The following is a 140,630-nucleotide window of genomic DNA, read 5'->3' on the forward strand; positions in this document are numbered from 1 at the left end:
AGTGTCTTGAGTGCTTGTTAGAGGATTAGGCATTGTTATGAGTTGGTAGATCAAATACAATGTATGCAAGAAGAGCCCACTGCCCTAACATGCATTTATACAATAAATTTCTTCATAAGAATAGATATACATACAAAGGTTTCTCACTATTGTAATTTGCACTTTCTTTGATCATACATTAGATATCGTATCACATAAGGCTCATATATATTTCAATTTATTCATACAATAGTTTTCATATCATACAACTTGCACATCTAGCACATGTATCACATACTTATCTACGCAAGATAAGATCTTTACTCATACTTCACAAATTAGTAATTCTTTGCTCATTTGGCCTTCCATGTATTCACACGCATGATATAATATAAAATAACTTATGGAATAATATAAAAAATGTCATTTGATCATGACTTATTAATTATTTTTTCACCAAAATAATTCCTTAAGTTGTATAATTCAGTTCTCTGTTGTGCTTTGTTCTACTCTATCAAATACCCATACTAGTATTTAAACTATAACTTGCACTGTACTATTCATACACATCTGTGCACTTAACTACATCATCATTGCATTGTCATAAAGCTATCGTCAACTGCACATAAACTAATTTGAAGTGTGTCATTCGTACACATCATATATGTCTCTATGTTGTTGTAAATTGTCTAACACAGACAATTTTCTAACTCTGAATGCATAAATGAAATGTTGAATATATGTTGCCATAAATGATAACACTCAAGAAATTTTACTGACCATATTGCCAACAATTTCCCCCTTTGGAATTGATGGAAACATTTTGGAAAATTGGCTAAGTTCCAAAATGATGTCACACCTAACAAAACAAATAAAAGTAACTACATAGAAATTGCCTTCAAAACATAACAATTATATTCATGTTTTGATGGATCATTACATTCCTTATCACTCTTTACATTGATACATAAGTGTACTCCATCTTACATATACAACAATCATACAATTTACATGTTAATACTCTTTTTCCATACATACAATTTTCCTTACATATTACTCCCCCTTTGACATCAATGGCAAAGGTGTCAAAAACTATATACAAAAACTTGTGGCCTACTATTGATCAACTTGATATCCTAGAAAAATAATTTGCACATACAAGTTTCATTCTTTCTACTTCCTTCTTCCAATTCTCCTTCACTATATCAAAGATATTGATTAGTGTACATAGTGCATAAGATTCCACTTCAACTGTCCTCAAGTCAGTATAGGAAAACTTATCATAGGAAGTCTTTGTTGCAAGACATTCCTCCAGTTGCCTCTGCAAAATGCTCATCTTTGGTGACAAGATTTCTCTAAGATTATAGAATTTTTTAGTTGTCTTTTCCTTATTAGACTCCAAACCTTTGATCACATTGTGGATCTTCTCCACTTCTTTTCCACAATCCTCAATATTGGTCTTAGGGAACTATAATTTTGTAGTGAGTGTATCAAAATCACTCAACTTACTCTTTATTTGCCTCTCAAAATCTGCCAGGTATTTCTATGATACTGCACACTATCCATACAACTTCTTACCTTTATCAATGTGTTTCCTTAACTCCTTGATGCTTACATCAAGTTCCTTCAACTCATTTCTCCCACTGTATCAAATAGTGTTGCATCATGCTTGGCCTATGCTTGCACTGAAGCTACCTCAACTAAAGTTGCAAATTCCTCATCAAATGTCTATACCAATTCCTTATCTTTTGACTACAAGTTTGGATTAGCTATAGTTGTGTAATTTCCTTATGTATTCTATCCAAGACTTCAGTTATTCTTTTAGAGAAACTTGCTCAAAGAACTCATTAGTCCCTTCTAATCATCATCATCATCAAGTGGAACTGCTACTAGAGTTACTATTGGGTAAGTGTAATTGCTTTTAGTTCAATACTCTTCCTCTCTTTCTCAACCTTATTCCTCTCTTCATAATCATTAGAGCTTAAATAAGTTGTGATATTACCTACAATGGATTGGCCAAATGTTGCAAAAGGGTTCTCCTTTGCATCCACAGTTATGTGTGTACTATCCACTTGCATGGATTCAATACCCATAACAATGTATAGTAGTGAGAGTACCTTTTATGTCTCTTCTACTTCTTTCTCATCACTAGAAGGTGTACTTACTTGTACATAAGCTAGGCTCCCAATTTCGGACGTCACACTCACCTCTGCTATTGTAGGTATTGAGGTCATGTATTTCACAATGGCTTCCTCTATTTCCTTTTTGACATCCTCATAGTTGCCTCCCATTAGAAGAATTGCTCTTCTTTTATTCCTTAGAAAGGGCTCAATACCCTTCAAAATTTTGTGTAAGTCCTCCTTAGAGTTAACTTCACATAACTTATTGACCATAGTCTCTCTTGACTTAGCATCTTCATCTATAACTCTTTTCTTTCTATTCAAAAACCTATTATATAGTTCTTCTGGTATCTTATTCTGAATTTTATCAAACCTCTTATTCCACAAAATCATATTTTTGACTATTGAATTCTCTAGTTGCCTTCTATCCATATTGTTGTACAAACTATAATATTAATTCAATTGTACAAAATTGTCATCATTAATTATTTGCATGTTAAGGTTTTCTACCTTTGGCTTCCATGCTTTCTTTCATGCTAGAGTTATGCCTTCTTGCGTGACTTTCTCTACTAGGCTATCCTCGACTTAATCCTCAGAATCTTTAGAATCACTAACTTGCAGTGTCTTCTTTCTCTTTTTTGGTTCACTGATGGTCTTCTTGACCCTTTTCTTGGTGGATGATGATGATTCTTGCTTAACCTTCACTAGTCTCTTTGACTTTCTTTGTGCAACTGGTATTTCCACCTCTGACCACCTCATTGGTTGATCACTTCTTGTTCTTACTAGTTACTTGCGCAAATATTGCATATGGTGCATGTGCATTGGATTCATCTATACTTACACCTACTAAAGGTGTTGCAACAACAATAGGTGTTGTTTCTATCACCTCTAATTGACCACTTTCCTTCATTTCTAGTGAAATGTCTTTAACTTCATTAAACTCCTCACAAGTCATACCTAATTCCTTAAGGATGGAATCAATCTTCTTTTTCACACTTTTCTTTATCTCTTTACTATGAAGTTTAGAATGAACTTCATAGATCCCAACTAGGGATCTCAGTGTCCTTCTTAGGTTGGAGTATGATCTACGCATACCTTTAATAATTTTTGCACTTATCTCATATCACATGGGCTCTATGAACTTTACCCTGGTTCCACAGCTTCCATACAGGTGTTATCAGTTTCCACCATGAAGCATATATCATCTTTATACTTCTCTACAATGGAAGGAGGTATTTTATACCTGTATTTTATTTTAGTTTGGGAAATCTTCATCATTTTGTCAATGTCATTATCTCTGACATTCTCAAGCTTTGATTTGTAGCATTGAGTTACCAACTTCATTACGCACTCATTGCTTTCCCAATTAGTCATCCATGGGAACTTCTTTGATGCATAGAAGAAAAAAATGACTCAATAAGGACTCAAATCATAATATTGTGTTCTTGTTCTTCTTTAGTTTAGCAATATTATCTAGCAACTATAATCTGATTATCTCACACAGATTCACTTTCCTTCCTTGAATTGTCATTACATAAGCTACGTAAAAGAATCCAACTAGTACTAAGTTAACCCTTGAACTATGGTTAAACTCCTAAAATATTACTTAATAGCTTTATGTCTTTGTCCTGAATTGTATCAACCTTCATGTTTCTTTCATCAAATCTTGTATTTAGGTTTATTTCAACCATCTTCCTTACATTCTTTTCATTTATAGGATTGCACCCCTCATTACTTAGTCTCATGACCATTATCAATTGTGACATGCACATCTCCTAACCAAAACATTTCATCATGTACCCTACTCAAAATGATTTGGATTTATTCATGATTATTAAAATTAGTATAAAACATATACTTCACTAGGTTTAAATCATTTAGGTGTTTATACTCAAACTTCGAAGTTAGGTCATTTTTACACATAACTACTAAGTCCTCGTGTATATCTTCATCTCCTATATTTTCAATCTTGCAATGGATATAACTTATAATCTCTTCAACGTGAAGCACATTCTATGGGATTTGTGAAAATGTTCCTAATGGATCATCTACAAGAGAATCAAATGGATGTTTCTTGAATATGTATCTCGTTCTTTCACTAACATCATAAACCAAATGTCTAGCCATTGTATCTCTAACTGTATGTACTAAAAACTTAATTCAGGCTCCGTAAAATACCTTACAATCATGTTTAGGGCTTCTACAACTCTGTGCTTAAAGAATTTCTTTTCACACTCCAAATTATTGTCAAATTTCTCTTCAATTTTCTCTAAACACTTCTCCTAATCAAATGGTACTCACAATATTTTTTATGATCATATCTTTGCTTGCATACTCGACCATAGCTTGCTAAGATCATATCTTTTCTTGCATACTTGACCATAGCTTCCTTTCTATGTCTTATATCTTTTGTTAACTCACAACTTCTAATCCTTTCTCTATCATCGGTTCTGACCAATTGATGCTCTATCTCTACTACAACTGCACAATTCAGATAGGATGAGTCATAAACAATTGTTGACTTCAAATTCTCATCAAGTGCATCAAAATACTATTCCTCCAAAACTATATAAGAACTTTATGGATTACAAGCTTTCACAAATGCTTCTTTGAATTCATCAACATGTTCCTTGATTGCTTCTTTTTTAGTGTTAACACTTTCATTTTCCATTCCTTCTGTCATTTATGTTATTGTTCCTTTTGTTATAGGATTCCTATTGAAGTTCCTTTTTTCCATTCTACGGTATTTTTTTGTGTGTCCAAAGCTATTACATAACTAAAATATAGGTGTATTCCTTCTTTGATTGGTTCCATTCTGACTTTTAGGTGCTCTACAATTTCTTGCAATGTGTCCAAGTTTGTTACACTTGTAACAAATAAAATGGTTCTTTTCTCCATTAGATTTCTCTCCATCATTTCTGCTCTATGATCTCCCTCATTTTTTACTTACAGGGTTAGTGTTCCCAAAAATTCTACTATTTTCATTATTACCATCAAACTTAGGTTTCTTACAATCTACTATTTTATGTCCATAACCATGACAATTATAACAATAAAAATTAGTAATAGGTTTAAAAGACGTACCTGTGCAATCTCTTTTCGTATGTCCAACTTTATTCCATATGAAGCATCTACCTCTAAACTCACGTCTCACTTCCTTGGGTGGTTCATCTTTCTTAGGTTTACCAACTTTTTATATTTTCTTAGGTTCATCATGTTTTGTTGACAAATCAACTAATTCAATATATTTTGATACCTCAATAGTTGTGCTCGATTCTACCTTACTCAGATCAGATTCTTTAGGGAATTCAACAATTGGATCTAGTTCTCTTCTAATTTCAAATTTATTGGTTGATTTCTCACTAATAAGATATCCAAGTCCTATCTTATCATAAGAAGGTATCTGGTGAAATATATGTTTGTCAATCTTCTCACTACTAGAATAAAGTTTCTCTAACTATTTCTTAGCTTGTATGAATTCTCCTTTCACAATGATATTGTACTTTTCTAATTCTGCATACTTAATCTTAATAGAATCTAATTTAGATGTTACTTAAGTCAACTGGGATCTAAGGTCTGCATTCTCAGATTTTAGATCAGGTTCATTCTTACTATCATCTTTGTTAAGACTCAACTTAAGTTCAACAATTTTCAGCTCATGTTTCAAGATCTTATTTTCTTTCTTGAAATTTCCTACTTCATTATTGTCACTAGTCTTCACAATTGATTCCTTGCCAAATTTTAGATCATCAATCTTGTCTTTTAGTTTGCTAATGTAAAAAATTTCATCTGTATACCTATCTTTTAGGTTATCTCTTTCTTTTGTAAGAAGGTCAATCTGTTCAAGAGCTTCTTCAAGGTTTCTCTTTAACTATTCTATATCCATAGGGATCTTACTCAAGTTGTTAAGCTTCTTTAGAGTAACTATACTCTGATACCAATTGTTATAAATATATAATATTGAGAGGAGGGGGTGAATCAGTATTATACAAATTTTGCCCACAATTAAATATTGTTAATTATTTTATAACTTGCATATGAAATTAAACCAACAATGTTGAATAGTAAATATAGCCATACACATAGAGAACTCATAACATCATTATTTTTTAACTAAGGAAACCTTGGTGGGGATGATACCCATGAGATGATTCACTAAACAAAAGGTTCTTGTTAAGGATATTGACCCTGTTAAGAGTCTATGAAGAACATATAGTGTCTTGAGTGCTTGATAGAGGACTAGGCCTTGCTAGAAGCCTCAACCCTATTAGGAGTTGGTAGATCAAATACAATGTATGCAAGAAGAGCTCACTACCCTAACATGCATTTATACAATAAAATTCTTCACAAGAATAGATATACATACAATGTTTTCTCACTAATGTAATTCATACTTTGCTTTGATCATACATTAGATCTCACATCACATAAGGCTCATATATCTTTCAAGTTGATATACAATAGTTCGCATGTCATATAACTTGCACGTCTAGCACATGTATTGCACACTTATCTACACATGATAAAATCTTTACTTATACTTCACAAATTAGCAATTCTCTACTTTTTTGGCCTTCCATGTGTTCACATGCTTGATATAATATAAAATAATTTATGGAATAATATCCACAAAGTCAGCTCATAATGACTTAGTAATTATTTTGTCAGCAAAATAGTTTCTTAAGTCGTACAACTAATTTTCTCTGCTATGCTTTGTTCTACTCTATTAAATACTCATACTGGTATTTCAACTGTAACTTGCACTATATTGTTCATACACATTTGTGCACTTGACCAAATCATCATTACATTTTCATAAAGCTATCCTCAACTACGCATAATCTAATTTGAAGTGTGTTTTTTTGTACACATCATATCTATCTTGGTGTTGCTACAAATTGTCTAACTTAGACAATTTTCTAACTCTAAATGCATAAATGAAATGTCGAATATATGTTTCCATAAATGAAAACACTTAAGACATCTTACTAACCATATTTCCAATAGGTCTTCCCTCCAAATTTCATTGATGATTCTCTTTTGGTCACCTAGCTACATATTGATCTTGTTGGTTGTACAGTATCTACTACATAGTATGATGCTAATGATGAGTACTATTTTATGCATGTTTATAATTCTCCATCATATTTATTGAAGAAAGAGATTGTAGAGAGAATAGATTGATACAAGTATGATCAATATGTTTTAATCATTGTTTTGTCACTAATGTCAAAATTGTTATTTTCTAGTAAGAAAATTTCTTACAAGATTTAAGTACTATCACTTATTTGATTGATGAAGAGGATTTGATCAAAAGATGTAACAATAGCACTTAAGAGGAAAGGTTGAGTTATGATATGTAAAGGAGTACAAGAATCAATTAAGACGGTGATAACATGATGTATCAATAATCTACTTAAGGTTACAAAGGCTAGTTACACTAAGCAAGTTTAGAAGAACAAGTTAAACAAAGTTTGTCCACCAAGCTTGAGCAAGTGGATAGTAGGTGCCGAACAAAGTCAGTGCAAGCCGAGTAGAAAATTAGTTGGAGTTGAGTAAAATTCTATTATAGTGTATGCTAAGCAAAATAGTGGATGTTGAGTAAAGTTTAGTTGATGCCAAGCACCAATAAACTTTAGTTCGTACTAAGTGATTTTATAGAGGATGTCGAGAAATGTAGTATGTGTCGAGCATCAGAAGCAAGTTAATGTCGAGTGGCTACGTTATTTGAAAGATTGTGAATTCGATGGATCTAAGCTGACAAGTTTATTTTCTTAGATTGTGTGAACCAAGAAGAAGATAAGATTGATGAGCTAGTGGCACAAAATTCAAGATAAACTATTTTGAGGTGAATTCAAAGAGGATTGAAGGAGAAGTTTCTAGAAGAGATATGAAATATGGGGTAGATTCTTTGCATCCTACCTAATCTGTCCTAACCCTAAATTGGACAATGGAGAATGAGTGGCAAATGATCTTAATTTCCTATTTACAGGAATGGCTAGTCAGAAGCAAGGTTTGTCACATGCGAGTACATAAGGAAGACAAGGATTCAAGGGTTTTTCTTTATCAAATGACCTAAGAGAAGAGTCTACATTGACATGATAAGCAAGAAAGCTTAAGGGTATGAATGTTTAAATGGCGAACAAGCTATCAGAGCTTAAATGTGTGAAGGCCAAGAAAAATGGAGGACTAAAATAGAGATCTATAATTTGCAAATGGAGTTGTAAGTTGTTATCAATCAAGCCTTACTGTTACTCTCTAATAATTGTATTAGTCTAGGGTAAATCTTTTGGATTAAGGTTGATCTAACAGTCATTTGTAAATCCTTTAACCAAGTGACATTCCAAGTGAATGGTCTAAATTTGTCTAACAAGGCTCACTCCTAACAAGGTGATTGGAATACTTTAATAGGGTCACATTTAATAGTGTGTATTGCAACCTTTAACAGGGTTGGCCTTTCACAGGGCATCACTTCAAAATAGTGAAAAGGGGTAGCATGTTACTGGTGGTTTTTCCCAAATTGAGTTTCCACATGAGTCATTGTGTTAAATGTGTTGTTGAATCTGTTATGTTTCATGTTTACATTTTTGCAAATTGATTTGACAATAACCTACAAATTTTAAGTGATTGCATAATCTTATGGATGCATGCATGATGATAAATGTTCTATGAGTTCACTAAGAAATGAAAAGGTTTATTTATACATTTGGACCTTGGATAACTAATTCACCCCCCTCTCAGTTATTCTAAAGTATTCCAACAATTGGTATCAAAGCCACCTGCTTAAGAGGACTAGTTTGAAGGTACCAGAAGCATAAAGCTCAAGATGTCAAAAAGAGAAGTGTCAAAGCTTAATAGAGATAATTTTACTACATGGAAATGTTTGATGAAGCTACACCTTGGAGGACTTGGAGATCATGCACAATCTACCATTACTACTGAGCATGTTGATCTTGTTGGAGCCCCAACTACCGAGGATATGAAAAAGAAGAAAGAACATAACCAAGCAATGTTGGAGATTGTCTCTGCCATAAGTTATGTTGAATTTAATGATATCAAAGGTCTTGACACTGCAAAGAAAATGTGGGATGCCTCAACCACCATCTATGGAGGAGATACTAATGTTCTAAGAGCCAAAGCTAAAAGTCTCAGAGGTAAGTTTGATGATATGAGAATGGATTGCTCAATATGTTGCAAAGATAAAAGAATTTGTTGATGCAATAAGAGGAGCTACTGGTGTAATAGATGACAATAATGTGCTAAGAAAATTTTTAAGAACACCATTTCCCATATATGCTATTAGAGTTTCTACAATTCAAGAACTAAGATGTATACCAGTGAATAATCTATCACTTCAAAGTCTGGTAGGTAGGCTCATTGCTTTTTAGCTATCTAACTTTGATAATTGTAAACTTGAAAATATTGAATCTTCTTTCAAAGTTAAGGTGTCATTAAAGAAATCTAATGAGAAGAAGAATAAAAAAAAGATAAAGTATGTGTCTAGTAACAGTGATACAGATGAGGAGGACGTAGAACAACTTGAAGCACTATTGGCAAGAAGATTCCATGGAGGTAAAGGCAAGTTCAAAGGAAAATCACCTATCATTTTTTTCAATTGCAATGAGGTTGGTCATATTGCTGCTAGATGTCCAAAGAAGAAGAACTACATAGGTGGTGATAAGTACAAAAGTAGAAGAGATGAAGACAACAAGGCTACAAAGATAAAGGCAAGAAGTCTTGCTAAATTTCTAAAGAGGAAACAAAAGATGAATATGATGAAGTAGTGTATGTTGTAATGAAGGACGAAGCTAATGAAGATGAGTCAACTACACTTGTGACTTGTGTTAACAAGAATGATAGATGGATCATTGATAGTGGGTGTTCACATCACATGACTGGAGACAAAAGTAAGTTCATTACCTTGAATTGTTATGATGGAAATAGTGTAAGATTTGGTATTGATGCACATTGTTTGATAAAAGGAAAAGGTTCTATCAAACTCACAAATAAGATTTTATGTGACAATGCTTACTATATTGAAGGACTTAACTATAATATCTTGAGTGTGTCACAACTAAATAATTTAGGATGTGAGGTTGACTTTGAAAACAAGATTGCTAAAATATATGACACAAATGGAAAACTAATTGGAAAGGGTCATCAGAGTAGGAGCAATCTATTCTACCTTGACATAGAGGATGCTACTTATCTAGTTGTAAAATTTGATGATGTATGGCTATGGCACAAAAGGTTATGTCATGTCATTTGATAACTTGGTTAGTATTAGTAACATGATAAAAGTTAGAGGTTTGCCTAAGTTGAAGAAGCTTGATAATATAATATGCAAACAATGTTAGTTAGGCAAAATGAAAAAGTCAAGTTTTAAGAGTAAAACTCATATCTCTAAAGGAATGCTAGAGATTGTTCATACTAACTTGTGTGGACCAATTAAAGTGCAAAGTACAAAGGAGATAAGTACATTATGTTGTTTGTTGATGATTATTCTAGAATGATGACAGTTATGTTTCTAAAATAGAGATTTGATGCTTTCCAATTGTTTAAGTGGTACTTAGCAAGAGTAGAGAAGGAAACATGTAAAAGTCTAAAAATTTTGATCTAACAAAGGAGGAGAATTTACATCACATGAGTTTGAGATGTTCTGTAATGATATAGGAATCAAAAGACAGACAACTACCCCTAGAACCCCTCCACAAAATGGAATAGCTTAAAAGAGGAACAGATCTATAATGGACTGTGCTAGAACACTCATGATAGAGAAAAATCTTGCTTTGAAATACTCGAGAGAAGTTGTAAGTATAGTTTTCTATACCTTGAACCATGTACAAGTCAAGAAAGGTACTCATTCAACACCTTTTGAACTATGGTATGGATACTTGCCCAATGTAAAATATTTTAAGGTATTTGGAAGAAAATGCTATGTTCTCAAAGACTTCAAGATTGGTAAACTAGATGCAAAAATTGAAGAAGGTATATTCCTAGGGTATTTCACAAGAATTAAAGCTTATAATTGTTTAAAGATTAATAGTAAAAAAGTTGTGGAAAGTGCAAATGTAAATTTTGATGAATATACAGAAGTATATAAGGCTGAACCTATGAAAGAACTAGAAAAATACAAATCATTTGTATACTTTTATGAATATGACTACTAAAGAAGATGCTAAAAATCAAGCTACAAACTAACAACAAGATTCAATGACTATCGAGTCACATACTACAAATGTCGAGTTGCATTCAGGAATTGAGGTACATTCAGATGTTGAGTTATAGAATGAAGTCAAAGCACATTCTAATTCTAAGATTAATATACATGAAAGAGATATTGAGCTACCTGACAGAGATGTACATAGTGACTCTGAAGTTGAAAGACAAAATAAAGAAACTAGAGCTGAACCAAGATTGTTCAAAAATGTTAAGAGAAATCATCCTGTTGCAAAAATTATTGGAGATAAAAATGTTAGACCAATGACAAGAAATAGATTGAGAAATGATACATGTTTACTGAGCATGAAAGAACCTAAATCAGTGAGAGATGCCTTAGAAGATGTGGACTAGAGTAAAGCCATGGAAGTAGAGATTGAACAAATTGAGAAAAACAAAACATGGACTCTAGTTCCTAGACCAGAAGACAAAAAAGTGATTGGCACCAAGTGGGTATTTAGAAACAAGCTAGATGAAAATAGTGAAATCAAGGGGAACAAGGCAAGATTGGTTTGCAAAGGATATGCACAAGAAGAAGGAATTGACTATGGACAACTCATGTTGCTAGATTGGAAGGAGTAAGAACTTTTCTTGCTTATTCTACACACAAAGGTTTCAAAGTTTATCAAATAGATGTTAAATCTACATTTCTGAATGGCGTATTAGAGGAAGAAGTTTGCATAGAATAGCCAAAAGCTTTTTTTGATGTTAACATTAAGAACATTGTATGTAGATTACACAAATCTCTATATGGTTTGAAACAAGCACCAAGAGCATGGTATGAGAGACTTCATAATTATCTTGTGAAGATTGGATTTGAAATGACTGATGATAACAACAATCTGTACATGAAGATGGAAAAAGGAAAAGGTATTTTGTCATCTAAAATTTTTGTTGATGATATCATATTTGGAGGTCAAGATGCTTTATGTAAGGCTTTTGCAAATAAAATGAAGCAAGAATCTGAGATGTCTATGTTTGGAGAGATCAAGGTCTTTGTAGGTTTGTAAGTATGTCAGATGAAATATGGTCTATACATCACTCAGTCAAAATATGTCAAAGAAATATTAAAAACTTTCAGATTGGAGGATTCCAAACCAGTAAGTACACCTATGGTGACAAGACACAAATTTTCAAAGAATGATGATTTAGATGAGGTGAATCAAACATTGTACAGGTCTATGATTGGAAAATTACAATATGTAGTACATAGTAGATGTAACATTGCATTATCTATAGGGATAGTTGCAAGCTTCTCTGCTGATCCCAGGGAGAATCATCTGATGGTTGTAAAGAGAATAATGAGATATCTAAAAGGAACAGAGGAGTATGGTTTGTACTATAAGAAAAATGAGAAATTTGAATTAAGAGCCTATACTAATGTTGATTGAGCTGAAAACATTGATGATAGAAAGAGCACTAGTGGAGGAGCATTTTTCTTACGCAAGATGCTAGTTACATGGACTAGCAAGAAACAAAACTACACTTAACAATCTATTGTTGAAGCTGAATATGTTGATGCAACTGTAAATTGTACAAACATTGTATGGATCAAAAATTTACTCAAAGGTATGAAGGAAGAGATCATAGAACCAATGACACTTTATTGTGATAATACAAGTGCTATAAACATATCAAAGAATCCTATGATACAAACAAAGACTAAGCACATTGCAATCAAGTATCATTACTTGAGAGAATTAGTTTAAGATAAAGAGGTGAAGATGGAATATGTTAACACAAAAGAGAAAATTGCCAATATCTTCACAAAAACATTACCTAAGGATGCTCATGAGTATCTAAGAGGTAAACTAGGGGTGATACCCCTATCAAAGGCTATCTAAGTAACAAAAGGAGTGCCTTGCATCAAACAAGCTAATTTTCATATGTTACACATTGATGCAGAGGATCTTACCTTAGGAGTTGCCTAAAGTAATCAAAGAATTGAAACTACAAATCAATCACAAGCAAGGTGACAAAGGAAGAAATTGAAGAAGTTCATATCTGCATATTAAAGATGACAAGTCTTTGGCATTGTTGTCAAAGAGGGAGATAATTGTTGATCAAAGAAAATATAAGAAAGAGGGTGATAGTTATTAATTAGGAGATATACAAGAGATTAGAGATTTAATAAAGAGGGATAAATCCTAACATCTACCTAGTAAGAGGGAGGTATAAGAAGAAATTCATAGGGAGTTATAAGGATCACAAGGGAGTTTTCTAACCTATTTAGAAGATTAAAGTTGCTGATAGATGAGAGTTATTGATAGAAGGAGAGATTTTAATAAAAGGAATTATTTTCTTTTTCGTATATTGTTGGTCTTACTATTTTCACCTAGTTAGTTTGGTTGATCGGTTTTGTTTGCCATCAATGCCAAAGAGGGAGATTGTTGAAGAAAGAGATTATTGAGAGAATAGATTGATACAAGTATGATCAATATGTTTCAATCATTGTTTTGTAACTAATGTCAAACCTGCTATTTGTTGGTAAGACAATTGATTACAAGATTTAAGTACTATGCCTTATTTGATTGATGAAGAGGATTTGATCAAAAGATGTAACAATAGCACCTAGAGGAAAGTTTGAGTTATGATGTGTAAAGAAGTACAAGAATCAGTTAAGAAAGTGATAATATGATGTATTGATAATCTACTTAAGGTTACAAAGGTTGGTTACATTGAGCAAGTTTAGAAGAACAAGTTAAACAAAATTTGTCTACCAAGCTTGGTTGAGTGGATAGTAGGTGCCAAGTAAAGTTAGTGCAAGATGAGCAGAAAATTAGTTGGAGCCAAGTAAAAGTCTACTCTAGTGTATATTGAGCAAAAAAGTGGATGTTGAGTAAATTTTAGTTGATGTCGAGCACCAATAAACTTTAGTTCATACTGAGTGATTTTATAGAGGATGTCAAGAAATGCAATATGTGTCGAGCATCAGAAGCAAGTTAATGTTGAGTGGCTGCATTATTTGAAAAATCATGAATTTGATGGATCTAAGCTGACAAGTTTATTTTCTTAGATTGTGTGAACTAGGTAGAAGATAAGATTGATGAGCTAGTGGCACAAAATTCAAGGTAAAACATTTTGAGGTGAATTCAAAGAGGAATTGAAGGAGAAGTTTCTAGAAGAGATATGAAATATGGGGTAGATTCATTGTATTCTATCTAATCTATCCTAACCCTAAATTGGATGATAGAGAATGAGCGGCAAAAGATCTTAATTTCTTATTTATAGGAATGGTTGGTCAGAAGCAAGGGTTGTCATGTGCAAGAACCTAAGGAAGATAAGGAGTTAAGGTTTTTTCTCTATCAAGTGACCTAAGAGAAGAGTTTGCATTGGCATGTTAAGCAAGAAGGCTTAAGGGCATGAATTCTTGAAGGGTGAACAAGCTATTAGAGTTGAAATGTGTGAAGGCCAAGTAAAATGGAGGACTAAAATAGAGATCTATAATCTGGAAATGGAGTTGTAAGTTATTATCAGATCAAGCCTTACTATTACTCTCTAATAATTGTATCAGTCTAGGGTAAATCCTTTGGATTAAGGTTGACCTAATGGTCATTTGTAAATCCTTTAACTGGGTGACATTCCAAGCGAATGGTCTAAAGTCCTCTAACAAGGCTCACTCCTAACAGGGTGATTGAAATCCTTTAATAGGGTCACATTTAATAGTGTGTATTGTAACCTTTAACAGGGTTGGCCTTTCATAGGGCATCACTTTAGAAGAGTGAAAAAAGGTAGCACGTTACTGATGGTTTTTCCTAAATTGGGTTTCCACAGAAATCATTGTGTCAAATTTGTGGTTAAATCTGTTATGTTTCATGTTTACATTTTTGCAAATTGATTTGACAGTAACCTACAAGTTTTAAGTGATTGCGTAATCTTATGGATGCATGCATGATGATAAATGTTTTATGAGTTCACTAAGCTGTGAAAAGTTTTATTTATACATCTGGACCTTGGATACCTGATTCACACCCCCCCCACCATCCCTCAGTTATTCTAAAGTATTCCAACGCATATTACCCCTCCCAATATGATGGCATGCCTCTTACTTTTGGTGCAACTCTATCGAGTCCTTCAAACCCTATTTTGGAAACTTAAAACTTATCCTTGTAGTCTAATATTCCCATAGCTTTAGACCAGCTCTAATTCATGTGGTAGTTGGCCACCTTTTACCCTGTGTTGTTTTAGCTCTCCCCTCTCATTGTGATGCTTTTTCTAGGGAAATCCCCCTCTAATTCCCTTCATTCTAAGAATGTGTATTCTAATGTCTCTTGGACTATTTTAGGTATGAAGAAAGATCTTCCTAAGTATTTGGTACAAAATCATGATCAAGTGTTAGGAGTCGAGACTACCCATTATAGCCTTGGTATTGTCTAAGTGGGAGCTAAAGGGTCTTAGCTCACTAGTACATTTGACCAAAAATTTTGACCATCTATTAAAATGTTTTAGATTGGTCAAAATATGGAAGAAATTTTATTTATTTTTTAAATCCATGCCTGTGTTGGTTGAAATTTTGACCAACACGAGCTTAACATGTCAAAATGAAAAAGGGTTTCCTATTTCATTGTTATGTTTCACAGAGTGCACATGAGAGTTACACAAGCATTCGAGCTAGTTTTCATGAAGCATGGGAACTGCAAGAGCGAAGGAACTTTTTGTGATGTTTCTGTTCAACTCCAAATAAAGTTCCTTGGGTAAAAATTCTATTGATTGTACCATTTCTTTACCCTCTAGAATCTTCATATTTTGTGACCTATTTCAACTTTATCAACAAAGACATTATGCATTTTGAAGTAGTATTTTTAGGTTAAATCAAGTTGTTGATAATATGATACTAAATATACTATTTGTTGTCTTTGGGATGGATTCCATTTCCTTTTCTTCCTATGGTGAAGATGATGGCTTGGACTTAAGTATAGGTTATTGTTTTCCACTTCTTAAGAACAAACAATCTTCTCCATATAATCTACATCTAAAGAATTTTCAGGTTACAAGGTTCATTCATTTCAATTTTGCTCATTTAGATAAACCCTCTAGTGCACCATTTCATGCATGCCTATTTGGTTATTGATTTCCTTTTTGGTTATTGACTAGCAATGGTGATGGGGATTAGTTGGAAAATGTAATTTATTTCTTGCTCAAAAAGCATGCTAAGATATCCATTGGACATAGAATAAGCTTTAGCAATATTATATATTGCTTAATGACCTATTTAAATGATTCCCTTAACTCATAGATTTTACCAAATTAAAGGAAATCTTGTCACCAATATGTGAATTATGTCAATTGTTGACACCCCTGGAATTGCTCCTACATTGTATGCTTATTCAGAAATAGCAACACCCCCTAATGTGAAAAGACATTGCAATTTTTTACTTTGGCAACTTCAAGAGTTCAAATCAGTTGCATGCATCAATACCTTCTAGTCTTGGTACTTATGCTACTGTTCTGATTAGGATAGTGGATTATCAGACGCAGAGCTCCTTGAAGACTAAAAAAATTAGAGTTTTCATTATTTTAAAGGATATCTTCAATGTCACTATCATCCTCATGCATATTCAGATTATACAACTTAACTTGGTAAAGATCTTCTTCTTCTATATTAAGGGTTTATTTCTGTCAAATTTATCCATGGCCTGTACCTCAACTTGTTTGTAGATGCAACTATTCTCATTCAATGTTCATCTCTCCTATTTTTAACACGTTTGCATCATAGACTCTAGTTTCTAAAACTAGTTACAAGCATGAACATAACTATTTTTTGAATTTACTATCCTTATTGAAATTTCTTTAAATATCAGAGATCCTTAAGGCATTAGATCTTAATATTAGCAATTTCCTAATTTTGAAGGGCTCTTGCACATATAATGGGTTATATAGTGATGGGGCATGGTTTTAAGAAGATTTGAGCCTAATTTCTTTTAAAATTAATGTGGCGATTGACTCATCTTATATATGTCCTTGGGATAAGGCTATTGTTTGAATGCTACATTCAATGGGCTCAAAAGTAACGTATGAAAGATAATTGGCTATATATATATTTATTTATTTTTTTATTTTTATTTTTATTTTTATTTTAAATATAAAAATGTATGTTCTTCTTTTATAGTTTTTTTGCATATTCCATAGGATATACGTAATTTTCATGAGCATAAAAAACCTCCATTTGTCACTGCATTAAACCTAGACAAGTATCTATGCATTAAATCCAATTCAAATTTGTTGCAGAAAAAATGTCTCATTAAAATGTATCAATGAACCAAAATGACTATTTATGAGTATCTAGAAATTAAAATTCTCAAGTCTGCTAGTCATTTTTGAGAGTCAACTAGAAGTTAAAAAACTTATAAGTCTGCATTTCATGCAAAAGATTCATTTTTAGTTAGGGGAATTTGTGTATGCTTTAAAGAAACATACATCCAACAGTAGTCAGTGCTAAACAAAGATAATAATAGTGAAGCAATGATCACCTAAGGGGACTAAAACTTTAATCAATGTTAAATGGAAGACTTTGTCACAGGCATTGATGTGTGTGAGGAAACCCTCTTCCATGTATATTTGGGTTTGATCATAAGATGAAACCCAAAAGTAAACCATGAATACATACATACATACATGCGCGCGCATGCGCGCACACACACACACACACACATAGGTAAGCATCATATTGGAAGCATCCGTAAGTATTGAAAATATTGTGACTTTTCTATGGTTATAGGTTTATAGAATATTATATACATGAATGCTGAAGGACTAATATACTGCTCTGTTGTGTAGTATTTTGTTTATATAAATATGTTTTCATATATTAATCATAATGAAATCTGAATATATATATATATATATATATATATATATATATATATATATATGGAATAATATACAAAACATTAACATATATAGTTTATTCCTTAATAACTTTCTCTAGACCCTTGACAGGATGGGTCTATGTCAATCTAGGAGAGGTAGAGTAAATCCTCACAGGATAGGTATGTTCCAAGATGGGTAGGGATATGTATTTCCAATGCCTTAAGGGAAAATCCTGAGATGTGTATGAACATGCAGTCCCAATGCCTTGAGGAATCCTACTTATAGATTGGTGTCAAGCACCCTATGACATGCAAATCCCCATCCTCCTTAAGGTTGACATTTTTAAGAGAGAAGAAGGAATTAGGCTTAAATGTGTTAACTATTAAATTTATTGTTTCTTAAGATAAATTCAATTTAGATGCATAGTAGTGTATGTTAATCATTGAAAATTGATAGCCTCTGAGTAGGGCACATTACATAAGACTCCAAAGAATTCATCATTTGAACACACTTCAACTTGCACTAAGCAAGTGCAGTCAATGATAAGACTAAATCAAGTAGAGTCCAAGGGTATTCACTCTTTTTGCATTCTTAAATAGAAGTAGACGTAATTTTAATTCACAAGTTCAAGTTTAAGTTTCATTTTGTAAGTTTTAAATCATAAGTATATTTCCATTGCAAATTGTGAGGTCATATCAATCGAAGATTATTTGACAAGTCTAAGTGAATAGCACAAGTCCCCACATGATACCAGCATATCAAATTATTATCAATGAGTAAATATCCACATTTGGGAAGGAACCTTGAAATGACTTTATGATCTTTTAGTGTAGGCTTAGCATAAGAAATGTCTTTATTGAAGAGAGAGTTGGAGATTTGGTATTTCATCTCAAAATACTAAGTATTTGATTCTACATGTTGCAGTGGAATAAAACTCACATTAAAAGATCCTTTAGCTAGTTCATTCAAAGGTTTGTGGACAAATGAATATTGCATCGATAATTGGTGCCATATATTTTCTTTTGCTTCTTGATGATTTTTGTAGGAAAATGTTGGCATTTTTCCTCAAGAAAAAAGCACAAGTGTTTAATGAACTTCTAAAGTTCCAATCCTTAGTAGAAAAAGAGTCAAGATGTGCAAACGTCACTCTTTGGTATAATAATGGCATTGACTTATGTTCCAATGAATTCACTACCTTTTGATATAAACACGGTATTAAACCTTACACCTCTCAATACATTGGTGTACTTGAGAGGAGGAATTGTACTATTGTGGAAATGGCCCAGCATATGTTAGAGAACAAGAATGTTCCAAAGAAGTTTTGGGTTGAGGCAATGTACCTTCTTAACAAGTCTCCAACAGAAGCAATCAAGAAGAAGATCCTAAAGGAAGCATGGGCTAGGATGAAACCACAAATCAGCCACCTAAAGGCCTTTAGTTCTACTACATATGTTTCACATCTAGATGCTAAAAGAGCCAAACTTGAATCCAAAAGTTAGACATTAATCCTTGCAAGATACTATGACAATCACAAAGCTTATAAGCTGATTGATGTGGAAAATGACATTGATTACCTCACATTCAAGAGGGATGTAATAATTGATGAATAAGGTGGGCTTTTACAACTCTCTTCTACCATCAACAATCTCGAAGATCAACCTCTAAAGGTTAGAGATTTGGGTGTTCAACTTACACTAGCTACAACTAAAAGGGGGGATTCTAGTAATTCCAAACTTGTGGGATCTTCTAGGCAAGTATCAGTACCAAAAGGTTTTATTCAAGAAAACCTATATTATCATCTAAATGATACAATTCAAGGCAGCCCAAGTCATGGTGGTCATGTTGATTTGGATGATGGTGTTGTGCACTTGGGTGGATTGAGAGGACACTTTCGAAAAGATAAGACCTTGAACAATTTTGGCTTAGTGAATGAGAAATAATTTTGGCCTAAGATGAGGGGAGAGGTCGACAAGTCTCTTCCTACTTGCAAACTGTGCCAACTAGGAAAGGGGAATCATCAAAAGATGCATTTCTATATATCCCCTTACCTATGCTATGGGAACCACAATGAATTCAAAGAGGTCATGATCCAGTTCTTGTTTTGGTGGATCAATTTGCGAAATGGCTCATTTTATACTTTGTAAGAAGATAAATGATGCAAGACAAGTGGCACTTATTTTGAGGGAAACTGTGAAGTTGTATGCCATCCCTAAAATCATAACCAATGAAAAAAACATAAAAGTTTTAAGTCATTATGGAGAGTTGTCAAAAAATCTCAACAAAAAGTTACAATTCATTCAACATACCACTCCCAAACCAATGGCCAAACTAAGGTGGCGAATCAATGTCTAGGAAATCTATTAAGACATGTAGTTGGTGACAGTGCTAGACAATGGGATTGGTGCTATCACAGGTTGAATTTGAATGTAATTCTAGCGTAAATAGGTCATCCATCAATACTAGGTGCAAAGCAAATGTATGATTGGGCCATATGTTTCTAAAAGAGAGGATAGAAATCATTAAAGGGGTTGTTTGCTTCTACTTAACAGAGGAAGATTCCCATGTATTAGCTAGCATGGAGGTTGCGGTAGTTGTGCCTTTGTCTTAACTCTATGTCAGAGAGTTTGTAGTTAGCAAAAGGGCAACCAATATCACAAAAAAGACTACTTGGATGCAATAGACAAAACCATCAAACAAAACTTATGTGGAAGAAAATTTCTAGAAAAAACTACACAATGGATAAAAACCATCAAAGAATAAATGATGGAAGAAAGACCTTGTTTCGCAGCAATGCAAAGCTAAGTAGTTCTGATGTGGAGATAACAAAGCCCTTCCTTCTGTATAAATAAGCCCTAGAAATCTGAAAGGAAAAAGACATCACTTCCTTACAAGATAAAACATTTTTCTTGCATTTATGTTGTGATTGTCATTGTTCTTCTTGTTTTTTTCTACTTTCCTATGATTATACTCGCTCTTGATAGCATAAAATATGGCTAGATGGTTTTAACAGGAATCACATACAAAAGCCTTTCTAAAATGTGGAACACAAGAAAGAATGAGATAAATCTCCTGAGGATTAATGCAAATCACAAAATTGGCAAATCATAGTATAGGAATATGTTTGAGACCCTTGATTTAGAAATTATTGATGGAAGTAGGCAAGTTATTGATGGAATCGAGAATAGTAGATTTCTCTCTACCATTTCTCTCTGGTTTATCTTTATATTTCAAGTGTTCAAAGTATTATTGTAGGTGGCCAAAAAAAAAATAACCCTCCTTTTATATATGTGGAATTATATTTCTTAAATTCTTTTAATTGTGAATCGTTACTAGATATAATCTTTTGGCTCATTTCCTTCTGCAGATTAATAGAGTTTGCTAATTTTGATGCAATTCTTGATGATATCACACTCTTGGCTATATTTTTTGTGTTACAATACACAAAAATGCTAGTCAAAGAGGATATATGAAATGGATTCTAGGGTGACATCCTTTCTGTACCTAAATTTTCTAATATACTGCAAGAATGTTTCACAAACTTTTGACCTATATCAAGCTCAGAAAGAGACTGAAAACAAATTTTCTTTGTGGAAACCTATTTTCTTTTGATGGAATTCAGCTATTGTTATGATGTTTGGATGTTGTAATTTGTCATCCAGCACAAATCTACTACTATATTCTTTGCACTTCACCTCTCAGGTGTCTTCTTTACTCACTTGGTAACTAACATCTATTGTTGATAAGAGAGGGTGATTCGAAAATAGAAAATATAGATTTTGTCCCTATTTGGTGTCTACATGAAAATTTGAGGATAATAATCTATTTCACACTTGGTATCAATGACATCAGAACAATTGCTATCATTGAATGGATGAAAAGACTGTTATTATGAATTTTAATGTGGGATAAAAACAAAAGAATGTTTAAAAAAATGATTAATGGATGGGATATATTTCAATCCACATTAATACCAATAAAATCAAAGTGAATGTTAGATCCAAGGCTTAAAAAATATTGTGGTGGAAACATAAAGATTGTCACAGTTTGAAGACAACATATGAATGCACTTCTACAGATGTTGAAACCATATTTATGTTTATGTCTACTGGGCTTAAACTTTAAAGCTTAGAGAGAGTAAAAAGGCAATAAAATGGAAAAATTTCCCTTCAAAATGAATAGATGGAGAATTTTAAAAGTAGAAGGATGAAATTTTTTCTCTAGCTAGAGTTTCTTCATATTTTCGGTTCTTTTTGGTCCTCAGGTTCCCAAGGTCATATATACTATAGAGAATATTGAAAGTGATGTTCTATCATTCTAGGTGAATAGATGAGTAAATAAGGAACATACAATTCCTTATTATAGTCAAATGTATGAAGATTACGACACTATCACCAAAAGGATACTTACCCTTGATCTAAAGAAAAGTTAGCTTTGTCATTCTTAAAGAGTCTGGAATAATGATTTTCAAACCAGTAAAGGTAGGCATATCAATAAAAGTAGAAATGTGTGTTTATGGATCAATATGAAGAACACCAAATGATTGTAGAATAGTGATGTAAACCCTTACAACAAAACTATATGTAAACCCTTAAAAGTCAACTCAAACACCAAGATTGAAATGTAGAAAAATTCTTCTTAGTCACCATCTAGATACCATGCCTATTGACAAATATGTGAGAACACTAGCAACACCCACTTTATGAGATGGTTGTCAAATCCTACAATTATAAAATTGAAATTTCCTAAATGCATCATGAAATTTATGCCAACATTATATGTATAGAAAGCTATATGTAAAAAAAAGAAACATTTATTACTTGTATGTTTTTTGCATGAGCGGGTTCATTTGGGTTTTGTGTGTTTTCACATGGTTTTTGCAGTGCATTAAGGGAAGTTTAGTTCTGGTTGGTTTTCGCATGGTTTTCCAACATGCATTCTGGGAAGTTTGGACTCTTCAGTGATTTTTGCATGGTTTCCTACAACCATACAAATGTGCATTGATTAATGTGAGTAGTTATTGGATGTTTTATGTTTTCACATGGAGGATTAGATGGATCAGCAAAGTAAATCAATCATATTGGGTTGAATTCATATGGGGTGTAGATGATATAATTAGGGTTTATTGTGTGTTATTTTTATTGTGCATAGATTGAAAGCTGAACTTCAAAATTTTCTTTTTTTACCCTAATTAGGATATGTTGCATGTCTATTTTAGTGGTGCATGTCTATTCTTGTACATATCCCTTATTTCATAATAAATCTTAATAAGTTCTATGTTGTGATTCAGGGGAATTCTACCGAAGTAGAAATCAAAGATTGGGTGAAACAAAGCCTTGTTTTTTACCTTGAAGATGGTAAGAAACATAGAAGTACAAGCAAAAATAATACAACAGTAGTGATAGATGGAAAATGTTTCAAATATGCTTTGGAGACTGATCTCAATCAAAGCTTTTTTGAATTGAGTTGTGAATGCTTCAATGTCATTTGCTATCATGTAACACCTTTTCAAAAGGCCCAAGTCTCTTTCTCACTTACTCTCATTCTCCCTCTTAAGACCCATGTCATTTGTTGTGGAGTGAACATTTTGTTCTTGTGTGCATTCGTGTATGTATTTGTGCAGATATCATTTGTCTATTTTGGGTTGAATGCATATGGGGTGTAGATGATATAATTAGGGTTTATTGTGTGTTATTTTTATTGTGCATAGATTAAAAGATGAACTTCAAAATTTTATTTTATTTTTACCCTGATTAGGAAATGGTGCATGTCTATTATTGTACATATCCCTTATTTCATAATAAATCTTAATAAGTTCTATGTTGTGATTCAGGGGAATTCTACCGAAGTAGAAATCGGAGATTGGGTGAAACAAAGCCTTGTTTTTTACCTTGAAGATGGTAAGAAACATAGAAGTACAAGAAAAAATAATACAACATTAGTGATAGATGTAAAATGTTTGGAATATGCTTTGGAGACTGATCTCAATTAGAGCTCTTTTGAATTGAGTTGTGAATGCTTTAGTGTCATTTGTTATCATGTAACACCTCTACAAAAGGCCCAGGTCTCTTTCTCACTTACTCTCTTTCTCCCTCTTAAGACCCATGTCATTTGTTGCGGAGTGAACATTTTGGTCTTGTGTGCATTTGTGTATGTATTTGTGTAGATATCATTTGTCTATTTTGTCTAATTTTGTACTCTATTCATCTATCCCTAGATTTTGTCATTGTTTAAATATAATTTTATTCATTATTATAATTTGAAAATATATTAAATGTCCTTTGTCACCCATGTAATAGCATTTTGAAAGTTTTAATAGTTCTAATAATATCTTCCATATCCATCCCTTGAAGAAATGAAAGGTTAAAACTTAATAATTACCAAACTTGGTCCTTAGAAGGATCATAAAATTGCTTTATTAAGGCATTATTCTTTGATAGATAGTTGTTGGTGAAAAAGAATAAAGAATTTGCAATTTTGATAATTTACTCAAGTAACAAAATCTAGTAGCACCAAATCAGCATGATATATTCTTTACAATAACAGTACTTGGGAGACTTAATATATATGTGAAAGAAGTTATCCAACAGACCACAAAAAGGAAGATTAGCACTTTTCTAGAAATTCAGACTATTGGTAAAATTAAATCCTATTCATGTAAAAACTTTTGCACAAATAAATTTGTGGCAAATGCAAATGGTTGAGGAAGCATCCAGTTCAAGAGAACTCTAGACTTAGTAGCAATGATGGTGGATTGTCCCAACAATTTGAATATAGGCTCTAAAAAAATGTTTGGTATAAACAAGAGAACTACAATTGCTGAAAGTATCACAATAGATTTTTTTTATGTAAATGACAAGCATATTGAATTGTCTCATTCCAAAATCCTATCCATGAAATGTTCCTAGAGCAGTTCCTATTACTAGCTAGCCTCCCGAGATTGGTAAAATGATAGACAATGAAATTTTTTATTACACTTAGTCTGTAGTCCTTAGGATAATAATCTTTAGTAACAATGATAACTATCTCAAACAATACAAACCTATTAATAAATTGATGAAAATATGATTGCCCTATTGAACAATTTTCAAAAGGTAATGTCCATCTGCCCATAGCACACATAGATCACATCTAATTCATATTTCCTTTTATATCTTACTGAAGAGCATATATTTCCTCGAGAAAAACATTGCTATACATTAATATGTTTCGATCTTTTAGTCATCTTAATTAGTTGATGCATTAATCACATTAGTCATTGCTATCAAGATTAGTCAAGCCATGCTACTGATAACACCTGAGTAATTTTCACCTTGTGACATCTCTTTGAGGCATTTTGCAAATAATTAAGATACTTTGTCTATAACTCCTCATTTTGCAAACATCTAGGCCTTCTAGAAATTATAAGATCATTTTAGTTACATTTGAAAACATTATTCAACAATTTCCATATGTGCAGATATAAACATTAACTACAACATGTCCAATTAATTTGAAGATATATTTTCCTATGAAGAAAGACCACACTTGACAATATGAACCTAGAACAAAATAATGAGACAATGGTTGCATTGTGGTCTCAGTTCTGAAGAAAACCTAATAAATGTTATTATCCTTGAAAAAAGTGTAAGGGCTTAAAGAATCAAAGAATTATAATTACAATAGCCTAGAGTCATTGTAGGAAACATGGTCACGTTGAAGGGGACCAAAAATTTTGTCCATTTTTTAATGTAGATTTCCTACTGAAGGAACATGGAGGTGTGAATATCCAATTTGAGGATAACACTCCCATGGAAGAAGATGATGATATGCTAGAGGACATGATTGAAGAAGATGGTGTTGGAGCAAGTGATGAAGAAGCTCAAAATGATGGTACTAGTGAATTTGATAATGATGATGAAAATGGTCTTGATATACCTTTACTTGAGAAGGCACACAAGCCCTTATATGAAGGCTCCCAAAAAACTCTACTCTTGACTATAGTGTTGTTGGTGAACTTAAAGGTTATGAATGGTTTATCCAATGTAACAAAATCATGTATGCTAAGGTATGCCATTTTTGTCATCTTCAATGTTAGCATACAATTACTATTCATTACATTAACAATGCATATTTGTTGTTGTAGGTGGATAGGTGAGTTTTTGTTACCACCATCAAATATTTTGCCTCATTTTTACTGAGAATTATCTACCATTATGAATCAGATTGGAATGAAGTATTAGATAATACATGCATGTCTCATTGATCACATTTTATATCATAAATAACATGAATTTGCAACAAAATGCCCTGATTGTCATATTAGTAGATATCAGTCAAATCAAATAATAAAAAAGGTGTCTAACAAGGTTCTTTGATACGTTCCCATTATTCTACGTCTTCAAAAATTATTCAGGTGTGCTAGCTTGGCACAATTTATGGATTACCATGCACGCAATAGAAGTCAAGATGACATTATGTGAATGCCTACTGATGGTTTTGCATTTAAAGAGATAGAAGAAACATGGTCACACTTTAAAGAAGAACCTCATAATTTGAAGCTTTCATTGGTAGTGGACGGTGTCAATCCATATGGAGATATGAGATCTGTTTACTTAGTGTGGCCTATTTTTGTTATTAACAATAACATTCCTCCTTGGATGTCCATAAAGAGAGAGCACATAATGTTGTCAATGATTGTGCCAGGCATTTTTTTTCATTTTATAGTTATCTAAATTAATTTATAAATAGTGCATGAAAATGGTCATAATAATTATGTAATGTTTATGTTCATTCAATTACCAAGTACCAAGTTATAGATATTAACATATATATCAAGCCCCTAATTGATGAGTTGTTGAAGTTATGGAATGACGTCACTATGTATGACATCTCTAGATTGATAGGACACCAACAATTTCAATTCCATGCAATGCTTGTATGGACAATACATGATGCCCCTGGGTTAACTCATTTTTGCATAATGTTAATTTTGTCACTTAGGTTTACACCCTTGTCCAAAGCCTATGCATGAGGACAACCTAGTGAAACATGGAAACAACCTCCAAGTTGTGGGACTTGAACTGTGAGGTTGAGTCCCTAGAGAAGGTCAGCTTCCTCTTACTATTAGGATGCACCTAACTACTCTTGGAGAGGAAAAGGGAGAAGGAGAGCATGAAAATAAATCTATCTAATCTAATCTACAAAGGTGATTCACCAAAATAGAGTGGTTAGACCAATCTCTGCCCATATATGCACTATTGAACCAGAATGAAACTAAGGATATACACATTCAGACTTGCTTTAATCTAATAATCACATACAGATCAGAAGACCAAGATGAATGACACAAGGAAAGAGAGATTCACTTATATTATCATTCATAGGCCAAAGAGATACAGTCATGCAGATCATAGATCTCTACAAAACACCAGTAAGAGGTAAAGAATTCTTGCACTTTCATACCAATGGCTGAAGGAGATAAGATAGAAAATCATGTAGTTCAGAGGCACAGGGGAATTTACACTGAGAATCTACAGAGCAATAATAGAGAAAATAGAGAAAGGTCGACCCTTACAAAATTCACAAAAATTGCCTTTATAGTTCAAGCATAACTGAGATTTTCTCTCTAAAACTATCCTACAACCACCACCATCAAGGCTTTGCCAAGAACAATCATGGGGATCTAAAGAAATCTAATTTAAGTATAGCTTTAGGTACCACGAAATCTGACTGTTAACTAAAATAGGGCCTTGAGAAGATAGAGGCGACACTATTGATTGGCCCAATTAGGTAGATAGTTTAGATCGGGGTGGTAGAGTGTCTCGGCATGCTTCACATTCACTTTGGGTGGTTGGAATTGATTACAAAGATTAAATCACATAAAAAATCTTGACTTTCTTCATTCCTAAGCACCTGAATCAGCAGGGCCAGCAAGTTAACTAAACTCTGCATCCAAAATGAGCTACGTGGGCTAATAGCCTCCTTTTATCTTGCCACCTTGTAGGAGTCTTACATGGTTGACCATCTCAAACTGACCCTGCCACCTTGCAAACCCTGACCGTGATGGTCACATTAACTGTTGGTCGCTAACTATTACTGCCTCCATTGGACCCATTGGGACACGTGTCACCGAGGTGCTATGTCACTATGCATATCCTTCGAGCACTTTCCCATAGCGAGATAGTGCCCACCATGGATCTAGACTGATCTGACAATTGTGAAGACTCACTGTATTATTGCGCTTGCTTCCTCAAAATTTTAGGCCCACGAAACACTTGGCAACCACCTGGCACAACCTGGCATCCTCATCTTGGCAAGACCTAACCCCACTGATCCACATGGCGCAAAGGTGCTATGTCACTATGGATAATATCCTCATAGCTTTTCATAGTGAGATAGTGCCTATCGTCAATTTCCTTAGATCTGACAATCATGAAGACTCGTCGTATTACTGTGCTTTTCCCTTAAACTTCTGGGCCCACAAACCAACTCAGCACACTTGTTATCCAACTTGGCCAAACTAGTACCATCCCTACAATTTTCATAACACTCAGCCCCACCCTGCTATGTGTCACTGAGGTGCTATGTCGCTATGGGTAATATTCTTGTAGCTTTCCATAGCGAGATAGCGCCCACCATTGATCTCCATGAGATCGACAATTGTGGAAGATCCTCATAATACTGTGCTTGCCTCCATAAAGTTTATGGTCTATGAATCCACTTGGCAACCACCTGGCACAACTTGGCAAGATCTAGCCCCACTAATCCACATGGCATAATTGTGCTATGTCGCTATGGGTAATATCCTTGCAGCTTTCCATAGCGAGATAGTGCCCACTGTTGATGTCCTTAGATCTACGGTGATCAATAAAATTGTACAACTGCACACTAAATTGGCTAAAAGGACCAATGAAAAACCACCATTGTACTATGACCCACCTGACAACTACCACCAAGGATGAGCCATAATATCACTTTGGAGAAGGGTGAACCCATTATGTCATCTGTGCCACATGTCGCTGAGGCGCTATGTCACTATGGGTAATATCCTTGTAGCTTCCCATAGCGAGATAGCACCCATCATTGATTTCCTGAGATCTGGCGGTGAGCAAGATGGGTCTAACCTATCAGTATGCCAACCAATAAGAAACTGGCCATGTTCCAACCTATCTAACAAATTTCATCACTAATATCTGACGGGGCATACTTAGGACCCACCTTCCTTCTGATGTCACCGCAGTATCACTTTTCATCTGGGCGCTATGTCACTAACAGGGAGGAATAGAGATTTTTTGATAGCACCATAGCGCCCTCAGGGGATCTATCAAAACTCGGTGCCAGAGAAACAACAAGGAAAACAAGGACCCACCTGACACACGGCCAAAAGGTGCTATGTCGCTATGGAAAAATAACGTGCAACTTCCAATAGCAAAATAGGACCAATCGTAGATATCTCTCAATTCGATGATGGGGACTTGTGGGCTCGCAGAAACACTTAAAATGTGTAGGGAAAGAAATATTACCAGGTTAGCATAAGGTATTTTGTGCCCTTTTGAATATTTGAATATTTAAAACCTGTGGACATTACTATGTTGAATTCAAATGTGGTGATTTTGACGAGAAGGCAAAAATGACCAACAAATCTGGCGACTCAAAGGGGATGCAAGCCAGCTATGCATAAGACTAGTGGCCGGAAGCATCCATTGGGCTACAGAGTCAAAAAGATGTGGATCATGTTTATACTACAAAACCCTAACCCTACCTCTGAGATGTAAACCCTAAAACTCCTATCTCTACAACTGGAACGAGAGACCAAAACCTCCTTTCTGCAACCACAAAACTTTGAGAAAATTGGCTATCTCATAGAGAGATAGCTATGCTCGTGCACTTCTTGGAAAATAAGAGAGCTGAAAAAAAAGAAATTACTCTACTTATATACCTAAAACCTTCAACCTTCATCAGAAGCATGGTTTGAGATAAATCCCATTGACTGGGATGGGCAAAATTTCACCACTATGCCTGCTTAACTAAAAAGCATTGGCCTATTTGCAACTGATAATCAGATAGGGTCCATTCCATAATGCATCAAACTTTGAGTGTCTTCCTAGTTTTTCCCTATCTGCATCTCATTTTAGAACCAAATCTCCCTCCCTGAAGATTCTGACATTTAGCCTTCCTATCAAAATTCTTTTTTACCTGCTACTGGTGTGTCTCCAAGGTCTGCATGGCTTCACTTCTCTTCTCTTCTAGCTCCATCAGCTTTTCCATTCTTACTATCATGGCATCATCTTCGATCAACTCTAGCTAATGAGCTAGCTCTAGGGATGGGAACTCCAATGAAATTGGAAGCCTTGCTTCTCTGCCATAGACTAACACAAATGGTGAATTCCCTATTGACCTTTTAGGCATTATTCTATCAGCCCACAGTGCAGTCTTTAATTTTTTATGCCAACACCTCTGGTTATCATCTATTGTCCTTTTCATGGTCCTGATCAAGTTTTTTTTGGAGGACTCGGCCAAACCATTACCCTAAGGGTAGTAATTTGAAGATGTGTTCAAATAGATATTATGATCCACTGCCCATGCACAAATCTGAGCTCCAACAAAAGACTTTGCATTATCTGAAATAATAGTTGAAGGGGCACCAAACCTGGTTACAATTCCATCAAGGAACTCAACAACTAAAGATTTAGTGGCATCCTTCAATGCAATTGCCTCTGTCCATCTGGTGAAGTAATCTGTAGCAGCTAAAATACATTAATGACCTAAATTAGAAGGAGGATTGATAGGGCCTATGAAATCCAATCCCCATTGAGAAAAAGGCTAGTCCACCTGAATAGGATGAAGGGGAAGAGTTGTAAGTCTTTATTTTCCAGAGAAGAAGGCACATTTTTCACACTTCCTCACATACTTATGACAATTATGAAACAGAGATGGCCAGTAATAACCAACCCTCATGATCTTCATTGTAGTTATCCTTACTGAGAAGTGGCCACCATTAGGACTATCATGAAGTTCTTTGATCATTCTTTTAGCTTGGTCTATATCAAGGCATCTTAATAGGGCTCCATTAAAATCTTTTCTAAAGAGGACACTGTCAAGTATGACATAAGGAATTGACTATAATCTATACTGTCTCCTTTTAGTTCTATCTAATCCTTGAGGGTATCCATTGCCTAATAAGAAATTCATCATATCATCCATCCAACTCCTTGGGTTGCCATTTCTTACCTCTTGTTGCTCTGTCAGTATCATAGCAGCTTCCTCATCAGGTTCTTGAGATGATAACATCTGTTTACACAACCCCCTCCCTCTTACCAGCTTGGTAATCTAAATGTCAATATCATATTCCATCACTTTAGTAATCCAACTAGCTCTTTTCTCACTAATATCTTAGCTCAAAAGGAAATCCTTCACACTGGCATGGGGTACTAACAAATGAATCTTATTATGAGATAGGAGGTGTCTAAATTTCTTTAAGGCTCTGATGACTGCAAGGGCTTGCTTCTCTACATAGTTGTATTTATCTTCATATTCTTTAACCCCTTCACTAAAGAAAGCTATGGACTTCTCGTCACCTTTATCATTTCTTTGAGTCAGGACAGTAGAAATGCTTGACTCACCACCTAGGGGATAAAGGATGAAATCTTTCTCAAAATTTGGATTTATGACAGTAGGGGCTGAGGCTATGGCTGCCTTGATTTCTTCAAAACTTTCTTTCCCTTCCTTGGTCCATGCAAAGACCATACCTTTCTTGAGCATAGCTGTAAGAGGTTTCACCATGGTAGCAATATTAGGGATAAATCTTCTCACAAAATTTATCCTGCACAGGAAAATTTGCAGCCCTTTCTTGTGTTTAAGAAGAGGGAGGGCAAGTATTGCTTTTTTTCTCTCTAGATCAATGGTTAAGCCATCCTCAAACACAATATGTCCTAATAATTTCCCTTGGTTAGTAGCAAAGACACACTTTCTTGGGTTAAGGGAAACCCCAAACTCTCTACATCTTACGAATACCTGTCTTAGATGATCAAAATGATCTTCTACATCTTTTGAATACACAGTGATATCATCAAGGTAAACTAAGACAAACTTGTCAATCAATCTTTTGAAGGCCATCACCATTGCCTTCTAAAATGTAGCACCTACATTGGTTAGCCCAAATGGCATCTTACAATAAACATAGGTACCCCATTTAGTGGTAAATGCAGTCTTTTACCTATCAGACTCTTTAATCAGCACTTGATTGTAGCCAAAAAATCCATCAAGAAATGAAAATCTCTTTGAACCACTGACCTTGGACAAAATCTGCTCCATAGAAGGGAGAGGATGGTGATCTTTAAGGGAAGCTTGGTTAAGGTCCCTAAAGTCCACACACAATCCAATTTCTCTGTTCTTCTTCCTATTAGGGACAAGGTTTGCTACCCATGATGAGTGTTTGATGGAAAAAATTATATTGGCCTCAATCAACTTGGATAGCTCCTTTTTCATTAAGGGTTCAATTTTAGGATTAACTGGCCTCTATTTTTGTCTTACTGGTTTTACATCATTAATTAAATCTATGGTATGCTAAAATTGGGTCAAAGCCCTTTAAGTCATCATATGTCCAAGAAAATACATCATTAAACTCTTGACATAGATGAATAAAATTTTCTTGTTCAATTGCAGAACATACCTTCCCCATGTTTAAAGATTTTCCATCAACAACCATGACTGGAGTGTAGTCACTTTCATCAATAGCTAGGTTCCTGGCTCTGTCTCTTGCTTGGTCATCAGGATTAAAAACACTCTCTAAGGTAATGATACCCTTAGGTAGCTTGTTGGAGTTGAGGTTAATGATTTGGTCACCATACTGATCCTGCAGTCTTGACTGATTTCTATCTAAAAATTCTACCTCATTCTGCAAGAAGCTCGCAATTTTCTCATCAGAATCAAACACTTGCCAATGGATGTTGTTATCAAAGATGGAAAGCCTTACTAACACTCTAATTTTTTGCTTCTTCTCCTCCTCAAGATTCCCTATCACATCATAAGATGCACCTATTGCTACAAGTCTATCAGCATATCTATTTTCTTTTCTAGGGATCCTCTGGATGTTAAATGCATTGAAACTTTCAAGCAAATCCCATACCCTATTTTCATAAGACTTGAGCAAACCATTCTTGGTGGTATTCTGATTTCTCACTTGATTAACCACCAACTCACTATCTGCATACACCCTTAAGGCTTGGATTCCTCTTTTTTGAGCAAGTAGCAGACCTTGAATCAAGGATTCATACTCGGCTACATTATTAGTGCAACTAAATTGGAGCCTAAAGGAGAAGTAGTACCTTACTTGTGCAGGAGAAATCAACATCATGCTAGCCCCTGATCCATTTTTATTTCTTGAGCCATCAAAGTACATACTCCATATCCCACTCATATCTTCTTTAGCCTCCACAAGATTGGGAACTAGAGCATCTTTCTCCAATATACAATATGTACTGAGACCTATCTCAAGGGTTTCTGACATAGGTTCAAATTGATATGCATTAGCCCACTCATCCAAGAAAAAATTAGGTATCTCTACTAGGAAAGTTGTGAGCTCATTTAGTATGCCATTCTCATCCATCTCTAGAATAGGGCAATTCATATTGATGGGATTCAGGGTGTAAGATTCAGTATGATGGAGGGCTGGAGGCTCTGCTCTGATTGAAGCATTGGCTCCATATCTCATTTTAAATGACATATATGACCAATCAGAAGATATGAAACCACCTATTTGGGTAGTAAAGTCTCTTGACAGACAGATGGCAAAATATGGCTTGACCTCAGCAATAGATATATCTTGGGTTAAAGTACAACCAAGGCATGCATGTAAGGCCATCTCCACATTCCTAAGGATCCCTATAGTCTTGACAATACTACCATCCAATTGTAATACATCCCTAAAAATGAGCTCATATTTCATTCCCAAAGCATCAGCAACACACCTAGGCATCACTGAACTACTAGCCCCTAAATCAATCATGCAATTATGGACTAGTTTGCCCCCTATAATTAGAGAAACATAGAATGGAGGAGGTCTAACCTTTTTACTTGTTTCTACCTCCCTTGATGGTTGTACTAGGCTTGTGGCACTTTCCATACTAGGTGGCTGATCCTTTGGTTCAATTTTTTCCAATTCTTGTTGCAGCAACCTCTTTTGCATGGGTATAGTAGCAATAGCATCCCACATGGAGATATTCACATTTGTCTTCTTCATTTGCTCTACCACACTGAATGGCATAGCAGGTGTTTTGGTAGAAGCCTTGGGAGCTACAATTGTATGAGGTTGAGATGGAATAACCTGAGGATCACTTGTATCTTTTCTGCCATGATTTTGCCTTTGCTGCTAAAAGGTACTTGATTGACTATTTTCTACTTGCTCATGAGATATTGCATTTGAAGTTGAGGCCTGATTGGGAGGAGGAGGGACAACATCTTCCGTAGCTCTTCTTTTGCTTCTAGTGTTATGAGCAATGGAATCTTGGTTTACATTACAATGCTCCTTCATCTAATGATTCATAAAAGAGAAATCACCCTGTCTTTGCATATCTAAGGCATCTTTAAATTGGTCCTCCTTGTATGATTGTTTTTCTGCAGGTTCTTGGATTGTCAAAGCCATAAAAGATTCAGCCTTCTAACACATACAATGGGCATAGGAGTAGTTACAGGAGGGACAAAAATCTTGATCTTGAGCCATATTTTTTTGAGGGATTATGGCCCTACTTGGGTTTACATTTGAGGTTGAAGCATGGCCACCCTGCTTGCTCTGATCAAAACAATTGTTCTAATGATTAGGATTTGGGGGCCTACCATTGCTTTGAGTTTGATATTGCAATTGGTGAGGCTTACTACCTTAAGCTTGCTATATTTCTAAAGTCAGCACCTTGTTTCTCACTTTCTGCATCATAGAGGAGTTATCCTCCAACTTCTTCCCATAATCTTGCAATCTTTTCTCTAGGTTCTTTTCTCTTTTATCCATGTTCTACATCAGAGATTGCATCTTCTCTTTGATTTCATCTATCCAATTTGAAGATGTGGAAGCCATAGGGATTGGGACAAGGGATTGTGATGTAGAAGTTGTGGGAAGGGGAGCTATTATTGGTTGATGATTTGGAACATTAGGGAAAAAAGGCATAGGAGGCCTTGGAGCTAGCTTACCTCCTTGTATTAGAATGTTCTCTAATTTTATTGCTATGTCATAAGCATTAGGCAAGGTATCTCCTCCCATAGTTTGGATTGTAGTGGCAATATCACTGTAAAAAGCTCTAAGGTAATGCAAGAAGGCATTACTAGGGGTAGGCTTCACTGAAGTAGGTATTCTATCCCATGTCTTTTAAAATCTATAATTAAAATTAGTCATACATTCATGGGGGGCTCTTTTTATAGTGGTCAACTACTCTAAAAGTGACAAATAGTCACTTTTATCCTCAAAATGTTTGCACAATCCTGCTCCTAATCCATCCCAATCTGTTATAGAACCATTAGCTAAACCTCTATACCATTGTAGTACTTTTCCTTTCAAGGATGAGGCTAGGAGCCTAACTGCAACATCATCCTCTATAATACCATCGATATTGCAGACATTTGCAATCTCTTGATAGAAGTTTCACCAGTTAACTTTGGTATACTTTTGAGGGTAGCTACTGGTATGTCATGTCTTTAGGCTAATAAGAGAGGGCTCCCACCATTAAAGGTGGCAAAAGTATGAGCTATAGGCAACACCATATAGACAAGTGATCTATTGATATGTATTGATGATAGTCTAGGCTGAGATCTAATAGTAGGAGGAGTAGAGATAGATCTTGTAGGTGTATTTGTTACTATTGCATTCCTAACCAGTGATAGAGATATTCTAGTCTTCCTTCTTCTAGGGTTTGAAAATGAAAGCTCTTGATACTAAAACTTACCTCTAGAAGATGCCCTTATTTTAGCTCTGGGCATGAATCACTGCAACTTTGGTCTGGAACCAGATATGTATTTGAAGCTCAGAGTCACCAAGTACTTCGAAGGATGAGCCTCTTGAAGGCTTAAACACCAAAGCCAATACTATCTCCTCGGTATTGATCTTGAAATCTTCCCTTTTGACACCAGTAGGCTTGAAATTTTTTGGAAGATTTTTGTCCCACCGGGCGTGCCAAAAACTGTTGTCACTTAGGTTTGCACCCTTTTCCAAAGCCTATGCATGAGGAAAACCTAGTAAAACATGGAAACAACCTCCAACCTATGGGACTTGAACTATGAGGTTGAGTCTTCAGAGAAGGCCGGCTTCCTCTTAATTTTAGGATGCACCTAATGACTCTTGGAGAGGAAAAAGGAGAAGGAGAGCATGAAAGTAAATCTACCTAATCTAATCTAAAGAGGTGATGCACCAAAATAGAGTGTTTGGACCAATCTCTGCCCATATATGCACTATTGAACTAGAATTAAACTAAGGATATACACATTCAGACTTGCTTTAATCTAATAATCACATGCATTTTAGAAGACCAAGATGAATGACACAAGGAAAGAGAGATTCACTTATATTATCATTCATAGGCCAAAGAGATACAGTCATGCAGATCATAGATCTCTATAAAACACTAGTAAGAGGCAAAGAATTCTTGCACTTTCATACCAATGGCTAAAGGAGATAAGACAAAAAATCATGTAGTTTAGAGGCACAGGAGAATTTACGCTAAGAATCTGCAGAGCAATAATAGAGAAAATAGAGAAAGGTCAACCCTTACAAAATTCAAAAAAATTGTCTTTATAGTTCAAGCATAACTGAGATTTTCCCTCCAAAACTATCCTGCAACCACCACCATAAAGGCTCTGCCAAGAACAATCATGGGAATTTGAAGAAATCTAATCTAAGTATAGCTTTAGGTACCACGAAATCTAACTGTTAACTAAAACAGGGCCTTGAGAAGATAGAGGCAGCACTATTGATTGTCCTGATCAGGTAGATAGATTAGATCGGGGTGGTAGAGTGTCTCTGCATGCTTCACATTCACTTTGGGTGGTTGGAATTGATTACAGAGATTAAATTGCATAAAAAATCTTGACTTTCTTCATTCCTGAGCACCTGAATCAACAAGGCTAGCAAGTCAACTAAACTCTACATCCAAAATGAACTACGTGGGCCAATAACCTCCTTTTATCTTGCCACCTCACAGGAGTCTTACATGGTTTACCATCTCAAACTGCGCACGCCACCTTGCAAACCCTAACCATGACGGTCACATTAACTGTTGGCTACTAACCGTTACTACCTCTATCAGACCCATTGGGACACGTATCACTGAGGTGCTATGTCGCTATGCGTATCCTTCGAGCACTTTCCCATGGCGAGATAGCATCCACTGTAGATCCAGACTGATCGGACGATCGTGTAGACTTGCCGTATTACTGTTCTTGCTTCCTCAAAATTTCAAGCCCACGAAACACTTGGCAACCACCTAGCACAACCTGGCATCCTCATCTTGGCGAGACCTGGCCCCACTAATCCATGTGGTGCAAAGGTGCTATGTCGCTATGGATAATATCCTCACAGCTTTCCATAGCGAGATAGCACCTATTGTCAATTTCCTTAGATCTGATGATCATGAAGACTCGCTGCATTATTGTGCTTTTCCCTTAAACTTCTAGGCCCAGGAACCAACTCAGCACACCTGGCATTCGACTTGGCCCAAACTGGTACCATCTCTATAGTTTTCATAACACTCAGCCCCACCCTGCTACATGTCGCTAAGGAACTATGTCGCTATGGGTAATATTCTCATAGCTTTCCATAGCGAGATAGCGCCCATTGTTGATCTCCATGAGATCAATGATCATGGAAGATCCTCATAATACTGTGCTTGCCTCCATAAAGTTTTTGGTCTATGAATCCACTTGGCAACCACCTAGCACAACCTCGCATCCTCATCTTGGTGAGATCTGGCCCCACTAATCCATGTGGCACAATGGCGCTATGTCGCTATGGGTAATATCCTCGTAGCTTTCCATAGCGAGATAGCGCCCACCGTTGATGTCCTTAGATCTACGGTGATCAAAAAAATTGTACAACTGCGCACTGAATTGGCTAAAAGGACCAATGAAAAACTACCATCGTACTGTGACCCACCTAACAACTACCACCGAGGATGAGCTGTAATATCACTTTGGAGAAGGGTAGGCCCATTATGTCATCTGTGCCGTGAGTTGTCGAGGTGCTATGTCGCTATGGGTAATATCCTCACAGCTTTCTATAGCAAGATAGCACCCATCATTGATTTCCTGAGATCTGGTGGTGAGCAAGATGGATCTGACCTATCAGTATGCCAACCAATAAGAAACTAGCCATGTGCCAACCTATTTGACAAATTTCATCACTAATATCTGACGGGGCACACTTGGGACCCACCTTCCTTTTGATGTCGTCGTAGTATCACTTTTTGTCTAGGCACTATGTCACTAATGGCAAGGAACAGAGATTTTTTGATAGCACCATAGCATCCTCTAAGGATCTATCAAAACTCGACATCAGAGAAATAGCAAGGAAAAGGAGGACCCACCTGACATGCTGCCAAAAGGCGCTATGTCGCTATGGCAAAACAATGTGCAACTTCCCATAGTGAGATAGCGCTAACCGTAGATATCTCTTGATTCGACGATGGGGACTTGTGGGCCCACAAAAACACTTAAAATGTGCAAGGAAAGAAATATTACCAGGTTAGCATAAGGTATTTTGTGCCCTTTTGAATATTTGAATATTTAAAACCTATGGACATTACTACGTTGAATTCAAATGTGGTGATTTTGGTGGGAAGGCAAAAATGACCAATAGTTATACTGTTAGGATCACATATTTTTGGTCTATTATAGTGCTTACACATTACTATCATATGTTTAAGTTGTGCATTATAATTGTACATGATCTAATTGTACATGATCTTTTAGGTCTTCAAACAAAGGGAAAATTCACATGTCCAGTTTATGGTCCGAAGATGAAATCTCGTCATTCAAAAAGTTCAAGAAAGCAGGTGTTCAATGAGTTTAGGCGCTTTCTCCACAATAATCATAGGTATCGAATTACCAAAAAACATCTTTTCAATGGGAAAGAAGAGACATCATCAAGGCCACGAAGAATGACACCTCATCTATGGAAGTTGGAATATGATCAACTAAATCATCGAGGTAATGTCTAGTTTGTCGTCTAAAGTTTAAAATTTGTATTTTGATATTGTCTTATATTTACTAATGTTGTAATTGATGCTTGTGAAGGTTGTCAAAGCATCAATGACCAACTTCCTAGAGGAATAAAAAGTTATCCTACTCAATTTAGTAGGTTATCATACTACAAGGATCTCTCAATTGTGCATTTGTTTAATGCTATGCATATTGGAAAGAATGTAACAAAGATACTATGAAAAATGTTGGATGGAAGGCATGATAGAGAAAAAATTGCCAAAATTTGTACTGACATTCATGAATCCAATCATGCACTAAAAGATTTCATTGAATCAAATAGCAATGGAAACTGCATAAATACAAGTGGCCTTCCTTGGTTATTAACGGAGCAAAAAAGTGATGCATTAAAAGAAGTCATAAAAAAAGAAAAAAATTAACAAGATTTGCTACAAATATGAGAACTTTTCTATCAAAGAAAGGTGATTTTGGGCCAGGTTGAAAGCACATGATTGGCATACCTTCGTCAAGGTAGGTCATGTTCTCTATTCATAGTATATTTGTAAAATTGAATGTACTACCTATTGCATTATTTAATAATATATTGAAATGATCATTTTTTAATAATTGTAGTACATCCTACCTCTATCCCTTCCACACTAGTTTGAAAATAGTAGTAAACAAGTTATATATGATCTTGGAAAATACATGATGTTGGAAGTGTTTTTTCTTAGATTTGTAGCTTTTTATCTGAAAGCTATTGTATAATTTCATTTGAAATCTCGTTTATGTGTTTTTGCATGTTGAATCCCTTTTAGGTGGTTATCATCTAAATAAATTGATAAAAAAAGATATTAAATGTTGGAAGAGAAAAATTCCACAGCTTATGTGTGAAATGCAAAAGTGTTTACCTTCAACCTTTTTCGATGCTCAAGAACACTACCTCATACATCAAGTTGAGGAGATTGAATTTTGTGGACCTGTACAAATTAGGTCAATGTGGATGGTTGAGAGGCACTTGAAATTTATGAAGGGCATGGTTTGACAAAGAACACATCCTGAGGGTTCTATGGTAGAGGGATATATGGTATACTAGACCATGGTGTACATTAGTGAATATCTTCCAAAGTTTGCAACAAATATCTATTTAGATCGCATTTGGAATCCCAACTCTAATGACAAATTTGAAAGGGAGTAACTGACAGAGAAAGGTAGATTAAGGAGAGTGAGAGGTAATTATAAAAAAAAAATTTGTAGTTTAATAATTCTTATCCATCATCAATATATATAAGTTGTTTCCAACTAGTGTAATTGTCTTCTTTATAGTTGGTCGTGAGTGGGATGCACTACATTTGTATATTGTAAACAATCTTGATTGGATGATGGTATGGATTGAATAGACTCTAGAAAATGGTTGCTCATTAACATAGGATGGTGTTGCATCATTGGTTAAAGAAGCTCATTGTAATAGAGATCCCAATGTTATGCCAATGGTACTTGATCTAGTATATGGCTTAAGAGATACAAAGGTATGCATAATATTACTAATCATGAGACAAGTTTTATATCAACTCACAAATCGATGCAAATAATTTTGACATGTTTGAATAATTGCAGAACAAACACCACAAAGCTATGTACTACCATGGCTATAAATTTCACACAAAAAAGTCAGATGAAACAAAGAAAACGTATGATTCTGGGATAAGTGTTGCCTTCATGGTCACCAATATTTTGTCTAGAACTGACATGCATCCTCAACAATCTAAAAATTGATACTATGGCATTTTGGATGATATACTTGAGTGTGACTTTAATTCATTCAAAATAGTTATATTTATCATCAAATGGTATATGCCACGGATGAATCGAAATGATCCTGATCGGACTATTATTGAACATGATAGTGGATTTACTATGATTAATATAAGGTCATTTGAGTCAGTCAGAGATGAGCCCTATGTTATTCCAAGCCAATGCAAGAAAGTTTTTTACTTTGGTGTTCCACACAAACTAGGTTGATCATTTGTTGTTAGACATGACCCAAGAGGAAGTTCAATAAAGTATAATGTGATGGAAGAAGAAGATATTGAAGAAGGACAAGATGAAGTAAATGATTATCAAGAACAATAGTTACCTAGTGATGAAGAAGAAGATGATGATGATGATTTTGGTCATGCTGACGATAATGGTGATAATGATGATGATGATGTTGATGACGATCATGATCATGGTGATGAAGATGGTGATGATCATGGCGACGATGATGATGATGGTGGTGGTGATGAAGATGATGATGACGGCAATGAAGATGGTGGTGGTCATGACGATGATCAAAGTGACAAGTACAATGATGGTGATGATGATAATTATGATGATGATGACATGGATGAAGATCATGATGATCAATGAAATGTCTAGGTAGGATCAATGTCAACTATGATGGGGTCATGTACGACCAAATTTTTCTTTCCAAACCATATGTGCAGATATAAACATTAAGTAGAACATGTCAAATATTTTTTTAGATATACACATTAGTTACACCAAATTTTTGGCTAACTTAAGACAAATGATTTACATATACAGTCTACTTTATTATTAATATTTTTTTTGGTAAGTCTATTACTTTAATTCCACTACTAATTTCTAAGACATACTAATCATTTTCATAGGGCAACATGGATGCACCATCTCACACACCTTCAGTAGAGGTAAACATTAATTATTGTAATTTTTAATGTTAATATAGAAACAATACTGTATTGTTATGTTCTTTTCTTTATGGATTTGGAGTTATTTTTATGAAAATTTACTAATATTTGATGTCACAAATGATAGGAAAAAGCTAGAATGGCAGCTGATCAAATGTGATCTGAAATATGAGCATTATTTCTACATGACATCACTCTTAGTGCTGACCCTATGTTCATAGCCCATCAACTCAAACAAAGATACACTGATGAAATTGTTAACTTTATCATCGATGGTGACACAAGTGAGGAGAAAGAGACACTGAGAAAAGAATTAGACCGTAGGGTCCAATCTTTGAAGGTAAGTAGTAATTCGACTAAAGCAATAATAGAAGTTCAATAGATGTTAATATTTTATTGTATTTTATGGATCATGATCTCTAATTTATGTTTCCTTGTATAGAAATATGTGACAGTTGTGACATTACATGGTGAACATGGTGAGGGTTGTAGCACACAACCTTTGTGTAAGTAACACTTTCTTTGTTTGTTTTCATCAACATTATAAAACTTACCTTCTTTTTTTTGTGGATGCTTCTAGCTAGTATCCCATTTGATCTTTATCCATTACAAATATCTTTGCTAACAATATTGTATTCTTCAGCTCATGATGAAGTGTAGATGTCTCCTTTGGTCGACAGTCCAGTATTGCCTTATGCATTGTCGACAACAAGGTCCATGCAAACATCCTCATCTATGCCCACTACAACTAGTAAAACCTTGTTTTTCTATATTTTGTAATGTGCTAATCATGCATTTTTTTTTTATTGGCTGGATTTTGTAGTCATGTACCTATCATACGTACTAGAGTACAAAATTTGGTGATTAGTACTCTGGTACATGTGATTGATCCATTTCCTAGAGCAATCTGTGTGATTAATACTTTAGTTCCACCACCAACAAAGCATTCCTCATCACTATCATTTTCAACCTTATGTCTATATCACTATGTATAACTATAGATTAGAGCCTGGGGCGAATTGTATTTAAGACATTGGGATTTGCAAACCTGAGCTATTAAGCCTTACATGCAAAACATACTTCTTTGGCTTTTCATTTGTATCTTTAATGGCATTTTTTGTTCATGTGTTTAAAATCCTATTGAACTTTTGTAAGCCTATAGATCATACATACCAGAGTACAAAATCTGGTGATTATTACTCTGGTACGTGTGACTAATCCATTTCTTGGAGCAATCTGTGTGATTAATACTTTAGTTCCACAACCAACAAAGCATTCCTTGTCACTGTCATTTTCAGCCTTATGTCTATATCGCTATGTATAACTATAGATAAGAGCCTAGGGTGAAGTGTATTTAAGAAATTGGGATTTGCAAACCTAAGCTATTAAACCTTGCATGCAAAATATACTTCTTTGGCTTTCATTTGTATCTTTAATGGCATCTTTTGTTTATGTGTTTAAAATCCTATTGAACTTTTGTAAGCCTATATATTATTGATTCTTTCCACTACCTGATAGTATGTATATCAACACATATTAAATTACTTTCTTTCACATGCACGCTATTAGTCAAATATATCTATTGGAAAAAAACATACGTACTAGAGTAGGTTCCTCCCAACAATATTAGTATTGGATGCTGACAAAAGAAACTAAACTCAAAAACATTGAGATATAGTGAAATTCACCATAAGTTGTGTGTTATCCCTACACTCTAGTTACAAACTAGAGAGAACAATGATGCTTAAAGGATGTTTCTCAGGAACCCAAGTACTCTAGATGCAGTGTAAATCAACTATTTCAATTGCTGAAAAGTCATATTAAATGAAACATTAAATATGTTGTCTCTTATAGTGACATGCTTGAGGTATAAAACTCAAATTATGTGAAATAGTTTATGGGGAAAACTATATATGCTTTTTGAATCAACTTTTCCCTTCCCAATGATGGATCATTGACCGCAAACTAAACAATTGATTCAAAATACATATACAAGTTTTTCTACAAAACTCTTGTACATACTATATGAACTATGGAAAGCTCATGCCCACTATTAAAATGATGATTTATATTCACCCATTTGTGTATTGCCTTCTATTGTTCATGTAATGATAGATTCTATATTCCATGACCTGTGTGAATTGCTAGATGTGTTCAATTGAACAGTTCATAATACTTTTACTACTGTTACATGTATAAGGAGTAGGAAAAATATTATTTTACATGACTGTTGTATACTTGTAAATAGTAACAAATGCCTCAATTAGAGAAATTGACAATGGATTGTTAGTGCACGCACTCTGTCATTGGCACTTCATTGCTTTGTGTAAATGTTAAAGTGTATGCCTAATGAGGTCGATTAACATTACAAGTATTTAACCCCATAGTAAGTGGCTCATGTCCAATGATCTGTCACAAACCTCAACCAAAAAACCATCACAGAACCATTTGCCCTTTGCTTATGGAAAAAACTATTATCACACACATAAAACAGAAGTTAAAAATGAAACCATTATATGTTACTATATGTGTAAACTGAACTATGTCAATATCAAATCTAGAATTTTTATATTGCATGCATCCACCAATGCCAATCTATGATCAATCACAATCTTTATCAACTCTAGCTCTTCCTATATCGCTGCTCTAACCACTCATGCTAAAATATTCAATTCTACTGTAATGTTGCAAATCAAAACACAACTTAACTGATCGCTCCAAAGTTCAACTGCCAACTAACATAAAATCTCTTGACCAAGGGTTTTCTATAGGAAATTACATGCTATGATACCACGATGTGTAGCTCAATGCTGACCACTCTAATAGAGCAATAAAACTTAGAGAAGCCACATATTACATCATAAATAATCATAATTATGTATTAATATTGAAAAAGTCAGTTTGTAAAAACCACAAAGAAATGATTTATGAATCATTGCCACCATAAAAATGAATTTACAAACAACATACTCATTGGATAGCCCATGTTCAGCCTACATCCATATTTCACTAGTCTCGTAACTTCCACTCACCTAGACTACTAATAAAACATAGACGTAAGCTAATTCATCAAGTTGCTCTAATCTCCTTGTAGATTAAATTATTCCACTATTATCAACTTTTTTTAATTCACAATATTAGTAATGAAAACTTTCTTTAAGTCACAATACTAGTAATGAACAGATAACTTGAGACTTGGATAACTTTTTAATTTCAAACTTAATTCACAAATTGGTCACTAATTTGTTTGCCTCGAAGGTTACTTGGTGTTTGAAACTTACATTTGCTAGTCACATGTCAGATTCCTTGTAGAATAGAAATGCGAGGCAACTTTCCACTCAAGAGAACATATTTTCAACATAATGAGGTTTGCTCCACTTCTACTCAAGAAAATTTTCTTTTCCATAATATATGTGCTGAGAAGTAATAGCATTATTGTGTGTCAACACAAGGAGAATGAGTAGTGATAGGAAATATTAATCACCCTACAAATTTTACTTAACTAATTGGAAAAATTAAATGTCAAAATAGAATAGAAGATTCATTAAACATTCCAACCTTTTGTTTGTTTGGTTTGAGTGGGCCAAAAGGGGTATTTAATCAATATTAGCACTTATTTACCACTACTGCTAAATAAGTCCACCAATGTTTATCTAAAATTTTGAGATGAGGGAATGTAGTGATACAACCTACAAAAGGTTTCCCAAATTTTGACAAGCTAACTGGCAAGAGAAGCTATTAAATTGCTGTAAACAAATTAAAAGCTAGGGGCAAAAATGTCAATGTAGGTAAAATGTTGGTTAGAATGTGTTTTTTAGTTAGAATGTGTTTTCCACATGCTATTTTAGCTACAAAACCATGCATTTTATGTTTTAAGATGTCATTTTAGCTACAAAACCATGTCATTCAATTCCACTTTAAGGATCATTGGATGTCAATGAAGTAAAATACTTTAAATCTTCAAAGTCATCATGAGGAATGGTAGTAAAAGAATAGTATGGTCTAAAAATGTTTGCCCTAATTCATCAGTAGATGTAACTAGTGATAAAAGTTATGCTAGATAGATCTTTCTGCAATCATATTTTGTGCACTAATAGACAGACCTTCAGTTAATAGAGCAATAAAGAGCAATACTACTAAAGCTGATCCAATTCTTGGAGTAGTCTGTGTGATTAGTACTGGTTCATATGTAGGGACATTGTTGCTGAACAAGAAAACTATGTCTCTGTTAAAATTACAAAAGCTTCCAGGTGCTTTAAAATTGTTATTTTTTAAAGTGTAAATTTAGTTTACTTTTACATTACTTGTTTTGGATTGATAATCCCTTTATGTTTTTGTAGGTAATAATGTTTTCTTTGATCATCTTTCTGATATGACATTGAGACTATTTGGACCCACCATACATAAAAGGTACATAGTTTCATATTATTGCTACATAATTTTTCTTTTCTTCTATTTATTGTACTATATTAAAGTTATTGATATAACAATCTAATTTCTTTTTAAAGGTGGAATTTACAAGCTGTGGAATTAAAAAATCAGTTGATTACATCTTTTGAGGAGAAATTTGGAAAAAACATTTTTGACACTAGCCTACTTCTAAAAAGCGCATCAAAGCATATAAAGACTATGAGGGATCAATATAGAAGGGGTCTTAAGGAGAACCCAAAGTAAGACCGTCCTCCTATGATTCCGCTAATGGAGTGGAATGAAATAATAGAGGATGCAAAGGAGAAAAGGCTATGTGAAAATAGAGTAAATGAAGCAGCATAGGGTAAAAAAAAGGTATGTCATGATAGTATTAAGTACATTGTAATCATGCACTAATTAGTGATATTTGTAAATATATAATTTAAGATGTCTAAAATTGTTCATAGATTGTAGGACACATTTGTGGCTACAAGAGAGAGACTACAAAAGGTTGGCCAACATAAACTTGGCTCTTGTGGCTATATGAATCTCCAGTCTCAACTTATAAGTAGAAGCAATGAAATTTCATCTTTATCTTTTTATATAATGTTGTAAACAGTTTTGTTTAATGAAACTATACATGGAAAATTGACGATATTAAGCAAAAAATATAGGACATAGAATTCAATGTGGAGCTCACAGATGAAGATAGAAAAATTGCCTTCAAGGAATGCTATAAAGTCGTGGTTGCACACCTACATGAATAATCTGAAAGCCTTGCCCAAGAATCTAGTGCACCAAATGATATCTCACAGGTAAATTGGTTAGATGAAAAGTAAATGAAATTGAATAGTTGAGAAGATTCTTTTTTTGTGTTAGTTTTGAATGTAAATTGACTACATAACAATGTGCATAAGATTTTATTGTAGCCTTCATATCTTATCACAGAACCTACTCGTGACAAAGGCCATGATGTGCATTATAGTGGTGGAGGTATTAATTTTCTATTGGAAATTAATTATGCAATTATGAATATAATTTAACATCTTCAATTGCAATTTGACTTGTATCCTTTTTTTGAATATTTCAGAGCATGTTAAACATCATGGTGAAGGAGTGGAGCATGTTCCAAGTGTTCAACATGTTGACATGGTAGCGGATCAAAATGTTAATGTACATGATGTGGCATTGTTAGGTAAGAAAAATGCATGTTATGTTGTACTAGTACTTAATTATAGACTTGTAACAATTAATAAAAAAGACAAAGAGTATGCCAATTTATCTCATTTACTTGTTCTTGAAACAGAGTCCCCTTTAGTGTAGCAGCCTCTTGCTCCTCCAAAGAGAAGGAACCATCATAATTTGACATTACATATGCTAGAAGAGGAGGAGAATGATGAATATATGGATGCTCCTATGAGCCATTTTCTTAAGAGAGCTAAGAAAAATAAAAAGAAGAAATGATGTTTTAAAAATGCTCTTTGATCAACCTTGTTGGATAATGAAAGAACTTTGTTTTAAGTAATTTTCTATGAATGATGCGTATTAATACTGATTTTTATTTTATGTTAATGAATATTGTTATGTGTTAATTAATTCTTGATTATTATTGTGTATTAATGAATTTTATATCATATTAATGAATGTTATGTGATTGTATTGATTGAATGTTATAGTTCATAAATGGATGAATGAATGAATGAAGTATGTAAATAGATGATAATGGGTAATTTAGATTGATGTTAGGGGGAGGGGGGTGAGGCTAGATGAGCTTCCATCTTTACGTGGTTGGCCTTGTTAAGTAGAGAATATTATAGTATGCTTGAAACCAAGTGAAGCTCAAACTAACATACGAAGGAATCACAAAACCCAAATCCATCTACCTCTCATATTCTCATCCCAATAAGTCATCTTTTTTGCCACTTTTATTTGGAAGGTTCTAAAGCCTGATCAATTTATTATCTACATATCTTGAAATCATAACACTCCAAAGAAAAGAATGATGTGCTTGAATAATGCACACTATTTCTTTCACCCACTTTATTCGGAAGCCAATTACTTGCATCACCAAGTTGAGGTAGTGTAACTTGTAAGGTTCCCAAAATATGTTCTCATATCTCACCTCAACTGATGCAGAGTCTACAGCCTTAATCCACAAAAATCTTCTTAAGTGCCTAGTAGCACCCAACCCACTGCAAGATGCCAAGCAAGGTTACTAGCCTTTACCCAATGCTGACCTCTGTCTTTCCAAGTGGATTCCACCTCTTTAAGGTCTTACCCCCTCTCTAGGGCTCTTAGCAAACTTGAGTCAAATTAAGGCTTTAGGGACACTAGCCCTCAACTAGGCCAAATTAGGCAAATTAGGCAAAATGCTTTCAAGGCTTCAAACAAAGACTGGTTTTGTCATTCCTAGTCCTATATACCTTAGTTTTTATTGAATACAAATACAAGAGCTCCACCACTTAACCTTTGATTCAAATATGACCCCATTTTCCAACAAGATTATCTAATATGAATCCTGAAATCTCTTCCCACGATAGTGGTTGGTTTTGACATGATTTCTGCTAAGTTCAATTTTGTGTATAAAGGTTGAAATGGAGCATTGGGCTTGCTAGATTCACCAAAAATTTTGGCATGGTGCTCTCTAGAATATCCATGAGGTATGAAATTAATGCTATTGTAGTTTGAGCTAAAGTGGATGAAAAAATGATCTTCAACCCTGAAATTCCACTGTAACAAAAAAAAAAGGTTTACTTACTCTATTCTTATCAAACATTCACTTGGTTTTGTAGTCTCATCACAAGCCTAGCAAAGTGATACAGTTGCTATCAGTAAGTAGAGGGAAAATGTGAGGGATGTGAAGAGATTGAGCTAGGCTAGGTGGCCACTTGGCCAAAGCTAAAACCCTAAAAAAACTATAGCCCTTCTGAATATTTATTTTTTCTAAATTTCTTCTCTCCACTTTAGATGTTACTAGTTGTTTAAGAAATAAAATTTCAAATTAGTCATTAGTTAGCTTTTTGTAATAAACATTTCAAAAGAGGTATAGAAAAATGATTCTAGCTCTTTCCCATACATGCTTTTTATTTATTTTGGTACACGTTTATGCAATTGGGGCCATCCAATTTCTAAGAGTTGGAGATGACAGAATTTGAAGGGGAAACTATGGATATTTGGGTTTGGAACATTTGATAGGATTATATTGGTTAGTTGCAATTTATTTGATCATTGATGTTCTTCTCCAATAAGATTTATGTGTGTAAGCTCTGAGATTAATAAAAGAATATCTCTAGTAGAGAACCATAAAAATGTTCTCATGTTTTCCAAATTTTGACAGTAATATTTAATGCATTTTGATTTATCTTTGTCAATTTATCATAGGGTTATGTTGTCACTACTATCATGAAGGTTTGTGCCTTTGAAATGGAAGCTGGAAAGAAAGTAGAGCTAATACCAAAGGTACTGAAGCTCCGTATATGTGTACTTTATGTCTTTTTAAATAATTTTGGAATTCATCACCTTTTACAAAATAACTTATTTTTGTTATGCATTTTATTTATGTGGTTATTCTTATCCAATGTCTACTTTTACATATAGGTATATACTTCTATGTGCCAAAAATTACATTACCATATTATAAAATTATATGTTGTCTATGTATGTGATTGAGGCTTTAATTGACACTATTTGTTTGCGTACATTTCCTTTATAAATTCAACATTGTACCTACAAGAGATTCTCAAGCTAGCTTCGTGGACTAGCTTTTTGTAATATTTGCCTTGATTGCCTAATTCATCAGTAGACCTCTGAAAGGAGAACTCATACCTACCTTCTTGTGTGTTGTTGTCTAAATAATACTTGTTCTGCATTCTATCTTGTTAACTTTATTACATAGATTAATTTATTCTGTTAGAGTAATCTGACAGAGACACACTGAAATCTGTCTTCATCATTTTGACTATAAGCACTAACCTCCAACTATTTCTAAACCTAAGAATCATATAATGTTGATCATAAAGAAGCTTATTGAATTGGATTTATAATTATCAGAGAGTAGTAATAACTTCTATACAAATTGGATATGGTGATTTCAACTTGGATGCTTTACATTAAATATATTAATTATCATTTCACTATTTAGCTTTGATTTTCATTTAGCCAAGTGGGCTGATGGCAGTATCAGCAACTTCTTTATGGTTCTTTTAAAGTGAAAATGGTAGAACTCACTTTCTATGCACAGGAAAGGTCTGTACAAGAGTATAAGAAATAAGTTATGTGACCAAGCATTATCCCCCTCCAACAACCAGCACTTTATTCTCCCATCCTAAACTAAATGAAAAAGGGAAATAGATAACTAGTATAATAAGATTAAAATTTAGATATGATTTTGAAACATGTGTAATCCCTACGAAAAATTAGTCATGATCATACTTGTTGGATTTGACTATAGAATAGATGTGGCATGCTAAGTTTGAACCCAGACTTGTTGTCAGCACCTTGATTTGATAGACACTTGGTAGATTGAAGAAACTATGAAATATAATGGATTTTTAGTGAACCAAATGCTTTTTCTATGCACACTTCTCCTAATCAGCTTTCAAAGAGAAAAAAGTGGAGAATTGCACACTACCTTGATCACATATACAAGCATATATCAAAAAATTATGTACAAAAGCATATTTGAACTGATGGAAAGTTATTTTATAAAATATTACTATTAAACATTCTCAAATATTAAATATTACTATAAAAAATTTAGGAAATAAAAAGTGGCTGCTTTTCAATTATGGGATGGCCTAAAATTGATTTTATTTTATTTTTCTAGAACTAGAGTGGGGTTTTTTTGGCAATAACCCGAGGAGCGTTGAGGGCATTTGTACCAAATCTCTTAAGGTAGGTCTCTTCTTGAGTGCTGGGAATGTCAAACTTAGGGCCAAAATCTACCACATTGTGACCAAGTAGTGCCCTTTAGGACCAATTATTGAGGAGGGTAGGACCTCTTTTGGTGCTGGTTGACTAAGGGGGACATTCCTAAGTTGTACTGTAATAAATCTGACTGCAATAACTAAGCACTTACCATGACAGAAACCCTACTAATTGTGGAGTGCACCTCTATAATCATCATTTCCTACTTTTCACACCCAATTACACAGAGGGAATAACTAGCTATTTGAAATGCTTTTTAATATAACCACTTCCATTGATTCATGCATTGATATGCCTAGAACTACTAAAACACAAATCATGCAATGTTTTAAGATTGATTGGTCTATTGTGTTGTGAGATGATGGATCCATCATTAAATGACCTACAAAGCCTTAGGGACTCATCCTTCCATCTCATTGTCATTAAGTAATAACAGCTAAAGTTTTCAAAAGCCTAGATTGTTCAAAATCATGTCTATGTTTATTCGACAAATTGCCTTTTCTAAGAGATACTTGTCCAAGCTCCCAAAAAATACTACCTTTCAAACAAGAGCTCAAGTTTAGGCTTATCAAGGTCGAGAAAGTGGTGATTTTCTCACTAATAAAAATATAAATCTTTAAACCTTGACTCCCAAGATCAAATCACGTTATAACAAGAGCAGAGCTATCCTTATTAGTGTCATACATTCTATGTAGAAGGAGCACATGGAACTCCATTACATTGCATTTAATTAGGATTTTGAAAAGATTCTTTCAATGCTTTCATAGTTAAAACTTTTGATGTTTCAATTGTGAAATCCATTGGAATCAATGCATAGTTCTCAAGACCACTGATTATTGGAGTTCCAATAAGAGGTGCTAACATTATGCTCATTGTTGGTTTGGTAAAGTTGTGAGCAGTCTTCTTCCAATGAAATGTAGTGAAGCTTCCTACTCCCTTGAAGATATCTATTTGGTGTAAATTGATGCCATTTAAAATAATGTCAAACACTTTCTTCCCAACAACAGTAATACCTGAATCAATTTCTACAAGGTGAGAAACCAAAGCCTGTAGTGCAACCTTATATCAACATACTCATAGTCTACATTAGAAGTCAATGTAAGAGGAGATTGATATAAATGAGATGAGAAATACTCACAAGCTTGATTTGTACTCTTTATTAGATTCTAGGTTGACAACGCCTTGCTTCCATTGAGGCTATTAACACCATTGATGTTCAATTTCCAAGCACAGCCAAAATTATTTGTATCATTCTTAAAGCCAGGACCAAGAGCTACATGTCAGGTGGCAACAATTCACCAAGATTACATGCTTATCAATTGAGGGTGAAGCATAAGACAATGAAGTTACCTAATGATTTTAAATGACCCAACAATAGGGGCATATGTAGCAATTCTATATATGCATACTATAACTTCACCATCTTTTGTAGAAGTAAAATGATATGAATAAGAAACAAACTTGGCAGTTTCATCTAACTAGGGTAATCTCCAACTGAAGAAGACTTCCCTTATGGAGTGCACATGGCTTATATCAGATTGGATCAATAGATAATGTGGCAATTAGCAATCCATTCCCATGATTTAACAATCTTTGATGAATTTAAGTGTGATTTATCCCTTCCTCATGAATGCAAAAATATGTACTTTAAACTAGCAATTGTAGTCCTCCATCCTTTCCACAATGGATGACTATTCATGAGAAGAAGCTAGGGATATATTAAAATTTTAAGAAAAGTTGGGCAATGTTTCTTCTCAATTAATATGGAGGATGAAGGTAGTTGAAGTTGGGTCGGCATTGGATTCCTTTTGTGGTTTAAGGTCCTCTAAATAGGTTGTGTATGTTGTAGTCTAGCTTGTCTATAATTGATGCCTTAAAGTTTTTCTCTATTACTGCTAGCAACTATTATACTCAGACTATATTGATTTTGAATATAATTTCATGATTGTAGATATGAATCAATCTTAATTATTATTTTCAAAAATTTCCCATGCAATGTTGAACTTAGTAGTTTTCTAGGTTAATTTATTGCCCAACATTTGGTAATCATTTTTTTCCTTTCATGGATTTGTCTAATTAACATTTATTTCAAGATAAAATTTCCTTCCATAAATAAATTACTATATGTTTATTTGATCAAGAGGCTTAAAATTATTGCAAATCAATTTTTGTAAGGTCTTCGAATAATGTAAAGCTACACTTGGTTTCTTCTTCTTGTTGAATTAAGCACTTTCTAAAAGTTGTTTCTAATGTTGGACTTATCACAAAGAACTAAGATAAGTGTTCTCGTTTGGGTCAGTTTAGATGCATTTTCATTTAGTCTATAATGCCATTTCTAAAATCTTACCACTTGAAAGTTAAATCCCAAGAGGCCATGCACATACTACATGAGTTGCATAGAGATTTTGTATTCTTTGGTTTGTGTATGGTATTTTGTTAAGGAAAATGTTGTTGATCTCTAATTTATAGTTGGAAGTAGCTATGAAGTGGGAAGTTAAGTCCTAGAGCCTTCCTTGCATTGCATTTCGAAAGAAAATTTATCTTTTCAGTTCCCATTTTAACTTTAAAATCTTGCAGAAAGATCCAAAATACACAGAGGCTACTCTCGGGGATAACTTAGATGCTTTTCAAAACATTCTTAGAAGACGCTATCAAGAAAGGTTGCAACAATAATGTATACAATAGGAAGAATTAGTAAGTGATTTTTTTTTTCTTTATTGACCTTGCACATTCTGCTTATGGTTTTGAACTTCTAGGCTATGCTTGTTTGAATGAAGGTTTTCCCAATGGAAAAATCAGTTCTTTGCTTGCTTTGGCATTTAGATTTTCCATGGTAGTGCTTATTGTGCTTAAGGAATTCATTTCAAATTTTCATGTATTTTTGTAGATGAATAAAATAAGTGATTTTGTTGCTTAAATAGGATACTAATTTTTTGTTTCTCTATTTGTTAAAGAATTTGTTTTATCATGAAAATTCCTCTTTTGATTTTGATATTTACTTAGAATGTGTAGCAATCTGTAATCAGTACTTATATTAATTCTAACCTTCAGCTTAAGACATACAAAGTTTTGCTTGTTTAAGATTCTACCTCTTTTTTCTTTTTCTAATTCTATAAGGGCTTTGTATGTGGCAGGGACTTCTTAATGTTGATCCTTTTGATATTGATGCACAATGGAAGATTGAAGAAATGATTCGACAAGTATATGCATCCTTAAAGAAAAATCAACAAACCACAATGATCTAACTAAAGTACTAATTTCTAGGAGCTTAAGGATCTCCCTATATTTAATGTTTGAAATCTAGCCATTTTTACTAGACCCAATAGGACCTCAGGAATCAGCCTAGAGGAGAGGCCTGAAATTGGTGATGTGTGATTACAAATTATAAAATTGCCTATAGACAGACATTTCTTAAAGAAAGGTAGTATAGATTATCGGCATATTTATCTATAGCTTCTTCAAAAGACCTTGGATAAGCATTTCTATGTAATTGAATCACTTCCATGATCATCTTCTGATGTTTTCTATAAATCTATTTTTCTATAAATGAAAATTTTATTGATACATAATGATCATTGTTGTATAATTGATTTGATCCTCTATTTTATAGTTTGTATTACAAATATATCACTGAAATTGCTACTCATTTCTAAAGCATTGTAAAATTACTAATCAAGATAGTTTACGAATATATCCTAATAATAAAATGAATAGAATCAAAGAAATGATGCATCTTTAATATAATTTTGGTTCTAAAGTGCAATGTATTTCATATCTTTTGTCAAATCCAGTGGCCGACATATTTTAAAAGCATCAATTTGTGTCTCTAATCCATTGTTGATCTTTCTTTAGCATTTATTTTCTTTAAGAAATCATGCAATGCTACCCCTAATTGTCAAACATTTAAGAATTGTCTAGTCCATAGCCCTTAAAGAAACAATGTTGACCAAGTTGAAATTAGAAACCTTATTCAACATGCTTTCACTTATTTTTTCTGCTTCGGTTTCTACATCAACACTCAAATAGAGCAAGTTAATCAGTGAGGAGGAGTTCTTAAACCATATTGTGCAATCAAAAAATATTAAGTGCCTCACACCCTTGTAAGTATTTCAATATTCTTAGCTTCTTTGAGGCATTCTATAAAATAGTTCGCATGCCTTACTTATAATTTTACATTTTGCATGCATCCTGCACTCTCTCATCTAGCTGATGATGCTAAAAAAATCACACAATCGAATCCCAAATGAACTCGCATTACAAATGGATTGTGGAAATCTGATATTGTTAATTTTGCATGCATGTCTATGAGGACAATCACAACTTAAACATATATATATATATATAATTTTGCATGCATGTCTACCAGGACAATTGCAACTTAAACATATATATATATATATATATATATATATATATATATATATATATATATATATATATATATATATATATATATATATATATATGTTTAAGTTGTGATTTTCCTCATAGAGATGCTTGCAAAATTAACAATATCAAATTTCCACAATCCATTTGTAATGCAAGTTTTCTTTGGATTCGATTGTGTGTATTTTTAGCATCATCATTTCAAATCACTCTTTGTAATCCATCATCAAGATGAGAGAGTGCAGGATGCATGCAAAATGTCAAATCATAGGAAAGGCATGAGAACTGTTTTATAGAATGTCTCAAAAAAGTCAAAATTTTGACCAATACTTGGTAGAAACCACACCAAGAATTTTGAAAGTTTTGACCAACATATTGGTCAAAATTTTGACCAATGCTTGGTATTTTTATACCAAGCATTGGTTGAAATTTCAACCAACGCTTGGTAGAAATTGCAGCAAGAATTTTAAAAGTTTTCAACCAACATATTTGTTCAAATTTCAACCAACTAGTGAGTTGGTCAAAATTTCTACGAGAAAAATTTTGGCCAATATTCATCAAAAAATGAGGTCAAATGTACTAGTGGCTCCTCCATTCAAGTGTTGCAATTTATAGTAAGTTGTTTACAGTTGTTCCTCTTGTTTAGTTGTACCACTTCTCTATTGTATCTAACCTCATTGGGCATGTTTTGTCTTATGTTATGGTAGATTTCTAAATGGTTAGACCCTTTTCCTTGTTTTTGCCAAGTGCTCTCTTTTTATTCAATGGTAAAGGCATCAATCCACCCAATCGATAGATTAAAAATATTTTTATTCAATGGTAAAGGCATCAACCCACCCAATCGATAGATTAAAAATAAGGAAACAATTTCATCATAAAGATGGGTTGTCTAATTACAAGGGTTATTAGGGATAACCAAAGGCTTGGTAAAAAGGGGCTCTTTCTTCTAGAGGATATGCAAGATAACAAAGTAGAATAGCTGTGATATTGCTATTAGGATTTAACTGTATAATTTTTGAGTCAAACTCATTGACACATGTTTCATGAGTAGTGATTTAACATGAATCCATCTTTCATGAGAATAAATGGAACACTTAGTATTCATTGGATCTAAGTGATGCTCACAAGGGTGAAGCACCGAGACTAAAGATGTAGAAATCTTGAACATTAGCTTTGCATTCTCTTGCAAGACATTAATTATGGAAGAATATTATTTAGTGATGATTTAGGTTCTATCTAAATGGACATTGACCCTATTGTTGAGTTTTTGTTAAATACTATGAATTTGCAGGATGCTCTAGATAAGATTGTTCTTTTTAAAATATTTATAAACATTAGATAAGAATGTTTAGGACCTCAAGAATGTAGGCAACTCACTACCACCTGAAGATAAATATCTAAACTAATCATCAACCAAGTTGTCATCAATGATTACTTTTCATATTTATCTTTGAGTAAAAAATAAATAAACAAAACATGTTGGTCAAACTGTCGACCAAGTTTGGTTGAACTTTTGACCAATGCATCAACCAAGATGTCATCGTGGGTTTAGCATCCTAGTCGATCAAGGGTCAGCATTGGTAAAAATTTCAACCAAACTTAGTCAAATTTTCCACCAATACATCGACCAAGATGCACTCATCATGAGTTTGGCATCTTAGTTAATGCTTTGGTTGAAATTTCAACCACATTTGGTCAAATTTTTGAAAACCATTCTCATTAACAAGGGAGGCCATTTTTGACCAAATTGTGTGTCAAAATTCCAACACTCACTATACTTGGTCAAAGTTTTGATGAGGAAAATAGAGAAAAATCAATATGTAGATTATTTGACCAACATGAGTCAAAAATCCAACCAATTTTCATTGAAAAAGGAGTCAAAATGTACTAGTGATAGAATTGTAATAGATAAAAAAAGAGATGATCATGTTATTTGCATGTAGTATTTTATTTTTCTTAAAATGAGCATGGATAAAAGGAAGATGGTTATGTTTTTCTGTATAGTATCTCATTTTCTTAAATTGGTTATATATAAAAGGGATATGGTTATCTTTGGTTTCTTAGTATCATTTTAGAGAGTGGGCATAGACAAAAGGGAGATGATTATATCTTATTATGCAGTGTCTTATTTTCTTAAATATATTAAAGGGTCCAAGGGAATTGGCTTATACATTTGAAGCAATGAGTTTTCATGGTGGAGACCGTAGTTCAAATTCCAAGAGGGACATGTTTGTTGAATTATAAGTTGTAACTCTTGGTATTCCATTAGTTGTATGTGTCTCATTGTAAAATGTGGATTCCAAGGTGTGGTTCTTGGCCTTCTAATTGTTGTTTCTAGTTTAGTTGCTCATAAAGAGCTCGAATAAATTTGAAAGTATCATGTTGTTGCTCGAATGAGTACAAGGTTTGTGACTGATCTTCAATATAAAATATATATATTAAAAGGAGATGGTAATAGTTTATTGTGTGGTAACTTATTTTCTTAGAGTTATCATAGATAAAAGAGATGTGATTATCTTTTTTGTGTGTTATCTTGTTTTCATAGAATGGTATTAGATAAAATGTAGATGGTCATATTAAGCTCTACAAAGATAGAGCAAAATCAACTTTTTCTCTTTTGGCTCGCATAAATTTTGGTTACCTATAATTTTATATTTATCACTATATGTTTAGTTTTAACTTCTTTAATTTTATGAAAGGCCCAATTGGTGAATCGAAATTAATTAATAACCTTATTTCTATCAATGAAGCCAAAATATCAACTGGGTATTCTTGATTAGGATTTAAGTATTGAGAATAAATCTTCAAATGATGAGAAACCTATCTATCCTCTATTTGAAATTTAGATAAGGTAGACATTGGATGTTGTCACTTATGGAAACATATCTTCAGTATGAAGAAGGCAATTCTTGAGGAATAAATTATAATGTTTATGCTTAGAAAATTGTCTTAGTGTCACTCAATTTATCTGGCATAACATATAGAGTTTTGATCAGAGCAGTTCACAAAAGTCATATTGGCACATGTGCATTTGCAGAAAGGTAGTAAAGACTATGGTGATGATATATGCAATAGCATAGGATAGTACGGACATTATGGTAAGAGTTATGGACAACTTACTAGTTATGGCAGTATATAGGGATAATAGAGCATAATAGAGAAATGGGTATTTGGGTTAAGGAATTATTTTGTTTATGAAATAATTACTTAATTAATTAGAGATGAAATCCTACATGTTAAACCTAAGTTGGTAATAATGTATAAATTGTAATGTATAATAATGCATGAAGGTCGACTAGCCAATAATATTGTAACTATAAAGGTATAAAGGAAATATTGGAAATGTGAAGGTTTGTGAAGAAATATATGTGATGTGTGATATGTGAATTTTGATGTATGATCAAAGGAATATGAATTGAGATAATGTTTTGTGTTGAGTAGAAAATTCAATATCAAATACTCAAGATATCAGTAGTAGTGTAAAATAGGTTTTTGTATCTATCTCTTTGTATTAAGGAACTACATTGTATATTGCATGTTTGGGAAGTGGGATCATCTTTCATATATTTTGTATTTGTATATAACAACTCCTAATAGGTTTGAAGCTTCTAATATGGACCAAGACACTATACAAATGTAATAGACTCCTAACAAGGTCAATATATTTAACCAGATACTTTTGATTAGTGGATCATTTTGTGGGTATCATCCCTAGTGGGATTTCCCCTTGGCTAGGGTTTTCCTAGTTAACAAAATATGGTGTTGTCAGTTCTCTTATTATATGGTTATGTGTAGTGTTCAACATAATAATTTTTCTTTCATATGCAAGTTATAAGGTTGTTAAAAATATCTAGTTTTGGGCTAAAGTTTGTAAAATATTGATTCACCCCCCCTCCCCCCCCCCCCCACCACTTTAGTATTTCCTATTTCTAACAATTGGTATTAGAGTGCAATTACTCAGAAGAGGCTTAACAACTTGAGTAAGATCCCTATTGATATGGAATATCTATAGAAGAACCTAGAAGAAGCTCTTGAGAAAATTGATATTCTCACTAACGCAAGAGATACTTTGAAACAAAGATATGAAAATGCTAAAGACTACATTAGAAAGATGAAAGACAAGATTGATCTCATCTCAAATCCAAGAAAGATTCTAAAGGTAAAATTAAGGATAGTGATGAAGTTTCAAGATTGAAGAAATAAAATGAGATCTTGAAGCATGAACTGAAGATTACTAATATGAAATTGAGCTTGAAGAAAGATGATAGAAAAGTTGAGTTAGATTTGAAATCTGAGAATGCAGATCTAAGATCTAACCTTACAAAAGTTACATGTAAACTTGAATCTACCAAGTTACAATATGCAAAACTTGAGAAATACAAAACTATTGTGAAAGGAGATCTAACCTAGAATAAGAAACAACTGGAGAAGTTATATTTCAGTACTGAGAAGATTGGTGGATAAAAATATTTTCAAAGATATTCTTATGATAAAACTAGTCTTGGATATTTTATTAAAGAAAAGTTAGCTAAGAAATCTAAAGATAGAAAGGAATCTAGTCCTAAAATTCATCAACATGTGCAAGAAAAAGGAGATCTAAACAAGATTGAGTCAAATCAATATGTTGATGTACCCAAGTGGATTGAATAAGTTGATCAACCTAAACAAGATGATGAACCAAAGCAATCTGAGAAGACTAAGTCACCTAAAGAAGTGAGATATGAATTCATAGGTAGATGTTATGCATGTAATGAAGTTGTTCATATGAAAAGAAACTGCACATGTAAGCCATTTAAACATGTTACTGGTTTTTATTGTTATGATTATCATGGGTTTTTTTTGAGTAATTAATTGTAAGAAACCTAGGTTTGATAAGTAATAGAAATAGTAGAATGTTTAGAGGTACTAATCCTATAGGAAAAAGAACTGAAGAAGGAAACATTGGATCAAGGAGAAACATTGTGTGTTACAAGTGTAACAACTTTGGACATATAGTGACAAGTTGTAGAGCACCTATAAACTAGCTTAGACCCAGATTTGGAAACAATGCACTAGTATGACAATTATGTAACAACTTTGGTCACATAGAAATATATAGAATGGATATGAGGAAAATCAAGAGGAATCCAAACTTCAAAATAAATATGAATAGGAATGTCAGAAGAACAAATAGAAGCAATGACTGACAGAAAGAAAGCATAAAGGAATATGTAAAATAATTCAAAGAGGTATTTGCCAAAGATAAAGATCCATCTAGTTCACATATGGTGTTATAAGAAAAATCACTTGAATCACCTTAAGGAATATTTAAGTCAACAATTATATTTGATTCATCTTACTTGAATTAAGTACTTTATAAAAGAGATTGAACGTCAGAGAGGTAAAAGTGATGATAGAGAGAGCTAAGATTTTTGTAGTTAGTATAAGGTACAATATGATGTATGGAATATGTGATTAAGAGTGCAGATGATTTGGAGATCATATGTGAGTGCACAAAAGAAACTAAGTTGCCTGGTAACTAGAAATAACTTTTTGGTGATTGTGTACTTGTGCAATTAATGCAGTGATGATTGAAAGAAATTTAAGGATCAAAATTGATTGATGGAGTACCATTTGAATGTGAAAGAGCTAAAGAAGTGATTTAGAGTGAATTTAAGGTAATGTTGAAAGAATTTTCAAGTGCAAGTAGAAGAAACCCTAGTTTCACAAAATTGAGGTATTTATTGAGTTTCTAAAGTTTTATCTATGAATTTGAGTTCAAAATTTATAGAAGGAATGGATAGAAGTATTATTCACAATGTTGAGGATGAGGAAAAACCTAAGGTTAAGTTTAATCCTATTCATCCCTTAGAGGAAGATCCTATAGCAGCATTTTTTTCTATTCTAGACAAAGCTCTATATTTGGAAAACATAGGAAGTTATCTTAAAAGTAAGTTTGAAACATTAGGAGAGGCAAGTATATCAAAGGAATTTGATCATGTGTATAACCAAGACATGAGATTTAAAGCTGGTTATGAACACCTAGAATAGAATGAGATAATTAAGTTTTTATTTTCACATGACTTTGACAATGAGGATTGGGTAAAAGTTATATTGAGAAGGATTCATGATGGGCAGTTCTGGTTAGGAGATAATATAATAGACATATCAGCTAACATGATTTAGAAGTAATTGGACTATGTAATGAAGGATCAATTCTAGTTAATGAAAAGAATGTGAAGAAACTTATTTTAGGAAACACCAATTTTGAGTATAGTGAGAGAGGAATTGTGATAAGAAAAATAAAGATACATAATGTGAGATTTATATGCAGAATTATGGCATCTAAAATATGTGCTAGTTCTAGTGAGGATGATGGCAGTAGGTTTTATACATGTGGCTTATAAGATGTGTGTAGAAAGAGTAAAGGTAAATATGTATGAAATATTTAGAGTGTGGTTGATAGAGAACTTGGAAATGATCAAGAATGTAAAGAACAATCAATTCATATTCATAACATTGATTGATGACATATTTTTTCATTTGATTAAGAGATTTCCATTCCTATATATGACTAAATTTCTTAATAATGATCAGAGAACAATTGGAAATATAATTGATTTATATAGAAGATGTCCAATTGATAAGATTGAGAGTAGTGTGGATCCTATTGTGAAGAACTTCCAAGAAGAAATAAAATGGAGGTACAAAATCCCACCTTAAGTTGTGAGAAAATTTTAAAATAGAATATGCTTTATGGTTGACACTAATTTTACTTACATAGAGCCAGTTGAACTAAGAATGATAAATATTGAACCACTTGGTTATGAGGTTACTAAGGAACACATTGAAGGATATGTGGAAGTAATTCTAAAGTAAGAAAGAGATGATGAGTTCAATAGGTTTGAAACTTATGCAAGAAACTAATCAAGCTCAGCTTGAGAAATCCACAAAGAAGCATGTAGAAGTCACCATGAGGAAGATCATGGAGAAAGCACAAATGACCCCAGAAGAAGGATCAATAGTAAGAGAGGCAATTGTTGGAATGAGGAAAAGTGGTCAGTAAGGACACATGTATGTGCCACCACTTGCAGCAGCAAGACCATCAAAAGGTATAACTATTGTACCACTTCAAGCAGTAACATTAGCAATATCCTATGTCACAATTTCCCAAGTACAACCTCCTATTATACAGCTAGTGCAAAAGGAGAAATGTGAAGAGGAAGTAAGTATAATGAGAGTCCAAAAAGTAACCCCTCTCAAGACTAGGAGATCTACAAGACTAATAGAGGTGAAACTAGAAATAGGTAAGCCATGATCCAAGAAAAGAACAAAGGAGATGGCCAGTGGACCAGGTAAAAGAAGAAAAAAACTAAAAATAGTTGAATTGGATGAGTCTCATGAGGAGGAATCAGAGGAAATAGAGGACAACCTAGTTGATAAAGTAGAGACATAAGTGAAGAAACCTTATGGAAGAAAATCATGGAATCCAAAGCCTGAGAATTTGAATGTTCAAATCATCACCAACAATAACTTTGTATATAATTTTTATTATTATTATAATAATATGGACAAATTGTAATTGGAGAATTTTGTAGTTAGGCACATGATACTAACAAATAAAATATTTGAAGACATTCACAAGAATATACCAAAAGACTTGAACAATAGATTAATTAATACGAGAAGAAGAGTAGTAGATGAAGATAAAATAATTAGAGAAAACCTAATAAGAAAATTTTGCAAAGTTAACAGTAATGAGGACATGGAGTAGATAATGAAGGGAATTGAGCCCTTGCTAAGAAACAAGAAAAGAGAAATTTTGTTGATGGTTGGAAATTATGAGGAGGTAAACAAGGAGATAGAACAATAAGTTGTCACATTTATGACCTCCATGCCCAATTTTGTGCAAACAAGTAAAGATTTACGAGGAGCAATCCCTATGACAGAAAAGAAAATATTATAAGTGAATGACACGACAATGACAAAGACCACTCTGCAAATCACCATTGGTACTTACACAATAGAAATTGACAATACTAATATTATAGTTGATACAACTGAAGATCCATTTAAGGAATTTGGAACCAATTTTGGCAATTTGGTGAGCTACACCAAATCTGAAAATGAGGAAGAAGAAGAAGAAAAGAAAAAGAAATTAGAGGAAGAGGAGAGAAAGAAGAAATAAGAAGAAGATAAGAAGAGAAAAAAAGAGTAAGATAAGAAGAAGAAAGAAGAAGAAGAAGAAGAAGAAGAAGAAGAAAAGAAAAAAGAAGAAGAGAAGATGAAGGAAACTGCACCTAGTTCTTCTAGGACACCCCTTACATTGATAGAATTTATAGAGTTTGATGATGATGATCAAACTAAATTGATCTCATCACTCTATAAAATAATTGAGAAGAATAGAAAAGTGAAGAATTTACAAAGCACACTAATAGAGGTAACTAACAGAATGCAAAATACTATATATATAAAGATGACTGGATCAGATCCAAAGGATAACAAGATTTTGATGTTGAATTTGTTGAAGTTGATGAAAGATCAACCCCACAACTTTCAAGAATCATCTGCATGAAAACACCTATCCCAGAAAGAGAGAAGCAAAAGCTATGGAGGTTGGAATTCCTAGATCCACAAATGAGACATTCTTGATGAGCAAAAAAGAGATTTTTATTATCAAAAGTGAATGAATTATTACAAAGAGATCAATCCTTATAAAGGAGATCAAAACCCTAAAAGGTAAAACCTAGGTTGCATTATAATAATTAATAAAAGAATTAATTATTAAACGCCCAAAGTTTAGCTTAAGTAAACTAGAGATAATAAGTGACTTAATAATTAAATAAATATGATTTAATTAATGAGAAAATACTTTATTACTCTAACATCCCATCTTAAAATAAATGTAAGGAATGGCTAAAAAACTTAGAAACTACTACTGAAAGGAAATTTGAGTCCCAACAACAATGCCTGCTGAGGTACCCAAGCATAACTAAATCTCTAAAAAGAGGATAAATAAAGAAAAGCACATGGGAAAAACCCTACTCCAAAAAGAGATGGAAATAATGCTAAAAAGAACTAGTGAAGGACTAAAGAAGTCTCCAAACTAGGGAATGTCCCAGAAGATACGACCAAAAGATGATCATGAAGAACACCACTAAATCTTGAAGCTGCAAACATTGCCAAATTGTTGATCTAAAGAACCTCCACTATATAGAATGTGACTAGGTAGAGAAGACCAAGTCTGAAGAGTTGATCAATCGAAGATGGAAGGTATCTTCATGGCCTCCAAAAATAGAAATGAAAGAATGTCTATATGATAAATGATCAATTTCACCAAAATGGATAGGTATCCAACCACTACAATCACCTAGTACCTAGGATCAAATATTGAATACATATCTCACTCCATCTAACCAAGAAATTAATAAAACCAATATAACCCCCTTATAATGCTGAGAGGTAAGAGATGAACACTAAAATTGAATGCAATAACTCCTACAAAAAGAAGAACCAGGAACGTCAAGAGTGCAAAAGAAGTAAAAACACCTATAATGGCATGTGTCATTGACACATCATGAGGCTAATTTCATGGAAGGAACACTCACTTGACAAAGGAAGATGGATAATATGGCTAACATGAAACCCCCCAAGGCACTTTATAATATAGTGTGAGTACAACAAAACACGAAGATGTGCAAGATCCCAAAATGCAATAGAGTGGCACTTTATTTTAGTGTGTTTGCAAAAATACTACAAAAGGATATCAACAAAGATCAAAAGAGACATAAGGCTAATACAAGAGATAGTACAACCCATGAAAATCATATGAAGCAATGAAATCAATCCCCGGACCTAAAACAACCAAGATATCTATCGGAATGCAAAAATGCAAAAAATTGAATAGAAGGTGCATGGAGCACAACATGGGAAAACAACCATCATCGTTGGAAAGAGTACAAAAAGACCTTTCTAATGATATGAAGAATTCCCAATACGAAGATTGGATGCTCAAGATATGTCTCCCAAAGTGCAAAATAGAACTCTTGACTTTGATAGCAAAAACAACCATAAAATAGAACCAAAACTAAAAATAAATTGTGCTACTGGAATGAGCTATGAACCATCTTTCTGGTGCTATCTTGTTTGTGGAAAACAGAGTCTGAATGAGCAAGTTATAACCAAAAACCCACAAGTAGGTCAAAAAAGAGTCAGAAGGGCAAGTAGAGATGAATTGCCTCGATTTCCATGTCAACATTCATCAATTTCTATGCCAAATCACAATGGTTTCCATGCAAAAGTTCCTCAATTTGTGTGCCAAAAAATATCAATTTGCATGCCAAAAATCTCAATTTTTATGTGCCAAAAATCTTAATTTTTGCGTCCAAAAATTTTGATTTTCAAGAAAAAATTCTTGATTTCCATACCAAAAATCACAAAATCATCACCCTGGGAAACGTTCCTAATCTTGGAGCAATATTTTTGCCTTAGATTCCAAGTGTATCCAAATTGGAAAAATTTTATATGAAAATAGAGGGTTTTGTGCACTCTGAGCTCAATGGTGAGGTTTGTTTGGGCTCAAAGTGCACCAAAAAAGGTGACCCCCCAAATCCAATACAAAAAAATCTCTAAAAAATGAAACCCTATGAAAGAGAAAACACAGATCTAAAAACCAAGCCAAACCTCTCATAAATAGAACATGGGCATGAAGACCTGGAGCTATGATACCATGTTGAAGTTAATGAAATATCAACCCCACATCTCCCAAGAATCACCTGCATGCAAGCACCTGTCACAAAAAGAGAGAAGCAAAAGCTATGGAGACTAGAATTCCTAGATCCAAAAATGAAGCATTTTTTATGAGAAAAAAGAGATTGCTATTATCAAAAGTGAATGATTATTACAAAGAGGTCAATCCTTATAAAGGAGATTAAAACCCTAAAAGGTAAACCTAGGTTGCATGATAATAATTAATAAAAGAATTAAATATTATATACCCAAAGTTTAGCTTAAGTAAACTAGAGATAATAAGTGACTTAATGATTAAATCAACATGATTTAATTAATAAGAAAATACTTTATTACTCTAACAAGATTTACTACCCTATTAGATATTGTCGAGGTAAAGGCACAAACTCTACATGATGCAAAAATATTCAAAAAAGTTTGTGACAATATAAGAGGAGATCTAAAGAGTCTTGATGAAAAGATCAAGGAACTGAGACACTGTCTAACATAAGGAAAGTTTGTATATGGGAAGTGTGTTGTAGCACACACTTATCAAGGACATATTAGATGAACTGAGCATCAAAATTAGTGAGTTAGAGACACTTGGAAGTACAGAATCTATCAACTAAGATTGTTGATCTTGAGAGTAGAAACAAAAAAATAATTGATGATATCAAATCATTTAAGTTTTAGAAGGAAATGAAGCTAAAAATATTTTCATTGTTAAGGGAACACCTTGCATTGAAAATTGATTTAGTATAGAGAAAGCTTGAAGAATGCCTAGCAGTAAAGGCATCTTATGATAAGTTTTCCTACACAAACTTAGACGCAAGGGATATAACGTCATATGCACAGTTTTGAGTGTAGTTGATGTAGTGAAAGACAATTGGGACATGGAATTCACCTCGTTGAAATAGAGCTTTGATGATTTCATTGCACTTATCTCCAACCAGCAACAATCATGAAAATATCATAATTTTTCACCCATACATAAATTTTCGCACCTTTGTCATTGATGTCAAACAGGGAGAGAAGGATAAATGTATATATGTATATATGTATATATGTAGAAGGATAAGGAATATGTATGAAATAGAGAATAATCAAAGGAGAAGTTATATAATGTAAGTAGGAGATATAAGGAAAGATGGTTAAACTGTGATGATCCACAATTTTGAAATTTTGTTAAGGCCAAGTTTTAAAATTTTGAAGTTTGTCATTTTGGGACTTCGCCAATTTTCCCATATGTTGCCCATAATGCCAAAGGGGGGGATTTTTAGAAATTTTGATAAGGTAGACATTAGATGTTTTCATTTATGGAAATATATATTACATATGAAGAAGGCAGATCTTGAGGAATAATTAATGATGTTTATAATAAAAAATTGTTTTAGTATCATTGAGTTTATCTGATAGAGAAAATAGATTTTGATCAACGTGATTCAAAGAAATCATATTATCACATGTGCACTTGAGGAAAAATAGTATGGATTAGGATGATGATATATGCAAGAGCCTAGGATAGTACAAATAGTACAATAAGAGTTATGGACAGCTTACCAGTTACGATAATATACAGGAGAACAAAGCATAACAGATAAATGGGTATTTTGGATTAAGAGATTATTTTTCTTGAGAAATGATTACTTATATAATTAGTGAAAACATCCTTTATGGTAACCCTAAGTCATCAAAATATAATAATATATTTTGTAAAGTATAATAATGCATGAAGGTTGATTGGGTAGTAATATTGTAATTATAAAGGTATAGAGGAAAGATTGGAAATGAAGTTTTGTGAAGAAATAGATGTGATATGTGATGTGAAAATTTTGATGTATGATCAAAGTAATGCAAATTGAGATAAAGTTTTGTGTTGAGAAGAAAAGGAAATATCAGAAATTGAAGATATCATAAATAGTGTAAAAGAGGTTTTTGTATCTATCTCTTTGTATTAAGGAACTACATTGTGTATTACATGCATATTTGGGTAGTGGTCTCATATTTCATACATTTTTTATTTATATATAAAAACTCCTAATAGATTTGAGGCTTCTAACAAGGACCAAGACACTATACGGATGTAATAGACTCCTAACAAAGTTAATATCTTTAACTAGACACTTTTCATTAGTGGATCATTTTTTGGGTACCATTCCTACCAGGATTTTCCCTTGTCTAGGGTTTCCCTAGTTAAAAAAATATGGTGTTATGAGTTCTCTTATTACATGGTTATATTTAATGTTTAGCATAATTAGTTTACTTTCATATGCAAGTAATAAGGTTGTTAATAATATCCATCTTTGGGCTAATTTTTGTAAAATACTAATTCACTCCCCCCCCCCCCCTCTCAATATTTCCTATTTATAATATCCTCCCTTTCACAAATAAGGTAAGATGTGTAACTTATTTTGAAAGAAGGGGAAGTCAAGGTGAATTATTTCCCATGTTCATAATCAAGGTCGTCTACTACAAGATCTTTCCATTTATCTAGTCAATGTGCAACTACACTTCAATTCCCATTAATTATTATTTTACAAGATCTAGTGGAAATGGACACATATTCACCTCTACACTTCAATTGTCTTCTGACATGCTAAGAATGAAATAATACTAGATATGATGTTTTTTTAACATCTTGGGAGAAACTTGCTTCTCTTCCTCAATATATTTGTTTCATTCTTAATCCTTAGAGTAGCTATTTCCAATATCTACCTCCTCTAAAATAATAATAGGGGAATATTAGACAAAGTGGGCATGACATAAAAGTATACCTTAATGTTGATCTAGAGAGAATGGAAAGGATACACTCACTTGATGCTTAAAATGGTTGAGGAGGAAAAAGTGGTGGCTAAAAGACTTGGTAAACCACTTATCCAAGATGATGTAATCCATAATAAACTTTGAAACCTCTTACCACAATAATTTATTCTTTTGTCAATTTAGAACTACTATTTGAAATCCTAACAAGGCCCTCCCTTTTCTCAGTGCTTTTTGGGAATATTTGGATTACAAGATCATAGTACTTCCTATATACATGTATAACTAGATCCCTTAATAGAAAAAATTATATCCTTACCGATGAGCTTCTCATCGATAATCATATTCCTCTAAAAAGATTCATTTTTTCCTTCCTTCCATTCTTTAGCAAAAATAGAAGGATTTTAGAAAAATACAACTGTAGACACCTAAATCTGATTACACAATTAGGTAATCTTATTTAGTCATCTTCTAGGACATTATTGATTAAATATTTATTATTTAATTAATTAATCATCATCCCCTAGTTAATTTATTTATTTAATTAACTCTAGTCCAATTAATGAAATCAAATGATAACCCAAGATAAATTTATCAATTAAAACCCTATTCCTCTATTAAATTAAATAAATACTCAAATGTATCTAATTTAATTTTGCATTCCCCTTTTTTATTAAATAAATCATCCTAACCCCTAAACCATCCCTAAACCTTATCTTTACCCATAATCCAACCCATTCACCCATACTAACCTCACTTAGCCACCTAACTAACCCATCCCATCTAAGCTAAGCCACTTACCCCCTAACTCCCTTTCTAAGCTAAGCCTAATCTTCCTCCTAAACATGTGCACAACTTTAAGCAAGGGTTAAAACTTGCTAACCCAAGCTGAAGTCAATAAGTCTCCCTTGTCCTCTTCCATCCCTATCCATGAGTATTAATGGCTCTTACATTCCATTAATGTCTCTTACATTCCTCTTACACACTCTTCCCCCCTCATTACTCCCTTTGACCAACCATTTTTCCCATCCCCTCACACTCATCCTCCTTGTGACAAGTGTCACTCCTGTATTAGCTCCAAACAAGTACAATCCATGTGCTCCTCTTTCAAAACATCCTAGCCCTCCCTCACCATCCTTCCATCCTTGCATCCTAACCCTCCATTTCACTACCCCTTGGCCTATAAATAAAACTCTTCCCTCTCACAATCTATTGACTTTCATGCAAACTTATAATGCCCCACTAACCACTACAACACAACCATTTTACACCCTTACCATGCTAAATTTCATCCACATACCCATCATTGAATCCTTCATCCATCTCCATGCTTGATCACCTATAGTTTGAAGCTTGACCACATCATGAGCACACATCCCATATTCATTTGGACATATCGATATTATAGTAGGCTACACATTCGGGGAGCTTACCATTCTTGGTCTTCTTTCCTCCATAATATTTGCCTTCGTCCTATTGTAACTGTCAATTTATTTTGTATTGTGAATTCTTTGTTAATCTTATTATTCCATTTCACTACTAAAATAGGTGATACAACAATAAGATTTTTAGTATAGGTACTTGTCAGGCGGTCATGCATGCTCTGTCCCTATTACTAGGAGGCTTCCTTCTTGTAGAAAATAGGTACTAGGGAATTTGGTACCTGTAGAAAATTACCATCCTCGGTCAGGTATTTTAGTCCCATAAGTTTTATATAGTGACTAAGACTGGTATGTCATTAGCCTATTATCACTTGGATCATCCATCTCACTAGCCTTATAGGCTTCCTTGGAGATATATCCTCTTAAAAAGATAGAATAAATTTTTCTTACACCCAATATCCATGAAGGAAAGGGGAGAGGATATGTCCCTTCTTTCATTTTGGAATTACAAAAATGTTCTATTTCACTAAACATGTGTAGCAAATATTGTTCATTTTAGGAATCAAACAATTTTTTCTTATACTAACCAAACATAGCTCATTATGTAAACCATTGGATTTTTTTCAGTCTCCTCCTTTTTAAAGGTCTTACAACCACACTTGACAATGTTTATGGGGTCTTTGATGATCATATACGACCTTATTTTGCAAGGAAACCATACACAAACATAAAGAGTTAGTGGATAAGCATAAGAAATGTCAAATACAATTATGGAAAATGTATGTAAATACTTGTCTAATAAAATTTAAAATAAATCATCAAAAAAGAGGCTTATTTGGAGGATATCATAGCCTATCCTCTAGATTTTAGAGTGTATCTAGTAGATTATATGATGATTTTCTAAAAATAGGAAAATCTTCTCAATTAGAATTTTTTTCTAAAATTCCACAAATTAGCTCAATATAAACAATAGATGTGCTCTAGCATATCTACTAAAATGGAAATGTTGGATGTTCTCTAGCGAATCCACTGAATCTAAGTGTTAAAAGTTTCAACTCTTTAAGGTGTATCTATTAGATATCATAGTGTGTCCACCAGTTTGCTAAAGATATATGTAATCCCATCAAAAATTTACAAGCTTGGAAGTGTTTAAAAAGACCAAATATTGTTAGTTTTTAACCCATGAAGTGGGTCACCAAGAATTCCAGAATGTGTGCAAGGAAATGTGATTCAATAGAGTGTATATAACAAGTAAAAAACTCAAAAATAAAATGCCAATAAATATATAATATTAGAAAGCAAGATCAAAAAAATAATGATGAATAGGTGTGTGCTCATGATTTTGAAAAGTAAGGTACTATATCTACATAACACAAATAATTCAAAATAATATAAAAATTTCAAGTGAAGATGAGTAATATTATAAAGAAACAAAAGTTACAAGAAAATATTCTCTCATGCATAAGACAATAAGGTATAATTACATATAGATTGACCTTCTCTTTGATACAACACACGCTAATGATATAAATGGACTACGTGAGGGTCAATACATAATATGAAACATAAATAATAATATACATCATCTCACCTCATTTACCTATCATATTTGTCTCCATCTTCTATGCTTAAGGATAAGAATGAGGTCTAGGAACTTTCTTCACCCAACCATGGATTGATTAGATCCTCAGAGGTGTTAGATCCCCTAGTGCTCAACATGAAAGGTTGAGCACCTGACCCTACACAAAGAACCTAGAAAACCAAAATTGTTAGGTCAAATGGAATCTAGTACAAAATTATGTCTTGTCTAACATTTTCTTAAATAATATATCATCTAGACTGTGATATTTCAGAGGTTAATAATCATAAACATTAATTAGTATCAAATTAATGCAAAATAATCACTTTGTCCAAAGTATTATTTATCCAAACTTCTTACAAATAGGTTAAACCAAAAGTCCTATTCTTCCCTAGTATTCTATATTTTGCACTCACCCATAGTAAAAAGATACACATGCAAACAAAAGTAACGCATTTCATACTACACTATAGTATTCAACATGAGAAAACTACTCTCACTAATAAAATAAAAATAAGTTGATTAATAGGTAGAGCTTGATCTATCAAAAAAAATGTGTGTTTGGATCAATTACATTGAAGATCCACATGATTTAGTCTAATTTTCCTTTCAAGATAAAAGAAAAGGAATAATTTTTCAAAACTTCTTATACACTTCACACATAGTTTAATAACTTCAACATTATTACCAACATTCAATTATAAAAATAATATATGACTCAGTCAATCCATTCTTAAATTTTATTAACACTTACAATTATACTCCTTTATCTTAAATTTGAAAATTAAAATAAAGAAAAAAATAATAAATAAGTTTTATCGGCATTGTACAATCAAGGAGTAATCTAACACAACATTACAATATGGTCAACCAAACCTTTAAAATCATTGACCACAACCAGCAAGAGAGTATAATATCAAGACTAGTGTCTCTAATTAATATCTCCACAGTAGTCATAGATGCTCAAGAAATAACATGATTAAAGTAACCCGGTGCAACAAAAGGACTCTATATGATCAAAGATGTCTTAAAGGCCTAAAATGGTAGCAATAGGCACTAGATTTTCATGGTTAACTTCATATTGGTTGTTGTCTTCTTTGTTTCTAGGCCTCATTCAATACTCCTTGCTCAATTTGTGCTTGTTATCATAAAAATTAATGGTGTCTTATTTTATAGTATGATCATCTTCATTCATAAGAAGCTCTTGGTTCATCATCGGGCACTCCTAATTCATCCTCAATCTCTCTAGTTCAGCTTTTCTGATACTCTCCAACTCCATGTAGGTTTGAATATCCTTTCTAAATATGACCATGGCTTTATCCTTCAACAATGAATTAAATGTTTCTCTTGAGATTCGTAGAGTGACAATGATCTAAGACGCAATGTAGAAATGTGTAAGTTTAAATTTAAGATTAGTAAGGTCCCACTTCCTATTTTGGTAAATATCCTCATTCCTCTATTTCCAAATGCATCATAAAATATGAGCAGTGAGCACAAACCAAAATTTGTTCAGCTTATCATTGAAGTTGGCCACAAAACTAGCAAGGATTTCCTGACAAGATATAGTGTTTCTAAAATTCTAGGTGAAGGATGGATCAAAAAATAAAGACCAAATCTTTCTAGAAAAATTACAATAAAAAAAGAGGTACTCATAAGACTCTTGGTAATTACACATAGAAAAAACAATAGGTTAGTGACTACCATTAGAGAAAAAAATAGCTCATTGTAAGTTTCTTGAGAAGGAGGATCTAAAGAAAACAATTTTTAGGTCTGTAGATGAATGTCAAAATAACTCAAAGATAAAGATCCATCTAGAGTTTAGCGAGTTACATATCCATTTCTTATTAATGTGATCAATGATTCCCACATATTATAGATGTTTTTTTTTTTCATTCACTTAGATTTCTACCATCTTCATATTTAATATATTCCAACATTTGTTGAGAATTCAACTTCTTACCTGGGAAGAACTTACCAACTTCTTTAGAAATCAGAGTCTTATTTTGAGCCACAATGATATTATATTTTTTACTTATGGCCTCCCATGACCCCATTTTATTATCAACCATTATATCTTGAATGAGAGAGGTGTATTTTTATGCCAATTTTTCACCAAGCAACATTGAGCAAGAGCAAGAGGTTTATTGTTAAGGTAAATGCCCTACCAAATAGAGCTAACCTCAACATAAAATAGGGGTTTTTCACCACTACATACCTATCATAGATCATTGGTTTGACCTAGCACAAAGCCTTCCATATAGATGAAAACACATCATAGCAAAACACTTTGATATCAAAATCCCCAAAAACTAGATTGGAAAGAGGGATATTATTCAACTATCTTGTATTCTTTGTAATAGAATTTGAAATATTGCTACTAATTAGGCTTTTCCAAGGCTTGTCCCCATTCATGGATTTGATAATCCATTTAGAGGCTAGAGAGTTATCTTAAGCCTACAAGTCTCTCAGCCCTAGACCCCCAAGGTTCTTAGGGGAGCAACACCATTCCCACTTCACATAATGTTTTTTTTTGTTTCTAATACCATATGACCATAAAAACACCCTTAAGATCTTTGTTAGCCATTCTAACCCCACTCCCCCCCACCTTCAATGTGTTCATCCTCATGAAGCACCTGGGGTGATAGTCATGTCTCAGGTTCTAATGAAATATTCATAATTGTCATGCAAGCATACATAAACTTTGGTTAAATGTTATTTTCTCTTATATCCCTAAGTCTTTTAAATTTTTTATATTGTATGTCAATATATTTATCATTATTTCAAGTTATGATGGAAGGAAATAGTCAACAAATGGTTATCACAACATCGTTGGGCTAAAAGACATGTCAGAGTTTGTTCTTGTGAGGGTGTGAAGTCAACACCTTCAGTCAAGATTTAGAGTTTTTTGTTGCATTGCAAGGAGTTAAATGTGACCCAGTGGTGGTGATGTAGCATTGGATAGGTGTCAAAATTCTAGAAGGTCTTGATGGTTCAAAAGATAGAAAAACTTCAAAGGCCCGCAATCAATCATGATCGTCAAATCTTGGCAGATCAACATCTGTTGCTTTCCCACTTTTAAAAGATGCATGAAGAATAACCAAAGAGAGAAAATGATGAGATAACATGTGTGCTATTCACTATGTAGTCAAATTTTTAACCATCACATGATTACAAGTAGTCAAATAAACTCCAGTTCCTAAGTTGCGAAGATGTGAAAGACAACGGCAGTTAAATAAAATGGTTATTGTCATTTCACAATGGTTAGTAGAAAGAAGTAGCGAGTAGCCATGATAGAGCAATCAAAACTTGGATGATGTCTTTGTAGCCTTGTAGGTCAACATGGTCAATACAAAAATGTAGTTGTGAGGTTGTGATGGCATAGAATAGATAGCTCCAAGTGGTTATCACAATGTCACAGGATAGAAAGCATTGAAGATGTTTCAAGTTGTGAAATAATGATAAATGAAAAGAACAATCAAGTTGATATCATCACAGCATTACATGATTCAGAGGGGCTTTGTATCTAACAGTTGCAAAGGGGCAACAAAGGTAAAGATAAAGGGCATCACAATATTGCAAGAAAAATAAATGCTAGGTTCTAAATTGCTGCAAAGATTTGAGCGGTCAGTTAAATGGTCATTGCAAGATCGCATCGATTAGTGAACAAAAATGATTGACAACTATGAATTAGTGATAAGGTATAAAATGAAGAAGTCGTGGTTTCATAAGGCCATACAGTTAATGAAGAAAAATAATTTTGAAGTGGCAATTAGAGGAAAGGACAAGAATAGGATTGACATGGAAATTAGGAAAACAAGATGATCTAGTGGAGCATTTCAAATATGTGAGGCCATGTGGTGAGATTGATGGTCAAATCCTATTGAATGATGACACAAGTGACTTAGCATTATTTCAAATGGCTCTTTGATGGCGAACACATCCTTTCATCACCTGCAACCACCCTTTGATGTTCCCAAGGCTTGATAAATGCAAAAGACATTCCTCTACCGCCATGGTAATCAATCTACCAATTAGAGAAGTTACAGCCATTGTTTTTGTCTCTTTAGGTCCCAAGCTACACATAAAGATCATAGTTTCTACATATGGATGTGCATCTGATCAAATCTTCTTGGGGTCAACAATTATTATTCTCTGCAACTTGAAGATAGTGGTTAAGTTTTAGGTTTTCAAAGGAAGTCTTTTCAATTATGCCTAAGCTAGAAAGGAAAATTTTGTGACTCTTTCAAGGGTTAGTCACTCTCTAATTCTATAGCAATTGTATGGTATACTCTACTACTATAATTTTCTTTGCCTCTAAGTGACTATATTTCTCTAGTGTACCTCTTTCTACCATTAATGCATGTGCAAAACCTTCTTGCCTTTTATTAATGTATTGCTTTCATTTTTCAAATTGTATGTTGTATCTATTTTTCCTTTGAATGGTATAGAGTGAAGTTCCTTCCTTATAACATTCCATTGGTTTCTGATCTATATGTGATTGTTGAGTTAAAGAAAAGAATGAATCTATGTATTTTTGAATTATATTGATGAATCGTGCAATTCTAGGCAAAGATAAGACTGAACATACTATTTTGTGTATCACCCCTCTAGATTAGATTAGGTAGTTTTATTTCATGCATTTCCTTCTCCATTTTCCTTCAAAGAAGTAGTTAGGTACATCCTGCTAGTGAGAAATTTGGCCTTCTCTAGAGACTCAATCTCACAGTTAGGGTCCCACAGCTTGGAGATTGTTTCTATGTTTCACAAGGTTTCCTTTAGGTCAAACTTTAGGAAAGGGTGCAAAATTTTGTGACAACAATCTTTTCAATGTTATTAGTATGGGATTTATCAAAATGCCAAGTTCAAGTATAGTATATAACATGAGAGGGTAATACTTTATGCACAACTTGAGCTCTACCGACAATGGATATGATGCAAGAGCATTCTAGGTGCAAGAGAAATCTTGCCTCACTGAAAAATATTTCCTTTTTGTTTCTTGAAATAGGGTTGTCTCAATGTAGAGTTGTTTTTGGAGGCTTTCTACTTAGTAAGTCATTCATAGAATCTTGGAATGTCCTAATTTTTGAGGTGGATATTCATCTTGGATATATCAACCTACTAGTTAAGGCTCAGTGTCATATTATGAGTATACATGGATTTATTGTGGTTTTTTGGTGTGTAATTATTGTATAAAAAATTTAGGCTCGGCATTAGAAGCCTAAAGATGTCCAAATGAGGCCCAAAAACTTGGTGGATGGGTGCTTGCATTGATTTGAGACTATAGATTAACAACTGAGGATTTTGAAAAGTGGTTATAAATGCCAATTATAGCAAACATTTGAAAGTTATGGCCTTCTAAAGCTCGGCTTACCAAACTTTCAAAATAAATGTCAAAAATGTATTTGGCTGACTCTATACGTACTGTAACGGTCTATCAGCCTTGGGTATTAATTTTGAGTGTCTAGAACCTTCCCAAGTGGCATACAATTTCCTATTTAAGAAATCTTTGTACATTGTCTAGGATAGCTCTGGGTGATAGTTTATATCTTTTTCTTGTAGATTATTGTAATGAAGGTATCCATGTAGGTAAGCATATTGTAATCCTAAATTCTATAATTTTGCATTTGTAATGATAATAAAAAGCCCATATTTTGTTCATACAAATTGTTTTTATTTCTTTGTTTTTGTTATGTGCTTATGGTATTAAGGGGACCACCCTTCATCAAGTGGTATTAGAGATGGAATTCTCGAGTGTTTAGACAGATCACTGACTATGAGGTAGTTTACACCAGGATCGTGGTTTGGGCTAAGTGTGTAGATCAATCATTGATTGTGAGGTTATTTGCACTAGAGTTTTAGTAGAAGTACAAAAATGTCTCCATATAAAGAGCATGGTGGAAGAGTTGTAGGTGTTATAGCTGAGGCTTTTAGATCCCTCCAGAGATAGAGGCAATCATTGAAAGAACAAATGCATAGAGGAATAAATCTTGTCATATGATATGAAAGTGAGGATGAAGGTGAAGAAGAAGAAGAAAATATTGAAGTAGAGATGGTTCTGAACCGAGAAGAAGAAAGACTTTTCAAGGCCATCTCCAAGATTGAAAAAACACCTAAGTTTGAGGTTCCCACATTTTCAAGAAATTTTAACCTTGAGGAGTTGATTGACAAGATCAATGAATTAGAGGAATATATTGAGTACGAAGATTTTGAGAATCTTGATAGGGTGAAGTTTGCAAAGGTGAAACTAAAGGGACATGCGATGATCTGGTGGAAAGAAATTCAACTAGAGAAAAATAAAAGAGGAAAGGAAAAAATCACCAAATAGGATCAAATGATAGCTAAATTGAAGTGACAGTTCATTCCTATGGATTATGAGCTTGACCTACTGAAGAAAATGCAAGGGTTGAAATTGGTAGGAAGATATGTTCGAGAGTATACCAAGAACTTATATGTAGTTCTTATAGGAACCAACTATGTAGAAGTTGATAAGGAGAAAGTAGCTCATTATCTTAATGGGTTAATGCAAAACATTTAGGAGGAGTTGAACCTAGTTTGAATGAATAGTATTGAGGAGGTGTGCCAATTTCCCTTAAGAGTTAAGGAGAATCTAAAAAAGAAATGTGATAACAAGAATAGTGGAAGAGGTCGCAGTGGAAGATATGGTAGATGGTCTTATAGAGGCCAAAATGATGATCATAAGAACAAGGATAAGGCCAGAGTAGTAGTCAAAACCAAAGGGGAAATAATTCCAATCATTCCCATGACTAGAAAAATAGAGATCAAAGAGGAAGAGGCAGAGGGAAAGAATCTAGAAGAGGAGGTTTTTGTGGAAAATGTTTTCACTATGGAGAGGAAGGGCATAGAGAATTTGAATTCTCCCAATGACAAGGAAGATTTATAGAAGAAATAAAGACCACATCAAAGTTGTGTATGTTGATGAAGATGCCAAATCATCATATTCTAAAGATGTTGAAAGAGGATAAGTCCTAGTTAATAAAGATTCTTGTTGAGTGGTGAGAATAAACCTAATCAATGAAGGAGCTTGTTTCTCAAAAGGTGCAAATGTGAAGATAAGCATTGTGATGTGATCATTGATGGTGGAAGCATTGACAATATGGTGTCAAAAAATATGGTCACAAAGTTGAATCTTGTAAAGAGTCAGAAGCACCCATGTCCATATCATATTGCCTTGGTGCAAGATACCCACAAAGTCATAGTCAGTGAGCAATGCTTGGTGAAGTTCAGATTGGAAGCTACCAGGATGAGGTGTTGTGAAATATCATACCTATGGACATATATCATATGTTGATGGGTAGGCCATGGCAGTTTGATAGGCATGTTGTACATGATGGGCATGCAAATACCTACACTCTAACAAAGGATAGAATGAAACATAAGTTGAAGCCATTGATGAATACAAATGAAAAGGTATGTAGTGTTGCTAGAGTCTATTTTGTTGGAATTTCTTTGATGGTATGATGTATGAGCATACATGTTTTGTGATAGTTCTAAAAGATGGCAAAGAAGAAGTAGAAGTATGTGCATAAGTTGTAAATTTTTTGGAAGAATTTCTAGATATTATATCTGATAATGTGCCTAATGGATTACCATTAGTAAGGAAGATAAATCACTAGATACATTTGATTCGAGGAGCTAGTTTTCCAAATAAGGCAGTGCATAGAATGACACTAGTATAAAATGGGGAGTTGGACAAACAAGTGTGTGAATTATTAAAGGGGTTGATTTGGGAATTTCTAAGTCCATGTGTTGTACCAAAAATATTAGCACCAAAGAAGAATGTAGAATGGATGATGTCCATAGATTCTCAAGCTATCAACAAGAATAGAATCAAGTATAGATTTCCATTGCCAAGGATAGATGATATTATAGATTGTTTAAGTGGAGCTGTGTATTTCACAAAGATAGATTTGAAGAGTGGATACCATCATATTCACAAAAGAGAAGGAGATGAGTGGAATATTTCCTTCAATCCAAGGGAAGGATTATACGAGTGGTTCGTCATGCCTTTTGGGCTAACCAATGCACTAAGCACTTTTATGTGGCTCATGAATGAAGTACTGATGGAGTTTTAAGGTAGGTTTTTTCATGTTTACCTAGATGATATTTTTATCTTTAGTAATATGTTGGAGGATAATTTGATGCATATTCAAAAGATTTTTGATAAGTTGAGGGAAGAAAATTTGCAGATAAAACTAAAGAAGTGCAATTTTGTGAAGAAGGAGTTGGTGTACCTAAGATTTGTAGTTTTAGTACAAGGTCTAAAAATGGACCCATAAAAAGTGAAGGCTATTCTTAAATGGCCCACTCCAATAATTGCTACAAAGATAAGATATTTTCATGGACTAGCTAGTTTTTATAGAAAACTCATAAGAGTTTTTAGCAGTATTTGTGGATCCTTGAATAAAACAATGAGAAGGGATAGGAAAGAATTTGAGTGGACTATAGGAATAGATAAGATTTTTAATATATTGAAATAGAAAGTTATAGAGAAACCTATTTTAGCACTTCCATATTTTAATAAGGTGTTCAAGTAGATTTTGATGCTAGTGGTGTTGCAATAAGAGAGTTGTTTTGAGCCAATAAGGTATACTTGTTGCTTATTTTAGTGAGAAGTTGAATGATTCCAAAAGAAAATATTCTATTTATGATCAATAATTTTATGCTATAGTTAACAAATTGAATAATTGGAGACACTATCTTCTTCCTAAGGAGTTTGTTTTGTATAGTGATCATCAAGCTTTGCAATATTTGAATAGTCAAGGAATTCAACCAAATGCATTTAAAGTGGCTTGATCTTTTGCAGAGTTATACATATTTTTTTGAAATAGAGGAGTGGGAATTCTAACTGAGTTGCAGATGCTCTTTGTAGAAGACAATTTTTGCTAACATAGATGTGGATTGAGGTTGTTGGGTTCAAGGAACCCAGTAATTTGTATCCAGAGGATCCTAATTTTGGTGAAGCTTGGAAGGCTTGTACAAAACCTATTACACTTGACGAGACAAAATGGTTGGATTTCATAATCCAAGATGGTATGATGTTCAAAGGAAGTTAGTTGTGCATTCCCAAAAGTTCTATGAGAGAGAATCTCATCAAGGAGAAGCATAGTGGAGGATTGGTTGGATATTTTGGGAGAGATAAGGCCATTGCTTTAGCTTTTGAGAATTATTACTAGCCATAGTTGCAGCAATATGTGAAGAATTTTGTACAGATTTGTAGAGTATGTCACATGGAAAACATAGTGAAGTAGAATATGAGGTTGTATCAGCCATTACCTGTACTAGAGAAGTCATAGGAGGATATTAGCATGGATTTTGTTCTTGGATTACCAAGGACTCAGTGAGGGCATGATTTTGTTTTTGTGGTGTTTGACATATTTTCAAAGAGCACATTTCATTACCTATAAGAAGACTAGTGATGATGTTCATGTGGAAGAGTTATTTTTTAAAGAAGTTGTGAGACTACATGGTCTGCCAAAGAGTATAGTTTCATATTGAGATACCAAATTTGTTGGGTATTTCTAGCATAAATTATGGAAGAAATTGAAGATAGATTTGAAGTTCCTTTCATCACATCATCCACAAACTAATGGACAAACAAAGGTGGTTAATAGTAGTTTGGAAAACTTGTTGAGATTCTTGGTTGGTGATAAGCCAAAAGCATGGGATCTAGTTTTACCACAGGCAGAATTTGCATATAATAATTTTATCAATAGAAGCATTAGTAAATCACCATTCCATATTGTATATGGGAGTAGCCCCAAAAAAAAATTTGAATTTAGGCAAATGGATAAAGTGGAAATGAGTAGTGTTGAAGTAGAAGAATTTGTTGAACATTTGAAGAATGTCCATGACAAGGTGAGAAAGCACATTATCAAGATGAATAAATAGTATAAACCTAAGGCAGATGTGAAGAGGAGGTATAAGAAATTTTAGATTTGAGATGAAGTCATGGTTCATTTAAGAAAGGAACATTTTCCAACGTGTACATATAATAAGCTAAAAATGAAGAAGTTTAGTCAGTGCAAGATAGTGAAAAGGAATGATTCTGGAAATGTCTATGAAGTGGAGTGTTGATCTCTAAGTTTAAGTTACCTATTAGTGTCTAACACTTGGTCATTTCCAAGGTAGTGTTGGATTGTCATCAAATTTGGGCATTCATTTTTACTTTACCAAGAAAATTCAAGTGCACAAGTGATTCAGAGGTGATCAAGGCAAATTTAGCAACAAAGCAAGTGAATCATATTGTGGAATTGATCATTTGACAAAATTCAATAAGTGAAAGCTTTATTTTTGAGCTAGTTATTTTTAGAGGTTGTCAAAGAAAATTTTGTTTTGGAACACTAATTTCAAATTGCATCATCTGAAACTATGAGTGAAATGTTGAAGGAGAACAACACACATATTGTAAGGAATGACCACTGTCCCCCACCTAATTTCAAGGATTGCTCAAGCTTTGAAGTAACTGAAGATGAAATTGGCACTCTATCATCAATTCCACAAAAGGTCCTGACAATTCAAGATGTATGAACATGTTACATGTAAAAAATCAAAGTCAAAGATTTTAATATCAAATCAGCTTATGAGAAGTTGTGTGATAATGCAGTACTAAAGGATGAGCATAAGATTATTTCCAAGAAAGGGCTTACCCTTGCCCTAGGTTTTCCAAAAAAAATCAAAGTAGAATGGATAAAGAACAAGTTGAGCCATATTCATGACATGAAGGTATGGTTAGAAGGCAAGCCAATTAAGATCAACAAGGACATCATACGTCAAGTAATAGGATACCCTACCCTCGATAGACCAAACTCAATAAGATGTGCAACAAAAAATGAAGTTGAGAAATTGAAAAAAGCTAAATGGAATGGCTAAGGCATGTCAATTGATGGGATTAAAGACCCTATTATTGAATTTGTAGTAAGAGTAATTGCACTTAAGTTTTATCAATCAAGCCAATTGAATAGTATGCCATGCATTACAGTGAACCTAGGCTACAAAATTGTTAAAAACGATCATAGCTATGATCGTGTTGAGATGAAACTACAACAATTGATAGAGAATCTTGAAACTATAAGGAAAGTGAAGAACATATCATGTAAGTTTGGATCTCTATTAGTTTGTATATTTTTCTATGTGCAAAATTCATTCCCCACCATTAGCAAAGTAGCATGGGATAGGAGCAGGCCAGTTATGGAGCAAATAAATGACTTGATAAGTCAGCTAGGAGAGAATATATGTTTCATGGTAGACATAGATTTTGTTTATGTTTATGTACTACCTAGAATTTCATGGCTAAGGCCAATGCCTTATACTGTAAATGTTGATGAAGTCACAACAGTAGTGACTGCACTTTTGTCAGAGGATGTTGATGTGAATGATGAGTCATTCGACACATATGACACAATAAAAGGATTAAATAAATATAGAAACAAGTGAGCCCAAGAAAGATAAGAGAAGAATAAAGAAAATTAAAGGTCTTGAGGGAAAAGGTGATGAAGGGGAAGGATCAGAACATACAATTGAAGCCAAGGAATCTAAAGGCAAAGAGCTAGTTTTTGTCAAGCCCAAGGAAACAAAGTACAAGAAAATAATAATTGTTCATCCAAAGGTTAAAGAAGGTCTCAAGAAAGGTGTTTAGAAGGTTGTCACACACCATGAGCCAAAAGGAAGAATAATAATGAGATCAAAGGAAGCTCAGCCTTTGGCTCCTACACCAAAAGAAAGTCAAACTTAGAGGAAATCGGCTAGTTCATTAAAGTAGAACTTATCTAAGAGGTCAAAGAGAAGACTAGTTGTAACATAGGAGGAAGAAGATGGTGAAGAAACAAAGTGTGACAATCTGAGAAAATTTTATATTCTGCCAAGACCACCTCCAACAATTGTAGATAAAGGTATGTCAAGATATTACTAAATTAACAAGTTTGATAGGGTTTAGAGACATTGATTTTGATTCTTTAAATAGATAAGATCAAGAGAAGCTTGAAAATTATATGATAGATATGATGATACAATTCAAATCTACACCTATAGAATTAGGAGAAGACATTCTAGAAAACTTGAACAATAAAGTTGATGCTAAGTGGACGTGGGTATTATCCACTAAAAGATAGATTAGGGAGATCACATTAGCACAAACTATCCCAGATTTAGGAAAGACACGTATGTTTATTTCCCTAAAAAAATTATGAAGAAATTTATGCCTAAGGAGTGGGATTATAATTTTTTTGATGAATAAAGCTCATGAAGTTGAGAAAGAGAGCATAAATATATGGAAGGAAGCATTTGGTCTGCTTGTGCCATTAACTGATAAAGGAGATGAGGAAGAAGAAGAAGAAAGAGATGGAGAAGCTAAGGAAGAAGAGGATGATGCAACAAAAGTTTCAAAACTTTTTGAGGAAAAAAACAAGATACTGTCACAATTGAGGACATTCTTGATTCATCCCCATAGGATCCAAATGTGTTGACTAAAGAAGACCTAAAAAATGTTTAATTAGATACATCTCTACCAAGCACCAATCTAGTACCACTATAAATCAAGGATTATCCAAGGATTGAAAGTGCCAAAACTAATAATTTTGATCTTAAATTACTTATTGGTGATATAAGTTTTGAGAAACAAGGCAAGGCTATATTTGTGTTTCCACAATCTACTTGTATCTCAATGGACCAAATCTATCATACAATTGTCAAGTATAGCTAGTTGAGATACTAATTGTTGCACCTAAATAACATGTTATGTCTACTCAACAGGAGTAGAAAGAAGTATCTAGTTTGATTGAAAAGGGTAAACAATACCCAGTGATACAACCCCTTAATCTCAGATAGTGGCACAACCAGATGAGATGACATGCATAAGACTCAATAAGTCTAGATGAGGTAATTACTTTACCCACGTATGACTTAAATAATCTAGCATTAGAGAAAATGCAAAAGTTGCAAGCTTTATTGAGTCGTAGGTAAAGAAAGAATAGTTGAGAAGAGAGCACACAAAGAAGTAGGTATTATATAACATAAAAGACATTTTTGTTGATGCATTTGGAATCACTAATGTTAATAGTCAGCATCCAATTTTAGATCAGTTAGTGTATATAATTGACAAAGTTCAAACAAATGATATTGAGACCAACAATAAATTGATGCAATGGTCTAAGAGAAAGTTTAGGCAAAAAAAATTGGAAAAAGTATCTAGGGAACTTATACATAGACAAGTAGAGATTTCTAATTTAGTCAAAAAGATCGAAGAAATATTAAAGAATATTCATTCTTTATATATGAAGCTTTATGATGTTAAGTTCTTCACATTGGAGAATCAATGAACAATTGATATAATTCAGGTAGATATGAAGGCATGTTCACACTCATTGGGAAAGGATGCAAGTTCAAGATCACCTTCATATAATAAGTTGACATTTGGTCAACAAAGGTTATTCGAGTTATGTTGAAAATAGATTGATACAAGTATGATAAATGTGTTTCAATCATTGTTGTATCACTGATGTTAAACATGCTATTTGTTGGTAAGAAAACTACTCATATGATTTAAGTACTATCACTTGATTGATTGATGAAAAGGATTTGATCAAAATGATGTAACAATAGCACCTAGAGAAAAAGGTTGAGTTATGAAATGAAAAGGAGTACAAGAATCAGATAAGACAATGATATCATAGTGCATTAATAATCTACTTTAAGGGTGCAAATCTTGGTTACACTAAGCGAGTTTAGAAGATCAAGCTAAACAAAGTTTGTCTACCAAGCTTGATCGAGTTGATAGTAGGTGTCAAGAAAAGCTAGTGTAAGCTAAGCAGAAAATCAGTTGGAGCTGAGCAAAATCAATTTTAGTGTAAGTCGAGTAAAATAGTTGATGCTAAGTAAAGTTTAGTTGATGTCGAGCACTAGTAAATTTTAGTGTGTACCGAGTGATTTTATAGTGGATGTCGAGCAACATAGTATGTGTCAAGCACCAGAAGCTAGTTAATGTCGAGTGTCAACATTATTATAAATATCATGAATTTAATGGATCTTAGATGACAAGTTTTTTCTTGGATTGTGTGAACTATATGGAAGATAAGATTGATGAGCTGGTGGCACAAAATTCATGGTAAACTATTCAAGACAAATTCAAAGAGGATTGAAGGAAATGTTTCTAGAAGGGAATGAAATGAAATAAGGGGTAGATTCATTGAATCCTACCTAATCTGTCCTAACCCTAAATTGGACAATGGAGAATGAATGACAAAAATATCTTAATTATTTATTTATAGAGATGGATGATCAGAAGTAAAGGTTGTCATGTGTGAGAACCTAAGGAAGACAAGGAGTCTAGGGTATTGCTTCATTCAACAACCTAAGAGAAGAGTTTGGATTGGCAAGTTAAGCAAGAAGGCTTAAGGGTATGGATGCTTCAAGGGTAAACAAGCTATCATAGAAAAAGTGTGTGAAAGCCAAGCAGAATGGAGGACTGAAATAGAGATCTGTAATCTACAAATGGAATTGCAAGTTGTTATTAGTTCAAGCCTTACTGTTACTCTCTAATAATTGCATCAGTCTAAGGTAAATCCTTTGGATTAAGGTTGACCTAATAGTCATTTTTAAATCTTTTAACTGTGTAACATTCCAAGTGAATGGTTTAAAGTCCTCTAACAAGGCTCACTCCTAATAGGGTGATTGAAATCATTTAATTAGGTCAAATTTAACAGTGTGTATTGTAACCTTTAATAGGGTTGGCCTTTCATAGGGCATCACTTTAGAAGAGTGAGAAAGAGTAGCATGTTACTAGTGGTTTTTCCCAAATTGGGTTTCCACATAAATCATTGTGTCAAATTTGTTATTGAATCTATTATGTTTCATGTTTTCATTTTTGCAAATTGATTTGACAATAGGGTAAAAGCACAAACCTGTGTCACCTTTTATAAAGAAATGAGATATCAAAATGCAATAGTTCAACATTAATGACAAAAAAAATGGTATTTGTATTTAGAATATGAAGATGATGTAAATAAATGAAATATGTAGAATTGGATGAATTTTATGCCTATAATTTTTATAAATTTTTTGAGTAAGAATTTATTCATTTAATTTTATTTTGAAGTCCCTTTTTAACTGTAAAAAATATAGGGTGTAGTTCTCGTCAAACAAGTATATGCAAATCATCTTTTTTTGTTTTGATTTTAAAATATCTTATAGATGACATGTATAGCTAGGGAAGAAAAAAAGAAATAATTATTTTTTATGTATATTTTCTTTCTTATAAGTACTCAAGTTTGACCTTATCAAAATCCAACATTTTTTTCCTCCCGTCAAAACTTCTCTATCAAATCTATACCTTCTTGAAAAAAATTACATTTTTGTGAAGAGGATTCTCTCCTATAGAGATAAATATGATTTTTTAATTTTTTTGATATGATTTACTATTTATTTTTCCTTTTTTGAGGGAGCATCTTCTGAAATGTTGAAATATTGACTTATAATATTTTGAGATTATAACATATCATAACTAATCAAAATACTCAAAAATTTATATAATGATGATATTGAATTTGAGATCTATAAAAGGGTATTTTTAGTTTTTGAAAAAAATTGAGTTTTGATAGAGAAATGAGATTTAACCAAAATAGGTTTTAGTATCCTAAACGGTTACACAAATCTATGCTTTTACCCAAACTTAACCTACAAGTGTTAAGTGATTGCATAATCTTATGGATGCATGCATGATGATAAACATTTTATGGGTTCACTAAGCTATGAAAAGTTTCACTAGTACATCTAGACCTTGGATAATTGATTCACTCCCCCGTCCCTCTTAGTTATTCTAAAGTATTCCAACAATCGGTATCAAAGCCATCTGCTTAAGAGGACATATTTGAAGGTACTAGAAGTACAAAGACCAAGATGTCAAAAAGAGAATTACCAAATCTTAATAGAAATAACTTTCCTGCATGGAAAAGTCTAATGAAGCTACACCTGGGAGGACTTACAGATCATGCACAATCTACCATTATTATTGAGCATGTTGATCCTATTGGAGCCCTAACTACTAAAGATCTAAAGAAGAGGAAAGAACACAACTAGACACACTATCTATGGAGGTGACAAGAATGTTCTATGAGCCAAATCTGAGAGTCTCAGAGGTAAGTTTGATGATATGAGATTGCAAGACAATAAAAATATTGTTCAATATTGCTCAAGAATAAAAGATGTTATTAATGCAATAAGAGGAACTACTGGTACAATAGATGATAATAAATTACTAAGAAATTTTTTGAGAACATTATTGCATATATATGTTATTAAAGTCTCTACAATACAAGAAATGAGATGTATACCAAGGAATGTTCTAACTCTTTAAGGTCTGGTAGGTAGGATCACTACTTTTGAGCTATCTAATTTTGGTCATTACAAACCTGAAAATATTGAATCTTCCTTGAAAGCTAAGATCTCATTGAAGGAACCTAATGAGAAGAAGAGAAAGACAAAATATGTGTACAATGATAGTGATATAGATGAGGAAGATGTAGATCAACTTAAAGCATTGCTGGCAAGGAGATTTCACAGTGGTAAATTTCAAGTTTAAAGGTAAACTACCTATCATTTGTTTCAATTGCAATGAGGTTGGTCATATTACTGCTTGATGTCTAGAGAAAAAGAAGTACAGAGGTGGAGACAAGTACAAAAATAGAAGAGATGAAGATAACAAAAATTATAAAGACAAAGGCAAGAAGTCTTGCTACATTGCTAAAGAGGAAACAAGAGATAAATCTGGTGATCATGATGATGAAGCAGTGTATGTTGCAATGAAGGATGAATCTAATGAAGATGAGGTAACTGCACTTGTGTCTTGTGTGAACAAGAATGACAGATGAATCATGATAGTGGGTGTTCATATCACATGACTAGAGATAAAAGAAAGTTCATTACCTTGAATTATTATGATGGAAATAGTGTAAGATTTGGTAATGATACACCACGTTTGATAAAAGGAAAAGGTTCTATCAAACTCATAGAAAAGATTTTATGTGACAATGCTTGCTATGTTGAAGGACTTAACTATAATTTGTTGAGTGCATTACAACTGAATAATGTAGGATGTAATGTTGAGTTTGAAAACAAGATTGCTAAGATATATGATATTGATGGAAAATTGATTGCAAAGGGTGATCAAACTAGAAGTAATCTATTCTACCTTGATATAGAGGATGCTATTTGTTTAGTTGTAGAATTTGATGATGTGTGGCTATGGCACAAGAGGTTATGTCATATTAATTTTGATAACTTGGTTGGTATCAATAACATGAGAAAAGTTAGAGGTTTGCCTAAGTTGAATAAGCCTGACAATATAATGTACAAACAATGTCAGTTAGGCAAGATGACAAAGTCAAGTCTTAAAAGTAAAACTCATACCTCTAAAGGAATACTAGAGATTGTTCACACTAACTTGTGTGGACAAATTGAAGTGCAAAGCTACAAAGGAGAGAAGTACATTATGTTGCTTGTTGATGATTATTCTAAAATGATGATAGTTATGTTTCTAAAATAGAAATATGATGTTTTCAAAATGTTTAAGTGGTACTTAGCAAGAGTTGAAAAGGAAATAGGTAAAATCTGAAATGTTTGAGATTTGACAAAGGGGAAGAATTTACATCAAATGAGTTTGAGATGTTTTGTAATAACAAAAGAATCAAAAGATAGATATTTGCTCCTAGAAGCCCTCCACAAAATGGAATTGTTGAAAGGAGGAACAGGTCTATAATGGACTGTGCTAGGACACTCATGATGGAGAAAAATGTTACTTTAAAATACTAGAAAGAAGCTATAAGTATTGTTGTCTATACCTTGAATCATGTGCAATTCAAGAAAGGCACTCATTCAACACCTTTTGAACTATGGTATGGATACTCACCCAATATAAAATATTGTAAGGTATTTGGAAGCAAATTTTATATTCTCAAAGATTTTAGGAATGGTAAAATGTGAAGAAGGTATTTTTATAGGATATTCCATAAGAAGTAAAGCTTATAAGTGTTTAAATACTAGCACTAAAAAAAGTTGTGGAAAGTGCAAATGTGAAATTTGATGAATATACAGAAGTATATGAGGTTGAAACTATAAAGGAACCAAAAGAATACAAATCATTTGTATACTTTTATGAAGGTATGCCTATTGAAGAAGATGTTGCAAATCAAGTTATAAACCAATAGAAAGATTCAATGACTATCGAGTCGCATACAATGAATGTTGAGTTCTATTCAAGAACTGAGCTACATTCAGGTGTCGAGTTACAAAATGAATTTGAGGCACATTCTGATTCTAAGATTAGTGTACATGAAAGAAATATTGAAATACCTGACAAAGATGTACATGGTGATTCAGAAGTTGAAAGACCAAATGAAAAAACCAAAGTTGAACCAAGATTGTCTAAGTATGTCAAGAGACATCATCCTATTGCAAAAATCATTGGAGATAAAAATGTTATACCAATGACAAGGAACAAGTTGAGAAATGATACATGTTTACTGAGCATGAAAGAACCCAAAATATTGAAAGATGCCTCAGAAGATGTGGACTGGAGTAAAGCCATGGAAGAAGAGATTGAACAAATTGAGAAAAACAAAACATGGACTCTAGTTCCTAGAGTAGAAGAAAAAAATGTGATTGGTACCATGTGGGTATATAGAAACAAGTTAGATAAAAATGGTGAAGTCTCAAAAAATAAGACAAGATTAGTCTATTAAGGATATGCACAAGAAGAAGGGATTGACTATGGCGAGAAACATTTGCCCATGTTGCTAGATTGGAAGGAGTAAGAACTCTTCTTGCTTATTCTACATACCAAGGTTTCAAAGTTTATCAAATGGATTTTAAGTCTACATTTCTGAATGGTATATTAGAGGAAGAATTTTATATAGAACAGCCAAAAGGATTTGTTGATGTTAATAATAAAAACATGGTATGTAGATTACACAAAGCTTTATATGATTTAAAGCAAGCACCAAGAGCATGGTATGAGAGATTTCATAATTAACTTGTGAAGATTCAATTTGAAAGGATTCATGATAACAACAATCTATACTTGAAGATAGAGAACGAAAAAGGTATTTTGTTATCTGATTTTTTTGTTGATGATATCATATTTAGAGGTCAAGATACTTTATGTAAGGCTTTTGCAAATCAAATAAAGCAATAATTTGAGATTTCTATGTTTGGAGAGATCAAGTTCTTTGCGGGTTTGCAAGTACATCAAATGAAATATGGTATATACATCACTCAGTCAAAGTATGTTAAGGAGATACTAAAAAAAATTTGATTGGAGGATTCTAAGCTAGTAAGTATACCTATGGTGACAAGACATAAATTATCAAAGAATGATGATTTAGCTAAGGTGAATCAAACATTATATAGTTCTATGATTGGAGAATTAAAATATGTAGCACATGGGTATGTGTAGGATCATGGTGTACCAAAAAGTGGCGATGTGAAAAAAATAGAGTTTGAAAATGTCTAAAAGCATTTCAAAATCTGCTCTAACTTTTCTCCACCCATCCTGATACCAAAGCTAAAAAGTAGGCCCAAGCCTTATTGGGTACCCTATTTCATATTGGATATGGTTTGATATTATTGGATATCCGATATGGAATCAGATACCTGATACCTATACTATGATTTTTTTTTTTTTAAAGAAAAACTCGAGGGCTATTTGTTCACGCTACGTTTTGTGTTTTGAGCTTCGATATTTGATCTGCGAACAGATGCACAATATAGGTTAGTGATTTTTTTTTTAATGTTTTCAATCAATTTTATTATAAATTTTTTAGTTTTAATTGAATTTGTTAAAATTTAGGTTTTTTTTCTTAAAAATTGTCGAAATTTAAGTTTTTTAAATAGAAATTATGTTGTGTGAATTAATAGGTATAGCTGACTAAAATGATCATACTGAGGCAAGAAATATTGTTCCTCATAATCCCCCACCAAATGATCCAGTGCCCCCTCAAAATCATCACCAAATGATCCCCTACCCCCTCAAAACCCTCCTCAAATCAAGGATTTGATATTTGAAAATCTCACCGAATTGAGGGCTTTGTAAACAACATATAATACTATACCCGCATTGGCTCCTATGTTATCCACATTAAAAACCATACTGAATAACATTGAAACACTTACCAATGAACAAAATGTCACGCTTCATTGGCGTGATGAAATGCATGAGATGTTTGATGATGGGTTGGACTATGATGAGGTTGCAATCCTCAATATAACTAAAGATGATTTGGTTGCCCTTTTTGTGAACCCAAAATCTAGTTTAAAAGTCTACCACAAAAAGCCCAAACTATCGATTAAATGGTGCACAAATGATGCCATAGGTGCAAATTTTTGGGATCGTTGGTGGATGGTTTTTCACATCCCTCCACATGGCAATTTAGAGGTGCCATTTTATTTCCTTAGAAAAATGTATTCAGAATTTGTGTTGGGCTTCAAGGTGAACTATTGGAGCATGAAGCCCAACATGGGTATAGGAGGAGGAGATCTTCAGGATAGACCCTCTTCCCAGTGGAAGAAAGCTGGCACTTTTGTCTTCCCTACTGATGTTTCCTCCCCTCCTCAAGTGTAGCATCCTTATATCATTGTAGAGGCTAGCTCTCAAACTATTAGAGTCATCCATAGATTGAGTAGCCTATTGATATCCTAGGCTAGGTCAGTGTTGCCTTCTTATGTTGATGATGCTAGCGTGATTTCATCATCAGTGAGCTCATCACATGTTTGTGTGCCCCATACTTGCATAACATGCAAGAATATTTGTCTGAATCACATAGGTGATCTTTCTGAGTGTCATTTTGTATTTGATGAGGATACACCAGATGTGCATGCAGAGGCTATAGACCCTAATGCGAGAGAGGAGGGACATGCAAAGGCATGGACTCCTTCTATGTCAATACATGTATACATTTTTTTGTTATGACATATGCAATTTAAAGTTAATCTTTATAATAGAGTAATTTTAATTTTTAAGCCATACTGACTTATACATGTATGTGATCTTCATTTATGTTTAGTTGATGACTGAGGAGGAGATGAGACAGGTTGATCATGCCATGCTCTTGGCTATTTTATTTGGCCTTGAGACATCTATGATACATTATTTTGTGTTCTCATTATTTTTTCTATTTGATATTATAGCATATATGGTTTCTAATCTTTTTTTTTCCTTGCAGGTATCACCTGTCCCTGGGGGACAAAGTGAGAGGGATGAGCTAGGACCCATTGACAAGGGATAGGTAATTAGGTGCTTTCTATTTGATTAAATATCGATACATTCTTGTAAAATATTTGTGGTAATGAAATTTAATTACATTCTTTATTGTATAGGGTGTGGCTACTGGTGATGAGCCCATGCAAATTTTGCGTCGTAGATGCTCTAGCATTTCTATTTGCACTGAGAGCCCCATTGTATGTATAAGTATCATTTATTTTTATTTTCCTTATTTTCATAAATAAATTCAAAACTGATTTCCATGATAATAACAACTAGTATTTTGTATATCATAGGAAACTCCTAGTGCATGAGGTTGGATGGAAAAGTTTTGTATATTTGATGATGTAGCCACTGTATCCTAAGGAGGAGCTGACATAGGTAAGTTGTTGTTTGAATTCTTGATTATATGTTATAAATTTAGTATGCTATGAATTATAATATTATAGTTTAAGTTGTAGATTCATTTGACAAACATATTTGAACATACACAGGCCACAATCAGTGAGGTACAAGCATTGTCAAGGACATATGAGAGTACTCCTGACCAGCGTAGGAGGTTTATGAGAGAGGTATTTATAATGAAATTTTAATAGTATAAATCTTCATTAAAAAAAAGATCATTATGCATTTGAGTAATTCAATGTTAGATACAAAGAATCATATAAATTTAGTAGTCTAACTTTGGGTTTTCCTTTTTTGTTTGTGTACGAGGCATCTTATCCACCTAGTGCAATGAAGCGACTGCATTTTGATCATCCACCAGCAGCCTTGGATAGTATAGTTGTCATAGGATGTGTCATGAGACATTTTGAGATGGCATATGCCACATTGTTTATAGAAACATTGATATTATACACATTTAGATGGCATGATCAGCCACATTTTGTGTATGGATCTATGTATTTTGATATATATTTGTGTAATTTGTCTATGGATACATAAACTTTGATATATATTTGTGTAATTTGTCTATGGATACATGTATTTTGATATATATTTTGTCATTTATGTACACAATTATATACATATTAATTTAGTATCTAGTCTTGTTCAATTTATTGTGAATCATGTGTATTGTTCATGTTTATGGAATATCATTAATTTTGTTCATGTTTGTTATATTCGATTCAAATGTAATAATTTGTGAATAACATTTTAACAACCTTTATTATCAAATTTGGATGCAATGTTTAATTTGAAATGCTATCATGAGTTATATCTTTTTTCTATCAAAAATTCTATAGTTAATAAATGAGATTTCACTTTCTACCATGTGATTTAGAGTAAGAAAAATAGGGAAACCTTATTTATAAAGAGAAACCATAGAAATGAGTGACATACAGAAAACTATTGTTTTCCTTGTGGTTTTAGTTTTAGATTGGATTTATTCCTTATCTTGGTAGAATGATGCAAAGCCCTTCAGTACACCTTTAATAAATAGTAATTTAAGTAAGGGGATTCACAATAGGATGGTAGTCTATCAAGGAATTGGGATGAACTCAAAGGCTTCAACAAAGATCCATGGCATTTTAGAAAATAACATCAACACACTTTTTAACCTCCTACACAAGGTTCACATAACCCTAAATCTGATTTTAAACTCCACTTTCAACCTTGAAACTAACTCTTGACTTCAAATATAATCTCAACACACTTAAGGACTACACTCCTCAACCATGGATTCTATTTCTAACCATGAGCTCATTCCTAGACTCATAATCTTTTATAACTAGCCCTTCACTTTGTTACTATCCTCATACTACAACTTTTCAATTTCAACATGACCTCAAAATATCCCAACTTAAGAGAATTTATTGGATCAAACCTTTTTGACTTGGTTCCCCAATACCATATCCATATGAATAACATCTATACATTTCTCACATTGATCAAATTACGCATACTGGTCCACTTAACAAAACTTAAGAACCAAATCATCCAAAATGTACCTTCTTGTTGTCCTTTGTATAGACCCAAACACAATCATTCATAACTTTTGAACCATACTTCATTTCCTCAATCCAACCATCAAGTAATTAGATCACTTGACCCTCCATACATATCCAAAAATTAGGCCAATCCAACGGTGGAAAATTTGAGATATAGCCCCCACAAAAGCACTAAAATTTTTGTGACAAAACAATCTTCCTTTGATAATCTCATTAAAAATATGTTACCAACAAAGTGTAACAATGGAAAATGATACAAATTGCAGAAAGAAACTTTGTTTTATTACTTCTTATTAATCATACATCGTACATTGTTTTCCCATTATTGATCTAATCAACATCTAAAGGCCCTAATAAGACATTTTCCACCCTATATAGTACTACAGACTCTATAATCCCTTACATTCCCATGATTAGTGTAATGCCCCGCCAAGGGATCCAAAGAATTTTACTAAGTTTGCCAAACAATTTTTTTTTTTTTTTAAACATGAATGATAAAACCATTCATAAAATTTGCGGAAGCAATAGCAACAATTCAAATAAAAATAAACATAACATATATACATAACAGGCTACATTCTTTAAAGATCCTTTAACATTGTATCACATCTAAATTAACTATTCATCTAACATCACATCCTTATGAAATAACAATGATACATCCAATGTACTTAAACAATATACAAGTGTCTTTTTGTAATTATATTTTAGTTTAGCTCAATCATCCACTGTACATATCACAGGGTATGAAAAGCTTAAAAGAATAAACATCCAAGTAAATAAAGTACATCATCATCATCTAATATTAATCCATGATGCAATAACATAAATGAAACCACATATCATACATGATACATCATCACAAAAGATATAAACATCCATCACAAAAGATAACCATATATCACAAACATAAATAACTAAGTGCACGGTTCCTCCCAACCGTAAATAGCATCATTAGACCATCGTAGATCCTAGCCATCCCTCCATGTGTAACATTCCAAAGCACCGAAGAGATCATCGATATTAACATAGTAAGAATGTCACTCCTAAAACATCCTACTAACATGCAAAGTAAAACATAATAAATCATCAACTAACATATGCAAAGTAAAGCAAATCATCAATATAAGAAACATACCAGTAGATACATCCATCATAAGGTATATTATCTATCATAATGCTCCAAGAACATAATGAAGAATAAATACCAACCAAGGATACTCCAGCTACGATGTCTCAAACGGATCTCAAATGATAAGAGTGAAAATACACTACCACCCGACCGCGTGGAACCTAAGTGGTCCACTCCCACCGTGCTGAGGAGATAATCTCAAGTCCCAAATAGGATATCAATACACATAGCATAAAAAGTTTAGGAATCCTAAAAGTATACTAACTCAAAGGTTCCAACACACACAAAATCGACATCTAATTCCCAGAGGCACACAAAGACATGTAGGAAACCTACTCTGCAAGTGAGAAAGTGTATCGCAATTATCATGTACAAGTTACCCTGGCAGTTAGCTAAACTCCACGAGTCCATATTGATCTCATGCAACCACTACTATCCTCTCATACTGATAAAGCATACTATGGAATGCACGGTCGCAACCATGTGTTCTCACTACTCCCATCCTAGCCTATACAAGCACTCAAGGCATGGGTGAGAACATCAAAACAATTATCTTTTTAGATTCATTTAATCCCCATTTAGTGTGTAAATGTTATCACTTATTAACCAAACTTACAATGAGTTACCCTGGCAGCCACTTAGGGCCCCGGCCCCCATTGCAAGCCACTTCCCGACACTACAAGTAGATTACCTACCCTAAGCTCATGGAATCATAAATCTCAAAATCATAAAAGATAATCCATAATAAAATCATCAAATATGCATAAAAGCATCAAATATCCATAATAAGAATCATCAAATCTCCAAGATAAGAATCATCAAATCTCCATGAGCATCTGAAAAAGCATCCATAGAAAATCATGACCACAACAGTTCTCTATTGGCAGCTGAAGGCATCACTAATAATCATAAGTATCAATTGGTTCTCAATAACCAAAATATATCTCAAGATAAATGGTTCTCAACAAGCAACCAAGAATATCTCAAAATCATACTGATCGAAGACTCCAAAATGGTTGAGTCAAAACATGTCACAACATGACATCATCAAGAAATAAATCAACACTTTAGTCCCATCATGGAGACTAAAAAGCAATCCAAGGATAACTGATTGATGACTCAAAAATATTAGCTCAAGTGTCTCAGATATATATACATTTCTGCTTCACACATGAAGGCTGAAGAACAAATACAAACATTTCATAGAGCATACGATCACATAACCATGGTTGGGCTTATAAAGATCAAGACCAAATAAGATCAACATGCCATCACATCTCATAACCCCCAAACCTCTGGTAACAACCTAGGATGGTCAACACTAGTCAACCCAAAACCCAAAACAAGAAGCATATAGAATACACAATGCAAACACATGTTTTGGTTTACTAAATTCACATAGTTGAATAATGTGTAGGGGTTTCCAGTTTTCTGTTTGCAAGTATACTTCAAGTTTATAAAGTTATCATTTGACTTACAAGTCAACCCATTTGTTCCCCGATAGCATTATCCTTCCATTATTAAGAATTACATTCTAAGAATAACTTAAGGATAAATATTCACTAAACTGATCATCATTGACTTTAATTAAATTGTCCTTTATATTTAACCATGATCCATATTCTAATTGATTAACCTTTCAACTTTTTTAAGATCATTATTCGTTATATTATAAGAGGACCAATTATCATTCTTTGAATAAGAGATTATAACTTTATTAAAATGATCAATTACATCAATCAATTAACATAGGTCCATATTATAATAGTCCTCAATTAAATATTACTAAGTCTTCACCATTAAATATCTAAGGTCATCATTCAAGTCATAAGAATAAGACCTATCAACTTGATATCAATATTTCTACAATCTTATTAAAAGAATTATATCAATTAAATCTTCATTACTTAACTTAATTGTTAATTAAATCTAATTAACTCTCATTGATTGATTTAATTAATAATTACATAATCATAGCAACGTTCCAATTAATATCAGTTGACTAATAACTAACTATAATTCTGTATGATAAAAGTCAACTATAATTCAATACTCAAAAGATCATTTTAATAATTCAATAATAATTATTGAAAATCTTAAATGACCATATTCCTCATCTTTCAAAGAATACCAACATTCCCTTAACAAATTTGTATTATCATTAATCTTTTCAAATAAGACTCTACCGCACAACTTAATTATTAATATCATAGTTATAATATCAACTCAATGAATATCAATTGATTAAAAATCAATTATAATCCAACTCCAAAAATTATTATCTCAAATAAGTTTCTCCTATGTACGATAATTCAATTAATTAATACTCCAAATTATTAACCAATTCAATTTGATTAATATCTTTTACAGTACTTCAATCATTAACTAATCTCCTCTAGATTAACTCTGATCGTATTAATTGATAACTATTTAAACTATTTACACTATTATTTATTAATAGTTTGTTAGTCCCAACAAACATTAATAAATAATAAACTCATCAAAACTATTATTAATCGATCTAGAGAACTTTACATAAGCTTCATTAGTTAACTCTTAATACCATTAAGGTATATCAATAATTTAGTTAATAATATATAATGTATTAATAATACCATAGTAATTCAAATTATAACAATGTTATAATAGTGACTTCATGTCAATTAAATCTTAATCCATTATCATTAAAGTCTCTTCATTTAAAAACGTAATATAAAATTACCATCTCTAAATTATTTAATATATATTAAATAGTATTTAATATACATTACAAAAAGTCCACTATATAAACTATATTAAAAATCTCTTTTCTTTTAATTTTCTCTCATTTAAACATCTATTTACTTAGATTGACTAATAATTAATTACACTTCTACTATTAACTAATCTTAATTAAATTTGATTTAATTAGATTAGATAATAAACCATATAAAACTAATGCATATTAATAAGATTCTAATAAGGGAAGATTTCAATAATATCTTTAATTCATTCCATGCTTTGATATATTATTTTTATAAAGTTTAAGCATAAAGAACTCTTAGTTATGAGAAATGGAGAAATATTTGTCTTTAAATAAAACAGTCTCAATACGACAGTCATATCTCCCTAATGAACCGTTGGATCGGGCTGAAATTTAAATATGTTGGACAGGGCCAAGTTGTGCCAATTCTGACTAGAGCAATCGAATAAATTCGATCACGATAAAAAGTTATGAATGACTGAGTTCGGGTCTATCCAAGGGGAAGCGACAAGACAATTTGTGATGAATTAAGAATTTCCTCTTAAAATAATTGTTCTCTAAATTTACCCATTCATCCATCTAATAGGTTTGTCCATACGCATCTGAAAATATAATTTGATAGAAAGATTGCATCTAATCATTCAAATTTTTCAACTTAGAATTTTTATTTTAATTCCAAATCTTATCTTTCTAATTTAATATAAATTCGAACCCAAACCCGATTAAAATCTAATTTCCTCCTAATAGGATCTAGGGTTTTCTATTGTTTTCTTCTCAACCAAATAGCATATCTAGATTCTTATTTCAATTATAGATTTAATCACAGAGAGTATTCAGATACATAAAATAGATATGATGAACACAGGAAGAGAAAGAGTGCAAAGGGAATATGAGAATATCACGAGTGCACCTGGACACTGATGCTAATTCGCCATGCCCCAGAAGTTCATAGAAAATCTCTTCCTTCTCCATAATTCGCAATTCTTCCAAGAATCCAAGCCGATCGAATCTTCCAAGTGATTAGAAGTGCTAGAAGGAGCATAGAAGCAAGTAGAAAATATATGAGCATATGAATCTCCTCCCCCGCATGTAAGTTTTGAAGCTTCCATTTTAAGCTTGTAGCTCGTGGCTTCCATTAAGCTTTTCATTTAAGCTTCTATGAATGTCTGAATATCAAGAGCTCTCAAGAAACCTTTGGAATACTTCTTGAAACCGCTGAAAGGTGTCACCAACTAAGCATGGGTCTTTTCCAATTCTTTTTGATGAGTCATAGAATTGTAGACACCTTGTGTTTAATTGATGCACTAACCCCCATGTTGTTGACACATGTTAATTCTCATGCAAGCTTGTAACTTCAATTTACTTTTTAAATAATCTCTATTTAAATTTTATAACTTTCATTTTAATTTTTATAACTTTTATTATTATTATTTTATTTATTACTTTATTAGTATTTTATAATTATTATTAATTTTAATTTCTAGTTTTCTTTTATTTAATTCCTTTTCCCCAATAATTCACATTTAATTAATTACAATCAAAATATCAAAGATCATGATATTTTATTAATTTGTTCAAATAAATAATTTATTAATTAAATCTATTTATTAAGACTTAATTAATGGAAAATTCACCATAGACCTCCAAGATAAAATATGAAAACTCATCATAGAACAAATCATACAAAATAAATCTAAAGGGTTAAAAATCACGAAATATGTCATCTGACACATTCGGTGGGTATTCAACTCAAATACTTGTCCTAATTTTCCAATTAGGACAAATGGCTCAAAGGGTTGGGATTTGGACTTGAGAATTTATCTCTTGTCTCTTATCATTGAGATAATGTGATAGGGTACGCTCATCCTGGCAATTCAGGGAAGTCGATACCCGGTACCTACAACCTGCATAAAAACCATGCATGTACAAACACAATATATACTAAACTAAATAGACAATGGTAGGAAGTGGTGCATCGTGTAGATCCCGACTAGCAGGTGACTACGACTCCTTTCCTTAACCACATCAGACACGCCATACAAAAGCAAACACGCAAGGAAAACACGCACACCATACACATGCAAGTATGGGGTAAGTATCCATAAGAAAGCACATATGATAATAAATCATCTTACTAATCATCATTAATAATTGAAAGCAATTTAATAATCATCATCAATAATTGTGAACACTAAAAAATAATCATCATACATACATGAAATGTAGAGTCTAAGTAATCTCATCACATAATAAACTGAATCCATAGCACAATATCTGATAATTTCAAAAGAATTTTGCTAACCAACAACATAAAACTAGCTCTAAAAGAGTTCAGCAATAATAACAAAATGCGAACTAGGGGCAGGCACTACAATTAGCCTTCTGGGCCATATTTTTCATATAATGCAACTTTTATGTAAACTGGCTTCATTAATGCATTCTATCATTTCACACCTTGTATAGATGTTTCCAACCTTGTATGGTCATGCTCAAACCCCTAACTAACTCTTTGCAATCATTTTCACTTTGCAAGAAAAAGTTGCAAAAGTTGCAAAATTGAAATTTTGCAACTTTTGCAATTTTAAGCAATTTTCACTATAACTTTAAATTCTTAATTAGATGAGTTCACAAAACTTGGTAAGGGGTTATCAATAGCTCTCATGAGCTCCAAGTTATGACCCTTAGAAGATTGACCTCGATACAAACTTAGAGCACCTTGGAGACTCTTCGGTATGGGGTGGTCATGGATGATGGAGGCTCTCTGTGGTTGGAACAAGGGTGTCACTAGGGTTCACCCACCCACCCAAAGCTAATAGTGTTGACGACTCGATGCCAAGATTAGCGGTTTCAAAGTTATGTTGTGGTGCACCTATGAATTGAGGCATACTGTGAGTTTTGGCATTGAGCGAGATTGTTGTGCCAAATCCAAAATGAATGTGATCTCTAAAAAATGAGATAGGTTATTTTAGGCCTCAATATGACCATCCTGTAGCATTTGAAATTTCATCAATAGCCCTCACGAGCTCTGAGTTACAACCCTCATAAGATCGACCTCGATACGTACTTAGAGCACCTTGGAGACTCTTCGGTACGAGGTGTTCACGGATGATGGAGGCTCTTTGTGGCTAGAACAAGGTTATCACTAGGGTTCACCCACCCATCCAAAGCTAATGGAATTGAAAATTCGATGCCAAGATCAGTGGCTTCAAAGTTAAGTTGTGGTGCACTTATGAACTTAGGCACACTACAAATTTTGGCATCGAGTGAGATCGTTGTGCGAAATCCAAATGGAATGTGACCTCTTGAAAATGAGATAGATTATTTTAGGCCTCAACATGACCATCCTGTAGCATTTGACATTTCATTGATAGTCGTCAGGAGCTCTGAGTTACGACCCTCAGAAAATTGAGCTCAATGTACACTTAGAGCACCTTGGAGACTCTTTAGTATGGGGCAGACATGAATGATGGAGGCTCTTCACAACTAGAATAAAGGTGTCACTAGGGTTCACCTGCCCATCCGGAGCTAATGGCATTGATGATTTAATACCAAGATTAGCAGTTTCAAAGTTACACTGTGGTGCACCTATGAACTGAGGTACACTGCGAGTTTTGGCATCGAGCGAGATTGATGTGTTGAATCCAAACAGAATGTGATCTCTCAAAAATGAGATAGGTTATTTTAGTCCTTGGCATAATCATCTTATAGCATTGAACATTTCATCAATAGCCCTCATGAGCTCCGAGTTATGACCCTCAGAAGATTGACCTTGATACGCACTTCAAACACCTGGGAGACTCTTCGGTACAAGGTGGTTGTAGACAATGGAGGCTCTCTACGACCAAAAAAAGGGTGTCACTAGGGTTCACCTTCCCATTTGGAGCTGATGGTGCTGACGATTTGATGCCAAGATCAGCGATTTCAAAGTTAAGCTATGGCCCACCTATGAATTGAGGCACACTACAAGTTTTGGCATCGAGCAAGATCGTTGTGCCAAATCCAAACAGAATGTGATCTCTCAAAAATGAGATAGTTTATTTTAGGATTTAGTATGACCATCCTATAATATTCAACATTTCATAAATAGCCCTCAAGAGCTCTAAGTTACAACCCTCGAAAGATTGTCACTAGGATTCACTCACCCATCTAGAACTAATGGCACTGACAATTCGATGCCAAGATCAGTAGTTTCAAAGTTAAGTTGTGGTGCACCTATGAACTTAGGCACACTACAATTTTTGGCATCGAGTGAGATCATTGTGCCGAATCCAAATGGAATGTGATCTCTCAAAAATGAAATAGTTTATTTTAGGCCTCAGCATGACTATCCTGTAGCATTTTACATTTCATTGATAACCCTCATGAGCTCTAAGTTACAACCCTTGGAAGATCGACCTCGATATGCACGAAGAGCACCTTGGAGACTATTCGGTACGAGGTGGCCACGGATGATGGAGGCTCTCTGTGGCTAGAAAAAGGGTGTCACTAGGGTTCACCTACCTATCTGAAGCTAATGGCACCGATGATTTGATGCCAAGATCAGTGGTTTCAAAGTTACATTGTGGTGGACACATGAACTGAGGCACACTGCAAGTTTTGGCATCGAGTGACATCACTGTGTCAAATCCAAATGGAATGTAATCTCTTGAAAATTAGATATTTTATTTTAGGCCTTGACATTATCTTCCTATAGCACTCAATGTTTCATCGATAGCCCTCATGAGATATGAGTTACGACCCTCGAAAGATCGACCTCGATACGCACTTAGAGCACCTTGGAGACTCTTCGATACAAGGTGGCCATAGATGATGGAGGCTCTTCATAGCTATAACAAGGGTGTCACTAGGATTCACCCACCCATCTAGAGCTAATGGCACTGGTGATTCAATGCCAAGACCAATGGTTTCAAAGTTATGTTTTGGTGCACCTATGAACTGAGGCAGACTGCAAGTTTTGGCATCAAGCAAGATCACTATGCCAAATCTAAATGGAATGTGATCTCTTGAAAATGATATAGGTTATTTTAGGCCTCGACATGACCATCCTATAGCATTCATTTTTTCATTGATAACCCCCACGAGCTCTAAGTTACGACCCTCGAAAGATCAAGTTTGACACGCACTTAGAGCACCTTAGAGACTCCTCAATGAAGGGTGGCCATGGATGATGGAGGCTCTCTGTGGCTGGAACAAGGGTGTCACTAGGGTTAGTATTAAAAGACAAAACATTATTTTTTACCTCTCTCAAGTTTTTGGCATTGGGCATAGTGCAAGTTTGGTGTTAATATGTATTAAAATCATCATTTTTTAGGTCCCTCCACATAAATTGCATTAAGTAAATCATCTTTTCTTCTTATATTAAATAAACAAGTTTACATTTATAATATATCAAGTGTTTCATCATTATTACATCAATACACAACTACAAAAAATTGTAGTTTCAAAAATAGTAGTGTCAAAAATTGTAGTGTCAATAAAAGTATTATCAAAAATCGTAGTGTCAAAAATAGAATGCATTTTTCTTCATTCTGCTCCTTATTTAGTTTTTAATCTTTATGCATGGCTACTCTTCATGATGCACCTACATTCAAATATCATCAAAAATATTAGTAACTTATTGTATTAAAAAAGATAATCATCGGTTCATTGAATCATTATGAAAAAAATAACATAAGAAGTAAATATACCTAGTCATGTGTTCCAGTAGGGTCCTCTCTCTGTTTTAGGGTCTCCAACAGGGCTTCATGATCAGCATTAGTAATAGTAAATAGTTATTTTACTTTTGGTCTTCCTTGATGCTTCAACAACTTTACATTTGTTGCTATAATAAGATGTGAATATATGAAAATTATTTCATGCTTCTGATAGTCTTTGAATGCAGGAATTACATTCCTTCTAAGCATGTATGTCTGCAACCATGTTCCAGCAATAACCATTAAACCAATAGGATATGTGAATCCATCATCATTGATGATTGATTGTGCATGCTTTTTTTTACCTCTTACACAATTTCCTAACTAATAATTTGATTTTTCAACATTCCCCAGTGGTGCAACCAATGCAAAGATATTTCTTGGCTAAAGAAGATATGATAGATGGTTATGCTCAAGTGAACTTTCCATGTCATCATTTCTGATAGAGGGTATGATAAAAAATGGAGTAAGATAATGTGGAGCCCATGTGTCCACCCACTCACTCAACTCATAGTGATCCCAATCACATTGAAAACAACTAGGACAAAAGCAAGCTAGTTGTCGTGTCCAAATGGTCCATGTACTAGAATCAGAGCTCCAAAATGAATACATTTTGATGAGTCTCTCACTATAGCACAATCTAATCTATCACCTATGGACCCTTCCTCAACCAACTAAAGAACTTGTGTACTACTGAATCAAGAGTCCCTGCCTGTGACAATGTTGAACTACACTAATCAACAATGCTACGAGCATCAAGAAGCTCTGCTCCTGAAATCTTCAATTGCTCCTTAACTAGAGCTCTCTTCACACATGCCCCTGCTCCATCATGTTCCCCTTTCCCATGGTCAGACTCAAAAAAACTCCAAATATGAGGCACCCCCCTCTCTATGTACATCCTACACAACCAATAAAACATGCAAGTATTCTTGAATTGACCTGTATAGTTATCTAACCAAATTATATGTTTATCCATAGCAATTGCATTCTCCTATAAGAAATCAAAATAATTATCAAAACTCATGAGAGTGAGATCTATCATCACTCATATGAAAATGATACTCTCTAATAATCTTTCGATTATCTTCTGCACTATCAAGGGCATGTCTATATGTTATGTGGACGAAAATAGCAATTTGAATGGAGTTGTAATATTGAGATTGTGTCTCATTTTGAGGCTGCAATGTGTAGTTCTCAATAAATTCAACAACTGATATAATAGTGCCAATGGAAAAAGTCTCCTTATAGATTCTAAATTGTTGATCCAACCACTGAGACCTATGACTATGTCTTGCATACTTATAAAAAGATTTGTCTTGAAATCTGAAATAAAACTAGCCACGCTAATTTCTTTTGTAACCAATTCACATCTAGAGCCCTCACCCCCACTCTTCAATGTGTATTTCACCATTTCATATACTTTTTTTTTACTATTGTCTTCCCAAGATCTTGTTCGCACCCCTCATGGAAACATGTGTAAAACTTGGATAAGCCACCACATTCTAAACACTTCTCATTTAAGCAAGCATTTCTATAAAAGAAACAACCATCAACTCTAAAACATAAAAATTAATCTAGCAAGTCTCTTGATGATTTTAGAAGACCACTAGCACCACAATTTTCCAATATTTCTTTACTATGCAAAGTAGAACAGATCGAGTGTAATAGTTCATGGTGCATAGAAAACTCAACATGTTATTTACAACAACATGTATTTCAAATTTTAAGTGGCACACAATAAAATAGCTTCAAAGATTCAAAAGCCCTTTGTGATAGATGAAGACTTGGATGACTCTCTCTAAATTATTTGAACAACATAGTTTGACTTACCTCCAAATAATGTTTAGGATCTAGCGTGCAGTCTCTAATGTCAATTCTCAACTTTAACATGTCTTTACTATTGGGTGATACTCTTGAGCTAGAGTGCCAAAATTGTGTAATTTATTCATTCACATCATCAAATAGCTTCTTATCAAAATGTGGAAGTCTCCCACCAAAAGCCCATGTTTCATTTTGAACAGGATCATCAATTCTCTCTCGTCTACTAAGTGCTCTTCTCAAAGTAGTACGATTTAGGATCAAGTCAATACAAGTTTATCTCATATGTCTACCCTTTCTCAAATGATGACTTACCAAAAAGGTTGTAATAACCTTTGAAAAAGCTCTCTTATCCTTATCCCTGCTATTTTTCCCAATGTTATTGAGAGCACTAAAAAGATTCTTCACAATAATGGCATTTTTTTCATTTTAATATTGACATGAATATTCAATTTGGAAAGCATAGGTCTCATTTTTTTCATCTTTAATAAGTGCATAAAAAGCTGACATTGCTACGCCATTGTCTTGTTGCTGAAAAACATCTTATATAGTCTTGAAGCCCATAACCGAATGGTTCTTTCTGATTTTTTCCCTTCCAAATTGGTAATAATCATTTCATAAATTTCAATTATCCATTTTTGTGTCTAGAACCTTCATGTCGATTATAATTAGGAGATATGTAAGGTTCTTGTGCATTATCATGTTCGGCATGGTCAATCATGCAATTTATATTATGACCTAGTAGCATTTTGTTCTCCAAATTTTCATTCTCTAAATTTTCAATCCCGGCATTATCATTATCAATTGGTATATTTTCATTTCCCAACTGCACATATTCATTATCTGACTCTATGATTTCACCTTCAACCAATACATCATCAACTTGACTCACATTTAACATACCTTGTCTTTTCCTTTGGTGATTTACCTTGTCCCTTTGCCTATATGCTGCAATGTCTTCATTCGATATCTTCCTTTTGCATTTAGCCTTTCGACGACTACTACTCCCCATTCAGAAGACAATATCAGAACCTAATGATATATTATCGAATATTTTTTGATCATTTGGGCCCCAAAAAATCATTTTTCCCAAAACTTGTGAAAATGGCCCACAAAAAGCGACGTTGTCGGGTCTGCAGTGACATGGAATATGTTGGGAAAATTGTGCCAATTTAATCGAGTATCCGATCTCAGATTCGATACCCACTATTAAATCGGATATTCGATATTGATTCCAAAATTTTGGAGGGAATTATGGGCAATGTAAACAAATTTCATTAACTTATGTATGATTAATATATATATGATTATTATTATATATGATTTATTTATGATTATTATTATATATAGTTATTATATTATATTATTATTATAACCTATAAATATTATATATATATATATATATATATTAATATATATGATTATTATATTATATTATTATGATTTTTACTATTATTATTAAATATAATAACATTGTATATGTTATTATTGTTATTATTATTATGACCCATGAATTTTATATATATAATTACTATATTATATTATTATGATTTTTACAATAATTATTAAATATAGTATAGACAACATATATTATTATTGTTATTGTTATTATTATTATTATGACCTATGATCTATTCGGTTGGTTCTAATGTGTCGACAGGGGTCATAGGTATTACTAGATTATATATTTTATGACAGCATATGACCCCTCTTGATGTATTTCATGACACCATATGTCCTTAGGGCCCCTAGTGACCCCTTTTGACATATTCCTAACAGGTTCCTAGGGATCATAGGGCCCCTAGGGACATAAGTTGTCATGAAATGCATCAAGAGAGGTCATAGATTAACCTATGACCCCTCTTGATGCATTAGAACCAACCAAATGGGTCCCTAAGGGTCCTAGCGCCCCTAGGGACATATGTTGTCATGAAATGTGTCAATTCGATGCATTTGAACCAACCAAATGCATCCCTAGGGGCATTAGGGCCCCTAGGGACATATGTTGTCATGAAATGTGTCAATAGGGGTCATAAATTAACTTATGACCCCTCTCAATGCATTGGAACCAACCAAATGGTTCCCTAGGGGTCCTAGGGACCCTAGGGATATATGTTGTCATGAAATGTATCGAGAGGGGTCATACATTAACCTATGACCTCTCTCGATGGATTAGAACCAACCAAATGCATCCCTACAAGTCTTAGGGCCCCTAGGGACATATGTTGTCATGAAATGCTTCGAGAGGATACATTAGAACCAACCAAATGCATCCCTAGGGGTCCTAGGGCCCCTAGGGACATATGTTGTCATGAAATTCATTAATAGGGGTCTCCCACTGCATTGGAACCAACCAAATGCATCCCTAGGGGCCGTAGGGCCCCTAGGGACATACATTGTCATGAAATGTATTTAGAGGGGTCGTAGGTTAACCTATGACCCCTCTCAACACATTCAAACCAACCAAATGGGTCCTTGTCATGAAATGCATCGAGAGGGGTCAACCCCTCTCGACACATTTCAACCAACCAAATGTGTCCCTAGGGACCCTAGGGCCCCTAGGGACATTTGTTATCATGAAATGCATCAACACATTAGAACCAATCAAATGTGTCCCTAGGGGTCCTAGGGACCTTAAGGACATATGTTGTCATGAATGCATAGAGAGGGAACCTATGACCCCTCTCGATGCATTTGAACCAACCAAATGCATCCCTAGGGCCCCTAAGGCCCCTAGGGACATTTGTTTCATGAAATGCATCAAGAGGGGTCATAGGTTAACCTATGACCCCTCTCGACACATTAAGACCAACCAAATGAGTCCCTAGGGGCCCTAGAGCCCCTAAGGAAATACGTTGTCATGAAATGTGTCGATAGGGGTCATAGATTAACCTATGACCCCTCTTAATGAACCAAATGGGTCCCTAGGGGTCCTAGGGCCCCTAGGGACATATGTTGTCATGAAATGCATTGAGAGGGCTTATAGGCATTAGAACAAACCAAATGTGTCCCTAGGCGTCCTAGGGCCCCTAAAGACATATGTTATCATGAAATGTGTCGAGAGGGGTCATAGGTTAACCTATGACTCCTCTTGATGCATTGGAACCAACCAAATGCATCCCTAGGGGCCCTAGGGCCCCTAGGGACATTTTTTGTCATGAAATGCATTGAGAGGGTCATAGGATAGGTTAACCTATGACCCCTCTCAACACATCCAAACCAACCAAATGTGTCCCTAGGGCCCCTAGGGCCCCTAGGGACATATGTTGTCATGAAATGTGTCGATAGGGGTCATAGATTAACCTATGACCCCTCTCGATGCATTGGAACCAACCAAATGGGTCCCTAGGGGTCCTAGGGACCCTAGGGACATATGTGGTCATGAAATGTGTTGAGAGGGGTCATTGGTTAAACTATGACCCCTCTTGATGCATTACAACCAACCAAATGTGTCCCTAGGGGTCTTAGGGCCCCTAGGGATATATGTTATTATGAAATGCGCTGAGTTAACCTATGACCCCTCTCAATTCATTGGAACTAACCAAATGCGTCCCTAGGGGCCCTAGGGACATACGTTGTCATGAAATGGGTCGAGAGGGGTCATAGGTTAACCTATGACCCCTGTCGACATATTAGAACCAACCGAATGGATCATAGGTCACAATAATAATAATAATAATAATAACAATAATAATATATGTTGTCTATACTATATTTAATAATTATAGTAAAAATCATAATAATATAATATAATAATCATATATATTAATATATTTTATGTATAGGTTATAATAATAATAAAAATAATAATAACATATATTAAGTTATTATATTTAATAATAATAGTAAAAATATAATACTATAATATAATAATCATATATATATTTATAGGTTATAATAATAATAACATATATTATTATATTTAATAATAATATAATATAATAATCATATATATATATATCATACATAATGAAATTTGTTTACATTGCCGATAATTCCCTCCAAAATTTTGGAATCAATATCAGATATTCAATATAATATCGGATATCTGATTTAATATTAGGTATTGGCATGATTTTCTCAACATATTCCCTGTCACTACAGACCCAACAAGATTGATTTTTGTGGGCCATTTTCACAAGTTTTGGGAAAACTAACTTTTTGGGGCCCAAACGATCAAAAAATGTTTGATAATATATCATTAGGTTTTGATATTGTCATCTGAATGGGGAGTAGTAATCGTCAAAAGGCTAAACGCAAAAGGAAGATATGGAATGAAGACATTGTGGCATATAGGCAAAGAGACAAGGTAAATCACTGAAGGAAAAGGCAAGGTATGTTAAATGTGAGTCAAGTTGATGATGTATTGGTCGAAGGTGAAATCATAGAGTCAGATAATGAATATGTGCAGTTGGAGAATGGAAATATACCAATTGATAATGATAATGTCGAGATTGAAAATTTGGAGAATGAAATGCTATCAAGTCATAATGTAAATTGCATGATTGACAATGTTGAACATGACAATGCATAGGAACTTTACATATCTCCTAATTATAATCAACATGAAGGTTCTAGAACACCAAAATGGATAATTGAAATTGATGAAATGATTATTACCAATTTGGAAGGGAAAAAATCAAAAAGAACCATTCGGTTATGGGCTTCAAGACTATATAAGATTTTTTTCGACAACAAGAAAATGTTGGAGCAGTGTCAACTTTTTATGCAATTATTAAAGATTAAAAAAATGAGACCTATGCTTTCCAAATTGAAGATTCATGTCAATAAAAAATTAGAAAGAAATGCCATTATTGTGAAGAATCTTTTTAGTGCTCTCAATAGCATTGGGAAAAATAGCAGAGAGAAGGATAAGAGAGCTTTTTGAAGGGTTATTAGAACCTCTTTGGTAAGTCATCATTTGAGAAAGGGTAGATATTTGAGACAAACTTGTATTGACTTGAACCTAAATCACACTACTTTGAGAAGAGCACTTAGTAGATGAGAGAGAATTAATGATCCTCTTCAAAATGAAACATGGACTTTTGGTGGGAGACTTCCACATTTTGATAAGAAGCTATCCAATGATGTGAAGGAATAAATTACACAATTTTGGCACTCTAGCTCAAGAGTATCACCCAATGCTAAAGATGTGTTAAAGTTAAAAATTGGTATTAGAGACCACACGCCAAATCCTAAACACTATTTGGAGGTAAGTCAAACTATGTTGTACAAATAATTTAGAGAGAGTCATCCAAGTCTTCATATATCACAAAAGGCTTTTTAATCTTTGAAGCCATTTTATTGTGTGCCACTTAAAATTCGAAATACATGTTGTTGCAAATATCATGTTGAGTTTTCTATGCACCATGAACTATTATGCTCCATCCATTCTACTTTGCATAGTAAAAAAATGTTGGAGAATTGTGGTGTTAGTGGTCTTCCAAAATCATTAAGAGACTTGCTAGATCAATTTTTATGTCATAGAGTTGATGGTTGTTTATTTTATAGAAATGTTGCTTAAATCAAAAGTGTTCAGAATGTAGTGGCTTATCCAAGTTTGACACATGTTTCCATGAGGGGTGCGAACAAGATCTTGGGAAGACAATAGTAAAAAAAAAGGTATATGAAACAGTGAAATACACATTGAAGAGTGGGGGTGAGAGCTCTAAATGTGAATTGGTTGCAAAAGAAATCAATGTGGCTAGTTTTATTTCAGACTTCAAGACAAATCTTTTCTATAAGCATGCAAGACATAGTCACAGGTCTTAGTAGTTGGATCAATAATTTAGAATCTGTAAGGAGACTTTTCCCATTGGAACTATTATATTAGTTGTTAACTTTGCTAAGAACTACACATTGCAGCCTCAAAATGAGACACAATCTCAGTATTACAACTCCATTCAGATTGCTATTTTCATCCACATAACATATAGACATGCCCCTGATAGTGCGGAAGATAATCGAAAGATTATTAGAGTGTATCATTTTTATATGAATGATGATAGATCTCACTCTCATGAGTTTGTGCAACATTGTTTTGAGGATTATTTTGATTTCTTACATGAGCATGCAATTGTTATGGATAGACCTATCATTTGGTCAGATAACTATATACGTCAACTCAAGAATGCTCGCATGTTTTATTGGTTGTGTAAGATGCACTTAGAGAGGGGGGTACCTCATATTTGAAGTTTTTTTGGGTCTAACCATGGGAAAGGGGAACATGATGGAGTAGGGGCATGTGTGAAGAGAGCTCTAGTTAAGGAGCAATTGAAGATTTCAAGAGCAGAGTTTCTTGATGCTCATAGCAATTTTGATTTGTATAGTTTAGCATTATCATAGGGGGGGGCTCCTTATTCAGTAGTACATAGGTTCTTTGGTTGGTTGAGGAATGTTCTATAGGTGATAGATTAGATTGTGCTATAGTGAGAGACTCATCAAAAAAGCATTCATTCCAAAGCTCTGATTCTAGTGCATGGACCATTTGGACACGATAGCTAGCTTGATTTTTTCCTAGTTGTTTTCAGTGTGATTGGGATCACTGTGAGTTAAGTGAGTGAGTGGACACATGGGCTCCACATTATCTTACTCCATTATCTATCATACCATCTATTATAAATGATGACATGGAAAGTTCACTTGAGCATAACCATCTATCAGATCTTCTTTAGCCAGGACATGTCTTTTTATTGGTTGCACCACATGGGAATGATGAGAAATCATATTATTGGTTAGCGTATTGTGTAAGAGGTAAAAAAAAGCATGCACAACCAATCACAAATGATGATGGATTCACATATCCTACTGGTTCAATGGTTATTGCTGAAACATGGCTACAGACATACATGCTTAGAAGGAATGGAATTCTTACATTCGAAGACTATCATAAGCACAAAATAATTCTCATATATTCACATCTTATTAAATAGCAAAAAAATGTAAAGTTGTTGAAGCATCAAGGAAGACCAAAAGTAAAATAACTTTTTACTATTACTAATGCTGATCATGAAGCCCTGTTGGAGACCCTAAAATAGAGAGAGGACCCTGTTGAAACACTCGACTAGGTATATTTACTTCTTATGTTATTTCATTCATAATGATTTAGTGAACCGATGATTATATTGTTTAACACAATAAGTTACTAATATTTTTTATGATATTGGAATGTATGTACATCATGAAGAGTAGCCATGCATAAAGATAAAAAACTAAATAAGGAGCAGAATGAAGAAAAATCTATTCTATTTTTGACATTATGATTTTTGACAATACTTTTATTAACACTATGATTTTTTACACTACTATTTTTGGTAGTTGTGTATTGATGTAATAATGATGAAACACTTGATATATTGTAAATGTAAACTTTTTGATTTAATGTAAGAAGAAAAGATGATTTTACTTAATGCAATTTATGTGGAGGGACCTAAAAAATGACGATTTTAATACATACTAACACCAAACTTGCATTGTGCTCAATGCCAAAAACTTGAGAGATGTAAAAAATAATTTTTTTTCTTTTAATACTAACCCTAGTGACACCCTTGTTCTAGCCGTGAAGAGCCTCCATCATCCACAACCACCTCATACCGAGGAGTCTCAAGGTGCTCTAAGTGTGTGTCGAGGTTGATCTTCTGAGGGTCATAACTTAGAGCTCATGGGGGTTATCGATGAAACATCAAATGTTATAGGACGGTCATGTCAAGGCCTAAAATAACCTATCTCATTTTCAAGAGATCACATTCCATTTGGAATCGACACAGTGATCTCACTCAATGCAAAAACTCATAGTGTGCCTCAGTTTATAGGTGCACCATAGCATAACTTTGAAACCACTGATCTTGGCATCGAATCATCAGCACCATTAGCTTTATATGGGTGGGTGAATCCTAGTGACACTTATGACCCCTCTTGACACATTAGAACCAAGAAAATGTGTCCCTAGGGGTTCTAGGGCCCCTAGGGACATATGTTGTCATGAAATGCGTCGATAGGGGTCATAGGTTAACCATAATAATAATAATAATAACCAAATTATATATTTAATAATAATAACCCTATATATTATTATATATAATAATAATCATATAATATTACTATATATATTTTATAATAATAATATTTATTATATATATTACTATATTATATTTAGTTATAATAATTACTATATTTATAACTATATTATATTTAATAATAATAACCATAATAATTATACATATTACTATATATAATAATAATTATAATCATATATAATAATAATAGTTAATAATCATAATCATAATCATATGTAATAATAATACCCACACTTCTCGAAAATAAATTTCACTCTACATTTTTCCTCTAAAGTTTCCCTCTAAAATTTTTCTCCAAAATTTCCAATGTGGGTGGTTTCCCTCCCAATTGGAAAATTTGAAGTAATCAGATACCTGATTTCATATTGGGTATCTAATGTGAAATCAGATACCCAATTTGAATTCAGGTATCTAATTGGACTTTGTATTTACCAAACCTATTTGGTCGACCTAAAAAACGTATTTGAGAGGGGTTTCACTGAAACTCAAACTTCGAGTAGCCATTTGACAATGTTATTTTCATTGAAATTGAATGAAACGAAAAGGGTTTTATTATAACTCTCAAGATTTCGTCGATATAATACTTGTCAAATTCTAAGTTCGATAAGTATTTATTAGTTAATTTTCAATGAATATGATTGTAAAGTGTTGATTGACATATTGATTGAAAAATAGCTATAACTTTCAAATGGTATAACCTTTTTTAAATCTAAAAGTTGCGTCACATTTTATGCTTCGCCTAGTATAAGGAAAATAAAAAATAAAAAATAATTTGGTAAAATTTTCAATTAGTTAAGGTGGTCAGACATGGGATTTTTTTATTCCAAAAAATTTTTAGTAAAAAATTCATATTTAATTATTTATTTGGAATTAAAATATTCAAAAATATGTGTCACATTAGGGCATGAGTCTAATTTTTATATCTATAATTATATTTAAATATATTATCATTAAATTTTGATTAAGTTAGTCAGACATACACCTACTTTTTATTTTAGCCCTAAAATTTTCATAGTACTGTATTAAAATCCAAACTTTTGACCAATCAAATATTTTTTTTCTCTAGTTAAGGCCTAACAATTTAGAAACTCCATTCAATTTCCTACGGATTATTTTCTTACAAATTTTTGATATAAAGTCTAAAATCACTTTAAAATTATGTGTCTAGTTGACATAACCTCAATTTGTTGGTTTTTCACTACCACTTAAGCAAATAGTTTAGTTGACCATGATCCTGCACATACCCACATAGAAAACCTGATATTGCATTATCTATAGGGATAGTTGGAAAATAATTTGCTAATCCCAAGGATAATCATTTGATGGCTGTAAAGAGAATAATGAGATATTTGAAAGGAACAGTGGAATATGGTCTATACTACAATAAAAATGAAAATTTTGAATTAAGAGCCTATACTGATTTGATTGGGCTAAAAATATTGATGATATAAAGAGAACTAGTGAAGGAACATTTTTCTTAGGCAAGAAGCTAGTTACATGGACTAGCAAGAAATACAACTGCACTTCTCAATCTACTGTTGAAGCTGAATATGTTGTTGTTGTAGTAAATTGTACAAATATTGTATGGATCAAACAGCTACTGAAAGGTATGAAGGAACAAATCATTGAACTAGTGATACTTTATTTTGATAATACAAGTGTTATAAATATATCAAAAAATTATGTGATGCATACAAAGACTAAGAACATCGCAATCAAGTATCATTACTTGAGGGAATTAGTTCAAGATAAAGAGGTGAAGATGGAATATGTTAACACAAAAGAGAAAATTGTTGATATCTTCACAAAACCATTACCCAAGGATGCTCATGAGTATCTAAGAGGTAAACTAGGGGTGATACCCCTATCAAAGGCTATCTAAAGAAATAAGAGGTGTGCCCTACATCAAACAAGTTAATTGACATATGTTACACATTGATATAGTGGATTTTACTTTAGGAGCTGCCTAAGGTAATCAAAGAGTTGGATTTATAAATCAGTCACAAGCAAGGTGACAGTGGGAGAAATTGAAGATTTTCATAGCTACATATTAAGATGTCAAGTCTTTGGCATTGTTGTCAAAGAGGGAGATAGTAACGAAACTGATCAGAAGAGATATTGAAGAAAGAGGAGAATTTTATGAGGGGGATAGACATTGTTAACAACACATAAAGGAACTAAACAAAAAGGGATAAATCCTAACACACAGTATGAGGGAGAAATTCTAATTGCTAAGAGAGAAAGTGTATCTGATAATTACATCTACCTAGTAAGAGGAAGATAATGTAGAGGGAGATATAAGAAGTGATTTAGAGGGAGTCATAAGGATGAGTTGATTGTTTTTTTATCAGAACAGATCAAAATTTTGTAACCTATTTAGAAGATGAATGTTATTGATAGAGGGAGAGATTTCCATACAAGGAATTATTTTCTTTTTGGAATTTTTTTGGTTTTACTATTTAAACTAAGTCAATTTGGTTGATCAGTAAGGTTTTCCATCAATGCCAAAGAGGGATATTATTGAAAACACATTGATACAAGTATGATAAATGTGTTTTGATCATTGTTTTGTCACTAATGTCAAACCTACTATTTTCTGGTAAGACAAATACTTATATGATTTAAGTACTATCACTTGATTGATTGATGAAGAGGATTTGATCAAAATGATGTAACAATAGCACCTAGAGGAAAGGCTGAGTTATGATATGAAAAGGAGTACAAGAATTAGCTAAAATAGTGATATCATAGTGCATTGATAATCTAATTTAAGGTTGTAAAGCTTGGTTACACTGAGTGAGTTTAGAAGAACAAGTTAAACAAAGTTTGTCTGGCAAGCTTGACCGAGTGGACAGTAGGTGTCAAGGAAAGTTAGTGCAAGCTGAGTAGAAAATCAATTGGAGCTGACTAAAGTCAATTTTAGTGTAAGCCAAGTGAAATAGTTGATGTCGAATAAAATTTAGTTGATGTCAAGCACTAGTAAACTTTGGTTCATGTTGAGTATTTTAAAGTGGATGTCGAGCAACACAGTATGTGTTGAGCATCAGAAACTAGTTAATGTCGAGTGTCAGCATTATTAAAAAGATCATGAGTTTGATGGATTTGAACTAACAAGTTTATTTTCTTGGATTGTGGGAACTGTGTGGAAGATAAGATTGATGAGTTGGTGGCACAAAATTCATGGTAAACCATTTTGAGAGGAATTCAAAGAGGATTGAAGGAGAAGTTTCTAAAAGGGAATGAAATGAAATAAGGGGTAGATTCATTGAATCCTACCTAATCTATCCTAACCCTAAATTGGATGATGGAGAATGAATGGAAAAAATATCTTAATTCTCTATTTATAAAGATGATTGGTTAGAAGAAAAGGTTGTCATGTACGAGAACCTAAGGAAGAGAAGGAGTATAGGGTATTGCTTCATTTAGTGACCTAAGAGAAGAGTTTGTATTGGAAAGTTAAGCAAGAAGGCTTAAGGGTATGGATGCTTGAAGGGTGAACAAGCTCTCAGAGTTGAAGTGTGTGAAAGCCAAGCAAAATGGAGGACTAAAACAAAGATCTGTAATCTACAAATGGAGTTGTAAGTTGTTATCAGATCAAGTCTTACTATTACTCTCTAATAATTGTATCAATCTAGGGTAAATCCTTTGAATTAACGTTGACCTAATAGTCATTTGTAAATCATTTAACCGGGTGACATTCCAAGTGAATAGTCTAAAGTCCTCTAACAAGGCTCACTCCTAATAGGGTGATTGAAATCCTTTTAACCAGGTCACATTTAATAGTGTGTATTGTAACCTTTAACAAGGTTGGCCTTTCACGGGACATCACTTCAGAAGAGTGAGAAAGAGTAGCATGTTACTGGTGGCTTTTCCCAAATTGGATTTCCATGTAAATCATTGTGTTAAATGTATTATTGAATATGTTATGATTCATGTTTACATTTCTACAAATTGATTTGATAGTAACCTACAAGTTTTAGGTGATTGCATAATCTTATAGATGAATGCATGATGATAAATATTTTATGGGTTCACTAAGCTATGAAAAGTTTTAATAGTACATCTAGATCTTGGATAATTGATTCACACTGCCCCCCCCCCCCCCCCCCCAATTAATCTAAAGTATTTGAATAAGTTGCTGGCTAGAGAAAGTGGCATGAGGAACAAATTGATTTCTATTCAATTCATGCTATTACCCCATTTGAAGATCATTTAAAAGGAATTGTCTACAACTTAGAGTATATTGAAGAAAGACACACATCTTTCAAATATTAAGAGCTTAATTAATCTAGATGCTAAGCTATAAATTCATATTCAAGTCATGGAATCCACAAGAGATAGATGGAATAAAGGACTTGAAGACATTTTTGCTACAAATCAAACATTTTTTGATAAGTACAAGATAGCCCCAGTAAACCCCCAGCCATAAGTGACAAAAAAAAAGGGGGAAATATATCAAACGGAGAAATATATTAAAAGGGAAATATCTAGAAATGACAAGGGGAAATATAGAAGACAGCAAAATTATCGGATGAAATAGCATCAAAGTTTTTAGAAACATTTCAAACATGTACATATTGTATAGTAGAGATTATATTTTTATAGGTCGAGTTTTAGTCTCAAGGGGAAAATTATTTTTCCATGGAAAGCTATGTCATGACCAAGTATTTTTGCCACTAATGTCAAAGGGGAAGATTGTTGATCTCTAAGCCTGTGTTTCCTATTAGTTTCTAGCACTTAGTCATTTCCAAGGCAGCATTGGATGGTCGTCATTGTGATTGAGCCATCCAGAGAAGGTAAAACTACGAAAGGACTTGTTTATTTATCAACACATGTTGAGAAAGTCAAAGGTTTCCAAGAAATAAAGTTGAGACCAAGCAAGCATAAAGCCAATTATTTATGAGTGAATAGAATATGTTGAGGCTAAGTGATAGCATAAATGTTAGTTATGACCAAGCATTAGAATATTCAAGTGTCGAGTAAACCAGTATTGACATATGTGTTTGTAATTTCACAAACACTTATGTAAATCATTTTAGCCAACCTCTACACAATATTTATGGATTAAAGCAATAATTAAGGAAGAGATTATGCATTTTCTGAGATGATATTAATCCCTAGGAAACCAAATTAACCAATCAAAAAATCATAATGAAAAATGTCAGAAAGGATGAAATATGGATAATTAATTTCAATCTAGAACTTTCAAGGATTATCTATTTAAGAAGGGATCCTATCCTAGGATTAGAGTGTAGTATGTATGTATATGGAAGCAAACAAGCTAAGTATAGAGTAAAGGAGTTCAAATAGTGCAACCTAAGGAATGAAGGACAGAACAAATATATCAGATAAGGAGATAAGATTTTGAGGAGAGGAGATTTATAATAAGCTTTTAGAGAAAATTTAAGGTCAAGGTACTGAATCAATTATAACAGATTGATTTAGGGAAAATCTCTTAATAGAGTGGTTTTAACAAACCTATTTCAAATCTCCTAATAGAGTCCTTACTTTATTGTAAGTGTAAAATCCTTTTGTTAGCAAACAGTTTTTCTCATATGGGTTCATATGCAAGAACAAAGAAAAAGTGTATACCAACAAATGAATTCCTACAAAAGAGACTAAGGAATTCTGTACTTAAATTTTCCTCAATGAAAATAGGTGCAGCTACCTTTATTGCAATGAGAATTTGCTGATCTAAAAACTCAACAGAAAGACCTTCTCAGAATATAATATGTTGTAAGTGTTAAACCAACTTATTTCATCTCATCAATATAAAACAAACTTTTATGCTAAGAAACCACTCAATTTTAATTATCAATATTATCCACATAATTGAAAATTAATTAATCGAGTAGGCAAATTAATAAACTAACTTCTCACAGCATTCTAAGTTCTAGATCACAACCTCAAAATCCACAACACACGATCAAGAGCTTCGCATAAATAGTATTTTCAGAAATACTAATTTAACCAAGTAGACAGTAGTATCTATTTACAAAGCCATTAATCAAAATCAAACTATAGAGTTTTTCTTCATATTAGTAGAGTTCTGATATGCTACTCTTAAAACTTGAAATAAAACCACAAACAGAAATAGTTCTATCTATCGATCTACTGGAGAATTTCTAATCCCTACACCATACTAGTTATTACATATATATATATAGGCATGGGGCTAGACCACTACCAAAATTACCCCACCAAGAGTTAATAGTCTTTTGGTTAACATAACTGTTAATTGAAAAAAAAAACAAGAAAAGAAAAATGACAAAAGAAACTACAACTAAGCGACTAAGTGTAATTGCTTCTCTTGATCAGGTAGCACTGTCTCTACTGGCCATTCCTCTCATCATATTCTATGTTTCATAGGTAGTTGAAAAGGCTAAAATAATGGACTAATGTGGCAAGCCAATATAGGCAAACCGTTGCTTCTAAATCTCTTTTGTCTTCTTCAGTTTAGCTACCTTATCTTCGTGCATTTCCATTCTTTTGATTGATGATCAACATAGCTTTAGTGTGCGCCACATTAAAAAAATATTTCTTAGATAGTGCCTTCTTGTCCTGTAGTTCTTGAAACTTATTTTGAACCTCTTTGATTATCTCATCCGATTGGGCAACGAAGTCGTCTTCCTTCCCTGTGAATTTTTTGATAAACCACTTAAGGTCACCTTGGATAATCTGGTGTATAACCTTAAGTTCTTGCAATGTCTCTTTAATTTTAGTTACCCCCTATGTCAGTGCTTCATTATGTCATTTTCTAAGTCTTTGATGACATACAGGGCCTTTTTGTCTAGACCAGCCATAGGGCATTTAGCCTGAAACTTCTACAAACTAAATTCTTGCATGTCCTCTAACCACATTATCGCCTTTGCCCAGTTGTTCTTATCCTTTTCATATCCTTCGTTGCTTGTCTCCACCTTCTTAGTAATGTTTGATATTTCTTTTAAAGCATGGTCTAAGTGGCCTATGTGTTTTATAATATCATCCAGAACATCTTGGACCCTTTCACCTGCTATTTTCACTACTGCTTTACACTTGTGTAGGTTCTCCAGTGATTATTAATTAGTCATAGAGGACACATCAATGATTGTTGACATTTCACTGATTGGCTTCTCTTCAGGGTGAAGGATAGCATTAATGTATTGTGCCATGTTTTTAATTGTTTCCTTCATCTCCTACTTGTCCTGTCCATCTTTCCATACTTTGTGCGCAATCTTTTTATTGGACACTTCAAAGAATTCCATGTCCACTTCGCAATTCCCTTTTCTCAAATCAACCTTTGTTATCTGGTAGTCTTGAGGAGTTGAGGAATCCTGCAAACTTCCATATGGTGGTGTATCTATCTCTATAGACCAATGTCCTAAATTCTTATCAAAGTTAATCCTTGTCTCAGTCCTTGCTTTCTTTAATTTATGTGTTTTTCCAAGACATTTACTAACTAAGTCACCAATTGGCATAGATATTGGGACAATGCTTCTCTTCTTTTCCATCAATGTCTCTAACCATCTAGTCATAGCCTGATCCTTTTCTATGGTAGGGGAGAATTTGGCTAAGGTGAGAGTACTTTCCTAGCCCTCAATAGTAGCTAGTAGGCTCTAAGATTCAGTTACATTATTTGCCATAAGTGGATCTTTTGTGACCTCTAGATCAATGGTTATGGCTCCCTTGCTCTTGATGGCTGATGTTCTTCTCATGCTTGAATGGGTCACCCTTTTGGTCTTTGAAGTTGCCTCTTGAACTTGAAGTTGAAGTGGCTCAGGAACTACTTCAACTTCAACTTCAATCGGACCTGCAATAGGATCAGGAACATCTCTATTAGTTTTCTTTTTGGGAGTCTTTTTACCTTTGTTATTTGAAAACTTCCCAAAAAGATCAAGAGTGGTAATTGTCTTTAATTTTATCCATTTTGTAGTCCTAGCTAATACATCTTTAGTACGAGAGTAGATATCATCTTCTTCCCTCTTTCCCCAATCAATTTCAAGAATGGGCATGCACTCAATCTGCTCAATGTAGAATGGATCAAGCACCTCTTCAGAATCTTCATCCTTCAATCCACATGTATCCAACTCCACGTTAAACATAGTAATCTATTTAATGGTTATGTCTGAGCACAGTCTCCTCCTCACTTCAAATTCATTGGGGCAATTTGCCCCAATAATCTTCTAATTGTGGGGTGTGAACCAGGGATGCTACATTCTTAACATTGTTTCTGACAAAGCTAGTATAGTCAAAATCTAATTTAGAAATGAAGGTTTTAAAGCACAAATGAGCTAATGATCCTTTTGCCAACATAGCTTCTTTTAGACTAGGGCATCTATAATGTCCAATCTCAATAGGGAAGAATACTGAGGAAGACCTTTTTGAAACTTGAAAAGACTCTATTACACAAGAAAATTGCCTACATATCTCAGATAACACTGTAGATTCTAGACAATAATGAGGTAACTTCAAGGGTTCACCAGAAATTCCACCCACTCTAATATATGTGAATCTAGGAAATTGACTGAAAAACAACCATAGATTTGCACAACCTGCATAGCTTCCTCTGACATCCTATCATTCTCATGACCTTGGAGTTCAAATACTAGTTTCCCTAGAAAGACATCATTTACCCTTCTAAACTCCTTACATAGTGTGGTTTCCTAAAGATCATTGTAATACTAGTAAATGGGCATTTCATCAACCCAAGGTGCATGTGGAGGATGCTCCCATTCCTTAGATGCCACTAGGATGTAAATCAGATAAGAAGACAAGAAAAATGAGCCAAAGTTGTTAACTGCTATTAAACCTTTATGAAAATTCTTGGCTATCAGGTATGCCCAATCAATGAATTTACTTCCTTCAACAATTTTCTATATGAAAATGTACATCCAAGACTCCCAATGGAAATTTGCATGCTCATTCCCCTTAACCCTATTCAACAGGAGGACAATGTCCATGATTTTCTTTATAAAATGCTCAACAGTTAATGGCTTAGGCAATCTAGAACCCCCCTCTGCAGGTTTCAGGAGCTCCTTTTCATTTCAACATATAGATGCCCAACTTCTTCAAACATCCATGGCTCATAAGGTTCTTTGTGGGGAATTCTAAAAGTTGAATAGACATCAGTTCTACTGATTTTAACAATCATCTCTCTTGAGACTTTCTTAATGCACCTGGAAGCAGGGTCGTAATGGTTTGCACATTTGATGACAAGTTCTGGACATGCGATTATAGCAAGAAAAGCAGTGGCTTCTAATAACCCACTATCAGCTAACTTCAGGTAAATGGGGCATGATTAGGTGTTTTTGGTTCTTTTAATAACATCAAATAAATTCTTATTTACCAAAAACGTATCATGAATTTTAGGTAATAAACTGAGCAAAAATGGCTTTTCAAACTTGGGCATTTTTGGACAGAATAGCGTCATGATTGCTAAGAAAGACATGTTTGAAAGATATAGCCTAAATTACTCCAAAACAAAGCAAACACAATTGAAATTGTAAGGGTTATGATAACGCACTTGCAGTTTGAAAAAGACATATCTTGCGATTCACTCTCTCTACCCAACAGTGCTGGAATTTCTTTGCAAATGGCAAAATAAGTGGGAAAAACTAAAATGAATGCATTTAAGGAAAGGTTTACACAAGAAATTGCAGGACAGATTTGGTAAGTTAATGCAATAATTACTTATTCGTGCAACATGCATTGGAAAAGACCCCGAGAGTGTTTTGCTTTAAATGCCCATCAAATCCACATGCTTACTGACATGTCGTGTCATCATGAAATGAAAAACTTAGCCTTTCACCAACTATTGCCATGTTTGAACATGTGCCACCTTAGAGTCCTTCATTTATAATCTCATATGTCTTGGGAAGTACTAAACTGGGACCCACATTGCCTTGGCTCAAAAATTTGAAACCTGCATGCAAACTAATGTTAGTATGCAAAATTGACACTGAAGTTGAAGTTGAAGTTTGGTTGATAGGTCTTCAACTTCAACTTTGACTTCACTAAGACTGACTCGGGAAAAGAAATTGGACTTAGCATATGAAAGACTGACGTGAGCTGAAAAATTTGCAACTGAAGGAAACTGAAACTTCAAGTTCAAATTCAAAGTTAATGAAGACTTGGGACCAAAGCTAGGGCGAGAGAAAAATATATGTAGTAACACCTTTAACAATTTAAGCCCTAATAGTCTTAAATGCCTTTAATAGGGCACACCCCTTATGGGGTAGATCATCTAATATGATCAAAATTGTAACCCTAATAGGTTAACTTTGTTGTTGCAACAATGAAGATTTGTGGGTTTCATCCCCACCCTAGTTTTACCTTCATATTGAAGTGTTTCTTGGTAACCAAAATCATTGTGTTATGTCTTGATGATTTTCGTGGATGTCATACTTAAATAGATTTCATTTTAGAATTACATGTTTATGTTTACATGGTATAAGATTTTAGATATGAGATGGATTAGGTGTGAATTGTTTTATTAGTCAAAGTAGTATAGATCCTGATTCACCCCCCCCCCCCCCCCCCCCCCCTCCTCTCAGTATCTTTTTTCCAATTAAGAACTTCTAATAGTGGATTTGCCTTTTAAATTAAATATTTCACCAGTATTTAATATTTCAAATTTGATAGAGTATTATGAAGGAGGTGTTGGAGTTGAAGTTGTAGAAGTGCAATGGAGTATTCCAATAGCTAGTTTGGCTAGAAAGGTGATCAAGGAGATACTGGATAGTCATGTTGAAAAAAGTACAAGGAAAAAAACTCATGAAGAATACCTAGTCAAATGGAAAGGGGGGCCAGTAGAAGATTCAGCATGGATAGCAAGGGAGGAGGTTAAGCATATTGATTTTCCTTTGAACACCTGAGATATGATGGGATCACTTCTCAAATTACCCTTGGTGTCTAATGTAGGAGCATCCTAAGTGTAAGAGAAATCTTGCATCACCAAAAATATTTCCTTTTTGCTTCTTGAATAAGGGTTTTCTCAATGTAGAGTTGTATTTTTTGGAGGCTTGATACTTAGTAAGTCATTCATACAAGCTCAGAATCCTAATTTCAAAGGTGGATATTCATCTTGGATATATCAACCTACAAGTTCAAGCCTAGTACCATATGATGAGTATTCATGGATTTATTATGGATTTTTGGTGTGCATTTTTGTCTAAAAAATTCAAGCTCGCTATTGGAGGCCTAAGTGTGCCCATGTGAGGCCCAAAAACTTGATAAATGGGTGCTTGCACAAATCGGAGCCTGTAGATCATGAGCTAAGGATTCTAGGAAGTGGTCATAATAGCCAATCAGAGCAACAATTCGAAAGTTATGGCCTTCCAAAGTTGGGTTGACCAAAAGTTCCAAAATAAATTTCAAGATTTTATTTTGCCAACTCTACATGTATTGTTAGGGTCTGTCAGCCCTAGGTATTGAGTTTGAGTGTCTAAAATTTTCTTGGGCGACCTAAAATTGCCTAGTTAAGAAATGCCTATACATTATCTAGGACAACTCTAGGTGATAGTTCACAACTTTGCCTTGTAGATTACTATAATGAAGGCACCCATGTGGGTTAGCATATTGTAATCTTGAATTCTTTTATTCCATATTTGCAATGATAATAAGAAGCCCATATTTTATTCTTGCAAATTGTTGTTATTTCTTTTTTCCTATTTTTTATGGTATTAAGGGGAGCACCCTTCATCAGGAGAGAAAATGGGTTTGCCACTTAATGTGTTTATTCTCAATTTTTTTGAATATCCAAGACCATATTTCCTTGATAAAGGGATTCACAAAAAAGGAATCCCTAATTATTTAACCATTTTATTATGTCCAACCCATTTAGAATCCATCCTTCTAAGCCACGAAGGAAGCTCATCATTCCATCCCAACACAGTAGATTTACAAGGAGCAATTTTTGCCCCAGACCTAGAGCCTTTTAAGAGTATTATTTAATTTATCTTCATCTAACTTCACATGTAAAGAGGCATCATCTACAAATTGTTCAATCCCAAGCTCATCATTATTAGGCAGGGTAATCCCTTTAATCATAGGTCCCATATCTGAACCCTTGGGGATATAAGATAAAGCATCAACTATGAAAATAGAGAGAGTCAAAGCCAATGGAAACCCTTGTCTTATAGATATACCTAGTGGAATTGGATCTAAGAAATCACCATTACCTCAATAGCAATAGAGGAATGTTTAAACAAAATGTTAGTCCAATTGCATAAATATTGAGGAAAGCCAAGTGCATGAAGCATTTTGATTTTTAAAAAAGTATCATTAAATTATATCATAAGCTTTTTAAAAATATAGCAAGACCATTGCCACATTTTTCCCACTCATCTTATCCCAGTGCATGCCTTCCCAACTAGTTATAAGATTATCAAGAATATATATATATATATATCTCCCTTTAATAAAACCAAATTGAGTAGGATTGATAATGAGATTAAGATAATCTAATAACCTTCTACCTAGAATCTTGGCAATGATCTTATATGAAATATGCAATAGAATTATGGGCCTCGAATTCTAGACAAGAGACTTGTCCCCACTTTTAGGAAGCGGTTTGATAACCCCCTATTGACATTATCTCCTAAAGACCCATATTTATAAGCATAATCATACATAGTCATCAGTTTTCTAGCTATGTAGTCTTTATTATGTTTGTAGAATTCAGCTAGAAGGTCATCCATGGTAGGGGACTTACCATTTTCTAGCAATCTAATAGCTCTATCTATCTCTTCAATGTCTATTTTCTTCTGAAGTGCCCTAAATTGATCCTTGGATACATTTTTTGGATTTTTCTAAGATATGGTTCCATGGCATAGATGTTATTATCCTTCATTTCAAAGGTAAATGGTTTTTATAAAATTTTAAAAAAGTCTTCATGATCTCAGAGTTATCTATAGTAGGAGGTATTTTCCACAACAATGATTTAACTTTGTAGTTTTTGAGCTAAACTCATTAACTCATGATTCATGAGTAGTGATTCACACGAATCCAATCAGATCTAATGAGTGCTAAGTGTTCCATTTACTCTCATGGGAGATGGATTCATGTGAATCACTACTCATGAAACCTAAGTCAATGAGTTTGACTCAAAAACTACATGATTAGATCCTGATAGAAATATCACAATTGTTCTTTATCAAGTTGTGTTCTTCCTTTCTTAAATAATATCATCTACTTAGTTAACATTTTTCACTCGGTTACACTATCATACTTGGTAAAACTTGAAAAATTAGTTCTCAAACTTATCTTTGGTATACTTCTGCCAAACAATATCGTTTCTTATCGACCACCATTTCTAGCTCAGTAGCACACTCTTATTCCTTATCTTTCCTCTTCACAACATCAATCCTTTCTTACCAATCAATGCAAATGAATTATTCATCTTTTTGACTCTTCATGAAATAATTTAAAACAATCAAATCAATATTAACTTTTCAAAAATTGACTCATCAATTTCCCATTTAATCTCAAACACTTAACATTACTTCATCATTTCATCTTCCAACTTTACCAACCTTTTCTTTTCTCAACACCACATCCTTTAGATTATTTGGCAACTTGCATAAATCAGTGCAAGTCAATAATATTTACATTAATGAAAAAATATCAAATGATCCAATTCTTCTACATTCCTTTTAGTGCTCAATTTACTAACATTTTCCATCATCAACATCAGTTTATCAATTGTAGTAATAATCTCCCATTTTTGTATTGATGGCAACACATCTGAAATATACCATTAAATACCAATATTCATCAATTTAGTCTTCCTTGGAAATACATCTTCTTCATTGTTTAGACTCCCTTGATTATTCTTCTCCTCCTTCTTTCTTCAGCTTCAATCTATATTCTCATACTTCTTTATTTGTTTTCTCATCTCATATTTCTATTTTACTTATTTGTCTTCATTACTCATATTCTCAGCCTTACTAATTCAACTCCCCTTAGTAATATTCTCCCACTTTGACATTAATGTCAAAGGTATCGCTAAAAGTATATTAAAACTAAAACTAATTTTCTATGGAGTTATACCTTATACCTTTCTTGTACTAATTTCTTATGTTTCCTCACATCTTTCACATTCTTCATAACTTTGGCATGTTCCTAATGAGTGAACATCAACATTAACTCATAGATAGATCTTATGCTAAAGTGTGAATTGATGCAACATGCATCCTCTTCTAATGAACATTAGATAGGGGAATGAGCCCTAGTTTACCTCTTAGGTACTCAAAAGTATCATTTGGAAATGGCTTGGTGAAGATATTAGCAATTTTCTCTTTTAACTTTATATACTCTAGCTTCTCTTGCTTCTCCTAAACTTATTATCTCAAATAGTGATACTTAATTAATATGTACCTTGTCTTTGAATGCATCACTGATTCTTTGAAATATTTATAGCACTTGTATTATCACACTTAATTGTCACAATACCATTTATTTCCTCTTGTATTCCTTCAAGTAGTTGCTTGATCTACACAATGTTTCAATAATTGATTACAATGACAACACACTCAACCTCCGCAGTAGATTGTGAAATGTAACATTTCTTTTTACTTATCCATGTCTCCAATATTTCTCCTAAAAAAAAGATCCTCCACTTGTGTTTTTTCTATCATCTACATTACCTACCCAAACAACACTAGTGTACACTTCCAATTCAAAATATCAATTATTTCTATACCATAGGCCATAATCTTCAGCTCATTTTAGATATCTAAAGATTTTATTCACAATAGTCGTGTGTCTCCTTCGGATTAGAAGAAAATCTTGCCACTATACCAACAACATGAGAAATATCAGGTCTACTTTGCACTATATATTGTAGCTTACCAATCATTGATATGTACAAGGCCTCATTTACCTTGATAGAGTGATCTCATTTTGATAATTTGTATCCAATTATCGTCGGTGTACCAACTGGTCTTTAGTATTCCATCCCAAAGGTTTTAAGGATTTCCTTAATATACTTGTTATCTAATTATCACCTTGCAGGCTCAATCGGGATGAATGCTACAGGAGGTTATATTCAATGAGAAACACAAGTGAATCATATGAAGTAAAATGGATAATCAATAAAAATATATGTTGTGAGGAATCTGCAACTTGGAGAATGAAGAAATATGAAGTTATCAGTTGCTACAAGAATGTACAAGTTTTACCGGTTGCTGATTTTGACTATTGCAACACTTTGCACAAATGGTACAATTATATATGAATATTTGATAATGAAAAATCATGCTCAATTGAAAGGTATCTGATTTTTCTTTCATTTAAATAGAGTTTGAGGCATTTTCACGAAGAAATGAAAAAAGTATGCTCTTTTTAGTGACAATACCTTTACCCAAAAAAAATTCTAGCCTACAGTCAAGAATTAAAAATTTGGTACGACCACATATAGATTCATATGACCCTATAAATTGGTTAGGAGTTAGATATTGATGTTAGAAACAAATGTTGTTCTTTCCAGAAATTTTTTTATCAATGTTTAGGGGGTCATATAATCTATTTTCTAAAATATGTCCTGTTTAAAAGAATGTTAAGCATTTTTTTTTAAATGCCTAGGTAATTGAATTGTAAAAGCCCAAATCTCAAGAGGTTTTGATGCATTAATTATTATTGTAAAACATTAAATAAAATGATTTTTTATAAATCATTTTATTTAAATGTTATCTTCAAATGCAAACTGAGGAAGTTGGCAAGATAAAACATGTAAGTGTAGAAGGTGGGCATTTTATTTTTGCATTTGCATTTAATGTAAATATTTAAATGGATGATATTCTTATAAATCATTCCATTTAAATGTATTTTTTAAATGCAAAAATTTAAGGAGTAATTTTATTTGATTATGCACAATTCATGGAAGCTTGGTGATTCATTTCCTTTGTTGTATTCACCTACCATCTGATTTGAGGGAGTTTTCAAATTTTAGATTTCAACATGATTCATGGACATGACAAATTACACCTACTAGCTGATTTGAGGGAAATCATGGATATGCTTCCATTTTGAGGAGATGATGAATTTTTGGGATTCAAATCTATTTATTCCCCATTCTTGATCATTGTTTCAGCTAGCTCTTACATTTCTACCTCCTTGTGAGTTCTTGAATTCTACCTCCTTGGAGAGATAGTGTATTGTAGCTCAAGTCCCTTTGTAATGCAATTTTGAGCTTTTGACTCCTTCTAAATAAATATGCAGCAATGATCCTCTTTGGTCTTATATATTATTTTTGATTTGTCTTCTAAGTCTTGTTAGCTTTAAGTTAGTGTGATTTTTTACAAATCCTTGGCTTAAAAGTTAAGTATTTATGAGGCATGTGAGAGATAGTTTTTAGAAAATAAGTGTAATTTGTGTGTAATCTTGGTTTAAAAGTTGTGAACAAGTTTCCTTCTTTTAAATCCCACACATTTTTGCATTTCATGCACTTAATGTTAGTAGGGTCTTTCTATGATCAAGTTGTTATATTCATTTCAATTGTGAGTTTTCCCTTCAAAGTTGCATTACAGTCATAACATTGGTGAATCATCTAAGTTTATTTTATGTTTACTCTCTCTACCCTTTTCCTACAAAGTTAAAGTCAGTTTTAAGAGGTGATTCAAGGGAAGTCGGCCCTTTGTACCGGAGGTTAATCCTTAACATAGCATACACACTGGCCAAGGATCATCCCATGTTTCACTAGATTGATGAAAGTTAATCTTTAGCATAAAGGCACAATCTAGGTGACAACAGTTTTTGGCACACCTAGTGGGACAGTTTGGATTGTTTTAGTCCAAAATTTTCCATAGAATTTTGGTTTTTTGTGTGGAAATCAATTTTATAGCCTTTGGAGGCAAAAAGTGTTCACTATTTTCAAGAAGATTTTTTTTGCTGTTATAAAAGTAAAGTCTTATTTTTCTAAAGTATTCCCATGTCCCTATGATCTATCTAAGCATTGATTGTGTTTATTCCTATGCATGAGACCATGGCCTACCATTCCCCATTTCATGAAAATCATATCTTTTAGCCCCCATCCCAACCTCATTAGCAAGTTTCATTTGTTCAACAACTCTCTAGCCCTACTCAAGCTACTAGCATAGCTAGCCCAGTTTTAGATCACTCCCAAGAGTTGAAGGAAATTAAGGAAGAAAACCAAAACATGCAAAAAAATTTCCAAGCCTTGGTTAATGAGCTAGACATTATTAAAAGGCAACATTTTCAACAACCCTCTGAGAGCCATTTAATCTCTAGTTATCATAATGATTTCCAAAATCATCCTTCCCATGCTTATCAATAGTCACAAGAAAATTCACAAAACTTTTTCCAACATGTCCCAAGTGCAGCTAAAATCCTTACAAATTTTCAATAACAAATGAGGGATTTAGAAAGGGAGCATGAGTATAATATGTGGCAGGAGGAGCTTGCTTATCAGGATGACATTCATTTGCAACAGTTAGCAACACAGAGGGAACAATATGAGGGGCTTTTTTTCTAAAATGTAACAACAGTATAAGGCTCAAAAACAACAATATGAGGCACTTCTTGCTAAAAGAGAGAAACATTATAAGATGCAAAAGCAGAAGTATGAAGAAGATTTTCGAAGGGAGTCAAGAGCTTGTGAGGAATTTCATGACAAAGAGCTAGAAGATCAAAAAGTGATTACTAGAAGACTAGCTACTGTATATAAAAAACTAAAAGAAATTCAAGTGGATAATGATATTTCAAATCAACTTATAATGCAAGAGGTTTCTAAGCCTATGATTCCTAGTTTCCTAAGTTACAATCTTACAAAGGAAGAAAGGAAAAGTACAATCCCAAATGAGAATCCAATCCAGTGACATATGTTCATCCATGAAGAAAATGAGCTTGTACTTCAGAAAATACTTCCATATGTAAAGCTCATTCCAAAAGATCGGTCATCTCCAAATATTCCAATGCAATGTGAGAAGGAGGTTTGTAATCTTGATTTTCCAAGTTTTAAAGATTTCCTTCCTAAGTAACAAGCTGAATTTAAGGAGTATGAATCTCTACAAGAAGACTCTCATATTGGAAAATGTGACATTTTTCAAAGATCCTTTGATTTGTTTAATGAACTTCCTAGTTTTTTGAGTGAGGAAGAAGATGAGGTTCATGATGAAAAAGAGGAACACCAAGATCTGCTCATGTTGAATTCAGGACAATAGGAAGAGGGTGACGATTTGGTTGCTTTGGTTATTCAAGATAATCATCAAGAGGTATGTAAGACTCCTATGTCTATCAAGATTAAAAATGATAATGATAAAAAAAATTGAGATGATTTGGAAACATTTATTATGGAATTAGACACCCCTCATAGATTAGCAAAAGGGATAAATCAAATTCAAGAAGTTATTGATGAGGAGACTGTTATGAAATTTCAAGTTCAAGAGAATTCAATGCTTGAAAAAGATTTTATTTATAATGATGAGGGTATGAGCAAACTAACAGATTTGTCAAGCTTTGATCACAAACATGAGGGGCATGAAATAATCTCCACACATCTTAATTCTCTTGAGATTAATATTCCAAATCAGCTTGATGTGATGGTTGACAAGACAATTGATAGAGTTCAAAAGCCACAATTCTTCCATACAAGGGGCTTTCCAATCAGACATTTGGTGAGGATAGATATCAAGGAGGAAGTTTCAAACATTGAAGAACAAATTTTACCTCTATATGCAGCCCAACTTGGTAATGATTTTGACCAATTTCAAGAGGTATGCAAGCTGATCTATTATTTTCATGTCATGCTTCAAGTGCAATTGACTATTTTAGTCATATGGTATATCATTTCAGTTACATTGAGGCATGAAATCTACCCTATGTTGGTGAGAAAAGGAAGCTATTTCAATCAATCAATAAATGGATGTATTTGACAAATTTTGATGATTGATTAGCTTAGGATAGAGTAGAGTGTTTTAGTTTTCATTTTCCATAAGTACTCAGAGCACAATTTCAGTTTCAGTTTTTGTTTGTTGTTGTTGTTATTACTTGAAGGAGACTCTATGCCAATGGATATCTAAGGCAACTAGTCACATGTCTAGTAGGCATACATCCATCAAAGGTCGCCAAAATGTTATCTAATTTTCACCTGCAGGCTCAATCGGGATGAATGATACAGGAGGTTATATTCAATGAGAAACACAAGTGAATCATATGAAGTAAAATGGATAATCAAAAAAAAAAAAAAATTTTAGGAATTTGCAACTTGAAGAATGAAGAAATATGAAGTTATCAGTTGCTACAGGAAGTGTACAAGTTTTACTAGTTGTTGATTTTGACTATTGTAGCACTTTGCACAAATGGTACAGTTATATATGAATATTTGATAATGAAAAATCATGCTCAATAGAAAGGTATCTAATTTTTCTTTCATTTAAATAAAGTTTGAGTAATTTTCATGAAGAAATGAAAGAGGTATGATCTTTTTAGTGACAAATACCTTTGCGCAGAAATTTTTTCTAAGCCTGTAGTCAAGAATTAAAAATTTGGTACAACCACATATAGATTCATACAACCCTATAAATTGGTTAGGAGTTAGATATTGATGTTAGAAACAAATTTTGTTCTTCCTAGAAAATTTTTTATCGATGTTTAGGGGGTCGTATAATCCATTTTCTAAAAAATTTCATGTTAAAAAGAATGCTAAAGCATGTTTTTTTTAAATGCCTAGGTAATTGAATTGTAAATGCCCAAATCTCAAGAGGTTTTAATGCATTAATTATTATTGTAAAGCATTAAATAAAATTATGTTTTATAAATCATTTTATTTAAATGTTATCTTCAAATGCAAATTGGGGAAGTTGGCAAGATAAAACATGTAAGTGTAGAAGGTGGGCATTTTATTTTTGCATTTGCATTTAATGTAAATATTTAAATGGATGATATTCTTATAAATCATTCCATTTAAATGTATTTTTTTAATTCAAAAATTGAGGGAGTAATTTTATTTGATCATGCACAAGTCATGGAAGCTTGGTGATTAGTTTCCTTTATTGTATTCACCTACCATCTGATTTGAGGGAGTTTTCAAATTTTAGATTTCAACATGATTCGTGGACATGACAAATTACACCTACCAGCTGATTTGAGGGAAATCATGGATATGCTTCCATTTTGAGGAGATGATAAATTTATGGGATTCAAATCTATTTATTCCCCATTCTTGAGCATTGTTTTAGCTAGTTCTTACATTTCTACCTCCTTGTGAGTTCTTGAATTCAACCTCCTTGGAAAGATAGTGTATTGCAGCTCAAGTCCTTTTGTAATGAAATTTTGAGCATTTTGGATCCTTCTAAATAAATATACAGCAATGATCCTCTTTGTCTTATATATTATTTTTCATTTGTCTTATAAGTCTTGCTAGCTTTAAGTTAGTATGATTTTTTACAAATTTTTGGCTTAAAAGTTAAATATTTATAAGGCATGTGAGAGATAATTTATAGAAAATAAGTGTAATTTGTGTATAATTTTGATTTAAAATTTGTGAATGAGTTTCCTTCTTTTAAATCCCACACCTTTTGGCATCTCATGCACTTAATCTTAGTAGGGTCTTTCTGTGATCAAGCTATTATATTCATTTCAGTTATGAGTTTTCCCTTCAAAGTTGCATTACATTTATAACATTGGTGAATCACCTAATTTTATTTTATGTTTACTCTCTTTGCCCTTTTACTACAAATTTAAAGTTAGTTTTAAGAGGTGATTCAAGGGAAGCCGGCCCTTTATACCGGAGGTTGACCCTTAACATGGCATACCCACAAGCCAAGGATCATCCCATGTTTCACTAGATTGCTTAAAGTTAATCTTTAGCATAAAGGCGCAATCTAGGTGATAACAATACTTTGATTGTGTAATGTATATCACATCCTTGGTCTATTGAACTTGTAAGCCAGTGAATAATTTGATCACCTGCATTGACATTTCAAATTCCTTCCTCATTTCATTAGCAAATTATGTACACATTATCTCATTTCCTCCAAATATGATATCATCAACAAATATTTCAACCAACAATACCCTATCTTTGGATTCACTTTTCAAATACAAGTTACTATTATCACTAGTTCTAATGAAACTAATTTTCATCATATATGAGTGGATTCTTTCATACCATGCTTAGGGTGCTTACTTCAAACCATATGGTGCCTTGTGCATTTTTCATACCATTTTATTCTTGTCTTTATCAAAAAATTCTTATGATTGTTCAATATATGCTTCTTCTTATAGTATTTGATTTAGAAATGTGGACTTAATATCTATTTCATAAACCTTGAATCCTTTATAAGTAACATATGGAAATAAAATTATCACACCTTCTCATCTAGCAACATGAGAAAATCTGTCACCATAATCAATGCCTTCCTCATGAGCATATCCTTTGTACACTAACCTTGTTGGACTAACCACCAACATTCCCCTTCAAGATTCATGACATGACTTAATTTTCTCCTACCTTCTATAAGTCTAGTGGTTGTATTGGACATTGACAAGTTAATATTTTGGTGCAATGATGACCCTAGCTTGTAATATCAAAGCTTGGTCACAGGTTTGAATCTCCTTGGGTAACATTAAGGGGGGGATTGTTGTGTTGATCCCTAAGGAAAAAAATTCTATTAGTGTCAAACACATAGTCATTCACAAGGTTGGATTGGTTGGTCATCACTGGGACTCAGCCATTCTATATAGACCAAGCCATGTATTAAAGACTTGTACTTATTAGTTAAGTATTGAGAAGTAGTTACTAATGAGAAAGTCAGAGGTCATCGAGTACTCTAGTCATTTCCAAGTTTTTTAGTGAAATCCATAGAAGCCAAGTGATATAGAGGCCAAGAAAAGAACTATATGTCGAGTATAGTTAAGGCTAAGCGACAACATGGAGAATAGTTTGGGTTGAGTGCCAATATTGTATAAGTGTTGAGTAATATAGTTTTTTATATTTGTTTGTAATGGCACAAAATTATATGTAAACCATTTTTATCAAAATGCAATCATTTTTTATAGATCGAGGAGCTAATGAAGGAGTTGATTATGTGTCCAATAGAGGATCAATAATCCCTATGTAAGGCAATCCACTATTCAAAAATTTGCAAGGACTAAGCAAAAAAAGGAATGAATCTAGATCATTGATCTTAATCTAGAAGCTTCACCCAAATAGCTATTTAAGAAGGGTTTATGACCTAGTTTGCATGTGTGGAGCATTTGTGATTAGGAGTTTTGTTGTATGCGAAGTAGAAGGTGAATCAGGTAGAAGTGATCAAGCAGTGCAATGAATAGTTTTAAGCAAAGTTATAGAAGATAAATCATAGAGAGGTGATAACGCATTGTATAGAGGAGGTTTGGTATAAACATTGACAAACCTAAGGATTGTGTACTGATACATTTTAACATGGGTTTCAGGGTTGAAATCTCTTACAAAGTAGCTTTAACAGGATTTTGTAAATCTCCTAATAGAGTAGTCACTTAGATGTAACATTTAAATCATTTAATGAAGGTAGGACTTAACAGTCTTGTAAGCCTTTAATAGGGAAAACCCCTTACAGGGTATATCAGTAGAACTGATCAAACATTGTAGCCTTAACAAGCATAACTTTATTATTGTGGTAGTGAATATTTTGTGTGTTTCATCCCCACCATAGTTTTACCTTCACCTTGGAGGGTTTTTGCATTACCAAATCTTTGTGTTGAATGTGTTATGTGTTTATGAGTTTCATTCATGAAATTAGAAGTTAGATTTGATGTTATGTTGAAGAATTTGATTGCATTAATATAAGGTTAGTGTTCAAATGATGGTTTATGTGAAGACATCAAAATCTCACTATCCTTATTAGATTTCCAACAATTGGTATTAGATCAGTGTAGTCTTGGCAAAAGTCTAACCACTTGGGAGTTAAAAATATTGAAGATGGAATCCTATAAACTTATAAATATCATTGAGAACCAAAAGATTGATATTCAACTTGCATTTGAACAAGTTAAGACTAAAAAGGAGACATTGAGGCAATCCTTGAAGAGAAGGAAAGAGATGGAAATTCAACAAAATGACACCCAATACAAAGAAGAAATGGTTGAAGAATTGTTTGATGAAGGAAGTTATAGTGAATCTAATGCAACAATAGTAGATCTTTTGGAGAGGAGCAACATTTTGAATGAAGAAGTCAAAGAATCAAAAAGAGAACATGAGATACAAGTACTAAGACTGTGTGAAGTGACTAAACAAAAGAAAAAGGAAAAAAAAGACAAAGCAATGAAAGATGGAGATAAAAGACAAATGAGTACAAGACTTGATGAAAGGATCAATGAAGTAAAAAAATTGACTGACAATCAATTTGACTTGATGAATCAGTTACTAAGTGCAAATCATGAGATTGCAAGGAAGGAGTTGGAGATTGCAAATCTAAAATTAGAGAATGACAGACTAAAGAATGAGTTGCAAGTTGAAAAGGAAGTTATTGAAAGGTTGAACAAACCTAAAGTGGCTATGAAATTTCTCAATGAATAGATGAATTCCCCAAGGAGACCTCATGACTCATCTGGACTAGGTTATGCCAAATTCCTATTAGGTGTCAAGCAGGGAGAGTCATCAAATCAAGGAGAACAAAGGAATGTGACTACAAAACCAAAGAATAAGAAGCCTATATGCTATCACTATGGAAAACCAGGCCATACAAAAAATGTCTACAAAAGGAAATTTAATAAGTCAAATCCTAAACCCAAATTCAATTTTTATTTTTATAATTACAACAAACAAGGTCATCAAGCACATGAGTGTAGATCAAAAGTCAATAATACACCAACTACTTCTAGATTTGAAGGTTATTATTATACATGTGAGAAGTATGGTCATAAGACACAAGAATGAAAATCTAAAGTAAAGAACAACTGAATACCTAAAGATCAAGGCAAAGTATCCAAGCAAGGTAATATCATAAATTAGGATTACAATACTTGGGTGAATTTTCAATATTGTGGAAAGTATGTACACATTGCAATAAATTGTGCTAGGATACATCTCATAGGAAGATTTGGAAATTGGAGAAATTTTGGACCAGTATGTTTTAATTGCCATAATATTGGTCACCTAAGCAAAGACATAATGAATTGAGAGTCAGCACCCATTGTTGAAGATAAGAATGGAAAAGCTAAGGTAAATATTGAAGAAATGAGAAGCCAAATGAATCAAACATGGAGAAAGAAAATTGAAGAAGGCAATGATCAAATGGTGAAGTTGTGATCATTGAATCCAATGGATTAGGTGATTCCACCACCTCAAACTTTAAAATAAAAGGGTATGTACATAACTATACATTAATTTGATAAATCATACATTAGATCCTAACATTAAATGCATGTAAGTCCAAATATGCATGATAGTAGATGTACAAGGACAAATATAAGGATTGGAAAGAACAATGATTTTTGGTGTCAAGTTGAAATTCTGGCAAAGACCAAGTGCCAGTATTAGAGTCTTGTCAAAATTGAGTGCCAGTATGGACTAAGTTGTATCATTGACCAAGTGAAGACTGTTGTATTAAGTTGGTTGACAATATGAACTGAGTTATGATATCGATTGATTGAAGAAGAAATGTGTTTGTTTTTTGAGTTGGCTAAGACAACTGTTCAGCATCTAATACATGTACAAAGAATTTATGGAGACCTAATTTGATCATTTATACTTATAAAGTAAATTTCAAAGCTCATTTTACTTACCAAGTTTTTGAGAATTTAAAAGAGCTAATTGAGAAGGTGATTACAGAGAAAATTTGTGCAAAGTTGTCAAAGATCTAGTGTGTGTTGCCAGCATCTCAAGTAAGTTGTGTACAATTAAATTAAGATGGATTTATGAGGTTTCTTACAAGTTAAACCCTAATATGAAGAAATGGCATCGATCACATATGAAAGTGAGAAGAAAGATGTATTGAAGGATAGTAATTCTCAGATATTTTGAAATGAAGCATGTCCTCCACCAAAATTCAAGGCATACCTACATATTGAATTAATTGGTGATTTTTTCAAAGCATTATTAGCAATTCCACTATGGGTTATTATGGTTCACAATGTCATATTGTGTTACATGTGCAAAAATGGACAGATTGGAGACTTTGAGTTGAGGAATGCATATGACAGATTGTGTGAGAATGGTGGATGGAAAGATGAGCACAAGGTAGTAGTTGAGAAAGGGTTAACTCTTGTCCTAAACTTCTTGAAGGTTTTGAAGGTAGAATGAATCAAATTTGTACTAATTCAAATCCATGGCATGAAACTTTGGTTGGAGAATGGACCAATAAAGATTATGAAGCTTGTCATCCATCATGTCATAGGTTACCCTGTTCTATATAGGGTAAAGACCATTCGCTGCCAAGAAAGGGATGTGATTGAAAATAATAATTTAGAAAAATGGAACAGTAGAGATGTGCCAATTACAACCATTGTCGATCCAAAAATTGAATATGTTGTTAGAGTTATAGCATGAAAATTCTACCAATTGAGTTCACTTAACAATGTGTCGAGTGTTGTTGTGGATATGGGATACAAAATTGTTAAGAAGGATCACAATTATAATCTAGTCGAGTTGAAATTCACTCAATTAGCAAAGAACCTAGGAGCCTTAAGGAAGGTCGACAATAGTTCATATAATTTTGGTTCTCTCATTGTTTTCATATTATTTTATGTATAGAATTCATTCCCTACAATAGGAAATGTGGTTTGGGAGAAGAAGAAATCTATAACTGAGCAAATCAATGAGTTTATCAGTCAAATAGGTGAGAATTTGAGGTACTTATGGATGAGTATTTTAAATATGTTAAGCAAAAGA

At 33.4% G+C, this 140,630-nt stretch overlaps 1 pseudogene; it reads right to left on the bottom strand.

Moving 5' to 3' along the window:
* Positions 1 to 51,713: 51,713 nt before the first annotated feature.
* On the bottom strand, positions 51,714 to 100,209 carry LOC149533367 (receptor-like protein 4; annotated as a pseudogene).
* Between the last annotated feature and the right edge of the window lie 40,421 nt (positions 100,210 to 140,630).

The sequence above is a fragment of the Cupressus sempervirens genome, chromosome 10 (genome assembly GCF_028749045.1).
Source record: "Cupressus sempervirens isolate cs-2001-9-10 chromosome 10, ASM2874904v1, whole genome shotgun sequence".
NCBI lineage: Eukaryota > Viridiplantae > Streptophyta > Pinopsida > Cupressales > Cupressaceae > Cupressus > Cupressus sempervirens.